This window comes from Heteronotia binoei, chromosome 3 (genome assembly GCF_032191835.1).
Source record: "Heteronotia binoei isolate CCM8104 ecotype False Entrance Well chromosome 3, APGP_CSIRO_Hbin_v1, whole genome shotgun sequence".
Taxonomy (NCBI): domain Eukaryota; kingdom Metazoa; phylum Chordata; class Lepidosauria; order Squamata; family Gekkonidae; genus Heteronotia; species Heteronotia binoei.
Genome location: NC_083225.1, coordinates 58285224 through 58399031, shown reverse-complemented (window position 1 = coordinate 58399031; position 113808 = coordinate 58285224). Strand labels below are relative to the sequence as shown.

The 113808-nt window shown below is 41.0% G+C and overlaps 2 protein-coding genes across 3 annotated transcripts; one reads left to right on the top strand and one right to left on the bottom strand.

The window, feature by feature from the left end:
* Positions 1–8301: 8301 nt before the first annotated feature.
* LOC132568261 (protein XRP2-like) lies at positions 8302–23877 on the bottom strand. The gene is made up of 5 exons (XM_060233888.1): positions 23658–23877; positions 16793–17458; positions 15563–15677; positions 10954–11039; positions 8302–10243 (listed from the first exon to the last, which is right to left on the bottom strand). The coding sequence occupies exons 1-5, from the start codon at positions 23790–23792 to the stop codon at positions 10160–10162; spliced, it is 1086 nt and encodes a 361-aa protein (XP_060089871.1). The 5' UTR covers positions 23793–23877; the 3' UTR covers positions 8302–10159.
* A 6714-nt stretch (positions 23878–30591) lies between these two features.
* LOC132568259 (sodium/hydrogen exchanger 7) lies at positions 30592–113502 on the top strand. 2 transcript variants are annotated; one of them, XM_060233886.1, is made up of 17 exons: positions 30592–31016; positions 55349–55548; positions 78933–79010; positions 82218–82294; positions 83288–83400; positions 86334–86439; positions 87039–87185; positions 87983–88083; positions 89495–89583; positions 91868–91981; positions 93951–94062; positions 95569–95722; positions 101114–101173; positions 104809–104872; positions 108732–108814; positions 109727–109832; positions 111897–113502. In XM_060233886.1, the coding sequence occupies exons 1-17, from the start codon at positions 30776–30778 to the stop codon at positions 112137–112139; spliced, it is 2088 nt and encodes a 695-aa protein (XP_060089869.1). In that variant the 5' UTR covers positions 30592–30775; the 3' UTR covers positions 112140–113502. The 2 variants fall into 2 exon arrangements, with proteins under 2 accessions (XP_060089869.1, XP_060089870.1); XM_060233887.1 differs by lacking the exon at positions 101114–101173 and having other exon boundaries at positions 30721–31016.
* Positions 113503–113808: the final 306 nt, after the last annotated feature.

Below are 113808 nucleotides of genomic sequence, written 5' to 3'. Positions count from 1 at the left end.
ACATAAGAAGCATCTGTCATAGACAGCAGTGCACCTTAGGGGCAGCCTAACAATAATCCAATGGAGTTATCATCAGATGTTCCAAAGGGAGTGCTTTCAGGGCTCAAAATACATCCTCTGCTTCCCTGTGCAGGATCGTTTCTTGCCCCTACGTGAGGCCGCAACACTGCCACTGGAGCAGGGTGCAGGAGCCAGGACGCTCTGACTTTCAGGGACAGACGGTAGGGTCTGAGTATCAGGCACAGACGTGGGGTTGTGACTCTCAGGCACAGAGAGGAGTGGCTGACTTTCAGGCATAGATTCCTCTGCCAAAACTGGGTACTCCATATCTGACGGCAGAGTGCCCCGATTATAGCTGCAGTCACAATCCAGGTGCAGCTGCCTACGTGTGACGGATGGTGTAGATGCTGCATATGGTGGCGATGTTGCAGTGGCTGGTATCTCACCCACCCTTCCCTGTCCCCGACCTTCCCTAAAAATTTGGGCAATGCTGCCTAGCATATCAACCGCTGCCTTCATAACATCCACAGTCTCCCTTGTTGCCTTTTCAAAAGCCTCCCTGTTCTGTGTATCACGCTCCCCCTGCACTGAGAACCTGCGTTCTTCAGCTTCAAGCATACGGTCCAACCGCTCCATTGTGTCTTCGTGATCCCGACGGGTTTGAATCATCATCTCCTTAGCCACATTATTAAGCAAGGCAACCCTTCGCTGACGTTGAGCTTCGTTCTGCGCACTCTCTTCCTTTCTTTGCTGTGCTGATGACACCGGCAGATGATCTCCTGAAGCATCTGAAAGAAGAAGGATGGAAGGAGTACATTACCTGGAGAACTCTGGCAGTGCACCCATTGTTTCAGCTATGTTACAAGCTGCACTACTGTGCTGCAGGCATTGGCACCGCTGCTGCAGTTTACGCAGAAATCCCCGAAACATACCTCCTTCCTCTGTTTCCTGCTCCGAGAGGACAGCATCCCCAGATTCTCCGGTTTGAATACTGCACCCTTCTCCCTCCTCAAAGCAACCTGAAATTGATACAACACTCATTCCTTAACGTGCAAAGTGCTGAAAAGCCCTGCCTACCGTAAAGTTCTTCACTATAACATGTGTTCAGGAGCAGCATCAGTGTCAGCAATTGTAAGCTGGGCAGTAATTCCGAGTCCCACTGAAAGCTTTCACATTCAACAGAAGACTAATCAGAGGCACTTACCCCCCGGCAAGGACTCCTCTGCTGGTTGTTGAGCACTAAATTCCTGGCTCTGTTCCTGCTCCTGCGACGCATCGCTTGTGGTCAGGATGATTGAGCCTATAGGAATGCAGGAAAATCAGCAGTGTTAACGCAGAAGGCACAGAAGTATTGCGAGTCTAATAAGTGCACAGTACAGTGAGGCAAGCATCCACGTCTCCCTTCATCTAGGGGAAGTTCCATTAAGGTTTCCCCCATGCCTCCCAATCACCGGCGAACCCACAGCGACCCACATATATACTGAGGAATCCTCTGCGTGGGTTTCCTTAGGGGCGAGAACGGAACCCCATACACAGAAAAGTACAGGGCTCAGGGGCACTGCATCGCCCTGATACTCACCTGGAGGTGACACAGTGGTGTGCGTGCGGAGATCATCGGCGTTGATTGTTTGGAGGTCAGCGGAAACGATGTTATCTGATCCCAGAAGCGGCAAGTTTTCCTTGTTTGCCTTGTAATACTTCGCCGTCCAGCTTCTCCTCATGTCGGGGGGACGCGCGGACTTATCATCCTTAAGGATGCGGTGCAGCACGTCAAAGTGAGCGCAGTAAACTGGGGATACTCCAGTCTTTGCATTGTGGCTAACGCATCTCCTGTAGTCCGCGCGCAAGCCCTTGGTCTTCGTTCGGCACTCAAGCGCCGACCTCTTGTGTCCCATGGCATGCATGGCCTTAGATATAGCCTCGTAGACATAGGTGTTTTTGCGGTTAGAGGCCAGCGCATTCTGGATCTTATCCTCAACCCAAATGGACAACAAGGCTTCTGTTTCTGCCTCCCGCCAAGAAACTCCACGAGCCCCCATTGCCCTGCCGCTGGACGCCATTGCACGGAGCTGCTGTGCGGTGGAGGCAGTAAGCTGATCAATGCCGGCCAGCCAAATCTGTCCCTTCTTCCTCCCAGTGTCCTGTTCGGCTCATACAAGCTGTGACGATAGCTGCCACTCGCCTCATGATTGGCCACTAGCATTTGCAGCCTCCAAGCATTGGCTAATTGACAGTGATGTGGGCGATTCCCTGATCCTCATTCAGCGGTCGCAATTCTCGCGAGACCCTCGCCACAACACCCATGAATTTCTCGCGAGACCAAACATGCTATCAACCATAATGTATCGACCATAATGTATAATGTATACTGGAGAAGGGGGGGGGAACTATTCCAGGAGGGGTTTTTTTTTTCCCCCTTGTTAATTTCGAAATATCGCTACTACGCAAAACTGTTAAGTTTTAAAAAAAAAAGATGGATTTCCAACAGCAAACTCCGCTTAGTGGTTCCGGAGTAGATACTTCCACCCAGTAATGCTACATATTTCTTATCATTATGCCTGCGTTTACTTAGGCTGCTTCCCGTTACAGCGAATAAAGTTTTGAGCATTATAAACTGCACCGCGTTCATTTACTTTGGTGGTGGTTGTGGGGGGGGGTAGTTTTTTGGTGCACCATGGGTTTCTGACACGTGTTTCTGGCCTGGGTCTGTTTTTGCCTTGTCAATCAGGATATGCCTTCCACATGATTGGATAAATCAAATCAGAAAGGGAAGGCTGCTATTTCGCAACATCGAAAGAGCGTTAGTTCGAAATGGCAGCCAGGGGAAGGAGAGGGACGTTCTGGCAGCGGGAGGAGGTGCTGGCTATGCTCGCTATTGTTGAGAGGAGCGGGCACGCGGCCGATGTAATGTCCAGCACCCACCTCAACACAAGCCACATCTATGCGGCGATAGCCCGGAGGCTGCAGCGGAGGGGGTTTGACCGGACTGCCGCGCAGTGCCGGTCAAAAATCAAACGCCTCCGCTGCAGCTTCATGGCTAGCCTTGAAGCTTGGGGCGGTATCCCCAGGGCGTCAGGCAGGACGCCTTACCATGACGCCATGGTGCGTCTTTGGGAGTTGGCGGGGCGGCCCCGTTGGGAGGACCGTCATCATGATTGTGAGTAACACCACACACACACACAACACAAAAACGCCACACACACCCCTCCCTTCTTTATTACTGCCTTATTACTGTAATGTGGGGTGGCCATGGGTGGTCACAGAAACCTCCTTAAGTGGATCAAACACCCAAACCTTCCTATGCTCTGCTGAGCATTCCTGGTGGAATAGGGGGGTGGGGGCTTCGGTGATCACAGAAACCTCCTTAAGTGGATCAAACACCCAAACCTTCCTATGCTCTGCTGAGCATTCCTGGTGGAATGGGGGGTGGGGGGCATTGGTGATCACAGAAACCTCCTTAAGTGGATCAAACACCCAAACCTTCCTATGCTCTGCTGAGCATTCCTGGTGGAATAGGGGGGTGGGGGCTTCGGTGATCACAGAAACCTCCTTAAGTGGATCAAACACCCAAACCTTCCTATGCTCTGCTGAGCATTCCTGGTGGAATAGGGGGGTGGGGGCTTCGGTGATCACAGAAACCTCCTTAAGTGGATCAAACACCCAAACCTTCCTATGCTCTGCTGAGCATTCCTGGTGGAATGGGGGGTGGGGGGCATTGGTGATCACAGAAACCTCCTTAAGTGGATCAAACACCCAAACCTTCCTATGCTCTGCTGAGCATTCCTGGTGGAATGGGGGGGGGGGGGGCATGGGTGATCACAGAAACCTCCTTAAGTGGATCCAACACCCCGCCCCCACCCCATTCTATTTCCTGATGTGCCGTCCTGATCCAGTACATATTACCTGCAGGTTACAGTGCATTTTTCACATATGATGTGTGCTTTCATTCACACCACTTGCATGTATGAGTTTCATTGTTTGGTTTTTTTCTAGTTGACACCTGTCCACGAGGCGCGGCTGAGCGGCCAGGCCCACCATCGGAGGGAGAGGAGGACCAGGGTGCGGAGGAGCAAGAAGGTACATTACCTGACAAAGCGGCCGCCTCTTGGTTACTGCGCAGTAAACGCATCAATAAGCCATGTGCGCAGGGGGTTCAAGATAATAACATAATGATTACTTTTGCAAATCTTAGGCGGTGTGAGCCCAGCAGCCCAGCAGGCCGGAGGCGCTGAGGAGGCGGGAGGCGCTGAGGAGGCGGGAGGCGCTGAGGAGGCCGGTGAGTTCGCTGAGCTGAGCCGCAGATAGAAATCAATAGGCATGGCATGCAAGTTTCTAATAAATATGATGTTGCAGCCCTTGTTAGCCGCCCTGTCAGATGAGTACAGGAGTGCACTAACTACCTGTCTCTAGGGCCACGAGGCGAGGCAGAGCGGCCAGGCTCAGCCTTGGGGGGAGAGGAGGATGAGCAGCAGGGTACTGAGGAGCAAGAAGGTACATTACCTGACAAAGCAGCCACCTCTGGGTTACTGCACATTAGAGGCATTAAAAAGCGATGTGCGCAGGGCGTTCAGAAAAAAAAATTAATGATTACTTTTGCAAATCTTAGGCGGTGTGAGCCCAGAAGTCCCGCGGGAGGAGGGCGGTGATCCGGCCAGAGAGGCAGGTGGGTTTGCTGAGCTGCCTCTCAGGGCACTGCGAACTAATGTTGCTATACAATGGACACATGCCTATACAATGCACACATGCTATGTGTGCATTGTATGTGCTATACAATGCACACATGCCTATAATTTTCTAACGTGCATGCATGGTGTGCTTGCATTTCAGTGGTGGAGGAGCCGGTGCAGCAAGCACAGGTTACCGTTGCCCGTCTCGAGGCCCTGATTAGCCGGATCGAGGCCATCGAGCGGCGCACATCAGCGCCAGAAATGGAGGCCCTCACCCAACGGGTCGAGGCCCTCGAACGGCGGCCAGCAGCGGCGGAGATTGAGTCCCTGACCCAAAGAATCGAGGCCCTCGAGCGGCGCCCAGCACCGGAGGCACCGCTGGAGGCCATCGCCCGGCTGGAGGCCCTCTGCCGCTCAGCGTGTGAGTGCTCACTATTTTGCAGGATGGGTGGTTCTTGTGAGTGATGGACTGCTGTGCGTACATTACTGAGGGCGTTGCACTTACTTGCTTCTTTTCTAAATTCCAGTGAGCGCCTTCACACGCCGGATCGACGCCCTGGAGCGGCATGTCCGGAGGCAGGAGCGGCCCAGGGGTGGGGGGTTGGAGGAATGAAGTTGTATATATGTTTAAAGTTGTATATAAGTTTGTCATTTGTAATAAATCATTGTTAATCTTGAAACCTTAAGATATCGTTTTTCTTTACCTAAACACCGAGCTGGGACCTTTGCAAAACATAACTTTATTATAACATCATCAATAACAACATGCACAACATGTAATCAATGAAATAACATCATCTTGCCCCTACGGGAAGCCGCAACACTGCCACTTGAGCAGGGTGCAGGAGACAGCAGGCTCTGCCAAAACCGGGCAAGCTATATCTGAAGGCAGTGGCCCATGAGTTTCGCTGCAGTCACATTTTAGGTGAAGCTGCCAATTTATTTATAAATTGGTTTCCCAATGTATTTTGGGTGGGTTCAAGGAGAAGCTGATATCTTGGCTTGTGAAGGGTTCAAATGGTTTACATTCAGACTTTATTAGGGATCTTCTTGAAAGACAGGTGGCCTCCCTGATTAAAGCAAAAGTCACTTATGTGTGGAAAAAGGACTTGGCAAGTGAAGCAACTATAGCAAGTGCAGAAAAAGAATTCGGGGGAAGGGAGGAAGAAAAAGCCTTATCCAAAACCCACTATGCCTTATTTCGTACTGAGCCCTATGGTTCCAAGCTAATAGACTTTTAAAAAACACGATATTTAATTTCTAAAGGACATCCGTGCAGTTCAAAAAATCAGGACTTCTGACACATTCTGAGGATTTCCGCCACACACACACTTTTTAGGTTTCCACCCTGATCTGGGCAGCTCAGGCTAGCCTGATGTTCCATCTCAGAAGCTAAGCAGGGCTCAGCCCTAGTTAGTGTTTGGATGGGAGACCAGCAAGGAATACCAGGGTGGTGACACAGGCAGGCAAGGGGAAACTACCTATGAATGGCTCTTCCCTTGAAAACCCTAATGGGTCACCATTTCAGCAGTCGAATCAGCTGCCTAGGTGGTGAACTCCCTCACACTAGCAGTCTTTAGCACCTGACAAACACTTATCTTAGGCCAGAGGTGACAAAGTCATTTGGAATGAGGGCTGGATCTGACACAAATATCACTTCGTCAGGCCAGGCCATTGTGCCATAAAATACCAGAGATACTAGAGGAGCCCCGTGGCACAAAGTGGTAAAGCTGTAGTACTGCAGTCCAAGCTCTCTGATCACGACCTGAGTTGGAGATGCTGCATATGGAGGAGATGTTGCAGTGGCTGGTGCCTCACCCACCCTTCCCTGTGCCCGACCTTCCCTAAAAATTTGGGCAATGCTGCCTCGCATATCAACAGCTGCCCTCATAACATCCACAGTCTACCTTGAGGCCTGCTCGAAATTCTTTACCAAGCCTGTGTCACGCTCTCCCCGCAAAGTGAACCAGCGTTCTTCAGAAGCCAGCATTCGGTCAAAGCACTCCATCGCATCTTCATGATCCAGACGGCTTTCCAGGTCCTCCCCTCTGGATAAAGCACCCTTCTTCCTCCTCAAAGTCACCTGGAATTGAAATTGACACCACACTCATCCCTCTCCATGGCTAGTGCCGCAAAGCCCATGCTTACCTTAAAAATCTGTGCTATAACATGTCTTCAGGGGCAGTTCTGCTCATACATGAAGCAGGAAACGCAGGGTCAATGGCTCAGCAATTGTAAGCTGGGCAATGCATCTAAGTTCCACTGAAAGCTTTCACATTCCACATAAGACTTATCAGAAGCACTGCAGGCCGCACTTACCCCGAAATGACTCCTCGCCTGGATGTCCATCAGTAAAAACCTGGCTGTGTTCCTGTTCCTGCAACGCACTGCTTGGGTTCACGCCGCTTGAACCTATAGCAATGCAGAGAAATCAACAGTACCACGCAAGCGGGGGGGGGGGGGGAGGGAGGCAGAAGGCGGAGGAGTGTCGCGGGTATAATAAGTGCCAAACACCAACGTCTCCCTTCATCTAGGGGCGGTTTCATTAAGGTTTTCCCCATGGCTCCCTATCACCGGCCAACCACTTACGTTTTGTAGTTTCGTTGGTACGAAGTATCGCTATTGCGATAAAAGATAAAAGTCAAGCTTCTCTTAAACGGACCTGCTGTGCGGTGGCGGGAGTAAGATGCTCAATGGCGGCCAGCAATATCTGTCCCTTCTTCCTCCCAGTGTTCTGTTCGGCTCCTGCAAATTGTGACGACAGCTGCTTCTCGCCTCATGATTGGCCACTAGCATCGGCAGCATGATGTGGGCGATTCCCTGATTCTAGCTCCGCAGCTGCAATTCTCGCGAGACCCAACACCCTCAACTATAATGTATCGTCCGCAATTCTCGCGAGACCCTCGCCATAGCACCCATCAGAGTCTCGCAAACCTAACACCCTACCAATAATAATGCATATTATCAATAATCACGTATCCGCCGAAATGTGTTATTTGTAACGCAACTACGAAGTAACGAAACATCACTCGTAATGACCGGTTTAGTGAAGTAAGAAAAAAATAAAAAAACATTAATGCATCCACTGTTGAAATGGTGTAACAGCGGAGAGACAGCGCAACATTGCAAAAAAAAACTGCAAACGAGGCTATTCCGGGAGGGGTTGTTATTTCGTAATATCGCTATTACGCAAAACTGAGATGCTTTTTTTAAAAAAAAAAATGGACGCGCCGGCACTTCGGGGAAGCGCCGCGAAAGGGTGATGATTGGCCAAGAGGGTGGATGGGGTGGGAGGACGGAAAAGGGGGAGGGTGACGCCCACAAAGCAGTCGATCCGGCGTGGATGGATTTCCCACAGCAAACTCCGCTGAGTGGATCCGGAGTGGATCCGGAGCTTTTCGGAAACTCCGGCAACATGCTGGAAAACATACTCCGGCGTAAAATCCCTGTAGCGCCGGAGCAAACCGCAGCGCCGGAGCAGCATGTGGGAAATCCAAGAGAAGATCCGGAGGTAAATGGGGCGCTACGACGGAGCAAACGCTAGTGGGAAAACGGCCCCTGTGTATGATGACACTGAACAGATTGGTTGAGATCAGCATACATTTTTCCACATTTTAATAAAAACTAAGAGGCATTTTTATGGAATTATTTATTACAAATCACATATCACAAAAGCTAGACAAGCAGTGTATAAAAGCCATAACAAACAAAACTTTGATAAAGCACATACTGTAATACAATAGATATCAATGACATAGATGATGCATTTTACATTGTAAAGAATATTTTTCAACTGGCAATGTTTAATTAAAATATTTTAGAAACTATAAAAAATCCTTCAATTTTGACTGTATAAAAGAAAACAGAAAATGTTTTTAAAAATCTTGACTGATTTGACAAACTAGCTACCCATTTTGATCTACAATGATTTCTCCCTGCATGTGGCAGGGAATTTTCACTGACTGATTGAAGTTCAATTTCGTGCTGAAGTCTCATATATTAATTAAAAAAAACCCCTCAGGTAGTCTTTAGCCAGTATAAAGTGTTAATATAGGAGAAACACCCTTATTTACATATAGCACATCTTGACAGTCATTGTGGAATAAGAGTAAACACAATGACTTTTTTTTAAAAGAACACAAATTACACCTCAGTATAATTAGTGGAACTGTGGAACATCACTCAGTTTACGCAAAGCTGACTTCCTTTCCAAGGCCCAGGTTCAGCATGGATGAGAATGTGAGGCAGATCTTAAGGGACTTGCTTGCAGAGAGATTTTGCCACATACCTCTTCACACTGCAGCTCTCTATGCCTCAGAATGCAACTCCTCAGCTTTAGAGGACAAGGTGTAGGGGACAGTGGCCAGAAGAGGGATTTGACAAAATCTCTCTTACAATAGTTTTTTTGTGACTTGCACAGATCTTAAGGATTTAACTTCATAGCTTGTATTCTTAAAATTGCATTAAACTTAATATTGTACTCAAAATATATGAAAGATAACAACCGTGTTACCAGGTTCATTTTAAGATATAGTAGTATTGATGATGTAATTCCTTAAAGTCCTACAAATGTTCCTTCTTTTAAAATCTTGAGAATCACAGGTAGCAAAAATAATAAAATGAAATCAATGCTGCCTCCCTACAGATCTTCATGTGCAAGATCTGTGATCTTCCACTGTGGATTTTATATCAGAAGGCAATCAGAAGTGAATTTTTTCCCATAAGTCCTGCTTCTTTTGGATATCCCAGTCTATCCCTTCAAAGAACAAAAACACCCAGAGCAGGATGTTAACAGAACCAGCAGAATGAGCCACAAGTCTCCACTTTTTGCTTGCATCAGAAGCAAAAACACTTGTGTCATGCATCTGCACCCCTCACATAAACTGCTTATATTTCCAGAGTATATGAACCACTATGCTGCTACATCCTGAGAAGAGCTAGAACCTGGGACTTCAGAGGAAAACATTCAAGCAACTAGCAGCTCCAATGCTCACAAAATATGATCTAGCGAAGTCACACTAAAATCAGTTGGAGGCTTGCTTAAATCTTTCCCAATCCCAATGTGATCAGGAAGAGTTTAATTTTGGCATGACCACACTTGTTTTTGGTGAAAGCATGTTACCTACAATGGGAACGGTTGTTTGTTTTTTTTAAACACCAATTCAGAAGTTGCAAATCAGTTAAATCCATCTGAACCTTCATCAAGACAAATGTTCATATGTACCACCTTTCTGATGTCAGGAAAACTGGCAAGAAAACTTTGGATGCCATCACATTATATACATTACAGGAGATGAGTACTGAAATTATACTTAATATCACCTTATAAAAATATGGTGTTTGTAGAATGCAGTCAATGTTATTCTTTTTGTAAAAGTAAGTAATTTACTATTGAATATTTGACTATCAATGCAGACAAGATATACAAACCTAAATATATCTCAATTGTCAATGTGATCACCTGTGAGTAACATTTCTGTGTCACATTTGTTTCACATTCCCATCTGCATATCAGCAAAGTTATAGAAGCTGTCTACCTCTCTGGAAGCAGATGTCTTGTCTTCAGATACAAAAACCTGTTTTAGAATAAAAAGGGGGAAATGTTAAATTGTTAACCACAGTAGTCATATCTAATAAGATATCGCCAAGAAGACAGTGTAATTATAGTTTTTACTATCAAAGAAATACATACCATTAACAACTAGGAAATCACCCTGCCACTACAATTGGAACATAAGTTCAAGTTATTTCAACTAGAAATTAAATCAGCTTCCACTAACTTTATTCTAGATGATGTCTAGATGACGTCTTCATAAAATAGCTTTGGAAATTTCTCACAAGTACGCCGTTTACATTTTAAACAACAGTTCACTCCTGCAATAATTTCAGCAGTAAATAGTGTAATTAAAACTGAAAGAACTTATTCCCTATTACGTTGATACGGCAAACACAGGAATACTGTACTACCAAGATACCTTTTGGAATAACTACCACTGTTTCAAAAAGCAAAGTGCTGCTAATTACTTTTGCAAACAGCTATAGTACTACTGTCAAGTCACTGAATATGTTATTTTATGCTGAATGTTTTATTATGAACATAATCAAGAATGCAGGATAAAGACTTCTTATTTAATGCAAGCACCTATTATTTTACAAACCACTGAAAATCTGAAACAGAAAATAGTTTCAGAATTCAGGACAAAGTTCTTGTGAGCTAGCATAATTCAGAGGCGAACTGTGCAATTTGTGTTCTTTAGGAACATTAGGAATCTACACTATCACTCACCTTAGTACTGGTGAAGACCTTAGCAATAATGTCTTGACAGGCTGCTATGGAACCATCTCCATTGAACTCCAGAGCAATAACAGAACCTACAGAAGAATTATAGTGTGCTTAATAGGATCTCTGTTCAACTACTGCCTTTAGTATACTTATTTTTCATCTCTTCATTTTCATCCATTCTTCCTTTCAAGGAACTCAAGGCAATATATATGGTTTACCCAGTTTGACTCTCACAATCAGGCAAATTAAGTTGGGAGGGACAGACACACAGCAACATAAGTCACCCAGCAAGCTTCATGGTAGAATGGTGATTTGAACACAGGCTTCCCACATCTGAGTGTGCTACTCTAACCATTACACCCCACTGCTTCTCTACATTGTATCCAATCCTTCATAGCTATGAACTAAAACAGTATGTTAAACTGAAGTGCAACAGTACTTTTTAAAAGCCTTAGTGATACAGCTGTCTTTATTAGAAGTATTAATACAATAACATTCAGATTTAAAGTATTGCCTGCCTTTCCTGTTGTATGGGTCTCCATGACAACTCACAACAAATAATGCAACACGTTAATTTGCCCTCCCTCTAACTGAGGACCTCTCCAGGCACAACTGAGCTTCCACGCAATATTTTCCTCTGTTCTGCAATAGTTCTCCCACCCACTCATGGCCACCAGGAAATCCTGGCAACAGATGACAGTCCCAGAGGTCAGAGCTCCTCCTCTTTCAGTCTGCATGACCAAGTGTAGCTTCCAGTTTCTCTCTCCTTTACAGCTGTTCCAAATGGCAGTAGCCTAGGCATTCTAGGCTGTTGCTTGCTCTTAAACTGAAGCAGGCCCTGTGTAAGGAAAACTTCTTCCCTTCCCCCAGAAAAGTCTACCAGAAAGAGATACCAGGAAAAGGATCATAGAGCTGGAAGAGATTTCCAGGGTCATCTAGTCCAACCCCTGCACAATGCAGGAAATTTACAAATACCTCCCCAGCAACCCCTGCTCCATGTATAAAAGATGGCAAAAAAACAAAACAAAAACCTCCATGATCCCTGGCCAAACTGGCCAGGAGAAAAACTGCTGCCTGACTCTAAGGCAGTTATCAGCATTTCTCTGGGCATGTAAGGACCACGGGAAGCACTGATGTAACCCTTCCTGCCCTCCCTTCCATGATCTTCCTAAGTTCACAGAATCAGCATTTTTGTCAGATGGCCATTTAGTCTGTTTAAAAACCTCTGAAGGAGAGCCGACCACTTCCCAAGGAAGCTTGTTCCACTGAGAAACTACTCTCACTGTCAGGAAGTTCTTCCTAATGTTTAGTTGAAAGTTCTTTTGATTTAATTTCAACCTGTTGGTGCTGATCTAACCTTCTGGGGCAACAGAAAACAACTCTGCACCATCTTCTATATGACAGCCCTTCGAGTACTTGAAAATGGTGATCATATCAGTCATCTCCTTTCTAGGCTAAACATACCCAGCTCCTTCAGCCTTTCCTCATAAGACCTGGTCCCTAGACCCCTCATCATCTTCGTTGCCCTCCTGTGGACACATTCCAGCCTGTCTATATCCTTCGCAAATTGTGGTGCCCCAAACTTGAACACAATACTCTAAGTGAGGTCTAACCAGAACATCTAGGTCTAACCAGAACATCTAGACTTCTGTTGGTACAGCCCAAAATTGAATTTGCCTTTTTAGCTACAGCATCGCACTACTGACTCATGTTGACTATGGTCCACTAAGATGCCTAGATCCTATTCTCACATACTACTGTCAAGACAGTTTCCCTCATCCTATAATTATGTATTGGATTTGTCCTACCTGAATGCAGAACTTTACATTTATCCCCATTGAAATTCATTTTATTTATTTTAGCCCAGTTTTCCAGCCTGTCAAGACATCCTGTACGCTGATTCTGTCTTCTAGTGTATTTGCTACCCCTCCCAATTTAGTATAAGCTGCAAATTTAATACACATTCCCTCTATTCCTTCATCCAAATCATTTAAGGAGATCACTGAAAGAGACAGTGGCCAGTAGCAATTGTTGAGGTATTAAACCATGCTTATGAACAAGTAGTGCAAGCAAGAATTACAGGATGACACTTGTTTGCAAAAGCAAACGGGGGAAAAAAGCAAGCACATTTCCTTACAAGTTACACCCCCCTCCACACACAGCACTGGTAGAAATATTAGCTCAAAAGGACGTGCATTCTTCTCTCCCCCATCCCCTGCATACATGACTGACTGTCCTCCCCAAACATACTCCTCTTTCTAATGTATTTATTCTAGTGCAACAACTATCTCAACAATTCTGGACAGGGTTTTAATAAAACCATGAATAACCTAAGCAAGTTAACTCCTGGTCAGAAGTTATCAGATATCAAACATAACATTTTCAGCTTTAAAAAACAAGTGGAAACTGTAAACTAGTACTTCCCAAACAATAAAAGAGAAGGGAAAGAAATTGGCTTTTTCTCAACTATTCCTCTCTGTGGTCCTGTCAATACTGAATGGGGAGCATGAAATGCAAAGGTTCACTGTGCAAACCACAGGACAGAAGCTATCTGAAGCTACTGAACAGCATGAACACATAAACATACTGAGGAGTCATAATGAAAGATGTGTCAGAAAGGAATCAGACGGACAATAACAGGGGTGGCAAAACTGTGGCTCAGGAGCCACACATGGCTCTTTCATACATTAAGTGGCTCTCGAAGCCCCCACCACCTCATCGGCCAGCTTGGAGATGGCACTGTTTATTTATTTTTATTTATTTTGTAGGCTTATATTCCACCTTTTCCTGTAACCGGGCTTAAGACAGATCACAACATATAATAACAACAAAAACCTATAGAACAAAGTTAACACACCATATTAAAATTAAACAGTAAAAACAATAAATAAAATGTGCCACCGGCGAAAAGGGCACAGCATATCAAGTAACCAGTTATAGGCCCACATTTAAATGATGGCAATAGCAATAAGATAAGGTAGCACTACAGTAAGGTACAGTGTCACCACAAGGGCACAATGTCCCCACAAGGGAGGCCAAATGATGGATAATAGGATGCCTGCTGCCTCAACCATAAGCCCGGTGGAACAGCTTGGTCCTGCAGGTCCTACGATATGGTACTAGTTCAGGTAAGGCCCAGATCTCCACAATTTGTCTCTTTAAATCACTTCTCCAAGTCAAGCCAGCCAAAGGCTTGGAGAATGCTTTTAAAGTTAAAGTTGCTTTTTTTCCACCTCTCCTTCCCTCCCCCATCTATTTCCTTCCTCCTAGCTCTCAAACATCTGGCATTCATGTCTTGTGGCTCTCAAACACCTGATGTTTATTCTATGTGACTCTTCCATTAAGCAAGTTTGGCCACTCCTGGACAATAAGATATAAAAAGCTGGTTCTACAAAGGAAAAATGCTGAAAAGACTTTTGCGGGATTTAGAGCAAGCCACATCTTCAGATGCTACTAAATCAATTTCATAGATCATGAAACTGAAGGCAATGTATTTGCGATTCCCAAGATATCTTTAAAGCACTTAAATGATGAATTCATGTTCTTTATGCAGTGATTCTGTAATGACCAAATTCTGAATCTGTACTATATGTTGTATACTATCAAGATCCAATTTTGTCACAAATACCACAAATAACCCATTTGCTTCATTTTACTGTTTTCTGTAATAGCTCCAATTTATCAGTTAAGAGTGGAAACATCACATTTAAACTTTATTGGAACACTACCACCTACTATTTTCTACATTAGTGTTGGGTGTTTCAGTAAAAATATTATCTTCATATTCTAGATCATTTAAAGCATAAACAAAATTAAGCACATCATTCTCAGTGATCTCAATACGACTTGTGTGCTCTGGATTCCTGAACTTCTATATTTAAAGTATTATCTTGAAGCCAATGTTACTAACAGTTTCTAGCATGTTTGAGAAACCTGCCCATAAGATATTAGTACATGAAAAGAAGAACTGTCAGTGCAGAGTCTACAAGTTGGGTCTTTGCCAATTCCTCTTTGATTTCTTCTTTTTACCAAAGGGCTCTGGAGGAGAGAAGCAATTGTCACCAATTCCCCATGGACACTGCAGCCCTCCAAACCCTTTGTTTCATTTCTGATACCTTCAACCCTCTGGAAGAACGGTGAACAGAAGAGAAGCACAAGGGAATGAAATAAGAAGCATGGATTACCAAAGATTTGATGAATACAAACTCTCATTTTTAGTTCTTTAGAACCAAGCCTATGGCTTGAACCCTAGGCAGTATGAACAGCAACACTAGAAAAAGGCAACTACTTCTGCCTCTTACTGTAACCTTTCATGTGCTCCTGCAGGTCAGTGGATCAAAGAAACACTGCAGAGAACAAACTAGAAACCTGCAGCAGGAGGAAGTGATGCAAGTCTCTCTTTCAGCCTCCACAGAAAGAAAAGCCATTCATAGAATATTACCATAAGATAGCCAAATGCCACCAAAACTTGTTGAGATTTAATAAGTACAATGGGCCAAATCTGAATTTTATGAAAGCTTATGCTATATTCCATTAATTTTTCTATAAACCTTCACCTTACAAATGCTGCTAAGTAGATTTTTATGTAAACAGCAGTTTAGAATAGTCATACCTTTTTCAAGGGAAGAAATAAAGTCAGATGCTTTTTGCTGGAATACCCTTTGTGCATCATCAGCTTTCATTGGAACTTCCTTAGTCTGTACCAAGGAGAAGCCTCTTCCAGTCATCTGTTGAATTTAAACCATAATTAGTATCGCTGAATATTGTTTAATGTATTTAATGTATATTTTTAGAAGCAACGGCCCAAGATGATAGGTAAATACTAATTGTATTTCCAATATGGAAGTCAGTTTCTTCCTTGATTTTTATGCTGTGCTCCCATTGAATTGGCACCTTAATCTTCTGAATCTTTTATTCACATAACATGCTCCAAAGGATAAAACACACTTGAAAATGGGCATGCATGAATCATGAATAAAGCTTTGATAAGATTAAGACACCGAGACCCCTGTACTGGGAAGACAGAAGTGTTTTAGTTAGTGGGAGAGACTGGCCATTAATGAAGCACTCTGCATTATAATCAATGTAACCCACTTAAAAGTGCCCTGCATAATGAAACGTGGTAAGGTTTATACAAAGCAATTTTAGTTATATAGTTAAAAATCAATTTTCATACAGACACAGTAAGAATCAGGTCAATGCTGATGGCCTGATTCATATAGCACCCTCAATACAAGCAACATAGAGTGCAATGCATACTACAAAATATACTATTTTTGTTATAAAAGTGACAGTCTCATTAGCCTTCACTGTTGCAAGTAATTAAAAACCTATTCCATCCTCTGAAATTATCCAAAAAAACATAAACTATATTACAGCATTTGCAATCTTGAGAAATACATGTGGAGTTAAATACATATCGCAAGCCCTTAAAACTGAACGTCAATTTTGATTGACTGAATTAAATTCTGGTGGTCAAAGAATGCAGCTGTTTCTTCCCGGTCATGTTCTACAACCCCTTCCCTGTTCTCCTTATAGCAAACTATATTTCCTGCAAGAGCAACAAGGAATACAATAAATAGCCCACAAAATACTTTTCTGAAATTCAGATTCTTGAATGCCTGCCTAGGGAGCTTTTCTCATTGCTTTATAAATTGTACCTTGTAAAGAATGGTCAAAATAGTATACAGTGGCATTGTGTAGCTTGTCCATATGAAGTGTGATTACTAAGCAGTGATCTCAAAGCTAATAAGCTTCATCTGTAACTGTCCCTAGAAAGTTTCTAAAATTTCCAGACATACTTCTGAAGACACAGAGTGAGACACAGCAAAGTGCTTCTTACCTCATCAATCAATTTCCTAGCATTTGCAGTTGCATAATCCCCAGCAAAGAACACTACCAGGCAAGACTCCTCACTGCACTTTGGACGTTGCCCCCGTGTTACTGGAATTATGCTCTTGTTGGCATCAGTTGAAATTCTCACAGCCTTCAGTTCTTCAGTTGTTGGAAGGGGTACTGCATCCTGAGCTAGAGCATCCTCTGGTAGAAGACCCCAATTGTTCTCTCCTGAAACTGGCGTGAAGTCATGGATATTACTCCATGTGTTGTTGAAGATACTCAGACCAGCATCTTTCAGCTGCAAAGCCAGCTCTGGATAGTAGTACTGGAAACATCCAAACTTCATACCTGTAGAGGATTCTATAATGGGTTGGGTGGCACAGCACAAAAACACTTCCATCTTCCTGCAGTCCCTTGTACGAAACTGTTGGCAAGCCACTATACATTTACAGTCCTTGCAATCACGGAAAAACACACTGCCTTTTACAGGTCCTAAAAAGATTCGGCAGCCCGTACAGTCATCAATAGTGATTGTAGCTGAGTGGTCAAAGATGTAGATATTGCAGTTCTCACAGTCCTGAATAACAAACTGTTGACCTCCAACTTTCCCAGGTAAACGTCCCACTGTTTCATTCTTGAGTCCAGAAAACATATAGTCTTTTGGATCAATCTGGAAGAGAGACAATATTATGTAGCAGGACTGCATTTTATACCCCACAGGCAAAATTAAGCTAGTTATACAACCATGCAGGATGATCACATTGAAGTGAACAGTTTACCCTGAAAAATTGACCTAAATATTTAAAACCTAATTCAACAGAAATTCTGACTCCACACTTTCCTAGTGCTAACTACTGTGTCATTGAAATAAGGATAAATATCAAACCTGTTAATGGTTACAGCATCCTTTACTCCTATCTTGCTTGAATAAGTGAACACTAAAACTACATAAACTCATTTTTGATGGGTCAAACACTCAAATTGTTCTTGACCAGTTTAGTGCTCTACCTTAATAAAAAAATCTATTATACAGACATAGGTGGCTGTTCTGCTCATTTCCAAATATAATAAAGGTGCTTATTAACTGGATTGATTACTCTTGGCACAAGTGTTTGAGCAAAACATGCAGTTATATTAAATGGTTTCTTGAAATAGAGTATAAAGAACAACACATGAAAGTAGTCCCTGTTAACTAATGGTCATGAACATTGTCAGACTGGGAAAAATTATACTTTTGTATTTAAGGTTTGCAATTTACATACGTCAAGCAGCTGAGCTGATGTAAACACAGATGTGAGGAAGGATTATTGTTTAGGGAGTGACATTCTGCTCAGAAAATGTTTAGGCTGCAAAGGTTCTTTGTTAGAGGCTGATGTTGTTACAAACTAAAGTAACAGGATACACTGTATAATGGATTAGATATAGTACAGTTCTAGCCAACATATCCTTATAGAACCAAACAAAGAATGACTAAATAACCTTCAACTATTTATTTTAACTTCTCGATTAAATACTGTGGCATTTCTACTTCTTTGGCTTACTTACAAATTCCAGAAAAATTAAAATAATAAAACCACCTGAAACTCAAGAATTAATGAACAATAATACAGTATTTAAGTGGTCACAATTTATACAAAAAGCCTCAGAACATGAGGATGGGATAGAACAGGTTACATTTGTAAATGTGCTAAAAACAGAAATAAAGGAGATCAATCATCTATAGCTTGAGGGGAAGAGCCTCTGAGAAGATTCAAGGTTCAATCCCCAGAATCTCCAGTTAAAACAACCAGTCAATAAGTGATATGAAAGACCTGAGATGCTGGATAGCTGCTGCCAGTCTGTGTAGACAACACTGACCTTAATGGACCAATGGTTTGATTCTGTATAGGGAAGTTTCATGTGGGTTCTATGCCAAACGGCCACTTCTTGGCTTCCCTTTTCTCTTAGATTTGGCAACTTCAACAATACAGTTGAAACCCTATTGAAATCCATCTTAACTTCCTCTAATAGAATAAGCTTTACTAGTTTCCTTCAGAAAGAAAGAACAACCTTCTTCCTCCAAACCTGCACCAAAATTGATCGTAAGATTTGTACACCACACCACTCTTTGTGCACTGAAAAAAAGTTACAATTTGGGCAGCTAGCCCAGTTCTTGCTGAATCAGTCTTGCACAATTTCAGTACATTTTTCTAAACAGATGGATGTTTCTTGATTTTAAGTGGCCCTTTAAAAATGTTGAGTCCAACCTGCTAAGCATTCTCCAGGGAATTCTGCATAATAGCCTTGTTTGACTGCCAAGACAGCTTATTGCTAGCCTATGGCTTGTGACTGGAAACTTCTTGTGAGCTAATGTATTCTCCCCCCCCCTCTGTTAACGGGATGCAGTAACATCTGGAGCGAGCTAATACGAGGTGTCTTTACAGCTGTGTCTTGTTAAAGTTTCACCTGTAATTTTTATTAGTATAATCCAGAGAATGTTTCTGCTGTTAAATCCCACTGAATATGTAACTAAAGTACAAGCAGGTTTCAATAGGATCATTAACTATATTTGTTGTGAATACAACTTACTTTTGTAATTGGAAATCTAAATGTGCAGTTTTAACGTGTATGAACTGAATGGGATAACTGTAGATTTCTTTATTGCCTTACTTGAAGAAAGTACGCTGTAAAAGCTTTGAAACAGAAATAACATGAAACATTTATGGACTTCTCCATACTGAGCTAAATTCAAGCGGAACTAAGAACTACAAAGAAAGTGAAAGTATGCATCTCACCTACAGGAAAAATGCTGCAAAAAAGGTCAGTTCAGAACATTATTGCTGAACAGCAGAATTAAGAAGCAGGTTAAAGGCATAAGGAACATAGATCTATAGAGCAATACATGAATAGGATTCTGATTTCAAAAACAGAAGACCACAACATCACTTCATTCAAAATGACTGTCTTAAAGTATATGTTGCAGAATCTCACACTAGCAAAATTAATTAACACCTTATGCAGTCCATTTCTTTCATATATACTTCTTTAAAAATTAGCACTTGAATTGTTTTTAATTTAATTGTTTTTAACTTAATGTTTAACTCAATGTTTTATTGCTGTTTCACTGTGAACTTGTAAGCCGCCCTGAGCCTGCTTTGGGGAGGGCGGGATATAAACCAAATAAACCTAAAAATGAGAAAACACCATTTTATGCTTTGCATTTGTAGTGTTAATGTGTGTGCATAGCTAACATGGTTAAAAGTTATTCATTCGAAACAACTCTTGGAACACATGTTCCATGGAGGAATCTATGACAGAAAAGAGAGCATCAACTTAAGCTTATGTCACAATACATTTTAGTATGTAAAAGGTCACTGATATGAGTCCCTTATCAAGCAGTTTTCTTAATCTTAATTCCAATCCTCCCCCACCCCAACCATCAGTTTTAGATTAAACCCACAGCTTGATGTAATCCACTTGAAGGCTTTAGATGCTATGCGAGGGAAGCTGGATGAGGCTAACTATAAAAACTGAAAGAATATAATTTGCAACTACCTGATTTATAGAACTGAATTAGACTAGTTTTCCCTTCTCTTTTTTGCTGCTTCTTTCATTTGAAAAACCAATTATAAATCCAAATAATCACACTGCACCTGTGCATCCTATCGCCAAACAATGGAGTTCGAAACACACTTCTAACAGCCTGCATAAGAATGAGGGAGATAAAACAAAGTTTATTCAACACTAAATTTGTTTTAAGTTTTGTCTTAAAATTATAGTGATTTCCAGAGGAAAAATTTCAACCTTTAGATGAGGGGCTGACCTTTACCATATTATCTATCAAAGTACTTCAAGGAACTTTTTCTTAGACACTATAGAGATAGTGACTCCAGTTCATAAACAGACCCAGTGTGGTGAAGTGCTTGCACTAGCATCTGGGAGATCCAGGTCTGAATTCCTACAGTGCCACTGAAGCTTGCTGGGTGACATTGTTGGGCCAGTCGGTCAGCCTAATCTACCTCACAGGACTGTTGTTGTGAGGATGCTTTGGAGCCCCACATTGAGGGAGAAAAGTAGGCTGTATCTTTTTTAAAGATTCTCAGTCCATAAAGCTTTCTCTGAGAGCCTGCATAGTGCATCCAGTCTTGGACAATACAGAGCTATACTATATAACAACAACTAGATTCTAATTTCCATTCAGCAGTCTCAGGTGTGTCGCTATCTTTTAACCCAATCTCAGAGGACTGTTATACAGATAAAAATGAGAACCCCAAGGACAGAGCTTCATTCTTAGTAAAGGGGGGGGGGGAGGATCTATTTAATGACCATAAACTCTACACTGTTATAAATAAGTGTTTATCTATTAAACAGTAGCAGAAAGGAGATCAGTTATACAATTTAAGATGATGAGACCATGCTAAGAACACATATTTTCCAATTCTGTATGTCACTGAGAATGGATTATCTATATTGTAATAATTTATTGAGCTGGTAATTTATTTGTATTCTGCTTGTCTCACTGAATTACAAATTAAGATGTTTTTATACATAGTCCATTTGTCTTGCTGAATCTATGTGGGAAGTTCGCTCCCATACACATTTGATATGCATTACTAGATAAAAGATCTACTCGTTAATTTGTCTGGCAATTCATTCTTCACAAGATAAGTGTTCTCTTTCAAGCAAGATCTTATAGCCCATCATATGCAATTAGTCAAACACTACAGTGCTAACTTCAGAGACATAAATAAATCAGTAAACCATATTTGTACTATTAAGGAAGGTTTTTTTAATCATCACAAGAGGAAATTACTCAAAGGTTACATGGAAGTTCCCTAAGTTGAAATTAGCAAAGAAAGAGTGCAAGACCTTAATATGATTCAAGTGTACCATACTGACACATTATCTCACATGTTCAATGCAAATGACAGCTAAAACAAAAGATCTCTGGGGCAAGGGGAAAAAATTTACACAATCAACTAGAGGCTTGCATAGAGTTGTGGAAAAAGTACTGCTAATTACTGACAAACAATGACTCCCATGGGAAGGAGAGCTTTTGCCACTGCTAGCCAGGCAGCCTCATCCCTTAGACAGAAGGAATGACTAGGGAAAAAGAATTAAGAAATAACATACAGGCATGACTTATATCAAACACACTGGCAAGCACTATTTTTAATCTTATTGATCTTATTTCCAGAACTTGTATTCCACATCTTCACACTTACAACAACTACCAAGGCAGCTTTGAACTATTACAAAAAATAATTAAAAAATGCACAAGCACATGTATATTCATATATTTAATTTAGTTGTACCCCACCTTTTTTCCTGATGGATCAGGATAGTTAGCTGTGTTAGTCTGTTTGTAGCAGCAGAAAAGAGTGAAAGTCCAGTAGCACCTTAAAAGACTAACAAAAATTTGTGGTAGGGTATAAGGACTACCTTTATCTTTTTTATAAACTGACTTCTTTAGATACAGCTAGAATGTGAGCTGCCCTGGGAGATAGAGGGCACCTTCCTGATCCTGATGGGACTGAAAGTGGCTCATGTTTTCCCCCTCACCTCCACTTGATTCTCACGACAACTAGCCTGGACCCCCAGAAATACCAGCACCTTCAGATAGTTGTAACTACTTCTACTGTCACCAACACTGATTAACTTTCACAAAGGGACTGCGCTATTAGGCTGCTGGAAGAAAACTCAGTAAGGTCTGTTGCATCTTAAAGACAACCATAAACTTAGCATCTAAACTACCACAAGTTAACAAGCTAATATCTCAACTCCTCTACCTACTGAAAGAACTGGGGCAGGGGTAAAAGAGAGGGGATCCCCGTTCCCCTTTAGATAATTGGGAAAGAGCACTGGAGATACACTGAACAAGAGAGACCGAATGTAGAAATCTCATTGGAGTCAGAAGTCCCTGAAAGGAGCAGAAAGTAAACCCATCAGTGGGTTTAACAAACCCCACCAGCCCTGTGTTGCTTATACTAGATGAAGTCCCTACCAAGCCTCGGTTCCATGCACCCAGTTGCTGAGGGAAATCAGAACCCCAACATTTCTATACTTGACAGAAGATACTCTCTTGGCACACATTTGAAATGTCCATCTACATTGCATACCATCATCACTTATGTCTTGCTTTGCATTATCTTGTCTACACTCATTTTCTTGAATTGGCACTGAAAGCGGTTTCATCCCGAAGTTGCTCCTCACAAGAGCAGACCAATTTCACACTAGACTTTTAATCCTGGTTTAGCCCAGTCCCCAAGCTGACATTCTACACTAAAATCATAGAGTTGGTTTCTCTGATTCTAGTGTAGAATGTCAATTTGGAGACAGGGCTAAACCACAGGATTAAAGGTCTAGTGCGAAACCGGTCTACTTTTGAACAGGAGTTTTCTGCAGGTGGATTCAAATGTTAATAAAATCAGATTCAACTCTTGAGTGTAAAGACAGTGAGGAGATAACGGAAAAGAGGATTCACGTTTGATTCCTGCCCTCTCCTTCTGAGAATACAGCAAGGGAGCTTGCAGAGTACTAAGGGATAGCTAACCCCACCTCTAAACCCCGGCGCTTCCCTGAGTCCGTAAAGATGACCACCGAACCTGCCCACACCACCAGAAGCTCGAAGCAGACCGAGCCTGGAAGTTCGCTCCCACTCCGGTCAAAGACAAGAGCCGGCTTCCTTTCACAGGAGAGGAGATGGCGAAGAAGCCAAGGGAAAGAGCAGCGGGTCCTTGCGGGGGCAGGCGAGACCAAGGCAGGAGGGCTCACAAGAAAGGGGTGTGCGAGGGACGGACAACGTGGGAAGGGACGCGCGTTTCCTCGAGGGTCTCCCTTCTCTCCGCGGAGGGGCGACTGCTCGAGAGGAGAGCAGAATGGCGGTTTACCTTGGCTCGCTGGTCCCAACTGTACTGCGGCTGCTTCTCAGTTCCCGCATCGCCAGCAGCATTTCGGTCGCCGCTGTCAGCACCGAGCTGCGGCTCTTTGGCCTGTTTTCTTCTCTTCGAAAAAAAGCAGCCCATGGTCCCTCTCCACTCGCCCGCTTCCGTCAGCACCTCCTCTAGCCGCCCAAATGAACCTCACCCGACCCCGCCTGCCGCACTTAGCGCTCGCTTCCGGCTTCTCCCTCCTCTGTCTCCCAGGGCGACGGCCGCTCTTCGGAGCTTGCAAACCTAAGACCAATAGGAATTCGGCGTTTCCCGAATCATTCCCGTCAGTCAAGTGCGCTTGTCGAATCCTGCTTTTCTCCCCGCCTCCCGTCCTTCCCCTCCCATCGCGCCTCGGGAGGCGGAGTAAGGTCGTCTGTGAGCGGAGCTGCAGCGTCGTCTGTCGCTCTTTGATACCTATGGGACCTGGGATGTAGAAGCACATTTCTATGAAAAGAGTTGGAATACCGGAAGCCTTTTTAGTTTGAGGGGGAAGGAAGGTTAGTCAGGCTTTCACGGTAGATACGCTCTCTGCACATGCTAACAGACGGATTCAGGTGAGTAGCCGTGTTGGTCTGAAGCAGATCAAAGTTTGAGTCCAGTGGCACCTTTAAGACCAACAAAGCTCATACCTTCAAACTTCGTTGGTCTGAAAGGCGCCACTGGACTCAAACTTGGACAGTCTGTGGTTGTTTATCTGTGCCCAAGTAGCGGTTAAGTAGCGGTTTCAAAGTATCTCCCTGAGCCTGAGCCTGCTTCGGGAGGGGGGGATATAAATTAAAAATTATTATTATCATCTCAATAAACAATGCACAGTTGGAAAAATTACTGGAAAACTAGCAATAATTCTACAACAGCAAAAAAGAAAATGCAAACAGCACCAAAAATAAGCCCGAATATTGTGGCATTGTAAAACCAATGTTTATAAAGAAAAATGTTGTAAACAGCACTATTAAAGAGCTATGAAAGGCAAATTGAGACATGATTGTGTAAAATTCAACTATAGTCAACAAACAACAAAGGTAGATTTGCAGTAGCAGTAATTAGGGTTAAAGCAAAGTCCTTGTTTTGCTACACAGGTTAGCGCTTGTATGGAAAAGGTGGAAATCCAATGAAACAGCCTTAGAATTTAGCATTAATCTATCTAACCTCTTACTGTATATTCTAGTTGGCAGGGCACTGGCTTTCCAAGATCTCAGTCTTTTCTAGCCTTGCTCTTCCTTGCTTAAAAACTGAAGACAGTATTGATTAAACCTGCCATCTTCTCTATGCAAATTCTGTCTATGATATATCTATGACAGGTTTGCATTATTAGTAGCCAAATGCATCATATTTAAGTATTTTGTTATAATAATAATAAATTTTATTTGTATCCTGCCCTCCCCACCTAGGCAGGCTCAGGGCGGCTAACAGCATTTTATAAAACATACAATAATAGATATAAACTTTAAATTTAACAATATAAAACTTTAAAATTTAACATCATTAAAAACCAGTCAGTATAATTAAGATTTTATAGCTTAGTCTGACAGTGACGATGGTATTTTGACGCTAGTTCTGTCAGTTTATACAATTTATACAATTTACACAGTGGTATAAGTCTTTGATTAGGACCGCATCAGCGGATCCTTAATTAACAGCCTTATTCAGCAGTCCGTATATGCTAGCCTGAAGAGGGTGGTCTTGCAGGCCCTGCGGAACTGATCAAGGTTACGCAGTTATTCAGTACATTATACAAATATGCCATGTGCATTTTATTTCAATATTGATACCTGTTCTTATCTACACTGAGGACCTGAAGAAATTTACGTCATTCAATACTCCATTTATCATCACAACTGCCTCGAGTCAGGCTGAGAGAGAATCAACCAAGGACATGCAGGAAATTTCCATGGCAAAGTAGAGTTGAACCTGCGTCTCCATTCTAACTTGTTATTGTCTTATGTACAATTACTTGGGAATAAACTCCATTGAACGCATATATGCAAAATGTGAAAATGGTTCTTTTAAAAAAATCAGAATACCAATGTGTGTCTTCTGTGGCCAGCTATAGCAATATATTTCAGCATAGGTTTGAAAATGAAACCGGGAGACACTCAAAATTTAAAACTACACTTGTCTAATGTTAAGTGGCTGGGGGAATGTAACTATATCCCTTTTAAGCCATTATTTTATTCAATTAAAATACAGAAGTAACTTTAGCAGCCTGATTCTGTTGCTCCTGTGGCTGATAATGTAGCCACATTATCAGCTGGTCATATCAGTCCTACTAAGGGCAACGAGACAGCTCTCTGCTACCACTCTTAGCTAGCTAAGCTGGCAGTGGATATCTCTATTTGTAATAAAGAGCTAATGTGGTGTAGTGTTCAAGAGTGTCAGATTAAACTCTGGGAGACCCAGGTTCAAATCCTCATTCTTCCATGAAGCTCACAGTGTGACCTTGAACCAGTCACTCTCTTTCATCTTATATTTCACAGGGCTGTCAAGGAAAAAGACGGAGAAGGAAGAACAATGTACATTGTTTTCCTCCTCCATTGTTCTCAGCTCTTTGGAGGAAATCTGGCATTAAAATGTACAGCATAAATAACTACTGTTTGAATGTAAAGGATGGGGTCAGCTCCCAATGCAGGGCCAAAAGGGACAGGATACTGGGCATACAGGGATCAATCTGTGCTGTATGCTGCTCGGCCAAGAGAACATGGAATTAGAGCCTGCTGGTGAGCCATGTATTTGATAGGTGGATAGCTAGTTAACAGTCCAGGATGAATGGTTGATTGTCAGTGGGAGCTAATGGAAGGAGATGGTGTTCTAATAGTTGGGGATCTCTATGGGTTTCTAGTCAGCAGTTGGTGGGAAATTGAGGTATTGGCTTTAGGGGTGGGCTGCACAAATTATTCTCTAGAAATCTAACAAGCTGTGCTGTCTGCCTTTAGGCAGGCCTTTTCTTGATTTGAAAGCCAAGCAAGACACTACTCATTCAAGTGGCGCATCACATAACAAAAGGATGCAATTGTAAAAATAATGCCGATATAAAATGGTTATTAGACGGGAGATAGAGGCCTAAGTACTCTTTTTTACTATCTCATACTATAGTGCAGAACTAACTGTGCAGTCCTATGCAGAGTTACTTCAATCTTATTCCATTAATTAGCCCATATGTGCCCTGAAGACCTTTACACTCAGCTAATCAACATCTGCTTGTTGTCCCCGGCCTGAAAGACATCTGATTAGCCTCAGCCAGGGCATTCTTTGTCCTGGTTTTGGCCTGGTGGAACATGCGCCGCCTTGTGATCAGGGCCCTGCTGGACCTTCTACTATTCTGCAGTGCCAGCAAAAAAGAGCTGTTCTGCCAGGCCACTGGTTGAGGCAATGGTTGTCCACTTAAGCTGGCCTCCCTACTTATGTTCCTTCTAAGCTGTGAAGTTCGTGTGCAAAAATTCTACTTTGTGAGTTACTGGCATTAAAGCTGTGAGCCAGCAATTTGGCTGCTGCATAAATAAGTTTGTTCTGGAGCCATCCTTCCTGAGCTAAGACAAAAATGTGTGAGCCAGGGGCCAAAAAACTGTGAGCTAGCTCACACTAACTCATCTTAGTGGGAACACTAACCACAGCCTTCTCTGCTTGGGCCCAGTTCTGAGAAGCTTGTACTCGGTGGCGCTGGTCTCTGACTCTGTATATTCCTGGCCAACAGCTGTCTTCTTGTAACTGTTTAATATATTTATGTTTTAACTAATTATATTATTTTGTAAGTTGTAATCAGTCCTGAGCCTGGTTTCATGGAGGGTGGAATATGTTAGATAAAATAAATAAATAAATTTGAATGGACAAGCAACTTGATCTTGTGCATTTCTACTCCTATTTTGTACTTCCTAGAAAAGACCCTTGAGTGTGCTTTACTCTGGATAAGATTTTACTCTTATGCCTTAACACTAGTTTAATTTTTTCACCATTCAGTCATGTACATATAAATCTTAACATATGAGAACAGAATATTACCAACTACCAGAATAACTTGGTTTAATATTATCTGATTCAGCAGAATACTTGGTAAACATTACGTATTCTGTTTGGAAAATGCTGGCAGTAGCCTCTGAGGAATTAATTACTCTGTTGTTGATAATACCAGTAGTCAAGGGATAGAAAAGGAAAGGATACAAACAAATATTTAAGCAATTAATGATCTGCAATATCTAAATTTTATGTAGATTCAGGTGGGTAGCAGTGTTGGTCTGAACCAGCGGAACAAAGTTTGCATTCAGTGGCACCTTTAAAACCAACTAAGTTTTGGTTAAAGTATAAGCTTTCGCATTCATGCATACTTCTTCGTGCACACAAAAGCTTATACTTCAAATAAAACTTTGTTGTTCTTAAAGGTGCCACTGGACTCAAACTTTGAACTAAATTTGATGCATTAAATCCTTAGCAGGTATGTAGTGGTTTGTAAAGTGTTTGGATCCTCAGTAATCATTATAACACCCCTATCAGGCCAGTCAGTAATTATCTCCATATGTCACAGAATAATAAGAATATAATATTTACTTTCTTTTACAGAATTGACACCCTGTCTTTCTGCTCCCACAAGAGGTGGATAACAAATTACAACATACATAATAAAAACACATCTTCAAAACCATTAAAACCAACAACAAAAAGCGCACCATTAGAACAAGAACAGAACTGAAATACATTTAAAAAATAAAAAACAATGAAAATATCAGGCAGAAAGAAGGGATCACTGAGGGAATGCCAAACAAGAGTCTTCAAAAACAAGAGTCTGGCAGAAGATGGCAATTGAAGGGGGCAAACATAGTATTGCTAGCTCTGGGTATGGAAATACATGAAGATTTGAGGAAGTGGAGCCTGGGAAGGATGAGTTTGGGGCAGAGGAGAGATTTCAGCAGGGTACAATACTACCATAGAGTTTACCCTCCAAAAGCAGCCATATTCTCCAGGGGAACTGATCTGTTACCAGGAGATCAATTGTAATAGCGGGAAATCTACAGGCCCCACTTGGAGGTTGGTAAATCTAGGCAGTCAAGTCTTCCTGGGGGAGAATTCCAAAGTTTTGGTGCCACAGTTGAGAAGGCCCTCTGCTATGCTGTCACCCATCTAATATGAGAAGCTCCAAAGATGACAGTATCTGTCTAGTAGGTTCATAAGGGTGTAGGCAGTCTTCCAGGTACATTGGTCCCAAACAATATATGGATGAAGTAATGAGTTAACAACTGAGCTAAGATTACTGAGCTAAGATTTGAAGTAGGAACTTTATAGACTACAGCTCCTGTATCAGCTTGGTCAAGATCTTGACAACAACTGGTTTTGCTGAAAGGACCTTTACAAATGCAATCAAATCAATGAGTTTAAACTGGAGCAACTATAAAGAATTGCACTGCTGGAGACAAGTGTGGGCTGGTGTGCAGTCTCTCCTGAGTCCTACCTCAAATGATCTGCCATCACTTACCCATACCCTTTCACTTCTTTATTCGCATTTGAGAAAGCAACCAGCTTTGAGACTTGAAAAAGGAGGAACAGAGCCAGGCCCATAGCTACAGAGGGGCCCCCAGGGTCCTAGCCCCACTACTTCAACACCAAGGTCAGGGTCCCGCTCCACTATGTACTACCCCCAACTTCCAATTCGTTGCTGCAGTTGAGAGAGGGAGGGAGAAGGACAGGGGTAGTGTGCTCCACTTAGCTCTGACAGGCCCGGAGGAAAGGGATTGCCACCACCACTCCTCCCTCTGCCCGCCCAGCTGATTCACCATGGCTCTGCTTCCCTCCCCCCTGCATCCAGCTGGGTCATGGAGGAGGATGCAGGCAGGGCATTGTTGGGCCTGGATGCACGCTGCTCCTCTACCTGCTGGTGGGGCAGGGAGCAACCAGTGTGGTGAGGACTGCCTTCCAGCATTGAGAGCCTGGCTGGGATCACCAAACCAAGTGCCCCCTGCAGGAAGGCCAGTCTGAGAATTTGGGATTGTCCCAGAGGCGTGAAGCCAGCCTCCATGTGGGACCGGCCCTGCCACTAGGCAAACTAGGCAATTGCCTAGGGTGCTATCCTCTTTGGGGCAGCAAATTGGGTGCCCCCCATGTGATTCGGTGACATTATCAGTGCAGGTGGGTGCCAGGAGTTGGTCTTGCCTAGGGTGCCAGACAGTCTAGGGCCGGCCCTGCCTCCATGGCAGACATGGGCCTTTGAACTTGGGTTTCCCAGGGTCCAAATTGGGTCCTTAATGTACTATGCTGTCCTGGCCTCCCTAAACACCTCCCCCCCCCCGCTATGTGCCCCACTAAACGAAAAATCCTGACTATGACCCTGAAGACAGACCCCCTTCCCCAAGGCTATGCTGTTGTGGGACTGGCCTGCTTGGACAAAAGCCTTGCTTGGGATAGGTACTGCAGTAAGGAGCAGAATTAGGTGAGGCTGAATGCGGGGGGGGGGGGGGGGGCGGGGCGCGGGGGAGTTGACAGGACACATCGTGCAAGAGAAGGGGGCTTTGCTGAACTGCTTTCTCCACTAGGGAATATGTTACATAAATAAATGATATACAGGACTGCAGTAGGGAAGGGAGAAATTGCAATTTGTAGCGCTTCCCTATTTGGGTGGGGGTTGGAGGAGCCAAAGGCAGCCAAAGAGCTGAGTTAGAATTTCTTCTCGCTGATGTGGTAGTTTTTTATTTGCTGGGAGGTTTTAAACAGGCGTGACGAGCGCATTCCCGAATGGATCCCCGCAAACTATACACTGTAGTGCCGCATCCTCTTCCCCACTACCTTAGTCTGCAGCCCGGGATTGTGAGGGCAAAGCGCAAAACGCCACGATAACTTCCAGCCTGCGCCTTTTAGAGGCGGGAAGGCCGAGCGCTCCCAGCGACCTTAACCGGTGGCTGTGGCCTGTGGGGCTGGAGGAGGCGGGGTTTGATGGTCCTGCGCACTGAAGTTGCTCCTTGCTTGGCAAGTGCAGGCTGGCGGAGCCTAGCCGACGGAGGCGGGCTGGGCACTGCAGACGCAGGAGGCTAAGCGGGCTGCTGAGGGCCAGGGGAGAAGAGACGGTGGCGGGTGCCGCAGGTCTCTGAAAGGGCACCATCATGCCACGTCCGCTGTTCTTGCTGCTGCTTCTCGGAGTCCCCGGTCTGGGTATGGGAGACCGAAGTAGCAGCGCCTTGGAGGAGATCGCCACCGAAAAGGAGGCTGAGGAGAGTCACCGGCAGGACAGCGTGAGCCTCCTGACATTCATCCTTCTGCTCACCCTCACCATCCTCACCATCTGGCTCTTCAAGCACCGCCGGGTCCGCTTCCTCCATGAGACCGGTCTGGCCATGATCTATGGTGAGTGTCGGATGCGGTGACCGGGGGGGGGGGGAGGGGGCGGTGTATGGTGGCTGACCCTTTATGTATTTCGCGAGTCACATCTCCAAAACGGTCGCGTTCGCTCCTTGCCGTGTAGGTAGAAGAGAAGGGTCCCTGCCCCAGGGACCTTTCATTTGCTTTTGTCCTCCTGGCTTGCAGACTCCTCAGTATGATGTGCACATGTGTGGGTATAATTCTTTGAAGCCCCCCGGTGTAATTCTAGTGCTTCCTTAAACAATTCAGGATTTCAAAGTTGTTAATTATATTTGCCCTGTATAAAGGAGGGCTGGGCTGGGGGAGGGGGTTGGATTCCAAAAAGGTTTAGTGGAAGTGCTGATATATGCCTAATAAGAGTTTAGTGAGTTTTGTATGGGGGTAAATTGCAGTGTGTGTGTATGTTTAGAGATAATTAATTATAGAGTCAGAGGGCTAAACATTGACTCTGTTTCCCTTTCTCCTTCTCAGCATCCTCATTGCTAGGGGATGCAATTCTATTTGTTTTGTAATTTTCCTGTTTTTTCTCCCTTCTAGTAGTTTATTTCCTTCACTGAGTTTAGGAACATAATTATGTGTTCCTTATTAGCACTGATTTTCCAACATCCATGAGCATGTATGTCTCTCTACTCTGAGTGCATGAATATGCATGCGTAGGAACGGCTTCCCTCTCCTCTAGTTGGCTTGCTTTTGAAGAGGAATCAGCATGTATTTGAGTCTCTGATGTTGTTTGATGAGGTGTCCCTGACAGACAGTACTAATGGGAAGCAGAAGGTCAAATCCCTGTGAGCATCCTTTGTAGCCTCTTTATATGCAAAAAGCTGTGATGCTAATATGGGTCTTTAAAAATACATGTTATATAATTTTGCCTCTTGTGGCACTTTACACTGGAGGCTTGTTCTGGGTCATGATAGGGGTGGGGGTTGACCAATAGTTGTATATAGCAAAGGACAAAGTATGTGAACAGCCTTTTGGCATATATGTAATTTTCTTCATGGTAATTCTGCAGTGTTGCAAATGATTAAAAAAAAGGTTAACTAGATACTTTTGTGTCCTGTGGAAAGTCTTTTTTTTTCTTTTTGGGTTCAGTGGAAGAGCATCTGTTTTGCATGCAAAAAGGTTCCCAGGTGCAATCCCTGGCATCTTTGGTTAAAAGATTCAGGGGGTTGGTGATGAAAAAGACCTCAGAGAGCTGATGCCATGCAGAGCAGACAACATCCTCAACAGACAAATGATTTTACTCAGTACAAGGCAACTTCATATGTTTTGGATGTTGCTAAATGAAGCAGAAATCCACAGAGTGGTAAGAAGTTGTATTCCCCCAGGGGAAAACTGCAGTAAATATTTGCATTGTATCAGACTGTGAGATCCTGTTACGTGCTTCTCCTTGATCAAGTAGCATATACCTTTATTTTTGCTATTCACAAATGGGGCCTCTTTGTTGCCTTGAGATATATCTCACTTGAGTCTCCTGGATGTTGTATATAATGAAAAGAAACATGTTTAAACATTCATGCCCTTCCACTGAGAGCTGACAGCCAGTTGGATGTTTGTTTTTAATTTTTTTGGTAGCTGGTGCTTGCTGGCTTCTGCTTGAGCGTGGTGGAACTGGAAGCCAGGAAAGGTTACACAATGCACCTGAAGTTGTTATGGGTGCTTAAATGATGTAGTAAGCAGGGGTTGTTCTTCAAAGGCAGTTTATAGTGCAAAATTGAAGTAAGGCACATATATTCCTGCTGTCTGGTGTGGCACAGAGGTGGGAATTGTGATCAGTTCAGTACTTGCCAGATTTGATTAATGGCTGGTGCAGAGAATTGTGTGCAAGCCTACAGTGACAGCACATAACCTTGTACTGGTTTCATTTTACCCTTGGATGTCAAGTAGTTCTTACAAGATTTGAATTCTGGTTAGATAAATCATTTTTTTAAAACTGTGAGCTTGATTATTGTTTTGTTGCTAGTGTGTTCAGTTATTTTTTGTGTGGAGATGTATACATCTTTCCCCCCTGTATAGCAGCGTAAAATTTCTGCTGAAAATTCTATGGTGCAGATATTTGCTGTAGTAAGTCAGCTGATAAATGTTGGCACACAGGGAAAAAGAAGAAGAAGAAGAAGAAGAAGATATTGGATTTCTATCCCGCCCTCCACTCCGAAGAGTCTCAGAGCGGCTCACAATCTCCTTTACCTTCCTCCCCCACAACAGACACCCTGTGAGGTGGGTAGGGCTGGAGAGGGCTCTCAGAGCAGCTGCCCTTTCAAGGACAACCTCTGCCAGAGCTATGGCGGACCCAAGGCCATGCTAGCAGGTGCAAGTGGAGGAGTGGGGAATCAAACCCGGTTCTCCCAGATAAGAGTCCGCACACTTAACCATTACACCAAACTGGCTCTTGTAAAGAACTGTTTCCTCCCCAGTGATCAGTGGCTCCTTTAAACTTAACTACTTGAAAAGCTAGGGGATTTTCTTCAGTAGAGCTTTCTCAACCCACAACAATCTTTGTAATTATTCCTTATTTGCTGTATTGTGCAGTTTTTGCTTACACCCTGAATCCAAGCAAACAAAGGTCTATAAAGACAAACAGGTGTCAGATTCAATGTAACAATTTGCATTCTGATACCATGCATAGTATTCTTCTGCCATATTAGCTTTTATAAGCAATAGCTAATTATGGATAATACAGTCTTCTTTTTGGCATTTTTTCTGTGATCCTCTTTAGCTTCACTGGCTGGCTTTGGGTGTGTATGTGTAGAAACAGCCGGATGTTCTCTAGTACTATGATAGAAGTTAATGTATTAGAAGCTTTGAAAGGACACTTAATGTTTTTACAGTCCCAACGTATAAAACACAAAATGGGGCTTGGCACTGATAGCATTTGAGTGAGTGCGTGTCTTCATTAAAACATCAGAGATCATATTTATTTTGCTCAAAACATTAGTATAAACAGCATTAAAAATAAAATACCATATGACATTAACTGGCTTCCAAGGGTGCATATTTATAAAACCTAGGTAATATTTCTGGAGCTGCAAGGTTGGTTTCTTATGGCAGAATGGAAATTTCCTGCCTCCCCCTTCTCACTGCAGCCGACAGATCTGTATCAAATGCTGCTCCTGGGAGATAGTGGACTCTTGAGAATAGGCTTGAGGAGAGGCTTTAGTGGAAGGGGCATTGAGTGGAAATTAAGATGACTATTTAAGGAGTTAAAGGCAATACCCCAAAGGAGGGAAATGTAGGTGATGTAATACAGACATTCTGTGGGAAAGTTTCAGGCATATGAAGAAGGGCAGGTGAACTTGCTTCAGAGAGCAGGATATCTTTGTATATTATCCTGAAGAATGGAGACACAGGTTCCATTAATGTCCTCATTATTGTTCAAAAGAGCCATTATGAAGACTATTTGATAACTTTCTGTAGAACAAGTATGTATATAAATGATAAACACAAGTATAGTTAGGACTGCATCTAGCCAGTCACTTCTCATATCTAATTTGGAACAAACTATTAAGTAGTGTTTGATTTCTCATTTTGGTATGACTCAGTCCAACATACTTTCTCAATTTTTGTTTACTTGGGCCTGTTTAGAATCATGCCACTATTTTACAGCTGCATAACTGTGCTAAGTTTTGACTTACCCCAGACCACCCAATTATTATGGGAAATGCTTTGAGTCTCCTTTTAAAATGGGGAAATTAGCAAATATGGAGACTAGGTAGAGCAAATTAGGAGCGAAGGATCTTTTCTCCAATGATACGGAGGTTGGTTTTCAGACAAGAATACTCCAGACAAATAGATTTTGCAAGGTTTACTTAAAATATGTAAAAATAATACATTCACACACACAAATACACAATACAGCAATCAAGAAAGGCAGAGGTTATCAGTAGGGAGATTGGGGGGTTGTTGAAGAGGGTGATATTCACCTGATCAAGAAGGGGATCCGTTCCGCAGGAAAATCGAAGAGGAGGGCAAGCAAGACCAGCGTAGCAAGCCCTATAGACCCAATTACGGGCATAACGGGGAATTCAAAGTGTAAATGGTGCCCTACAGAATGCACACTGACCTGGGGTGTTCACTCAGATTATATAGTGTTCTGAGGCGTGGAGGACCTTTTAATTACTTTATAGATCTTAATGGCCCAATGATGGTACTGGTAAAAGGATTCTGGTTGGGAATAATAGATTATAATTTTCATATCCCTCTCAAAAGGGTGGGTTAGGGTGTACCTGGGTGGCTTGGTACCGGTTTGGGCTCGACACTTCAGAAAAGAGCTCAATAGGGCAGACAAAGCAGGATGGGCATTATCATAAGGGTGAATAGAAATAGCTAGGTGGGATTAATGAGCCAGAGGGAGAGGCTGTTGATCAGTAGATGACGATTAGGGCATGAGCAATACTTACCAGCAGTCCCCATTGTTATGCATCTTGTTTGGGCGGAGGTGGAAGAGATAGGAGGGATCACACTGAGAGGGAGCCTTTAAGTGGTGACCAAAACAAACTCTCTCTTGGGTCTATTCCATTTTGAATGAAGTATTTTCTTGGCCTCTTTCTGGTCAGACTCCATTTTGTATCTAGGAATAGGAGCCCCACTTTCTCTCTCTAGTTATTGGGGCACTCCATTTTAACAGGCAGCGCCTCTGTCACACAATGTACCAGTGTCAAATGTGGAATGACACTGTCCCTCTTTCTATCCATATACTTGATAACTTATCCATTTACTTATGACCTTCTCAAATGCATATTCAGGAGGATACATCTCAGGATCTAATCTTTTCAAAGATACAGAAAATCAATACTGTATAATGTCCTTTACCTTTTATTAATGGGAGAAGAAGAGTTCCATATTGCTCAGGTTGTGCTATCATACCAGCAACTCTTAATTTGTGTTTCCTAAACATAGGAATATTGTGGGCCATGACAGCAAATTTCCTCTTTTCCCTCAGTCTTAAGCTGGTTGAACTGAGTAAAGGGGTTGTCCCCATTCCCTTACCTTCTGTTAGTTCCATAGTTTGACTTGATTGCTGCTGTGTAGTGAATGCTTTTAATGTCTGTTACACATTGTGGCTATCAGGTAATAAAATGTTCTGTTTTTCAGGCTTTTGTAGTAGTTGGGAAGTTATGGACAAATGTGTATTAGACTTCAGTAGAATATTTTAGAAACTGCAGATAATAGTAGAGGAAATAATTATTTTTTATGGATTTGAGCACAGATTTTATAGCCCTGTATGTTAAATATAAGGCTCTAGGGCCTTATCAGTCCTTGAGGATTCCATAATGTAGGTCAAAGCTCTCATAACACATTTTGAATAAATTATTGGTCCATCTTCAGGGCTAGACAGCTAAAGCCCAATATTAGTATCATCACCTTCTCAATTTCTGTAAATTAATGATACAGATGGCTAGGAGTGATAAGTATAGGACAATGTAGTGAAGTTCAGTGAAACATGTGTGGAGTTTAATTCTAAAAGGGGGAGGAGGTGGAAAATTATTTAAAAGAATTGGAGTCTGGGAGAGGAGCCTGGCCCTCCAGCTTAGGGGCTGGAAGTAACTGTTTGACCTTTCTAAATCTGATTTAATGTCAATATTCAGAGCTCTGTACATGTATAGTGCTCCCATTATTGGCTGTGGCAGATGAACGTCATCAGTACAGTTATTGCTTTCCTAGTCATAAATGTTAATTAGAAGGTTATGCTTGTATGGACAATACTGAATTGTATATCCCTTGATCCAGATGTTCAGGCTTCTCTTTTTTTCTTTAGGATAGGAACTAATTCCCCTGTTGAACAGAATCATATTGCAACTTTGATATAAAGCAGCATCCTGCGTCTGTATTTCTGCTTTCAAAACAGTGGATTGGATCAAACTAAATTTTCTGTCAATAGAACAGAACTTAGCTGCCCTCTATGTGCAGTAGAACTCAGTAGCCTGCTGATCTCTACTAAATGATGCTCCTGTGGGATAGAGGACCCTGAGGAATGATGTGAGGAAAGTCTGCAGCATCTAAGTGTTAAGTGCCATCAAGTTGTTTCCAACTCATGGTGAGCAAACCTATGAATTAATGACCTCCAAAATGTCCTACCCTTAACAGCATTGTTTAGGTCTTGTAAATTGAAGGCTGTGGCTTTCTTGATTGGGTTCATCTGTCACATGTTGGCCCTTCCTGCTGCCTTTGACTTTTCCTGGCACTGTTGTCTTTTCCAGTGACTTTTGTGTTCTCATAAAGTGACCAAAGTATGATAGCTTCAGTTTGGTCATTTTAACTTCTAGGAAGAGTTCAGGCTTGATTTACTTATTTGTCTTTTTGGCTGTCTGCAGGATCCATAAAATTCTCTTTCAGTACCACATTTCAAATGACAGTCTGCAGCAGGCAGGGGGAAATCAGTGAAAACTGATGGTTTATTCTAGATCTAACCATATACCTTAAGAGTGAAATGTCCTGATTAAAGAAAAATATTCTGAGTATGGCAAACCTTATTGAACACCTCTAATTAAAGGCTATTGTTAGATGTTTCAGTGTACATTATCCATCCACATATAAGCTAACCACATGCTACCTAAATATAACGAAGGCATTTCCAAATTTTAACAATTTTTTGCCTTTGAGCAAGGTTGCCTTCTGTTATTTTTTAGTTTGTCCATCCTTTTCTCTCCTCCTGCACTTTGGAGTCAGATTTAGCAACAGCTTTGCTATGTTTTTCACAACAATTTTATGACATTACGTGTAGGGAGAGGTTTGTGATAAATACACACATTTGCTGTTTGTGAAATGGAAACCCTATGCACGACTCATGTGATGGCATGAATGCTGGTTTTGCTTGCACAATTCTACTTCCATGTAAGAAGAGGCCAGTGTGAGTCATTTTTATCTCCTCAGTCTTGATGCTTGTGCCCTCTGTGGGCAAATTTTTGGTTTGGTTTTTGTTTGCCTTGAGATTAAAGCTCAGCATTAGACAAGTTAGCACAGTACTGGTGAAATTGTTAATGATTAAAGATATTGATGGGATTTGTTTTGTTCATGGGTCTTGAATAGTTACCATAACTGTGCTTTAAACAGGGAACTGTGCAAACTAGAGGACATTGTCAAGGACAATGGTACTAAAAGTTCCGTTTTAAAAAATCACTACCAGTTCTTCAGTATTCTTCTGCTTTTATAGCTGTTTTGGCTGTGCTTGGCTGTTCTGGTTTTATTAAATAGTGTTTCCGTGTTTTGGTTCTGTCATAATGAACATTAGGCAGAACTAGGAAGTAACTTTGTAACAGTCCTGACATCTGTTAGATATCGAGCTTCTTCCTCAAAGAATCATAATTCCTTAGAAGGAAACAATTGCAATTTTTTCCAGTATAGACATTTAAATAATTATTTACATCATTTATATACCCTGCTTTTCTTCCCAGTGAGAATCCAAAGCAGTTGACATTATTCTTCTCCTTTTTATCTTCATAACAGTCATGTGGGGCAAGTGATGTTGAGAGTGTGTAACTGGCTCAAGGCCACCCAGCAAGTTTCCATGGCAGACTGGGGATTTGAAACCAGATCTCAGCTGTCATAGTTCAACCACTACACTACACTGACCCTGGACTTTACTTTTCCTTCACTTTTCATAAGAATGTGCATCTAATTTTAATTACTTGTTTTTCATTTTACAAGACAATACAAACAATCACTGTAAATACCAATTTCCTTCCTCCTTTCTTCCACAGTATTGAATCCAGGGTTAGTATCTCACTCTTCCATGACAGCCTGAAATGCAGGCTTCAGAAGTCATTTTGGGCTGCCACAGAATGGGTGAGTCAAGAAAGCTGAGCTCCATTGGTAGAAGTCCTTATGCCCACAGAAATCCATTGTGCTGTTTGTTCACAGGCTTGTAGTTGAACTATATGTCTTTACTGATATTTAATTAGCCTTCCCAAATATTAGTGACTCCCCTTCCAAAGAAAATAATTCTTAGCCATCACTCATTCATAAAATAATCCTTCATTTGTCTCTCTTGTGAAGTTCTGGGGTGACAGCTATGATCACAGAAGACCTGTGATGACAGCTTGGAATCCAGTTATGATCAGATAGGAATGGTGAATTCAAAATCTAACAGAAAAGTAAGCAGCTGTTAAACTCTTCATTATAATTTTTTTTACTTTTATAAAAATATGTTGCTATGACAACCCTGCCCTCTTCCCTCCCTCAGAGGCAAGATTCCCCCTCCCCCATTCTTCTCTCCCTTTTGTGCCCTAGTTGTCTGTTTCATTCTTTCCTGAAGAATTCCGGCTGTTCCAACCTGTCACAGTATAATACTGTTTGCTCAGCCCAAAAACCTGAGGGAAGGATTGGGAGCCCCCTTTAATGGCACTCAAGATATTTTTATATTCAAAAGGCTGGTGTACTCTTTCCAGTACCCAGACTCCTTCTCTGGAAACACTAGTATTTGCCTTGAGTTTTTAACTGACAAGAGTCAGGTTTCTACAGTTGGTTCCTAACTAGACCAGAGATATCTGCACTCTTCAAAGCTCTGTTTGACTGCATAGGGAATCCTTTCTCTTGAAGAGAGAGCCCCTTTTCTTGGCCCAAATAGGAGTCTTTGCCTATTTCCCAAACTTCCTTGCCAACTTCCCCAGTTCTCCTGTCAGTGTTAAATGCTCTTAGTCAACTGAATTTCAAAATTCTCAGTACTTGACACCTCCTCTAGGGCTGAAATCAGCTCAGAAGTCTTTCTCTGCTCAACTGATGCTAACTTATCAGATCTCTTGGAAGAAACTATCACTCAAGGCTCTATGATTCTGTGAAGAATTAACCCTTCACAGTCCTTTATCTGTTTATACAGCACATCTAAGCTTTAAAAAGTGCAGTCCGTCACAGTTGCGTCACCAAGTACACAGTGAAACGAGTTATGTTTTTAATATTAAATGGAAGCATTTCCCCCAAATCCTTATATTTTAGTGTATGTCCACCAAGCATACAAGCACAATACAGTCAATTTCCTGAGCTGTGTATATGTTTGATCTTCCTTGGGGGTAAATATAAAAAAGTGCTTTGAAAATTTTCTTTTGTGTTTAGTTATTGCATCTGGTTTCATTCTTTCTGTTTGCTTCACTGGGTTAAGACAATGATAGTTTGCTGGATTCTTAGAGACCAGATCTGGTCCCCAACAATTTAATTAGTCTCAGATTGCCCATAATTTCACTCATTAGGAATCTGTAGGAAAGAAAGATACATTTTACAAAATCATGTCCCAAGAGTGAATATTCCTGCATTAAGATGAATTATAAAATGTAATAGGCAGGACTGAAGAACTCGATCTTTCTGATGCAGAGGAATTTGATTTCAGTGAAAAGGCTGACGTTGCAGATTTGTTTCTGGCTACTGGGAATCAAAAATATTTTTCCATCATTGACAATGAGACACAAATCTGAACTGTTATCTGGTCAACTCTTTTTTTGTCATTGGCTTTTGTTACCCAAACCTTTACTAAGTTAAGGCAGTAAAGACAACCCCCAGTAATATTGATTCTAAAGTTAAAAATCAGCAATATTGAGAAAGACAGAGGAGGCTGCAGAAATCTGTATTTTACAACAGAGAGGGTAGATTGCAACAGCTAGGGTACAAACTGAGAGGAGATGAAATAAATGTCTTGACTGAGATGGATGGATGTAATGACTGACAAGTTGACCTGCTGGCTGGATTGTGGCTGTAAAGTTCAGGAGCTGACTGTTATGAGGAATTTATACACTTAAATCAGAATCTACCTTATTCATTCGTTTGCTGTTGGACTTCATAGTGATAGTAGTACTTGATGGGGGGCGGGGAAACTCTGTCACAAAAGCAATAGGCTCTCACTGATGGGACCAGGGTTTGCTGGACCTCTTTCAGGTCCCATTTCTGTCTCATGAGGTCATCCTTGTTCTCTATGTTGGTGTTTTGCTATGTAAATATTTTGTATTTTATTTCTGCAAATTAATGTAGTGTTTTTATGTTTGCTGTGATTTTAAAATGCAGGTCTCCAAGTTAAGAAAGAGGGGGCCTTCTGGATGAATGAAGCATGTTATGATTGAAAGACAGCGATACGCAGGGGGTAGAGTTGACCAGGTTTGTTCAGAAGGCAGGGGCGGTTTTTGTGTGTGTGTGAGATAGAAGGAAGGCAGGAAGGGGCTGAGTGAGTGAAATCTGTGTTCTTTTGAATGGAGGTAATTAGCCTAAGTGGCAAGTGAGTAAAATAGCCTATGTGGCCAGGTCTGTTCAGGGAGCTATAGAGAAACAAGGAGAAGTGGACCTCTTTGAAACCATCTTTAAATAAGCTTGAAGATTAGATTATTCTCAGGAGTACACTGAAGTCTTAGCTCCTAGGCTTTGCATGCATTGTACAGGTATCGGTAAATATTGTGGTTTAATACAATGCTGACCTAGCAGTTACTTGCATCTCTGTCTAGAACTGAACAATGCCTAGGGCTGCTTCTGTGTTTGTAAGTACAGCTTAGTGCCTACCGCAGAATGTTCTGAAGGGTATGAAAGCAGGACAGTAAATTCAGCTGATGTTTCCATTTTGTTTTCCCTGCAGGTCATCAGTATGCACTTTGCTGGTGATATCACAATAGACCAATGCAGAAGCTTGCACGCTTCATATAGGGGTTAGGTAAGTGTGAATCTTTTCACCAATATTGTATTTTTTCACCAGTCTTAATATTCTTATTTTATAGTCAAAATATAAAATAAGAATATTTTAAAGGAAAACATGCTATATTTAACAGCAACAAAGAAATAAACTCCTCGGCATCAATTATCTGGCGGGATGTGATGTCGCCAGCAGAGTGCATCCTAGGCTGCATTGGCCAATCTCTTGATACCTTCAGGTTGTGTTGAGGGGGTAACCTCAATTTTTTGCACCTGTTGGGAGAACTCCTACTTAGAGTGAGGAAACGTTAGTTGTTCAGTGTATAGCAGTATGTCTCTGCATGGGCAATTTTTCTCTCTATATATAAGCTTGCGTAGTCTGAAACCAATGCAGTATCCTGGTTTAAGAACTCAAATAAGTTTATAAGTGTCTGTGCTGAATTTTTTGTTCCCATTTTTGCTTCTGATGTTCAAAATATGCAAGGAGATATTGTAGGGGAGAAACAGAGGACGTCTCTACAATCTGTGACTTCCATTCTCACCACTTTTGCCCCAGCCTGAGAAAAACAGTCTTAGATAGCTTGTCGCGATGAAGAATCAACATGGGGAAAAGAGATCACAGTGAAGCATCAGTAGGGGTGTGTGTGTGGGGGGGAGGGAGATTATTCATTCTCTCCTGCCTTCTACTTCTCCCCTGATAATACCCTACCTTCAAATTAAACAAATCTTAAGTTTAGTTGATTTCAACAGGAGACGCTGTCCTGTTGAAAAAAATGAAACATGCCGAACTTTTGTTGTTTTCTCCTTCAGTGTACAGTTGGAAGGTATGCAAATCAGCACCTTGCTGAAGCTAAGTGTTTGAGCTTGTCTTCTTGCCTGCTTGGGACTCCTCCTGGGAAACTTTTGGATGTTGCCTTGAGTTCCACGATGGAAGAAAGGGGGGGTGTAATTGTAGTAGAAAATATGTAGTAAACAGGAGGAACGTTTAACGTGTGACTCAGGCAGATGGGCTTCCCTTGGCTTAACTGTGCAGGAAGGGTGCAGCAGCCAGAGCAGGACCCAGGTGGGGAAAGCAGCCCTAGCCACAAGGTGTAAACAGATGGAGGTGAGGAGTCGTGAGCTGGTTGCACCACCAGGTGATGGTTGACCTCTGGTGTTGGGGATGTAAAGAAAGCTAGTCATTAAAATCCAAGCTTCACAGTTCTGGTGTGTTGCCTTCTGTCTGACAGTGTGGAGAAAAGATTGCTCCTCCCCATGATGTCCATAGTTTAGAGAAATACTAGAAATGCAGTGGTTCTGTGCTTATCCTCTGATGGTTAGAGTTGTGTGTTACTGACTTCTAATATAAGGGAGTTCAGCTAGCAATGTGTGGATGTGATATGGTAGGGACTGGCTGTTCAGAGAGGCAAATTAAGAATTTGATTAAGCACCCCAACCCCTTGGGTATGCTTTAAATATTTCTTTGGATTGTGTCCCTAAGCACAGAAAGCAAATCTGTCTGAATCACTCCAAGAACATTTGCCTTCATCCAGTGCTTCTCTGGTCCAGACACTGCTTCTGGTTTCCACAGTCTGCCTTGAATTAGTTTGAAGGAAGAGAAAGTGGGTGACAGTCTGGTATTATTAACACAGTGCTTAACTTATACTTAACTTTAACAGTTTCATTTAGATCTTAAACAGCATGGACAGCAAGATAGGATGTTGTAGGTCAGTGACTATGGGGCACAGCAACAAGCAGTAGCTTGAGCACCACCTTCTGGGATCTGCAGCCGTAAGGCCGTGCCTTCCATCTCTGTCAGGTGACCCACAAAACTGACCTGGTTGATCATATTAAAGGCTACCAAGAAAAGGAGAGGCATTCTTCTTGTAGGTTGCCCTCAGTCAGGGCATCCAAGGCAGTTTCTGTCCTATACTTCAACTGGAAACCAAACACAGCTATTTATTACTATGTAGGTATGAATTTTAATTTTTGTGTTTTGGAACTAGAGTCCTGGTAATTTTAAACACTTCTAGTATCAAAAAATTCCCACGCCATGGCTGTGAATGCTCGTTTTCCTTTGGTAATTACGCTCTGTGCTTTATTTGCTTCTAGGAAAGAAAGCTGCCATTGATAAGAATGGCATCTGCAAAGGATGAAGTGTGTGTAGGAATGATGAACTCCAGCATTGGTGAAAGGGCAGATTGTCTTGTTGAACATTTAATTGGCAGTCTTGGAGTGTGTGCGCTGGCATGAAGTGCTGATATTCTCAGAGTCTGCTACATTAAAGATCAACTTATAGCTTTTAAATTTGAGGGGACCAGGAAACAAACTGTGCATTGTACTTGATTTTTTTTTTTTTTTTGCTTTTCCTTCTATCTTAATGGCAAATCTAGATATAAAAGAAATTCTAGCTGGTGTTGTAGGAGCTGCGTAAAATGTTACTGCGGTTTGTGCTCAAGTTAAAATATGAATCACCAGACAATCATGTAATCCTTAAATATACAAACTGAAATCTGGATGTGAATCAGACAAAACAAATCAGCACTGTTAACTTTAAAAACAAATTTAACAGGATATTCATATGTAATAGCTGAAGGTGAATTTAGATACCTAGGGAGTTATGGTTTTTCTTCGGGGTTTCTGCCTGTTCAGATACTAGCGTACCCACCTTGCAAATAGACTCTAAGAAAGAATATGGAAATAATGGGCAGGGCACTGTGGAGCTTCTCTTGACCCCCCCCCCCCCACTTGCCCCTCTGTTGCAACTCCTCCTACCACTGGAAGGTCCCCTAGGCCCCAGTGAGAAGAGGAGATGGGATTACAACACCAAGATTCTTCTCCTCTCCCTAACTGACCTCTGTTCCCCAGTGATGTAAACAGGATTGGCTACAACATCCTGCTTCTGAGCTCTCTTTTGAATAACCAATGGGATGCCATGCTGTCCTGCCATTTCCACCCCACCCATGTAACCTGGGAATCCTGGGGATTGGAGGAAAGCTGTCATTGGCCTGGGCAGGCTCCTTCTGCCCCCATCCGTCTAGAATTATGCCAGATATCTTTCTCCACCGCCTTTCTGCAGGGTTACTTCTTACTTCATAGGGCAGCTGCCTGCTAGGTTGCTTGTTTCCTTAGGAACAGCTGTACTGTGACTTCAATGGTGGCACCAGACCAGTCTCACTTCTGACCAAGTGAAGACAGGTAGGTTCCATCTAATGGAGCATAGCCTGGCTGGTGGTGCAGGAGGGTTGTCCAAGCTGTCTGTTGATGTCATGGAGGAGAGAGGAGAGGCTTGCATTGCTGCAGCTGATGTGGGTCTTAATGAAACATCAGCTCAGTGCTGTGGCCAGTTGTAGATTATTAGGGACAGGCCTGAAAACAAAATTTGCGTCATTTTGTATAATATTTAGCACAGCCAGACTTGGAATGCTATGTTCAGGTCTAGTTCCTCCCTATTCTGCTTTTTTTAAAAAGCTGAGGGAGGTGCTGGAAGCAGCAACTAAAATGGAGTATTTGAAGCACTGTCCCTACAAAGACACAATGAAATGGGCTCTTGAAACTTGGGGTTTTTTGGGGGGAGGGGGAATTGATGGGGTTGGGTGCATTAAAGATCTTATTGGAAGTTATACTGCAAGACTTTTCTATTTTTCTACCAAGGCAGAGATTCAGGACCTTGTAATGCAAACTGATCACCAATAGGTTTGGGCCACTTAATTTTCACAACAGCTAGCTTTAGCAAGCATATTACTCCTCCTTTTATAATTTCTGCTTTGGTTGCAGATATTTCTGGATCTAGTTCCATGTGTGGGTGCTTATCTTTAAAGTCTTTCATCATCTAGGACATATATTCTTGAAGGGGGTCTGTCAGAATGAGCCCTGGCTGCAGCTTCACTAAGTACATATCAAAGAATCACCACTGTGTTCTAAGATGCTTATATGAATCCAATATGTATTAATAAAAGTAGTTATGGATACAAAATTTGTTAGTGAATACAGTTACTTAATTACCAAGCTCCAACATAGTACTATAAAGTATCCATAAGTACTTGATTTATATATATAAGTTCATATATAAGCATCTTAGAACACAGTGGTGATTTTTTGATATATACTTTGCTAAGTACAGCAACGTTTGCTGGCCCCACCTCTTTGATGAGTGCCTTCTGCTGCTCCCCATTATGAGTGGACCTTTTTCAGTGCTTGTCTTTGGAATTATTTCTCAGAGAAACTTGTGAAGGTATCAACTCTTTCGGAATTCCATAAGACATGTGAAAACTTGGGAGAAGGACTGATTCTTGAACAGGAGTTTGATAGTGGGTGTGGCTTGTGTTCTATGAACTAGTTATTTTGAATTTGTCTTATTTTTGTTACCCGTTTTGTGTGCCAGTTGTCAAGAAGCAAGGTGATACATAAATTATCAATTTTAGTGCTGCAAGATAGTATTAACTAAAGATTAAACAAATCATTGAAAGCTATCAGTATTAATTAGAGGTGGTAGTTAAATGGGACATCCAAATTCAAAGGCAATATGATACCAAGACCAATAGCATTGTTCCGTACTTGTGAGTTACCTACAAGTATTTGGCTAATCACTGCTGAAAACCAAATGTTAGTCTACATGAGCTTTAATCCAATACCATAATATCTGCAATAATGAAATTTTTTTCCTACAGTGTACCTTGCTTTTAGAGTGAGTTCAGGTTTCATGTGCACTTGATATCTTCCAGCTGTTTCCAGACTATATAATATCCAACAACTATTATTGGGAATACACAATAGCAGCGGAAGGTTGAAAACACACTGTAAGTGATTGGCACTCTCCCTTGAGAGAACAAGATCTATGTAAGCAATGCTGACAGATCTAGGTTAGGTTATGCTGTCTCTGTTTATAGATGCAATTTAGTAGACACTATTACATGCAGATCAATGGTTGATGCATATTCTTGTTGGAGAAACAGCTGTCTAAGGTTTCCTTCCTATTAGGGCTTCTGCATGAGTAAGGCATATATTGGCATATTGTAATGTGAAAATGTCTGTTTTGCACAAAAGTGAATAATCTCTAACTGCATCTTCTGGTATATGGCTCTGTGTCGGTTATGTTCTTCAGACTGCCTTCTCCTGGTGATACTCTCATGATCATTGAACATTAATGAGGTGACAGGTGTTCTTTGTATAGGTTACTTCCTGTGGAATGGCCTATTGGAGTGGAATATTTTCTTGTCACAAACGTATTCCAGAGAGCATTTGATGCAAGAAGAGCTGGTTTTAGGCTGTGTTTTCCTATGTGTATTGGCTTTAATGACTTTTCTTTTGTGTGTTGGTTTTAACTTACTGAATGCTTACAAGGTTGTGTCCTTTCAGATTTTTCTGTTATGCTGGCTGCCTTGAATTTGTGAAGATAAGGGAAAGTATCAATACTTTAATATATATCTGATGCTTTTCAGATATTTAAGTAGAGTGCAAAGTCACCCAAGCTTCATCGTGATGCACTGATACAATCTATTCAGTTTCAGAATATGGTGGTGGTGATCACTGTAGTAGTGTAAAGAATGACTAATACAGGATCAAACACACAAACATTTGGAAAGATCAACAAAACTTTATTTTGCAACCTTTCCCTACTACCAAGTTCTTTAACTAGTTTATGAAGATATATGGAGAAGCTATTTTTATTTTAAGGGGAAGGAGATCTCTCCTTTTTCTGCATGTCTAGAAAGGGGTCTGCCTGAATCAAAACAGATGTTACTAGATTTATTTTGTAGTTCTTTTTTTCCTTAGTACTATATATTGGATAGTGTTTGTAAGCAATTAGTGATCAAATACTCAAGTAAACTGAAGAAAGTAGATAACAGGGATTCACAGATGCTCTGCCACCATCTTATCTGTTGGATACTGTTATTTTAGACAGCTAATAAAAATAAATGCAGCATAAACTAAAAGATTACTAAAGTTTCTAAAATTTGTCAGGTAATTAAAATGTCATCAAAATATGTGCATATATGAATGATCTTGAAAATTCCAAAATAAGACCAGGCTATATCTCTTACAGGGTGACTTCAAGCATTATCTAGAAGTGCTGGAAAGAAAACATACAAGTTATTTGCTCTTTGTATTTCCGTAGTTCTAGATTATGTCCAAAACCACTCACCGTGGTAGCCAAATTTTGTTTCTAAGGAAATTGTTAACAACCCTTTACATTCAAATAAGACAAAAAGGGAGGGAAATTGAAAGATACAACAAAGCTTGCTTTAAAAAAATGACATAGGAAACAGACCTTGGGAGTGATTATGATGGTATAGGATTACATGCAGCCATTATAGTGGCTTCCTTTTAGGATTAGCAGAAGGTGTTTTACATAAGCATTTTGCTGTGATATAAAATTTAGACTGGGTAGGCTTTTAATACAATTACTTGAGCTATAGGGATCTGCACTTGGGCTCTTGTTAACAGCAAATGAAATGCACATTCTGGGTCATGTGTGCCATAAAATGTAACATGACGTACCAGAGATACAAGGCCATAGCCAGAAAATTTTAGGTGGGAGGACCCAGGGAATAAAATTTTAGGTGGGAGGACCACCCACTCTGGCAGCTCCCACTCTCTCTGCCACCGCCGCTTTGGTGGCCCCCGATCTCCCCACCGCTCTGTCGGCCCCCACCCTCCTCCAGCGCACCTCCCTCCTCCCTCCCATCCACCTGGTAAAGAGCCTGCTCCCAGAGCTCTTTCAAGAAGGCCACTCCCCTTGCAAAACAGCGGGAAAACGGCCTGAGGCTGATGGATCCTCTGACAGCTTTCTGGCGCTCTCAGCACATTCAGCGCTAAGGTGCCAGTGGCAGGAAGGACCAGCACTGAATGTGCTGAGAGCACCGGAAAGCTAGCAGAGGACCCACCAGCCTCAGTACCACTTTTCCTGCTGATCAGCCGATCGTTTGGGGGGGGGGCTCCTTGAAAGAGCCCTGGGAGCTGTTGCTTTACCAGATGGGTGGGAGGGAGGGGGGAGGCTCTGCAGAGGAGGACAGGGGTCGACAGAGCAGTGGGCAGATCAGGGGCAACTGAAGCGGTGGTGGCAAAGAGGGCAGGGGTGGCGAGAGGGGGGATGGGGAGAGCAATGGTGGTGACAGTGGGGAGAGTGGGGCAGGGAGAACGGGGCAGCAAAAGGAGAGGGCATATAGTTGGAAGGGGGGTTGGGTGGAGGGGCCCAGCCCCCCTGCCCCCGGTGACTATGGACCTTCAGGGATATCAACCTTATAAAGGTAATTTCAGATGTCAAATATGTCAGCAGGTGAATGACAGTAGGAGGCTTGATTGGATTAGGTGTGATATGCAGAGAGGTAGTAGGCATGAAGATATTGGCACTGGTAATGAGACAGGAAACCTGCGTCTCAATTCCATCCAGGAGGATTCAGTCCAGGAGAATGCAAAGCATAAATGGACATAAGTCTGGCATTAGAAACCACAAAATTCAGTGGCTGATTTAAGAGTAGCAGTGCTCTAACAAAAGATTTTCAAAGGGAGATTAGAGAGTGCTGAATTGCAATTGATAATGAAGTTTAAGACAATGCATCCTCCTGGACTGAATTGAGAGTTATTTTCCTGTCTCATTACCAATGAGTTCTATTATCATTTGGCATCTGAAATCACTCCACTTTCCAAGATATAAGGATCAATCCAAGTGTTCTAGTTCCTAATCAAGGTCTTTTTGAAAGAAACTAAGTCCAGATAGGAACAGAGAAATCCAACCTTTAAAAAAAACCCCTTTTTAGAATAAGCCACAATGTACATTGTGCTTGTCATAATAATCCTCCCTCACTCTGTAGAAGAAGTGGTGTGCTTCCACCCAAAAGCTTATACCTGGGATAAAATGTTGTTGATTTTAAACCTGCAATAGGACTCCAATTTTGTTTCTGCCCCCCTCCCCCAATCTTTCCTTCCCCTCCGTTCTTTCCCAAAAGAGGAGGAGCAGCCCCAGAGAAGGAAACAGAAGCTGAGGGGGATGGAGAGGGGGAGAGACAGATACAGACACAAATGTATGTCTTCCATCCCATTGGCCACATGTTTGACACCCCTCTCCTAGAAGCTTTCTTGTGACAGTTTAGAAGTAGCAGATAAGGACAATCTGCATATCTAGTGAACAGCTTTCCTTTGATGAGTCTGCAGTTCCACAAACCAAGGAAAGGACAATGTGCTCCCGTCAGCTCTCATATGAGAGGACAACTATATTAATTTAGTCAAAAGGAATGGCTACTTTCCCTTAATCTTCATTTTCCTGCACAGGCATAATGATAATGCAGGCACTATTGAAGTTATTATACTTGTTTTAAAGTGATTGTAGTCTTAATCTGAGCATCTTTTTAGTAGCTGGAAAAATGGAGGACAAGCACCCTTAGTGGAGCACCTTTAGACATTAGTAAATGAGTATATCTTAACACTGTAAATCATTGCATTAAAAAAAGTTGAAGACCTCCAGTGGTCCACAGACAATGATCAGGAATGTTCTGTATTACTGTTGAATTATTGCTTGTTATGACTGTTGAAGGCTCCTCCTCTTCTGCTTTAGAGAAGAGTAGAGTTGGCACCCTTTTGTAATTAGAGTCAACATACATTAACATTCATGGCAAGAGATCGATAAGAGAGTCAATGGCATAATTGAAAATATACTGCTTCACATTGCTGATGATGGATTATTAGTCCACATAGCCATTATAGTTCTTGCAGCCTGAGTGCTGGTTGTTGTGACTCCTTTACCATGAAGTTGAACACAAGAGGAGTCCCAATAAGTAGTAAATATACACAGGAGCACCCTGTGCAATTGTTGTAGTGCCCCTGGCATAAACCTGTGCATGGTTCACATCTGGATTTCTGAAAGCTGTTCACTTTTCTCTGTTCCCTTTCTGTAAAATGTCTCTTGAGAAACTCTTCTGTCTCATAAAAATATTTCCTTGCCATTCCCTGCAGTGTTTTCCTAGCATCCCACCTACCCTCCCCATATACCCTCAATACCACTTTCTTTTAAAAACAGCCATATTTGGTTCCATCCTGAGCTATATGTGGCTCAGGTCCATAGGTTGCAGACCCCTGGCATTGAGAGAAGAGGATAAGGTATATTTGCCCAAGCTCCACTGGAGATTAAAAAGAGAGAGACACACATCTCAGCCAGTCCCTTGGAGTTGCAGGAGACTCATCCTACAAAGACAAAGTGCTTTAACAGTAATGGCTGCTTCCCCTTTTCCCAATTCTTTCCTTAGGGGGTTGCTCAGTGAGAGGGTCAGAAGTTGTTAACACTCTCAGCATGCTTGCAGAACTACAATTACGTTTTTTGGAAGAAGCCATGACAGTTAAAGCTATTTGTGTAACTGCTCCCTTCCACAACATCGTGTACAAACAGGAAATGCAAATTGTTAGATCCCTTCACTGGTTTCTGTGTGTCCTGTTATCTAGTTGCCTCACCGTCCCCACCAAGATCAATGCAAACTGGGAAAACTGGCTGCACAGGAGAGTCTGTGAACTTGTACAAACGTGTTGTGTTGGAATCTTGGGAAGGAGGAAGTCCCTGCCAGTCAGTGATCTCTGCATTAAAAAAAGATGATAAAGAATTCTGGGAGTGCAAACTACAACATCTAAAATTATGTATCTGTCTTTCATTGGAGTTTAAAATCAGATAAGAGACATTTGGGAGATTAATAATATTTCTAGCATTAAGGTACTACAACTGCACATCTAGAGATTTTACTCTCAGTCATCAGAAGGACTAGAACCATGTTCAACATACTGCTGAGATTTTAACTGGTAAAATATTTTAATTAGGGCTGTTTTGTAGAAAGAGCCCAGGAGGAACTCATTTGCATATTAGGTCACACCCCATGATGTCACCATTGTTTCACACACAGCTTTTTTGTAGAAAAGGCCCAGCATAATCATTATTATTTGCATATTAGGCCATGCCCCTGACACCATGCTAGCTGGAACTGTGTTCCTGTGAGTTCCTGCTTAAAAAAAAAAGCAAGCCCTGGTTTTAATGTTTTGTGTCCACCATTGCATAAACTGCAGCATGCTAGCAGTAATCACAAAAAATAAATCAGACTGTATGATGCAATTCCAAGTCATTATAAAGTTCTACTTTATTAAGAAAGGTTGAACTTGCTCTAATGGTACTTCAGTTGAGAGTACAATCTACTTGGAAAGCATTTGTACTATGATTCTGTTTGTTCTTTTTTTCTTTATTTAAATAAACTTTTAAAATTTATATTTTTTCCTATATTTTAATATATTTTCTAGTTGGAATATCATAAATATTCTGTACCAGTCTTGTTCTGTACGTATGTTATACTGAAGTAAACTCTTTTAGTAGACAAAGTAGGAGCCCTAGCTACATTCAAGCTTTAAATTGATGACTTGTGGTAGAGGAGTATGGGAGGGGGAACCCACCAGCACCTTTCCTGAAGCCCACAAGGTATTTTTAGAAAGTGGATGTGGCCAAGTGGTGCTTCTGCCTTTTGACTGGTTGTGCAGATTTAAAAAAAAAATTGCTCCAACAATGGTTGCCAACACAGCATGATCTTTACTGCATGACAAAAGGTAAGCCAGGGCTTTTTTTGTAGCAGGAACTCCTTTGCATATTAAAACACACCCGTGATGTAGCCACTCCTCCAAAAGTTTACAGGGCTCTTAGTACAGGGCCTACTGTAAGATCCAGGAGGAGTTCCTGCTACAAAAAAAGCCCTGACTAGTAAGCTATGTGTTAAGCAAGAAATTTATTTTAAATCTATTCATTTTCATTTAAAAAGGCATCCTGTTAATCAGAACTTCTGCCTGAAATGTTGAAAAGTTGCTGCTACAATGAGGGAATACCGTACCTCATTTCCTGACATGTGGTTGGCTTTGTGTCTGAGGCAGCCATTATGTGTTTTGTTGACCACCCTGGGTCAGAATTCCAAAGATGCCCCCAGACTTCTAAAGGGTGGGGAACCCTGCCCTCCGGAATTAGAATCTCCTCCCAGAAAGGCATTAGGCAATTGCTTGTCAGGTTCTGTTTCTGAACAGCCAAACATCTGTAAGCTACTAACTCATTATTAGGCCTTTATTTTTAGAGGCACAGCTTTCCTGCTAATTCATGTCAGCAGTTAGCTACAAAGTGGAGCAAGACTGCACAGTGCATTTCTTCAGCAACGCATAATTTAGCTGTCTGATGTGTATTAGATTCCTTGTAGAATTTAGGCTTTAGGTTGGGTTTGGAATGTTTTTTATTTTGTGATCTTTTTTCTTACAAATTGTATGTGTTATACTCCAATTGGGGGAAAGGCAGGATGTGTAGAAATGTTGACTTTTATTTTTAAGAACACACCAAACATGAACTAAAACACTTTCAGAACCAAAATGACTTCAGCGCTGAAGTTAATTAGATATGGCAATTAGCAGCCATCTCCATTTTTCCAGAATGCCACATGGTTCAGACTTAAAGGTAGGGTTGCCAAGTCCAATTAAAGAAAAATCTGGGGACTTTGGGGGCGGAGCCAGGAGACTTTGGGGGTGGGGCCAGGAGACATTGGGGGTGGAGCCAGGAACAAGGATGTGACAAGCATAATTGAACTCCAAGGGAGTTCTGGCCATCACATTTAAAGGGACAGCTCACCTTTTTAAATGCCTTTCTTCCATAGGAAATAATTAAGGATAGGGGCACCGTCTTTTGGGGCTCATAGAATTGGACCCTCTGGTCCAATCGTTTTGAAACTTGGGGGGTATTTTGGGGAGAGGCACTAGATGCTATACTAAAAATCTGGTGCCTCTACCTCAAAAAATAGCCCCCCCCCGAGCCCCCAATACCCACGGATCAATTCCCTATTATTCCCTATGGGAATCGTTCTCCATAGGGAATAACAGAGTGCCTAGTAGACATTTCCCTCCCCCCCCATGCTTTCTAAAGGGGGGGAGACCCTCCATACCAGGGAATCCCCCCTCCCTCTCTCACACACACAAATACTTACTGGGTCTTCTTCCGGAGAACTCTACCTGCTGTGAAAACGAAAGCAAAGAAAGGGAGGGGCCGTTCTCCAAAGCCCTTCCTGTTTCCTGCTTCCTGCCCAGCCTTAAAGGGGCAGACATTTTACAAACTGCTCAGGAGCTAACAGCATGAAGCCTACAGGTATGTTCTCCCCCCCTCCTCCCCCCACCCCCCCGCTTCCCAATTTTTGGAGAGCGGGAGATGAAGCTGGGAACCCAGAAGTCTCCCGCCAGAGCGGGAGGTTTGGGAAGCCTACTTAAAGGGGCAGCGGCATACTGGCAATCAAACATACAACTTCTATCAACTATTACTCCCTTCACATATGCTCTTTCATGTAGGTCCCTGGACCTTTATTGATATAACTCTCTGCTTGCTCGGGTTATGATGAAATATAGTACAAGTGGCACATCTTCCAGATGTTAAACTTCTAAAATGAAACCACTCAAAATTCCCTGGGTTACCCCCCAAACCAAATGTTCCAAATGTTCCAGTGAATTCAGGTTTTCTTGGCCATCTAACAGCATGCACCATGTTAGGCAGAGCTGCTGCTGTCACATCTTGCAGTGGATCCTTGCAATAGCACTAGAACAAATTTGATGCTAGACAGCTGCATATTGGTTCCACGGCTATTAGATGTGAATGAAAAGTGTAAGAGGCATTTAATGGATAGGCAACTGTCCCCACCTTCCAAAAAGAATATTATTTTTTGATTGCTGTAATTACCATTCAGGCTATAGCCAATGAGTTCCATAAGGCATGTAAACACACACCGTTAAGTTTTTTCACGGACACAGAGTTTGAGCTCTAAGATCTCCTTGCAATGACGTTGTACTTTCCATTCATTATGTTGCTATTCTCCGCCCACCACCCCCATTCTATTTCTCTTTGCTTATGCTAACTTCTGTCTGTGCTATTTCTGTCTCCCCTCGGGATTATTATTTCAGTTGGCATCTGTTGTATTGGCTGCTTATTACTGCTTCCTCTTACACTTCCTCTTGGTGAAAGATATTTATACTGACATCTCTTACTGTAGAACATAGCTATGTAGAACATAGTTTTGTAGAAATATGTTCTGGCTGTTTAAGAGGTTCAGAAGCAGAACTGTAGACTTGCTAGTTTCAGTTTATTGCCCTGGTCTTAGAACATTTGCACTGGCAGATTAGATGTCTCCGGGTTCAGTTTAAAGTGTTTGCTTTAACCTTCAAAGCCTTGTATGACCTGGTACCTGCAGACTGACTCTTTCTTTCCACACAGGGCAGTGACATCCATGGTGGTCTGTTCCAGTGATTTCTCCAGAGCTCAGGAATGGGTTAGCAGAGGAGGTCATATTCATATCCCTTGTCTTGGTTTTTCATAGACTGCACAAAGCACTCCTATTTAAAAGGGTTTTTGCTTACATTTAATCAGGTGTTTGGGATAATAATATCCTGCATTGACTATTTTAGATTCCCAGTTTATGTTAAAGTGGTATGTTTACTGAGAAATGTTGGGGTTTATTATGACTATTTAGGTAAGCTGTCTTGGGTTCCCCATGGATGACAAATGACAGTATATATTTTAATTGAAAGGCCCTTCCCCCCTCCCTTGTAACGTTTTTTGCACCCTTTATAGCAGTCTACAAAAAATAACTCCCTTTTAAGTATCAGATGAGTATATCTCAATTCAACTGTGAAGAAACTGTAATCTTTACCTGATTCAGTCCAATGTTGTGTTCACACCATAAATAAAAGTTAACATTTTTATCTTTCAGGGCTGATTGTCGGAGTGATCTTGAGGTATGGCACGCCTTCTGTCAGTGGTCAAGATAAGGCATTCAGCTGCTCCCAGCAGAATCGAGCCTTTACAACCCTGTTGGTCAACATCAGTGGGAAATATTTTGAATATACGCTGAAAGGAGAAATAAGCCCTGGAAAAATACACAATGTGGAACAGAATGACATGTTGAGGAAAGTAAGAACTACCCTCTGAATTTATGTGGTGATCCATTTACCAAGGCCTGACACAGGAAATAATTATGTCCCGCTGTATTTTTTTTGTTATGGATATTGCTGTTGGCATAACAGAATGCCAACAGCAATATCCATAACAAAAACATTGTTTTTGTTGCAATTTAGTAGTGTTCAAAATTGATTTCCTTTCCTTTTGTACCCTTAGAAGTTCATTGACTTATGAATCTTGAGCAGCAGAAGACACTTATTTATTTTTTTATGAAAGGGTTAAAAGGACTGAGACAAACTTCATGATTGCTAGAGTGGTCTTAGGATCCTTACCACTGAGTAAATTTCATGATTGCTAGAGTGGTCTTAGGATCCTTACCACTGAGTAAAAGAGCCAGGGTTCCTGGAGTATGAGGGAACAATTGGTTGAATAAAGGCTTAATATAGTAATCTCTCATAACCACTATTCCCTGTTGGTTTTAGAAACCAAGGATGGTGATACTATATGCTCTTAAGAGCCATCTTTAATTCCTCCCGATATGAAACAGCCCCATGGCACAGAGTGGTAAAGCTGCAGTACTGCAGTTCAAAGCTCTGCTCATGACCTGAGTTCGATCCTGGCGGAAGCTGGGTTCAGGTAGCCGGCTTGAGGTTGACTCAGTCTTCCAACCTTCCGAGGTCGGTAAAGTGTAGATGACTGGGGAATGCAATAGCAAACCACCCTGTAAAAAGTCTGCTGTGAAAACTTGAAAGCAATGTCACCCCAGATTCGGAAACGACTGGTGCTTGCACAGGGGGCTACCTTTACCATTTTTTACGTATGAATTAACATTGGGCATTGGCCAGCAATCCAACTTAGGCTTCCCACATGGCAGGTTAGAATTCCATCACTTCCATTTTAAAAGTTTTTATTAGTTTTCTAGAAGTTAAGGGTAAAGGGTAAGAAGGGGTAAGAAGTTATAGTTACAAATCGATCTTAGTCTGCATATAGTATACTTTCATAAAATATAAGTCTGCATCTAATATACTTTCTTTAAATACATAAATTGTCACATATTATCTCTTAACTTTACATCATCAACATTTTGATATTTTTATATTGTAAGTCGTCTTGTTAAAATACCTATTCAAATTGACATTTCCAACAAAGGCAATCTTATAATACAAAATACAGGAGAAAGAAGATATAAGTTCACACCAAAGAATCTTAAGAGTCTTGAGCAGGGGGCCTCAAACTTTTTAAATAAGGGGCCAGTTCACTGTCCCTCAGACTGTTGGAGGGCCGGACTGCCGTTACTGTACAAGGCCGCGGGCCGTCAGTTCTCCGTCTTCTGCATCTCTCTCCCTTCCCCACACCACACATCCCGGCCTGGGAACTCACCTCACACTCTGTCTCCGCTGCCTCAGCCCAGTGCTGGAAGTGTGCGTTGATAACGCGAGTTTAGGTCGAACGTCACTTCCGGTCTGATTTTGCCATAACCCGGCGGGCCGCATAAACGTCCTCAGCGGGCCGCATCTGGCCCGCGGGCCATAGTTTGAGGACCCCTGGTCTTGAGTATCTAGCCAAGTACAGAATTTCAAGCAGTATTTTCTTGCTTCTTCCTTAGATTTCCCAGCCAGCAGCTGGGATAAGTAGTCCAGCTCCGCTGTTTCCAAAATTTTTCCCACGAAGTCCATTCTCGTGGGAGTCTCCTGAAGCTTCCATCTCTGCCAGATGAATCCTGGCTGCTGTGCTAATATGCATCAATTTATATCTTCTCTTATCTGGTTATTCAATATCTCTAAACATAAAATAAAAAGGATTGGTGACAATGGGCCACCTTGTCTTGTACCCTTTTGGATATCAGTTGCTTCTGTTAATTCACCATTCGCCATCACCCTTGCTTTATGGGAGGAGTATGTTGATTCTATTGCTCTCAAGAAATTTTCACCACATTCCATTCCCTTCAGTTGTTGCAGCATAAATTGCCAACGAACATTATCAAAGGCCTTCTCAGCATCCAGACTAATTAATGCCAATTGTTTCTCTGGATGGGTCTCATAGTATTCCAATATATTAGAAACTGTTCTAACATTATCTTTCAAATATCTTCTAGGAAGAAATCCAGCCTGGTCTTGATGTATTGTGGACTGTAGAACTTTCTTCAGATGTTGTGCCAATATTGCTCCAAAAATTTTATAATCCACATTTGAGAGAGATTGGGCGATAGTTTTTTATATCTTTCAAATCTGCACCTTCTTTTGGAATTAAAGATATTGTAGCTTCTTGCCACGAAGCTGGTATTTGGGCTTCATCTTGAATCCTTTCAAGGAGACGTTTGAATGGTAACAGTAAGGACTTCTCTTAAGCTTTGTAGCATTCCGCAGGCAGTCTATCTGGACCTGGGGCTTTACCATTCTTTTGAGATGCCATTACGTCTCCCAGTTCCCTTATTGTTATTGGGTCATTTAATATTTTTTGTTGTTTTTCTGTAAATTTATTAAGATTATTTTGGCTAATGTATTCTTATAAATCTACCTTATGAACTTGTTTGTCTTCATATAATTTTTTATAAAATTGTTCCACCATTTGGCATATCTCCTGTCTTTGAACTTTCTATTTGTTATTCTCATATTTCAAAACCAGTATTATTCTTTGTAGCATTTTCTTTTCTCATTCTATAGGCCAACCACCTTCCAGGTTTATTGGCATGTTCAAAAAAATTTTGTCTAGCGAATCTCAATTTTATCTCTATCTCCTCTGAGTAATAAATTAAATTGATGTTGTGTTACTTTAACCTTATTTTGGAAGTCCTGTCTTGTTGGTTACACTTTTAAGTTCTTTTCAGCTTCTCCTGCTTGCAACATTAATTTTTGAAAATTTTCAGATCTATCTTTCTTCTTTGCACTATATCTGATTGCAAGGCCCCTGAAATATGCTTTAGCAGTGTCCCAAACTACTTGCATCTTTACATCTTGAGTTATGTTCTGTTTAAAAAAGGATTCCATTTCAACCTTAGATTCTTTAAGAAAATCTTTATCTTTCAAGATAGAAGTATTTAACCTCCACAATCTTCTCATTCGTGTGCCTTTAAGTTTTACCACTACAGGACTGTGGTCTGATATGTCTCTTGTTTGAATTTCTGTCTCAATTAAATCTTTAACCGATTTTGTAGACAGCCAACACATATCAATTCTTGACCACGTTTGATGACTGGCAGAATAGTAGGTAAAGTCTTTCGAATTTGGATATCTTGTTCTCCATACATCAACCAAATCCAGTTCTACTAGCTTCCAAAAACTTGTTGGTAGGTGAGGACTTTTGCTTTTAGTTTATGTATTTTTTTTTGTCTAATTGTCTGTCAGAAACTGCATTAAAATCTCCTACTATGCAGTATTCTACATATTCCAAATCTGATAACTTAAAATATAAATCTTGAAAAAGTTTCTCTTGGTGATCATTTGGAGCATAAATATTTGCCAGTAGGATTTTTTTTATTGTCCACTGTGACTTCCACTAGGAGAATTCTTCCATCTTCAGAAGCATACTGTAATTGTGGGTTAAATTTATCCTTAACATAAATTGCCACTCCCCTTTTCTTTTTGTTCATGTCTGTTGCTGTAAACAAACTGCCTAGTTTCTTATTTTTCAAAAGGTGTTGATTTTTAGCTAAAATATGGGTTTCTTGTAAAGAAGAAGAAGAAGATAATATTGGATTTCTATCCCGCCCTCCACTCCGAAGAGTCTCAGAGCGGCTCACAATCTCCTTTACCTTCCTCCCCCACAACAGACACCCTGTGAGGTGGGTGGGGCTGGAGAGGGCTCTCACAGCAGCTGCCCTTTCAAGGACAACCTCTGCCAGAGCTATGGCTGACCCAAGGCCATGCTAGCAGGTGCAAGTGGAGGAGTGGGGAATCAAACTTGGTTCTCCCAGATAAGAGTCCGCACACTTAACCACTACACCAAACTGGCTCTCCAAACAAATTTATGTCCATTTCCAATTTTGTCAGGTATCTAAAGGTCTTCCTCCTTTTAACAGGAGAATTAAGTCCATTCACGTTAATAGAAATTATTGATGCCATTATGGATTTTTCTTATCACTATCTTTTTAAAATCTTTTTTAGTCTGTGATCTTATCTGGTTTTTCCGTGATTCATTTGGATCTTCTTCACCAGAGCTTTCTTCTTCCTCTTCATCATCCTTCTTTTCCTTCCCCTCATTTTCCTTCACTCTATCCAGAAAATTCTGAGCTTTAAAAATAGAATTTATCCTATACCTGTTCTCTTCATACGTAAAAAGGAGGCCTTCCGGCATTAGCCATGTGTAGGGTATTTCTCTTTCTCTCAGGAAGCTTGTCAAGGTTTGATATTCTCTCTTCTTTTGTCTCACTGGCCATGGTAGCTCTCTCAAGATTTTTACCATATTTCCTGCTATCATCATTGGTTTGTCTCTTGCTTGCTTCAAAATATCATCTCTGGTCCTCTTTCTTGTGAGTTTCAAATGAATTTCACTAGATAATTTATTCCGTCTTGTAAAGCTTGATGGTACTCATTTAACTTGATCAAATTCTTCTTCCATCCTTTGAGGAGTCACCTGTAAAATTTCAGCCAAGGCCTCACTTAAATTTTTTTTTGCAAATCTTCAGTTTTCTCTTCTGGTACATTTTGAAACCTCAGCATATAGGCAGCTCTATCTATTTCCAGTTGTAAGAGTCTGGTATCAAGTATATTCTGTTCTTTTCCCATTTCCACCTTTTGTGTATTTTTTTTTCTTTTTTTTCCCCAAGTTAAACATTTTTATTGAGGTATAAAAGTAGCTTACAATCCATAACACAAGAAGTTTACCGTGAAAATTAACAGAGATAACGTCGTAAGCTTAATAGACAAAATACAGAGCAAAAACAACAACATTTAAAAAACAAAATAAACAAAATACAAACAGAAGGTAATAATAATTAAAGTTGTTATAACACAGTATTTAAAAATAAAATAAGATCAGGGAAAGGAAAAAGGAAGATATAATACCCTTTAAGTAACTTGAAATTAACTTGTTAAAAAACAAATTTTATAACAACAGGAAATCCTTATACATTTTATTTTTAGAATAAGAGTTAGCATAAAATGGATCGGTGTCAAGCTTTTCCAGAATGGGAAGCCAAATTGCCAGATATTTAGCGTAGGCTTGGTATGGATCTTTGTGGTCTATGGCTGCCTGAATTTTATCCATTACAATGTGTTCCCAGACCTTAAGTAGCCAGTTGTCAAGTGTCAAATTCGATGTATTTTTCCAGGACTGCGCGATCGTGGTTTTAGCCGCTGTCAGGAGTTTAACTATCAAGGATTTTTTAGAAGGTGAGAGATGGGTATCAGACCAATGATTAAGAAGTATCCTTGATGGGTCATCTGGGATCAGGACCCCAACTAGGGAGGAGAGATGGGCACAAATTGAGGTCCAGAATGATCTGATTTTAGGGCAGTCCCACCAACAGTGAAAATAAGAGGCTTTGAGCCCACAGTTTCTCCAGCAGTCTGAAGAGCCTAACTGGGTCATATGGGAGAACTGCTTAGGAGTAAGGTACCAACGTGCAATCAATTTAAAGTTTTGTTGAGATATATTTATAATAGTAGATTGTAGGGCATCACTAGCCCATATAGAATCCCATTGGTCGGGGGAAAGGGTGATGCCACAGTCTTTATGCCATTGAGTGGTGTAAGAGGGTAAGGTTGCTTCAAGTTTGGACAATAGGATTCGATACAGCCGTGAAATGAGACTTTTAGGCGTTCTCTCTTCGTGAAAATGAAGAACCAGATATTCGTAGTCAGATGAAGGGCGAGAAAATGAAGAAATCACATTAGGGTCCTGAAGAAAGTGCCTGATTTGAAAGTATTCAAACCAAGGTGCTGGCTTGGTCAAAACTTGGTCTAGGTCATTTTTAGGTAGAAGTTGTTTAGAAGATGAAAGAAGATTAAAGAAAAAAACTTTTGAGGAGTCTCTCCAGACCTTGAAAGAGAAGGGTAGTTGAGCAGGGAGGAAATATTTTTGTCCTACAAAGGATGAGATGGTAGAGAGACCTGGAGCTAGAAAATAACGCTCCGAATCCCATACTGACAAGAGCGCCCTGAGGAATGGGTTCATAAATTGCCACGGTGGGCGTTCATTTTTCTTAAGCCATAGTAGTTCGTAGTATTTCAGTGGGGTAAAGTGAGCTTCCTCTATGGGCGTCCATGGCGGTGGGGGATGTTGGTACAGTATTTTGGTCATCTGGGATAAAATAGTAGCTTTATAATACTTTGCAATGTCGGGAACTGCTAGGCCACCTTTTTGTCTTGATCGACATAAAGTTGAAACTTTGATTCTAGGCTTTTTATATTTCCAGATAAAGGAGGTCAGTATTTGTTGCCAGGATTTTAAGATAGGCTGAGAGATCTCAATAGGAAGAGCCCGAAAGAGATATAAAAACTTGGGGAAAATGAAAGATTTAATTATATGGATTCTTTCCATCCAGGATAATTGCAACTTATCCCATTGCTTTAGCGTGGTAGTAATCTCAGAAGCCGTGGCCGTGTAGTTAGTTTTTAATAGGCCAGCTATGTTTAAGGGAATTTTCAGCCCCAAATAGGACCAATAATCAGAGACCCAATGGAAGGGGTAGTTTGCAATTATGTCTTTTTTAGAAGTATCGGAGATTTTAATTGGGTAGAGAATTGATTTTGAGTGGTTAACTGTAAGACCTGAAAGTTTACTGTAATCAGACAGGAGAGAGGAAACAGCTTTAATAGACTGTAGTGGATTTGTAATATATAAGACTATATCATCGGCAAATAAACTTATTTTGAAAGTAGAATTTTGGACAGTGATACCAGAAAACTCTGAAGAAAGCCGTATCAAATTTGCAAAGGGCTCTATGACCATGGCGAATAACAGTGGTGATAGGGGGCACCCTTGACGAGTTCCTCTTTCTAGGATAAGTGAAGGGGACTGTTGGCCATTAATTTGTATAAACGCCGATGGACAGGAATACAAAGAATCTATAACCGTTCTGAACCTAGGTCCGAAACCCATATGATATAAGACTTTTTTAAGGAAGAGAGGTTCTACACTATCAAAGGCCTTCTCTATATCTAAAGCAAGAATGCAAGAGTCGTATGGCTGAAAAGTGCAATATTGAATTAAGTTAATTGTTTGTCTAGTATTGTCTGTGATATCGCGATTCGGAATAAAGCCTGATTGGTTGGTGTGAATATAGAGCCCTATGATTGTGTTCAATCTAGCAGTCAAAATGGAAGTAAATATTTTATAATCGTTATTTAGTAAAGAAATGGGGCGGTAAGATTTAACATTTAATGGGTCTTTGTCTTTTTTGGGAATCATAACTATTTTCGCCTGGGACCAGGAGGGAGGCATACAGCCGGAGTCCAGAATGAAATTGCAAACAGTGGTAAGGTGAGGTACCAGGGAAAGATTGAATTTTTTGTAAAATTCTGAAGGTAGTCCATCTCTACCTGGGGTTTTATTGATTTTAGAGGCCTTAATGGCGTCAACAACTTCAAGAGAAGAAATCGGAGAATCTAGAAAGGCTTGGTGTTCGTGGGAGAGTTGGGTAAGGATCTTCTGGTTTTGAAAAAAGTGGTCTATTAGGTGAGAAGGAGGATTGGACGAGGTGTATAGTTGTTGAAAAAACTGATGGAAAGTGTCCAAGATTTTTTTGTTTGATGAGTGTATTTTGCCAGAGTTGTCTCTAAGACATTTAATCTGTCTCTCACCTAACTCTTTCCTGAGTTTCCATGAGAGTAGTTTCAACGAACGGGGGTGGTTATACCAGTATTTTTGTTTCACGAATAGTAGATTTTTTCGAATATTGGATGTTTCCAATAAGTCTAGTTTCTGTCTTTCGAGAACAAGTTTTTGGTAAACTTTATTAGAGCAGGTTTGCTTGTGTTTTTGTTCCAAGTGTTTAATATTGTCTAAAATGAGTTGTTTCAGTTCTAATTTTCTTTTTTTGTAGGCCGAATGCAGGGAAATACACTTGCCTCGCAGAACAGCTTTCATTGCGTCCCACACAATTTCTTTAGAAACCCCACAATCCAGATTGTTTTTAAAATAGAGATTGATCTCTTGCTCTAATTGTGTACAAAATTCTTGGTTCAGAAGGAGTGATTTATTTAATGTCCAATTGAATAAAGGCCTGTCCTGAGAACCAACGTGCAGTGTGCACTCCAACCAAGCGTGGTCGGAAAGTGTCCTAAGGCCAATATTGGAGTGAGAAACTTGGTTCAATAAGGAGGGAGAAATAAGAAAATAATCAATCCTTGTAAAGATATTGTGTAGTGCCGAAAAGTAGGTGTAGTCCTTAACCCCCCGGGTTATGCAATCTCCAAACGTCACATAGGTTAAAATTATGAAGGACAGATTGCATAGGTGCTGGGAGAGAAGTCGGGGGAGAGTGTGGCTTAAATGATCTGTCCCACTTGGGGTCTATGATTTGGTTAAAGTCCCCCCCTATAATGACTGCCCCTTCTTGGAAAAGGGCAAGTTTAGAAAGCGTATCTTTTATAAAGGTAATTTGTGAGGAATTGGGAGCATATAGAGAAACCAAAGTGAAAGGAGAGTCATTGAGTGTACCTTTTATAAAGATATAACGTCCTTGGGGATCGACTTCTTGAGCTGACAAAACGAATCGGGTATTTTTTGAAAGTAGGATGGCGACTCCGCGTGATTTAGAAGAACCGGGAGCTACATACTGTGTATGGAACCATCTAGATCGAAGTATGGTGGAGCTTGCCGACCTAATGTGAGTTTCTTGTAGAAAAAGAAGATCAGGTTGTAATTTGGTCAAAGCAGAAGAAAGCCGCTTGGCTTTAATAATGTTGTTGAGACCTCTACAGTTAAGAGAAATTAGCTTTAAGTCAGACATAATTTAGGTACATTAAAGTAAAAAAAAACATTGTTAAAATCCATATAACGCCTGCAGAACCCGGACTGGGGCTCAGTATAACAATGATGGGAAAAAAAATAGAATAAACAGGTGACAATGACCAGATTTCCCTTGTTCTCAAAACACAGAATAAACAAAGAGAGAACATTGGGGTGGGAGTACCAGGATTAGTGACCTGACTGCAAAAGTCTAGGTTCACAACAACAACCATATTTGTCTGAACCAAATTGAACAAACACAAAACACTTTTCAGTATAAATGTAAAAATTTCCAAAAACCTAAACACCGCTAAAGGGATCCACTGAGTTCGAGGGTTGTGGCCAGAATATACCAGGACATACCAGTGTTGGTCAAAAGGCACCGTCTGAAGAGGGCCATAAATAAACACCAGTAAAAGGTACCTTTTCCCTTTGAAAAAACAAATCAACAATATTAACAACATAAATCTTACCAAACTGTTCATTGTTTCCTACCAGGAAACAATGCAACTTTACTCAGTATATAAGAAATATACAATCTAATATGAAGGGAGCAAAAGGAAGGAACATCCCGGCTGTTCCCTTAACAATGTGACATAATAAGAGGAAAGAAAAACCCCGCTCCCTTAAACCAGAACAAGATGGCATGGGCAGTGCAAATACGACTGCTCAGTAGCAGGAGATGGAAGTAACAGGAGGTGAACTGAACGTCCATGAAGAAGTCAGCGTCGTCTTCTTGGCTTGAAAGAAAATGGTGGGTTAGTTGAACGAGATGAAGTAGCCCCACCTGAGTCAGGAGATGAAGGAGAGTCAATGTTTAGTTGTTTAAGGAGATCACAGCCGGAGGTGAAGTCAGAAGCTGTTAGCCGAAGGCCCTGGTGAACAACCAGTATCTGGATAGGAGAAGCCCAGCGAAAGCGTATTTTGTGTTCAAATAGTGAATTTAGAATCGGCTTCATTTCTTTCCTATGCTGCAGGGTTTCTGGTGAAAGATCAGCTAGAACCGAGATCTTTTTGCCCTTGTAGAGTAGACCCTCTTCAGATCGGGCTCTCTGTAAAATCAGGGTTCTGGTCCTGGAGTCTGGAACCGTGGCAAGTATGTCTCTTGAAAAGTCTTTTGACTTGGGCTGTAATGCCCCCAGACGGTAGGCAGAATCAATAAGAGGGGCGACTCCATCTTGGAGGTGGAGGGCTGAAGCAAGCCACGAGGCTAAGAAGGTTTTTACCTCCTGATTCTCTTCCGCCTGTTCTGGCAGGCATCTAAATTTCAGGTTGGCAGCCCTTAATCTGTTATCCAGGTAAAGCACCTTCTCATGGAGCCATAGGTCTGAGCTTTGCAGGGCTTGTACAGCCTCGTGGGCCACCGTAGCCATTTCCAGTGCTGAGTCTGCAGTTTGAGTGACTGCTGAAAGTGTTTCATTAATTTTTTTTAGTTCTAATTGCAAGGGGGTAATAGCTTTGCTGATCTTCTCCCCCATTGTGACCCCTATTGAGACCTCCAAGCGTGAAATCGCCTCTTGAAATGTTTGGGTCGTTAATAGAGAGCCCTCTTCCTGAGCAGGGCCGGGGGAAGGGCTGGACGCCATTTCAGAGAGAGGTAAGGGCCCGGGGCTCGTTGGAAGAAAGTTTAATACCTGCTGCGTCGGTGTGGCTTTCGCAGGAGTTTTCTTGGCTGCCTTGGTGTTCCCTGCAGTTCGTTTGCCCATGCCAGGTGAAAGAAATGGTTGGGAACGGGAGCGGGAGAAGCAGGAAGGGACTGTGAGCCGGGAGCCACTGCTTCAAGCGTCCGCCATCTTCCGCGTCACCGCCCCTTCCCTCGTGTATTTTCCGTCACCTAGGCATCTAGTGCCTTTAAGGCTTTGTTGGTCTCTGCTGTCTGTTTTCTGTTCTCTAGAAGCTCTTGTTTGATCTCTGTCGTCTGCTCTCCTATATTATCTACTTTACCAGTCAGCTGTGCTATGGCAGTTAGTAGAGTATTTTGCATCTCTTTCATATCTCCCTGCATGGTCGTAAATTTCACTGGGCCAGATGAGCTGGGTGAAGGGATTGTGGTTTACCTTCTCGATTGTCTTTTTTAAAATTGTTTTTTTGAAGCCAATCGCAGCTTTATTTTCTATCCTTATTCATATGTTTGCACTCACAACCACAGGATCCATATACTGCCTCTTAAAAATTTGTTTTGGAATTCAATATTCCTGTTTGTATTAGATAAGCTATTCCTGTTTGTATTAGATAAGCAATATTCCTGTTTGTATTGGATCTGCCAAACAATACCAGTGTTACACCGTGATTTTAGGGAAACATCCTTCTAGCTTCTATCAACAATTTACCAAACCCAAAACAATGATAAAGCTTATAGTAAACAAGATCTTTTTAGTACAACATCCTTAATGCCACCTAGCCAAAACAGTTCAACTCACTGAAACAAACAGTTCACTGTGATGTCTCTTCTAACAATGATAGCTCAATAAAATCCAAGTCCTAACAAACTCATCCAACTGCTCCAGGCTATGAATTGTAATCCAGGGCTGAATGCCCCATTTATAATCCACAGGTGAAATCAAAAATTAAAAATTAAACAGCACAAGAGAAAAAAGAAAAAAAAATACAATAAACCAGAAAAAATCCAGATATTCCCAAAATAATAACAAAAGTTAAAAAAAACCTCCAAGTATGATATGGAAAAAAGGAAGAAGTGGGAAAAATGAATATAAAAATAAAAAGCCAAAAATATTCAAACCATATGAAAAATAGGACCAAACTTAAAGGGTTATATCTGTAACATCTACCATCAGGAATTTATAATCCACTTTGAAGGTTTGCACAGGTATTCTTCCTTCAGCCAACAATCTAGTTAAATTTTATAGTCCAGTATACAAAGCCCACAAAGATTTAAACGTCTGTTTGAAGCTCACATAAATTTCTTCAGAGCACTTCAAAAAAACCCCTTCAGATTGCTGATTAGGAGTGGCTGTGTTCCCCACCCTCTTTGCATTATTAAGCTGTGCCTTGCCAGAGGCACGAGCCAAAGGGCGGGAGCTAAAGGGCTCTTGGCCTGGGGGCTGTGTAAGGACCAGGAACCCAGATCCCTATTTTCCTTGTGTTCCCAATAAGGTAAGTAGACCCTCCAGGAGAGCCACATAAACACAACAGGATTTAAAAAGGGACTGTATATTTTTAAAAAGCTATCATGAAGGTAGAATGCCAGCAGGGGGTGGGGGCTTTCCAGTGTTTTGCACTGAGTGTCACATGTATGACTATCTGCACACAGGACAGAAGTCTTGGGTGTGTGCTCGATGCAAGGAGCTCCTGGTCCTCAGGGACCAAGTTCGTACCCTTGAGGCCGAGGTGAGTGACCTGGAGAAGCAGAGACACTCAGTTAGGCACTCGGAGAAGACTCTTGGGGATGTATTAGATGAGCCTCAGTCTGAATGTGGCAGTCCCGTTGCTGCCAGGGAGCATGAGGGTCAAGAGGGAACAGGGCACTGTGCTGAAGATAAGGGGAATGCGCCCTCAGTAGGGACCTCTTCTTCAGTTGGTGAGTGGGTATCCTTTTGCGCCAAGGAACCATCCCTGGGCAGGGAGAGGGGGGGGGGTCTTGGTAGTTGGTGATTTGATCCTTAGGCAAGGAGACAGCTGGGTGGCAAACCGCGTACTGACCATATGGTGACTTGCCTGCCTGGTGCGAAGGTAGTGGACATTACACATGTAGTTGATAGACAGTGCTGGGGAGGAGCCATGGTGCATGTTGGCACCAACGATGTGGGGAAATGCAGTCGTGAGGTCCTGGAGGAAAAATTTAGGCTGCTGGGCAGGAGACTTAAGGTGAGGACCTCCAAGGTAGCCTTCTCAGAAGTGCTACCTGTTCCACATGCAGGGCAGGAGAGACAGGCACAAATTAGAAGTCTCAATATGTGGATGAGACAATGGTGTAGGGAGGAAGGGTTTAAGTTTGTTAGGCACTGGGATGCTTTTGGGAACAAGCGGGAGCTGTACAAAAGAGATGGTCTCCACTTGTCCCCAGATGGAACCAGGCTGCTGGCACTTAAAATCAAAAAGGTGGCAGAGCAGTTTTTAAACTAAATCTTGGGGGAAAGCCAACAGGAGATGAAATGTCTCTGGTTCGGGAGGACTCATCTCAAAGAGATGAAGGGTTAGTTCTTACTTTTCTACTGAGTAATGGATCAGAGTTGTCCACTGAGATGGTGGCAAACAGTATGGGCTGCCTGCCAAAGTCTCGAGGCAGCAGGAGAAAGTTGTGGGCCTAACTTGCCTGGGAAATTATAGATGTTTGATTACAAATGCTAGAAGTGTTCAAAGTAAAATGGGTGAGTTGGAATGTTTAGTGTTGGGAGAAAACATAGACATTATGGGAATTTCAGAAACTTGGTGGAATGACTATTCTACCTAAAGTCATGTTTTTGTTTCAAACAATTAATTTTGTGATAAAGAAACCCTTTTTTGATAAGTTGGACCAACTAATCAAAAAATTCATTTGGCTAGGGAAAAAACCTAGAGTGAAATGGAAACTACTAAAAGACAGGAAAGAAAATGGTGGTCTAGGACTCCCGGATTGGGAATCATATCACACTGCTTGTGTTATGCTTTGGTTTAAAGAGTGGATCCTACTAGAGAACAATAGAATTTTAGCTCTTGAAGGCTTCAATCTTCATGCAGGGTGGCACGCGAACCTTTGGTATGTCACCAAGGGACAGAGTTATTTTAAGAACCACTTAATACGTAAAACTATTCTCGAGACTTGGTTAAAGGTAAAAAGAAAAGTCTATGTTAAAACCCCGAGATGGCTATCCCCCGAAGAAGCCTCGATTCTACCGCAATTATGGTGTTCTAATAGGAAAGTTAGATATTTAGATCTACTAGATGCAAAGGATAATCTTAGAACGAATGAGGATCTGGAATCTAGAGGGATAATGTTTGATTGGTGGACGAGGAATCAAATTGTAGCAAAATACAACAGGGATAAATCTAAGGGTTTCACTAAAGATAACTTTGTCCTCGACAAGATCTTATTTAAAGAGGAGGATAAAGTAATTAAAAAAGTTTATAATTACTTGATGCAAATCAAGTTAGAAGACGAGTTGGTTAAAGAACCAATGATAAAGTGGTCGCAAAACCTGCAGAGGACTGTAGATTTAGAAGAATGGGACTCCTATTGGAGGTTAAATTATAAATATATTAAACCAATAAATCTTAGAGAAAATTTTTTTAAAATTTTTCATAGATGGTACATTACTCCTTTACAACTCTCAAAAATAGATAAATCGATCTCGCCAAAGTGTTGGAAATGCGGCTCGGCTATAGGTTCCTTTTTCCATATCTGGTGGAACTGTAAAGTTACAAATAAATATTGGATAATGATTTATGAGCTCTTAAGGGCAATATTACAAATTGACATCCAATTTAAACCAGAATTGATGTTATTATCTTTCGTTAGAAAAGTAATCCCCAAAGATGATATACATGTGACGATGTATATCCTAACCTCTGCTAGGACAATTTTTGCTAGATATTGGCGACAAGAGAAGTGTCCCAAAATGGAGGAGGTGATAGATAAGATTTTTAACGTAGCAGAAATGGATATACTTTCGAATATGTTGAAAGGGGACTCCGAATCAGAGGCCAGAATGAAATGGGAGAAATTTTACAGATGGTATGAAGGAATCAGGCATGAATCTGTGTTTGTAAATTAACTGTTCATAAGTTCGCCCTTCTTTTTGCAAATTTTCTACAATATTGTTTTCTTTACGAAAATTCAAAATTACTTACAAGGAGAATTTTGTGAGTTTGGTAAAATTGCCAATAGTAGATACAAAACCACAGGTGACCCTTCTCAAGGACAATAAGTAATTAATTTGTACAGTAACTTTTTTTGCTACTTTTTTCTTGTGATGATAAACTCTGTAATTTACTGTATGACGTTTTCGGATTGAATAAATATTTAAAATCCAAAAAAAAAAGAAAAGAAAAGAAACTTGGTGGAATGAGGAGAATCAGTGGGACACAGTGATTCCTGGATATAAGTTATATCGGAAGGATAAGAAGGGAAGATGGGGTGGCTCTGTATGTCAGAGAGGGTATACAGTCCAGTAAGACTGAGGTCAGAGAATTTGATTCCCTTCTAGAAATGCTTTGGGTCGAAATAGAGAGCCCAAAAGGAAATTTAACTAAGAGAGTTTGTTATCGCCCACCAAATCAAAAGATAGAGGACGAGGGGACTTCCGGGGGAGAAAAATGCCAAGCTGAGCTGGTTCTCATAACGGGAGCAGGCTTGAACTTCTGTTCGGGGTAGTGTAGGAAAATTAATGCCTACTGCCTACTTTTCTCAGTTAGAGATTAGTCCAAGATATGCACAGGAAACTTTGAGGAGATTTACCTTGGCTAAAAGGGAGTCCCGGGGGGGGGGGGGGGCTCCTTTGAGGCTTTGAGGAGTCTCCAGAGAAGAGTTGCATTTTCATCATCTTCAGAAGTTCTCAGAGTCATTTATTTGACATAAGCTCGACAGAATCCTAACCTTCTTGGACTTTGCTAAACATCTAAAGCTACGCAAGACCGGTGTGGATCTGGATAACTGGCAGAAAAGATACAGATTACTATCTTTCATTCCGGGACTATTTACAGTTAAACAGAATAAATTCAGAAGGTGGGAAATGGAAATCTAGAAAGTTTAGAAGAAGGGAGGAAGAGGTGGAATTTGGACTTTGTAAATTTAAAGGACAGTGCTAAAAAGTGGAAAGGAATTGACTGTTTGGTCTACTTGCGGTTTTGAAAAAAGAGCACCATCGTCACAGACCTGCAGCATATAACAATATACAATCAACACAGGAAGTACGTCAGGCATCGTGAGATCTCTTTACCAGTGAAAACAAGATTTGGTGGCAAGTAAAGCAGGAAGTAGTGGATGAAAAGCCTACTCTAGGACTATAATACCATTGAGAAACATCGGTGCTTGGACATTAAAATTAAAATAATGTTTTTAAAGTGTTCGTGACATTAAAAATTGTTGGAATTAATTGAGATGATGACAAGAAGATAAATACTATTGGATATATTGTTATGGACTTTAGAAGGCTTTAAAAGAAAAAAGGAAAAAAGTTGCAGAGAGAAGCAAAAAGTCACGACCATTTTGAAGGATTTAAAATTTTTAAAAATTAATATCTCGGCTTTGGAAGCTCTGAGGACGGCGAAATTGGGCTTGTTATAAAAAGCAAGCTCTAATCTTTTGAATCTGATAGTTAAATTTGAAATTGGTGAGATCAAAATTTTTAGTGTTTTTAAATGTCAGAACACAAGCAAATCCGTACAAGGGCTACTTCATTGGAGAAAATGCAGGATCAATTAGAGGCAATAGAGGCCAGAATGATGAAAGGCATGAGAGAGATAACTGCATCAAAAAAAAGAAATTATTGAAGAGATTAAAAAAGATATGGAAGATCTCAGAAAGGAAACAGAGGAAACATCTAAGAAAGTGCAGGAGGTAGAAGGGAGAATGAAAGTACATGATTCCACCTTGTTGAAAATGCAAGAATAAGTGACAATCCATGACTGCAAATTGATGGAGACTCAGATACGTCTGAGAGGAGTACCTGAAAAGGAAGATGGTGACCTGAAAGACTATATAATAAAAATAATTGTAGAATTTTTAGAGGAAGATCCTGGAGAGACTAAAAGTATGTATGACTATATGTATAGAGTGAACTCACTCTATGCCAAGAAAAATAATTTACCAAGAGATGTCATAAGATACATGACAAAAGAAATGGTGGGAAAGATCATGAATAAAAACTTTTAAAAGACATTGATAGTGGGAGGCAGCAGAGTAAGAATTATGAAGGAGTTGCCAAGGCAAGTGATAAATGATAGAAGAACATATAAAAAACTGACAGAAAAATAATGAGACAATGAAATGAGGTTTAGGTGGATAATACCTGAAGGTTTGAGCTTTGAACTTCATGGGAAAAGAATCACAATTACAAATGCACAGGAACTGCATAGATTTTATGAAGAACATAAAGAATTTGCACCATGATGGATTACAAATTATTGTCTTGGAATGTAAATGGACTAAATTCACCACAAAAAAGGGCAACGTTTCATTGGATTAAAAAGCAAAATTGTAATATAGTTTGTTTACAAGAAGTACATATTAAACAAAAGGATTACAAATTTTTATGGAATAAACAATTGGGGTTAGAATTTTTTTCATTGGCTGAACAGAAGAAAAGGGGAGTGATTTTTTATATTAAACATATTATGGAACCAAAATTAGTGTTTAAAGATAAAGATGGAAGATTTGTAGCAGTAGAAATAATATTAAATGCAAAAAAAAATAGTTATTGTGACTGTATGCGCCTAATGGTGCAAAGGATGCTTTTTAAAAAGACATTATACAACAATTTGATGAACTGACTTATGACCAAGTTTTGATAATGGGAGACTTTAATGGAACAATTAAGAACTCTCTGGATAGCTCGGGGGGGGGGGAATAATGACAAAGGAAAATTGCCAAAGTCTTTTTTTTGAATTGGTCAAACAAGAAAATTTGGAGGACATATGGAGGAAATTTAACCCTGAAGTGCGGGACTATACCTTTTTTTCAGCAAGACAAAACATTTTCTAGAATTGACATGTTGTGGGGCACTAAAGATTTAGGTCTTATAACAAGGAAAATAAGAGATTTTACCTAAAATTGGGGCTGATCATAACCCAATAATGTGGATTACAAAATTGTCTAAGAAGTTGAGACGATGGAGACTGAATGAAGATTTACTACTGAATAAAGAAATAGTGACATACCTAGAAAATGAAACGAAAACTTTCTTTCAAATGAATGACAAAGAGGATATAGAATTTCAGATGGTCTGGGATGCCTATAAAGCAATAATGAGAGGAATATTGATTACCTTGGATAATAAAGAGAAGAGAGCAAAAGAAAAACAGTTGGACATTCAAAATGAAATAAAGAAAAAAGAAGAGGAGTTGAGAAAAAGGCCAGGGAAAAAGAAAATTATAAGGGAAATTACAATATTACAAACACAAATGAGACATTTGTTAAATAAAGAATTGGAATGGAATTTGAAAAGACTGCAGCAGAAATATTTTGAGGGAGCAAATAAACCTGGAAAGTATTTGGCTTGGCAATTGAAGAAAAAGAGAGAAAATAAAATTATTAATAAAATTGTGGTAGATGGAAGAGAGGTGGTTAGCCAAGAGGGAATAAAAAGAGAATTTTTTAAGTATTATGCCAAGTTGTTTAAAGGCGTTAAATAAAGAAAAGATGGATTAGTATCTACAAAAGATAAAATAGAACCCTTAACAGAAAATATGCGAAAAGTTTTGAATGATCCAATTGAAAAAATAGAAATTGAAGCTGCAATTAATGCAATGAAAAATGCAAAGGCACCTGGACCAGATGGATATACAGCTAAATATTTTAAAACCTTTAAAGTTGAATTAACACCGAAATTGTAGAAGTTGATGAACATGATAAGAATAAAGGGGAAAATACCAAACACATGGAAGCTGTTATTTCGTTGATACCAAAGGAAGATAGAGATGTCAGGAATGTAAAAAATTATAGACAAATTTCACTATTAAATAATGACTATAAAATATATACAAGAATCTTGGCAGAACAGCTTAAACAACATTTGATAAATTTTATAAAGGAAGATCAAGTGGGGTTTCTTCCCAAAAGGCAAATAAGAGACAATATCAGAACTGTTGTAAATATTGTAGAAAATTATGTTTAGTTTAGTTTATTTATGATCTATATCCCGCCCTTCCCACCAAGGTGTCTCAGGGCGGCTCACAGAAAGCAGTTTGTTTAGTGTGGATAAAAGAATGGATAACACTGTTAAACAAAAAACACTTAGTGCTGGAAGGTCATGGAAATAAATTTGGCTGGCACGCGTATTTGTATTATGGAAAAAAGAAGATGGACGGTTTTTTCCTCTCACCATTATATAAGAAATAATTTGCTAAATACATGGATGAAATACAAGAAATATGAGGATGAGAGATAACCGTTATGGATAGTGCCAGCTGAAGTAATAAAAATAACGGCTGAGATAGGTGAAGAAAAGTGGTTGTCATATAATCAATTATTAAAAATACCAAGTGGCAAAATAGAACTGAAAACTGCTGAAGAGTTGAATAATAAATATGATTGGTTCCAAATTCAACAAATAAAGAGTTTGGTGGATAATGATATCAAAACTGAAGGAATAAGAAAAGAACAAACAGAAATGAAAAAAGTTCTGCTTGGAGATAATGAAAAATTAATTTCAAAAATATATAAATTACTGTTAATGGTCTACGGAAGATGAAGTAGTGAAATCTCAAATGATTAAATGGGCAATTAAGGTAAATAAAGTAATACAGATGGAAACTTGGGAATACTTGTGGAAGAATTCTATGACGCTTTTGAAGTGTCATAGTATTAAAGAGAACTGTTTCAAAATGATGTATAGATGGTATATGACTCCTAAAAAATTGGCAAAGATGAACAATAAGATGCCAGATGTTGGAAATGTTAAAAACATGAAGGTTCTTTCGACCATATGTGGTGGACTTGTGAAAGGGCAGAAAAGTATTGGCAGATGATTCAGCAAGAAATTTCTAAGATCTTGGGATATGAATTTAAGAAAGTTGCAGAGACTTTTCTGTTGGGATTACAAATGGAAAACTTTCCAAAAGAAGATAGAACTGTAATTTGGTACTTGCGCACACACACATAATGGCTAATAACCACTGATGGACCTCTGCTCCATATTTTTATCCAATCCCCTCTTGAAGCTGGCTATGCTTGTAGCCGCCACCACCTCCTGTGGCAGTGAATTCCACATGTTAATCACCCTTTGGTTGAAAAAGTACGTCCTTTTATCCGTTCTAACCTGACTGCTCAGCAATTTCATTGAATGCCCACGAGTTCTTGTATTGTGAGAAAGGGAGAAAAGGACTTCTTTCTCTACTTTCTCCATCCCATGTATAATCTTGTAAACCTCTATCGTGTCACCCCGCAGTGGACGTTTCTCCAAGCTAAAGAGCCCCAAGCGTTTTAACCTTTCTTCATAGGGAAAGTGTCCCAAACCTTTAATCATTCCAGTTGCCCTTTTCTGCACTTTTTCCAATGCTATAATACCCTTTTTGAGGTGGGAAAGAAAGAGAACTTACAATCTTCACAACAATGATGCAGCTTGTCCAACTCAAGCAGAATCGCTAGTTGAAAGGAGGAAAAGAAGAAGTCATTTAAGTGACTTAATGGCTATCGGGACGGCGAAGCTACAGCGAACTGGGATCAGGAGGCACCCCCGTTCCACAGCTCAAGCCATCTGCCTTCTAGGACCTTCCTGGGTCCCAGAATCGAGTCTCCCAATGGGGGGGACCCATCCACTGCCAGATTAAGGAGTGGCTCTGGATGCGCCTATCCAAGCTGCTCCTAACAATGGGTTGCCGAAACTGGAAGTCCCTGAATTCCATCATTTCCATTCCATCAATGTTAATTCGGCCTCATTAAGCAAGAGGCCCTCTATTTTTATGGGTTTCTGTTGGCCCAGTGGGTAGGCGACTCTCAGTAGGAAGTCGGATTCCAAAGTGTTACTGATATGGATTAAATGGTTTATTGGAAGGCATTATTTTACAATGCACTACTAAATCAGATTGTACACTGCAGACTGAATCAGATGCATGATACAGGAGTACATATGTAGATACAAACCCATCAGCAAGATTCAAATGGTTACAGAAAATAATAGAAATAGGCAATGCAAATATAGTACAATTCTAAATCAGTTTCAGCCCAGTAGAGGACACACTAAATCACGTGTGTCATTTGTTATGAGGGCTGAATCTGACATAAATGAGACCTTGTTGGTCCGGGCCATATGTGTACCTATTTAAGATTAGGTAGCAGGGATATAAACTTTATGAACGACATAGACGAACACAATTAATTTTAAAAAACCCCGTAAAACATGTTTAAATTGTTAGCACTCATTTGTCTTAAAGGTGCTTTCTTTGTATCTCTCCCATGGGATCCAGGGAACTGGGCAAAGGAAGCTCTGCTTTTTTCTTCCTTCCTCAGGGGACTAGGAGGGGGAGGAGCTTCAGCCAATAGAAGGAAGAGAGGCTTGGCTCAGTAGCTTTGCTGTGCAATTGAGAGAGCCTGAAAAACAAGCTTTTCCCTCCCCCCTTCCTCCCCAAGGGAGGAGCCTCAGCCAATGGAAAAAACAGAGGTTTTGCTCTGTAGTTTCTGTGTGATTGAGCAAGCTTTGCAAAGCATACTGTTATACAGAAGGAAGTAAGAGATAGGAAAAGGAAGCGGATGACAGCCAGTTGCTTGGGGGTCTGATTTGGCCCCTGAGCCACATGTTTGATACCCCTGCACTAGATAGTGGAGCGATGAACCACTAAAATTGTGAATATACTTGAAACAAAAAGTTGCAAACATGAGAGCCAACAATGCACATTAGCCTATCTAAATCTAAATGTTAAACCATTAGTTGCCACCCTACCACCCTTCTGTTCTTCTAGTTTTAGTTCAGTTTCCTAGTAAGCAAGCTGATGCTGTTTTGTTGCTACCTATCAAAGAACCTAGGAATGTTCAAGAGGCAGGATTCTCACAGGTGTTTGTGAGCCTTTCAACACTCTAACTCCAGAAAATAATGAGAAGTAGGAGGAGAGGAGGGCAGAGTAAGGATAGGCCTTTGGAGTTCCCCAAAGATCCCTGAAGCAGGAGGGCCGTAAACAGAAAAGGTTGCTTCTGGCGTGAAAGGGAAAGCTGCTATTTTTAATAGAAGGAATGGAAAGGTCCCCTGTGCAAGCACCAGTCGTTTCCAACTCTTGGATGCTGCTGCTCTCACAACGTTTTCACGGCAGACCTTTTTATGGGGTGGTTTGCCATTGCCTTCCCCGGTCATTACACTTCCCCCCCCCAGCAAGCTGGGTACTCATTTTACCAACCACGGAAGGATGGAAGGCTGCGTCAACCTCGAGCCAGCTACCTGAACCAGCTTCCACTGGAATCAAACTCAGGTCATGAGCAGAGGGCTTTGACTGCAGTACTGCAGCTTTACCACTCTGCGCCATGGGGCTCCTATTATTAAAAGAAAGGCTACTGTAAACCTGCCTTCCTCCTGGCTTTTTCTACATTTTCTTTAGGCAGGGGTGGTGGCAAGCCACTCCTAAGAGGTGGAGACAGAGGCATGACGATTTTTCTCTCATTTGTTTTTTACTTTGGCATCTGGGGGACTGCAAAACATCTTACCAGTACCACACAAAAAAAGAAGTCCATCTGAGCTCTTCTTTTTTCTCATGAGACTGGTCTTCCTGTTTGTTAAAGTTGTAAGTGTTCATCTGTGTCCTGGGGACTTTTTGCTTTCTCAGCAATCAGCAGTGCATTCTGGGGGCTTCCGGTGATGAATGCTAGAATTCAAGGAAAAGTATTCCTGTTTAACATAATTATGTGTGAACAGTTGGGAGGGTGGTCTTTTCCCCTTGTGTGTAGAACCTAATCCTGTGCATTCTGATTCTTGTAGTATCTCAGCAGCTGCTTATCTTTACTCAGAGAACAAAGTTAATACTCCAGTTGACACACCAATTTCTGGGCTGCTTTAGACAAATCCACAGATTTCCCAAAGCCATTGAAACAATCCCGCAGAATAGTATCAAAAATTCTATTAATGATTCTTCTCATCCACCCCATAATATCAGTTATCGGGGTTCTCATAGGAAGGGCTTTCTGTGGTAAAAAATTCATTTGACAAGCTGATCAAGTTCTTAATGGTATACATAACAGTCACTCATTGCTGTATCATTTTTAAGCTCTGCAAAAATCAAAATTTCTAATGGTAAACAGCAGAGTTAGGGTCTGAAATCCATTTTGTTCAAATATGGGAGACTCTAATTGGGATAATTCAGGGCCAAAAAAGTACTGGATTAATTATCTAAGGATTAATGACAATAAACCACTGATCTGAAGAAGTGGATATACAAGATTGCATCTATATGTTGTTACATATTTGATTGTCATGCAGAAGCCATAATTAGTTACAGGATTTTTCTGCATGGACTGGACAGTGACTGACTGCCAGGATCAGCTCCACGTTTTGAGGAGCCTTGGGCAGAGAATGGCCAGCGGGCCCCTTTCTGCCTCTGTGTTTTATCATGAGCTCAGCTCATACCTTGCTTCTGATCCCCACCCACCCTTCTGTGCAGCTTTCCCATGTGACCCCCCCACCCCGCCCACGCTCACCATCACCTGCATGCTTTTTTCTCATCAGCGCTGGATGGCTTGCACTGAAGTCACCTACCCACTGTTGAAGGAGACCTTCTGTCCCAAGGCTCATCAATTTCTGAATAATTTATACTGTTATGTTTGAGGGATATTGACATGAGAAATATATAGAAATGTGCATCTTCAAAATCTTGGCAGTTTTTAGCTCGGAGGAAACTTGGTCTTAGAGCTCTTTTGTTCTCTTTTTCAGGTAACGTTTGACCCAGAAGTGTTCTTCAACATTCTCCTGCCTCCTATTATTTTTCATGCTGGTTATAGTTTGAAGAAGGTGAGCCCAAAGCATTTTCTGGACAGTATTTTTGTCCATCTCAGTCCTGTATACAGTATCTTATGACTGATAACTGCAATAGTTACTGATGGCCTCTTGGATCAAGATTAGCCTTTTGGCCAGCTAGTGTCTGATGCTGTTTGGTGTAGTGGTTAAGTGCACGGACTCTTATATGGGAGAACCAGGTTTGATTCCCCAGTCCTCCACTTGCAGCTACTGGAATGGCCTTGGGTCAGCCATAGCTCTCACAGGACTTGTCCTTGAAAGGGCAGCTTCTGTGAGAGCTCTCTCAGCCTCACCTACCTCACTGGGTGTTTGTTGTGGGGGAGGAAGGTAAAGGAGATTGTGACCGCTCTGAAACTCTGAGATTCAGAGCATAGGGTGGGATATAAATCCAACATCATCATCTTCTAAAGTACCTAAAATATATCAATTCTATACTTCTACGTAACATTGAAACCTACAGACAAGAATTCAGAGAACTTCCACAATATGCTATGTCTTCTTCCGTCACAACTTCTCATTATGTGTTGTAGGCTGTTCTTGAAGGTTCCTCAGCTTTCATGACATGTATTAAATTGTGCAAGGGGTTGCTCTCAGGAGAAATGTTCAGGAGTCTAGGAGTTCCCTGTATGGCACTGCCATCAGGCTTATTACTGAGCATAGGCCTATGGATTCTTCATGGGAGGGGGTTTCTTACTGGAAACAAGATTAAGGTTCCTCTTAATAAGATGTTCTATGGATGTGATTTTAAAAGAGCTTTTCTGCTCTTTTTAAAAGACAAGACCTACAAAGCATACAGATAACCAAATTTCTCAAATATTTACAACAGCAGAACAAATAGACCAAATTGACATTTCTAAGAGTTCAGTACAATTATCAGAAGCCAGATCATTAAACTCTGCAGCCAGCTTGTTTTGGAAATTGGTTAGGCAAGGCAAGCAGCAAATAGGAGAGGGACTAGCAGCTTTGTTTATTTAGTAGCTACCAACTTATAACCCTGTTTTTCTCCCCAAAGCAAATAGTAAGCAGCTCACAGCATTCTCTGCTCAGGCTATCCTTGTTGCAACAAACATGTGAGGTCATGACTGGCCTAAGACCATGCAGCAAGCTTCTGTAACAGAGTGAGGAATTGTACCTAGTCTTCAAAGGCCTAAGGTGCTAACCACTGCATTGCGTTGCCTCTTCTGTTCTATTATATCAAGATACTTAATAGGTTCACTCTTGCACAGTTGCTAGATTGAGTACTGATCTGGGAAAAAACTGGGTCAAATCTTCCTTGTTAGTTTGGATAGCTGTGGCCAAGTTGCTGTTTCTCTTGGCCTAACTTGCAGGTTAACTGTGAGGCTCAATGCATTAGTGCCAAAAAGAGCTATAAATTCCTTTGCTGACTGTGGCAGATGTAGTTCCCTAAAAACACAAGCTGTATGGTTTCCCCTCCTGTAGTGAGCAAAAGGGAATCATGGGTCTACCTTGTGTTTTTACCCAGATGACTCACTGGACACTAACTACATGTTTTTACCCAGATGACGCACTGGACTCATCTCCATAAACAGCTTGGTGCCACACAGGGCCATAGCCAGCATGGGGGCAGTGCAAGCAATGCCCCCTGTTGATTTTGCTTCACCTCCACCCCAGTCTTCCCCTTTAATTACGAATTTTGTCAGGGTAGCCGAGTGCCATCTGCCTCACCTCCTCATTCCCAGCTCCCTGGCAGCTGTGCACCCAATAACCTGCTGCTTTCTTTGAGTTCACTCCCATTCGTTCACTTTCCCTTGCCCCTCCTCCACTTCCTCGCCAGTCTCTCCAGAGTGGAGGAAAAGTCTGCCACGCTCTTTTTGCAGTCTCTCTAGCACTTCCCCCACTCTGGTAAAAGAAAAACACATCCCTGACAGTGAATACACTGTTGCTATTAATTGAGAAGCTGCTTGCTAATATTAAATGCAAAGACGAACCCAGGGAAATGGCAGCTCTATGGCTCGCTCTACCTCACCTTTTTCACTTTGTTGTATTTTAAGCACAGACTGTTCTTCTTAGCAGGGCTCTTTTTCTAGCAGGAGCTCCTCTGCCCACGTCCCCCTGATATAGCCAATCCTCCTGGAGTTTACAGTAGGCCCACGTCCCCCTGATATAGCCCACTATATATTGTATATATAGTATATTAGCCCACGTCCCCTTGATATAGCCAATCTTCCTGGAGTTTACAGTAGGCCCTGTACTAGGAGCCCTCTAAGCTCTTGGAGGATTGGCTACATTAGGGGGTGTGGCCTAATATGCAGAGGAGCTCCTGCTAGAAAAAGAGCCCTTCTTGGAAACCTCACCCTCTCCAAGCTCCACCCCTAAATCTATTTGCATTTCCCACCTCCAAAGTGTGTCTCCTCTTCCTCCTCACTCATCAGCCCTCAGGAGGAGGAGGCAGTGGTAGAGGGGGAGGAAGCGTGGGGTGTGTCGTGAGAGAATTTACTGCAGTAAATTAAGGTAATTGGGTTTCTTTAATTTAATTAGTGACTGCCCTGATTGAAATGCCTCCCCCCCCCCCACACACACACAAAATTCCTGGCTACAGGGCTGGTGCCATGGACCATAGTGTCCATGTGACTGGATACGTCTTTATTCATATTGGAAGAATTTTTGTGTACCCTAGTGGATTTCTGCTGGATTTTGTTCTAGATGGTCTCTTGAGGGCTCACAACAGAAACATGAGGAGCTGTCCCTTCTGAGTAGAGATGGGGAGACTTTCATTTTTAGCAAGTCCAGAATAAAGGATGGAATAATTACCTAAGTGTCCACTGAGGAAGCCCTCTCACGTAGTGCTTGATGTGCCAGCTTGATCAGAGCGGTTTTTTCCCCCTGGAAGGGCTGCCTTGTTGACAAACCAGAAATTGCTTTAGTGTTCTCCTTTTTTTGCTGGACCAAAAGCATTAAAAGCATCCAGAAACTACAGTGGTTGCAAATCCATGGTGGTCCCTGATGTGAGCTTTCAGAGGCCCAGTGAGACTACCCCAGTGTGCTGGCCATGTGACGCCACTATGCCAGACAGCTCTAAACCATATTGCAGCAAGCATGATTCATACATAACAGTGTCTCAGTCTTCCAAATAATTCAGAAGGTCTGTATTGTATAAGCAGAATGTAGCTTTAGTATATCACTGAAGAGGTTTTAAAGAATATCTTTAATGTTTGCATCTAATCCATTTTTTTTTTCCAGAGACACTTCTTCAGAAATCTGGGGTCTATTCTGGCTTATGCCTTCTTGGGAACTGCAGTCTCTTGTTTCATTATTGGGTAAGTGAATTTTGTGAGACTGTTAAACTCCTGGTGTAATTTTTGGCTACTTATTATTTAAGTTGTGCTTGGACTGACTTGATTACCAATGTAGTTAAAATTAACAGTGCCAATATTACAAAACTCAATTTAAGGTGGCAGTTGCACACTCTCACTATAATGAGGCTTTTCTTTTTTAAGTCAATGGTAGCTCAACTTCACTGTCTTTTAGCATAGTCCCCCCCAATAATAAGATCATGTGATAGATTTTTGTGAATTTCAAAGAAACTAGGAAGGAAAGTTATAGAATCTCCATGGTAAAAATAAGCATTATTCTATTTGTCTGAAGGTAGCGTCCCATAAGGGGAGGGGGCACCCGCTAGCTTGTAAAAAGTCTCTAATTACTAGAAATGTATTAGCTTATAATTAATTCACAGTTCTTCATATTAGATACCTAATAGTGAATGCTACGTTTTTTCTTCTCTCTAAACCTTCCTACAGTGGGTTAGATCCAAAATGCTCTTCTACAATAGCTATTGCCTTAGCGAAGTGGCACTTCCTTGGGTGGAAAAATGCAATTTTGCTGATACCCACTCCCCCTGCAGGCCCGTGGCCTCTGATATCTTGGCCCCCATGGGGGTACAGTGGGAGGGAGAGAGACAAGAATAATGGTTCCATGAGCTTCAGTCTACTAGTGATACTTCAGATTCAACTGTTGTCTTTAGGACAGACTGAATCCTCTGTTTTTCCCTTCCCCTTTTGCTGAACCAAATGTCCAAATAATAAAAAAGAGGTCAAGGTTTAACTCCTGTGTGTATTTACTTTAAAGTAAGTGCTGTTTGATTCAGTGAGATTGAGTTGGCATGGAATAAATGTTCTACATCGTCAATTGTAGGATAGATCCCTGGACATATATGGTGTAAATTTTTATAAGGATAGAACACTAATTTCAGTATTTGAGTTACAGTCACTGTAAAAATATGTAATTTGTTGCATATTTACCTCCCCTTGTAGGAATCTCATGTATGGTGTTGTGAAACTAATGAAGCTGGTTGGGCAGCTGTCTGATAAATTCTACTACACAGATTGTCTTTTCTTTGGAGCTATTGTATCTGCTACTGATCCAGGTATTGCGCAATACAGGCTTTAAGAAGTTAAAATATTTTTGTTATTACTGATACCTTTGTGCTAGTTTAGCTATGATATGTATCCATTTTGTTATGATGCATCATCTGGGAGAAATATGCATATATGTGATAATAAACGTTGGTCTGATATTTGACCTTATTTCTTATTTCCCTCAGATGTAATAGTTTTGATAAAGAAGAGTGAATGTGTAACCTAGCTGACTTTCCTTGTGTGTTGAAGTGTGGCTTTTTACAGAATTCTGAAATGCATCTTTAATTCATATGTGGTTGCTGCCCTGTTCAGAAGGCCTGGAGTAGAAATATGGTTTGCAAAACTGCAGAAGAATGTACAGAATGGGAATGTGCAACGGCTGGCTGAAAGTACCCGGGAAACTTCTGAAGGAACAATGCAGATGCAAATGTTTTCCTATCCCAATTAGGGATGGGCTCGAACCACATTTCTGCAGGTTGATGCAGTTTGTGATTTGTGGCCAAACCACAGACCGATACAAACCAGGAGGTTGTTTCATGAACTGAACTGGTTGGTAGTAGTTTGTGACCCCTGCTTTCTGCTCCCTGCTGCTTTTGGCAGGGAGCAGAAAGCAGGAGTTTTCCTGCAAAAAGCAGGAGAGAGCAGGAAAGCAGGGATTTAAATTTAAGCCATTTAAACCCTTGTTTTCTGCTCTCCCCCCCCCCCACCATAAACTGCCTTACAATTCATGCAAGTTCATGGTGGCTCTACAGTTTGCAAACCAGTGTGTGAGCCAGTTTGTGCCTATTCCTAATTTCAACCCTAGGTTTTGGCTTAGTTTTCCTTAAGATACACTGACAGTGTGGAATCCTTTCTGTACTGCCAAGGTAATGTAAGAAGCCGTGGCCTGTAGAAGAACAGCTCACTTCTAGCAGCACCTTTGCTTCCCAGGAACTGGAGTCATGCTGGATATTCCCCGCCCCCTTGAGGAGCTTGCCTGTGGTTTTGCTTGTTATCTTGGCAACAAGGGAAAGAGCTTCGCTGCAGTAGTTTTCCCTCACCCCCAACGTCATTGCAGTAGAAGTGGAAAATGGAGCAGAGAGTAGGTGTTCTGAATTTCTCCAAGGACTACAAATGGTTAGCAAGGAGCTACAATTGACCCACAGTCAGGACCAGCCCTAAGGTACGTGGCGCCCCAGTCAGGCTCCCTGCCAGGCGCCCACCCGCTGCTGCCCTCCCTCTGCAGCGCCGCAACGCAGTGCCGTGCTCCGTCTCCCGGGCTTGATCTATCAGAGGAGCGTTTGCCTAGTGGGCGCACCAGCCCTCCCCACAGTGAAGAAGAGATCAGATCCTGCTCTTTATTCAGAGTCTCAGAGTGGTACAATCTCCTTTCCCTTCCTCTCTCTACAACAGACACCCTGTGAAGTGTAAGGGAATTCTGTTTAAAATTCTATTTCTTTATCTCAAACAGTGCGATGGATCACTGGATCAAATAATTATTGAGAGGCATTTAACATGAAAAAGCAAAAGCATATATATTTCTGCAGGGAGAGGGTACTGGGAGGTGAAAATAACAAACACTATAGAACTACATGGTTACACTAGAAGATCATGTGCTTAATGAGGCTACTTCCTCCTTCTTCTTGACCTCTTTGCCTGAACAAAGGAAGTCACCTGACTAACTGACCAAACAGACAAAACAGGTTTTTCCGCTTCTAGACCTTGATTGACAGCAGTCAGTATCTTCTTCCCAGGTCATGCGCACAATAGGGAATCAGGCACATATAATGACTGGAACTTTAGAATGTTGCAAAGGACATAAAAAACAGATACATATTTTCAACATGAAGTGGGTGGGGTTGAGAGAGCTCTCCAAGAACTGCTCTTGAACAGAATAGCTCTGAGAGAGTTAGGACTGACCCAATGTCACTCAGCAGGTGCATGTGAAGGAGTGGGGAATCAAACCTGATTCTCCCAGATTAGAGTCATGCACTTAACCACTGGACCAAACTGGCTCTCAAGTAGGTGTGTAGATAGATAGATAGATAGATAGATAGATAGATAGATAGATAGATAGATAGATAGATAGATAGATAGATAGATAGATAGATAGATAGATAGATAGATAAATTTAAATTTATTGTCATTGTTCTCCACAAAAAGAGAGCAACGAAATGAGGTGCTCTTCCACAAACATATAAGCAGACTTGCACTAACATAACAAATATTTGAAATTTTTATGCATGGATTTCTAATTCAGAGTCTCAGAGAAGGCTGTAGGCATCTTACCAGGACTTTTGTGTGAAGCTTTTGTAGCTGTGGTTACAACTTGGTTTCCTAACTAACTGGGGGGCAGGGTGTATGCAAGATTGCAAACTTGATTATTGGAGGCTTAAAATTATCTGTGTTGGTGGGTAAATGCGTTATATCCATATTCTCAACTGAATACTATCTTTGCATTTTCAAGCACTATTGATCATACATAGGACAAAAGGCTTACAGATGTGGTGTTCTCATCTACTGTCATTGTTGAAGTGTCATCACAGAGGACAGAAACTGAATGTTTCTAAAACTTCCCTTAAGATCCCGTTATGATGTTCATATTGGATATGTTTGTGTTCTCGCCTGATGATTAGTAGAGTTCTTATTTCATGTGATTTCACTATTGAATTGTATGCCTCTGTGGAACAACAACCATGATTAAACTTGCCTGGGGCACTTTATTCACAAGGTACAAGTCCTTGCTTGATGACATTGGCACATGCAAAATGAACTTGAGGAATTGGGCTTTAGAGGAATGTTGTGGAAGACTGTTTCAGTTTCTTTCCGCTATCCTAGCTATGTCAGTGTCTATTGTATTCATGTTCTATTGCTGTTGGAAAAAAGAAGTCATAGTCTTCCTTGTTCAAAATCATGCATAATACCAATTTTAAGTCTCCCCTGCTTTTTTTCCTACTTGTAGTCACTGTACTGGCAATTTTTAACGAACTGCACGCTGATGTTGATCTCTATGCACTGCTGTTTGGAGAGAGTGTTCTAAATGATGCTGTTGCCATTGTTCTGTCTTCGTAAGTAAAAATTAGCTGGCATGAAGTTGGGCAAAATAAAACTTTCAGCTTTCTTACTGTCATGTGTATTAGACTTGTGACTGCTAATACCTCTGCATTTGGTTGAAAATGTTCAGGGGTTGTTTAGCTGTTATGATTAGGGATGGGCAGGAACCATGAAAATGCAGTTCAGTTTGGTTTGTGGTTCATCCACAGGTACAAACCCGATTTGTGCCCGAAACAAACCAGTTGTTTCTGGCTCTAAGCAGCTGAACTGTGGGAGTAGGCTGCCCCTGCAGCCCTGTTGTTTCTGAATTGAGCTGTGGGAGCAGGCTGCCCCGCGGCCCAGCTGTTTCAAAGGGCTTTCTTGGGAGCCAGCCCCTGATTTAAACCCATGCTTTCTTCTCCACAGAAATTGCAAAGGACCACCACAAACTGCATCAAAATCCGTGAAAGTTTGTGGCATTTCTTCAGTTCATGAACATTGCTTTATGAACTGGCCAGAATTCATGATGAACTTTAATTTGTCAGCCAGTTCATGCTCATCCCTACTTGCGATGACAGTTGCATAGTGAAATACATATTGTATTAATTTTCCTTTTCCCCTCTCTTTCATTTAGCTCTATTGTAGCCTATCAGCCCACAGGGGGGAACGTCCATGCTTTTGATGCAGCAGCCTTTTTTAAATCTGTGGGAGTCTTCCTTGGTATTTTCAGTGGCTCTTTCATGATGGGAACAGTGACAGGTGTTGTGACAGCCTTGATATCCTTTATATAAAACCTTTTCAAATTGCATTAAGGAATTAACTGCTGATGTCTGGAAGTAGAACTGTTAACTGGTGCTTCTCTGAGTATGCTATCTGTAGAGTAGAGGCAAATATCTTGTTTCTTAAAATCTATGTTAAAGGATGGAGACCCTTGTGGTGTCAGGTTTGAAAAGGAGTTCCTGGCTAACCTAGGAGCTAACAGGAGGGTCAGCCTGAATGTCAAATAATTGCAGGCTAAGGTCAGTGTTGGGGGCTTATTCTTATGGAGACTGTAGTAGGAGGGTATAGGGACAGCAAGCAGAAAGGAAAGCAAGGTGAAAAACAAAGAGGTAAGGGTCCTTGAGGCCAGGCTGAAAAGCAGAGATCCAGAAGGAAACTAGTAGGAAACAAAAACTTTATTTATAAGTTAAAGGCTGAGGCTTGACCTGGAAACATTTCTAATAAGGCCTGGTTTGCAGAACTAGTGGACTTATCTCTGTATCTACTGTTCCACATTGACTCTCCTCATATTCAATATTCAGACATGCAGACTTCAGCTGAGGAGTTCTATCTTTTTAGCTGCTGTCCTGCTGCTTCTACCCTTAATACTGTTTTATTAGTATCATTGTAGGCTAGTGAATATTTTTATGCTTTTTATAGTTTGTTTTACTTTTATGATTTTACTATTTTACTGCATTGTTTTTGATTTGCGAGCTACCTGGAGAGGTGGCATATATTTTTTCTAAAATAAATAACTCTGATAGCCGGAAAACATGTCCAGGTGGCTTTTTTGAATCCTTAATGAAATAATTACGTAACAAAGTTCACAAAGCTGCACTGCTTCCCTTTGCTGGAGACGGCGCTCTTTTTCCTGATGTCCTGGAGCACATTCTTGTTGGCTGAAGCTTGTGGGTTTACAGGTAAGATGTCTTGAATGAAGAGCAGTCCTGGAACCAAGCAGTTTTGAGTTCACAGCCTGATCAGTAGAGTATCAGAACACTTCACCTGGAAGTTGGGTGTTGAGATAGTCATCTGTCAAAAACTGTCAGGTGAAATTTGTACTGCTGTCTTAAAGAATTTGAGATGTTTCTGTGGGCCACAGGACCTGAATACACTTACAGAATGAATCTGGTTTACATTTTAATTCCACGAGCAGAATTCTAACTGAAAATAAGTAGCATACAGAGTGATATTGGGGCCCTGTTTTGGTGGCCTGAAAATGAAAATTCATCTTCACTGTCTAGAACAAATTGATCTCTTTGTAGAAGATGGCCAGTTGATTGGGCTTTTGCTTAAATGACTTATGTCATCTTATGCCCTATTGGTTTGTGGGGTGCTTTCACTTATTGAGGAATCCATTCAGATCAGCCCAACCCAACAACTTTTCTAGAGGAATTTAGCTACATACAAAACTGGTCACCACATAGCAGTGACAAATATGCTTTCTTCATTTCTGAAAAGTTTTTTCAGACATACCTAGTAGGATTTTTAATATCATTAGATATTCTTTAAAGTTCTTTCAGTTTTCAAAACTGATTTGCCATATGGCCTGAGGGATTGCATTTCAAGAAATAAAGGCTCAAAGTCCCCTAGCTGCAAGGAACTTGCACAGTTCTTCAGATCTGTAGGCCTTTAATTTTCACTGTGTTAATAGCAGAATCATGAATCCTAAGATAATGTATGCACTGTGCTGATGCAGATAGATGTATGTCTCTTATATATAGATATATCTATTAAAATAATCTCAGTGATTGCATTTCTAGTCGCTGGGGGTTGTTCTTGCTGCTATTAAGCTTGTGGAAAGAAGTGACTTACTTCTTATGTTGGAGCAATGTGAATAATAGCATTTACCCAAGGCTAATAGATTATGTGTGAACAGATCCTTATATACAGACCTAGAATCTTTATAACTTGTTTTTTCCATCCAGTAGTCATTTTGCCCAATGGTGGCACTTGTAGATTGATTTTTTGCAGTATGTGGAAGTACCTAGTCACTTTTAAAAAAACATTTTAAATGCCTGGGAATTGACTTGCATGAGGACTCAGCTCTGTCTTTGGTAGCAGGACGGAGTCCTAGGATATATGTAAGAAAGTGCCATGGAGAATTCACAAAGCAACTGCCCTCACCTCAGAACTGCTGCAGTCTTTCACAGCAGGCAGAGCTCCTGGAATAATTAATGTGGCTTTCACTCAGAGTAGCATCCCAGCTCTTCTCTCTACAAAGCAAAAGAAATTTAAAGAAGGTTGATATATGGTTTAAAATGTGCTAAAGCTAGGAGAGAAAGTATCTGCGTCATTTGAAGTTACTGGATATGTTGCTTTTTCTGGCAGGTGTGGTAGCTGTTCTATTCTGTGGAATTACTCAGGCTCATTACACGTACAACAATTTATCAGTTGAGTCAAGAAGCCGAACCAAGCAGGTGAGATGCTTCCCTCCCCCTCTCTCTTCCCCTCCTTCCTGCTGTGCTTGGTAACTGAGCATGTGCTGTGTGCATTCAGTATGTCAGGTTGCTCACACAAACTTATCTGAAAAGTACAATCGGGCAAACCATGTACAGCAGAGTTTTCTTCTGGATTGTACTTTTCCTTATGAATGCATCTTTAGCTGGAAAAGCTCCCCGCACTTAACAAAATCATTAGGCTGGTAGAGTCGTTGTAGCTTAGCCTTAAACATGTACTCCCCTCCTTGTCATCTGGGTGGTATAATCCAAGAAACACTATATTATATAGTTCTTTGAAAGAGAACCTTTATATGTTAACACAGCCATGTGGCATCTCCTTTCCTTTTGCCTACTCTATGGTAGTAGCCATTGCCCAACTGGGGTTAGGTCTGAAGGATCTGAAAATTGCCCCTCAGCACTGTTAAGTTTTAGAAGTTGAAACACCACCCTAGGATGGTGCCATTGTGGTTATGTATCTCCAGGGGTCATTTTGTAGGGAAAAAAGATGGTGGAGCTCATCCAGGGATTGTTATGCAGCTGCACCTACTATTCAATGGACAAGGTGGGAAGGAGGATGTGGAACTGTCAAAAAAGTTCAGGAGCTGTGCTCCTGTGAGCTCCTGCTGAATCTGAGGCCTGTGTATCTCTTTAGGTACTCTGTTACGCTGTCTGTACATTTTTATGTTTAGGAAGGTGGTCAGCATCAAAGAGCAAAAACGTAATCTGGTGGTGGTGGGGTTACTGGTGGGGTTTCCCAGAGCTGATGTTTTAAATGCACAACACTAGGAAAATATGGAAGTTACAAAATTATGCGCTTCATTCTAAACCCAGATTTTAAAGCACTCATGTCCATTTGAGTTTGTTTACTTAAAACTGAATGTTTTGAATGCAGCAAGTATAAGCTTGCCAATCCGCAGGTCCCAGCAGGGATTCTTCTGCTTTCCCAGGTTCCTTCCTGGCCCCAGTCAGCTGGCCAGCGGGGGGAAGCTCCTCCCCCAAAGCCACCATGTGACTTTCCCCCTCTGGAGGCTCCAGTCTCCTATTGGAAAGGCTTCCTCTTGGGATGGGGTGTCTGGGAGAAGTTGGCTGCAACATTACTACTGTAATGCCCTCTACATAGGGCTGCCTCTGTGCTGAACCCGGAAGCTGCAGCTGGTGCAGAACGTGGCGGCTAGGCTGTTATTAGGGCTCCCGAAATGGGAGCACATACAGCCAGAGCTGCACGGACTGCATTGGCTGCCAGTTGTATACCAGGTTCATTACAAAGTGCTGGTTATCACCTTTAAAGGACCTGCCTACCTGAAGGACCGTCTCTCCCCATATGAACCCCAGAGAGCACTGAGGTCAGCTGGGAAGAACCAGCTGACTATCCCCGGGCTGAAGGAGGCAAAATTAAAGAACACCCGTACACGAGCCTTCTCCATTGCACCTCCACACCTATGGAACCAGCTCCCGGAAGAAGTGCGGGCCCTGCGGAGCCTTGAACAGTTCTGCAGGGCCTGCAAGACCTTCCTTTTTAAGATGGCCTTTACCTGACTGAACGACTGATGATTCGCCTTAAGTGATTCTGCCATAGTATTTACACCTGATAGAGTAGCACTAGGAATGTTAATTTTAATTGGAATGTTTTTAAGTGAATGTGATTTTAAAACCTGTTGTATAATTTATTGTATGGATTGAGATGTTGTTAGCCGCCCTGAGCCTGCTTCGGCGGGGAGGGCAGGATAGAAATAAAATATTATTATTATTATTATTACTCGTGAGTAGAGAGGCCAATCCCTCACTTCAGAGTCGCCAGGAAAGGGGGGGGGGATGTCTGCTGAGCACTTCATTATTCCCTATGTGGAGATCGATTCTCATAGGGTAGGAGGTTTCGGGGTCTCTGGGAGAGCTGTTTTTTGAGGTAGAGGCACCAGATTTTCAGTATTTAGTGCCTCTCCCCAAAGTACCCCCAAAGTTTCAAAATGATTGGACCAGGGGGTCCAATTCTATGAGCCCCAAAAGAAGGTGCCCCTATCCTTATATCCTATGGAAGGAAGACATTTAAAAAGGTGTGCTGTCCCTTTAAATGTGATGGCCAGAACTCCCTTGGAGTTCAGTTATGCTTGTCACCTTGTTCCTGGCTTCACCCCCAAAGTCTCCTGGCTTCACCCCCAAAGTCCACAGATATTTCTTGCATTGGACTTGGCAACCCTACGCAAGTATTATGTACTACATTAAAGTCATCTAGCAGACTAATATACTTTTTCATCTTTCTTTACAGCTCTTTGAAGTACTTCACTTCCTGGCTGAAAATTTCATATTTTCTTACATGGGGTTAGCCCTGTTTACTTTCCAGAAGCACATATTCAGCCCCATTTTCATCATTGGAGCTTTTGTATCCTTTCTTGGCTTTTTAAAATGCAACTTCTTCACCTGTCTTAAGCATGTTTTCAGGGGTTTTCCTCCAATTATTTATGGTAAGAGCTAGAAAGGGATTTGAGAGTGGATTTCCCTTCTGTGTTCTGGCAGTAGCATTTCCTTTTTTTTTTTTTTTTGCTGTTTCCCCTGTAAAACCAAAGACCTTGTGTTTTGAGAGATGTGGTAGACCTTGGTTCCTAATGCTCTAGTCAAAATAAGAAGACTGGTAAATAGGCTGCTTAAATATGTAGCTTAATAATTTAGAGTATTTATCCTTCTTTTCTGCCAATGTTGCATCTTATAAAGTTTTAAAACCAATGTTAGGGACAAATTTCCTTAGAATTTTTGAAATAGAAGTAGTAGACATGGCTAGACTTAAGTACATGCCACATGTTTTGATGTCAGGTAATTTTGGACACATCAATGCCCAGTAATTTCAGACACCTCTGATGCAGTCCTATACAGGCATTCAGTTGACTGGCTTGCAAGGATTTCCTAGAAATTTTGTATTCATGCTTCACTTTTCATTACAAAATGTATTGCTCACATAATCATGAATTGTATGGGAATTCTTTCTTTTTTGTAAAAGTACTGTGATTACCCACTGGTGTATATATAAGTGCTTTCATTCCATTGAATCTGAAGTCTGCTTGCATATCTTAGCAGACATACACTTGAAGATGATAAGGGCTTTATTTGCAGAGATTAATGGTATCTTGGTTCAGGTAATCATTTTTAAGGCACCATTGCTCCAAATATTATGTAGGCAGTTGTTGGCAGGTGGTCATTTGGGCCTGTTAAAGATGTCATGCGTGGAAGCATTCTTAATGAGGGCATGCTTTCTTGATCAAAAAATCTGAAGCCAAAAAGAGCAACTCTGTTTTATTGTTTTAACAGCACAAGGATTTTCTATTTTCTTTTGCTCAGAGAAGACCCATACCAATACATAGCAGAGAAAGCATTTTAAAGGAGTAAAACACAACCTTTTAAAATTATTTCTAACCTGTCTGCTTATTCTTCTCTGCCAGTTCCAACAGGAGGCTATTGATCCTTCAGGAAAGAATTCCCATACAATTCATGGTTATCTCTGTATGTTTTATAAAGTTTATATCTCTGCTACCTGGCATTATATTTTATGACATGCATGGCCTGGTCCAACAAAGTCTCATTTATGTCAGATCTGGCGCTGTCAGATCAGAGTTTGACACCCCTTCTTTATGGAATATTCATAAGGTCATATTTAGTGAATTTCTGTAAATTATCCCAGAGCTTTCATTTACCTTTTTCCTCTGGTGATGCAGAGAACTTCATGTGAATAAATGCTTTAGGATGAGGTTACCTTTTATCCTAATACTATGCTTGTTTTTTCTTCCTTCTCTATTTTAACTCCTCTAAGCATGTTTGAATTGGTTCTGTAACAGAGGTATCATTTCACAGAAGAACTGTTCTGCTTCACTTTTCCTACAGGCAGTCATTTGAATGTGCCTTCTTGAAATTTATCTTGCTGAAGTGAGAACTTGAGAAGTAGTTGCAGCTCCCCAGGCACACAATGAGGAACTGCCAGCATACAAGGATTTCATCACTGTGGTCTAAGTATGGCTAAATTAGTACACCATGAGAAGAACTCAGAAGTGAAAATACATTAATGGGCTCTTAAACTGAATTGTTAGCATGAACTGGATTTAATTTGTAGTGTATGTGAAACACTGAATAAACAAGGTGTTCTATGCTGGAGGGCAGATGAACAGATAGTTACAGATGGCATTTCTCCTAGCATAGTCATGCAGACTTGGGAGACAGTTGAGCTGACTGTCATATTACCTTCTTAAAGAAAGCATCAGTACTAAGTAGAATATCTTTAAGACATAGCCATTAGGTTGAAGGAAAAAGCCCAATACTTGTGTGATACTAATTTTGCTGGATCCTTAACCAAAAGGTGTGGTTAGATAGCAATTTTTTTTGGGAGAGCTGCACACATCTACCCACTCTCTTTCTTCCTGAATTTGGGCAGAAGGCACAAGATCAGCTGGAATTTTCAGCACATGATGATGTTTTCAGGTAAAACAATGAGATTAATTCTGTCTTGTTTGCCAAGAGTTCCTGTCTGTGTAAAGGGATACTGTTAGTTCAGATTGCATTTTTGTTGGTTGAGGAAGGATGTCCTTGTTCTATCTATGTGTTTTATTAATGCTGTAAGCGGCCTTGGACTCCATAAGGAATGAAGGCAGCTAATAAATGTTCTAAATAAATAAAAATCTGTGGTCACTGACTTGATACGTATATCTATACACTTAGGCTGCTTTGTGCTCTGAACTTCAGTTGTTTGTCAAGCTAGAGTATTCCTATTTGGGTTGAGAGGAGAATTGGGAAAGAATCGAGGCTTATGGCATGGGTAGGGCAACATCTTCTGGAGCTCCCACACAGTTGAAACATGAAATCCCAGTTGCGCATACACATGGTAGAACTGGCATTGTTCTGTCTCTTTCAAAAGTATACTTGGGATTGTGTGGGTGGCAGTAAAGCCACTGCTTGCTACAATTACTCTGTTTTGCTTGAATGAAGTTTCAACAGAGGTGCATTTGAAGGCTGAAGTATTAATTGGTAGAGAAATTTCAATACATTTACAGCATGCAACATTAATTTCTTCTTGGTTTCTGCTATATGGACAGCAATGTTCCCTCTAAGCAAAAATTCCACTTCATGGACTCCTGGCATTAAAGTTGTAAGCATAAATTAGTTTGTTCTGGGACCTGAGCTAAGATAAAAATGTGCGAGCCAGAAGCTAAAACACTGTGAGCTAGCTTACATCTTAGAGGGAATACTGGACAGGGTGTGTGTGTGTGTTTAAAATGTGACATTAGACTAGGCCTTGACTGTCACTAGAGTAAGTTTTTATGGAAAGACTGTCCTAAACAAGCTTAGGAAAGGACTTTAGGCTTTAAGTATTCAAAGGTATTAAGTAACTTTAAGGTTTTAGGTAAGGGTGAAGCAGCCTGTGCATAAATCAAGTGCTTAAACGTTTGTGCTTAAGAGCTTATAACCACATGCCTGATCTGGAAAAATATAAAAAAAAGAAAAAGAAAGAAAGAACAGGCCTAAGCAAGTTTTCCAGAGGCGGAGAGGTGAAGCATCAGTGTTTCCTCTCTTATGTGGCTATTAGAAAACTGTCTTAGCTGCCAAATCTTCCCCTAGTTTCCATATCCTTGCTTTCTCTTGCTGAGACTGGGAAGCAGTATAAATACATATGGAAACTTTTCTTAACTTGCATAAAATGATTGAAGTACATATGTTGGAGTTGTCCGACATCCACTTAGCCTGCATGCAGTCCTGTAAAAGTAGAGCCGCTTCAGCCATTAATGTCTTGGCTAGCAGTAATGTTGCCCCTCTTTGTAGTACAATCTGAAAAGCTGGCACTGAGTCTGATTGGCACAGGTGGGTGAATCAGCTGACATTTTTGCCCACTAAGCGTCTATCTTAACATCTCCATTCTGCATGGACAGAGAGGCATCACAAAAATGTCCCTAGCATCAGGAAGCTAATATTCCTCTCATTTGCTGTCTGCAGGTCTTAGAGGAGCCATGGCATTTGCTCTAGCCATCCGAGACACTGCAACTTATTCTCATCAGATGATGTTCACCACGACACTTCTGATTGTCTTCTTTACTGTTTGGGTAATTGGCGGAGGCACAACACCCATGCTATCCTGGCTAAATATAAGGTATGCATCTCAAGAGTGAATCAGAATCCCTAAACTCTTGCTGTGTTATGCTGTTACGTTTGAGATATTAAATACTTTTGCTGCTTGATAATCCAGACAGCTTTGAAGTCCATTGGGCATGTGTGTATTTAACATGTGGATTTTGTAAACAAGATCAAGCTAGGCTGTCATACTGGACTGCCAAAATCTTCCCGTGCTCTTCCCTATAAATGATACTTCCTAACAGATTGCTGCTAGCTCCTTGGAATAACTTCCAATATAAAAAGAACTACACTGGCTACCCTTTTCCGTTTTGGCACGACTGGACATACTTTTTGTTACTTCCTCCTTCTGCCCCTTTAGGCAAGCTGTGTGGTTACCAGAGAACAGGAATGGCACTTCTTCTTAGATCTGCTTGGAGTCTAGTCTTTTACATTTTAGATGATGAATCAAAATAGGTTATTTATTCATAGGCCAGTTGTTTGCATTATCACTCACCAACAGTTAACATTTTGTTTACTGCTAGCCACCTTGAAAGCCTTTGTTTGATAGGTAGAATAAAATATTTTTAAAAAATAAAATGAGAACTCCTAGCCTGTAATGAAGAGATCCTCTGCCCAGTTTTGTACAACACAGACATTTGTTTATTGGCTGTCTGGATATCTTCCCTGTAAGGCAAGTCTTTTGGCTGGAATGTTGCAGCTTCCAGGTTTTTAAAGTTTATCCTGTACTGATTCATCCTTCATCTAGGTAGAATGACAGCTTCTGTTGCATTTCTGTTTACAAATATTTTTGCTTTTAATGTTATGTGTTTTTATTGTAACTTCTTTCTGTCTCTAACCTTGACAAATAGCTTGAAGTCACTTCCTGTGGTTGATAGAATTACCTAAAGAGCTTTATTATATCCAAGTTAATAAATGCCCATTGACAGGAGGAGGAAGTGGTTCTATGCCTCTCTCCTAAAGTGATTTTTCATAATAAACCTAATGGAGAAATATTTAGTTCTCTATTCTTGCCATTGTACTGTAACCAAATACTCTGTATGGGACTGTTGTCACTTTATTATTTATTTATATAATATAATATATATATTTATATATATAATTTATATATATGATATATGAACTCCAAAGGGATCTGTTGAGACTGGGTGAGTGGGCGTCAACGTTACAGATGCGGTTCAATGTTGCCAAGTGCAAAGTAATGCACATTGGGGCCAAGAATCCCAGCTACAAATACAAGTTGATGGGGTGTGAACTGGCAGAGACTGACCAAGAGAGAGATCTTGGGGTCGTGGTAGATAACTCACTGAAAATGTCAAGACAGTGTGCGTTTGCAATAAAAAAGGCCAACGCCATGCTGGGAATTATTAGGAAGGGGATTGAAAACAAATTAGCCAGTATCATAATGCCCCTGTATAAATCGATGGTGCGGTCTCATTTGGAGTACTGTGTGCAGTTCTGGTCGCCGACCTCAAAAAGGATATTATAGCATTGGAGAAAGTCCAGAAAAGGGCAACTGGAATGATTAAAGGGCTGGAACACTTTTCCTATGAAGAAAGGTTGAAACACTTGGGACTCTTTAGCTTGGAGATACATCGACTGCAGGGTAACATGATAGAGGTTTACAAGATAATGCATGGGATGGAAAAAGTAGAGAAAGAAGTACTTTTCTCCCTTTCTCACAATACAAGAATTCATGGGCATTTGATGAAATTGCTGAGCAGACAGGTTAAAACGGATAAAAAGAAGTACTTCTTCACCCAAAGGGTGATTAACATGTGGAATTCACTGCCACAGGAGGTGGTGGCGGCCACAAGCATAGCCACCTTCAAGAGGAGTTTAGATAAAAATATGGAGCAGAGGTCCATCAGTGGCTATTAGCCACTGTGTGTGTGTATATATAATTTTTTTTTTTTTGCCACTGTGTGACACAGAGTGTTGGACTGGATGGGCCATTGGCGTGATCTAACATGGCTTCTCTTATGTTCTTATGTTCTATCCCACCCTTCCTGCTGAAGTGGACTCAGGGTGGGTTAAAGCATACAGTACAATAAATATCTCTTAAAATTTTTAAGTTACATAACTTAAATAACATTAAGAAGGCAATTTACATTAATCCTTGTGTCTGGTCAGATGTTTAATAGATAAATCTTCTCATTTTAGATGGACAATTTAAAGCAGTTTGAGCAGATCTGAGCAGGTTTGGGCAGGAGGGTTTGGTCCCATTGGACATCTGCTGCCTCAGCTAAAAGCCTGGCAGAATAGCTCCATCTTATAGGTTGCTGCAGAATTGTAACAAATCCCGCAGGGCCTTGATTTCTATAGGGAGCTCATTCTCATGCCCTAGCCATGAACCAAGAACCTTTTGGCCTGTGCCCTGCTTTTCCAGTTTCATCAGACAGTGCAACAAAACCCCTTAGAAGAACTTGAACTTCGTAAGTGTTTAAAAAAACAGATGCTCTTCTAACTTTCCCTGGTTTTGGATAACAAGCAAACTTTAGCTATTGCTTGTCCTTTTTTTTAATTCTCATCTGCAAAATGAAATCTGAACCATGTTGTGAGCATGCTTGGTACATTCTGGTTGGTTGGCCTGGATGGCCACCATTAATGCTTTTAGCATGCTGGTGATAAGGAAGTATAATGTTAAGAGTAGAGTGAACAGCTGTGTTGAGAAAACTGTGATGATGGTGTGAATCATCATTGTCAGGCCTGAAAGTAAGTATGTCATGTCTGGAATTAGCTCAAATGGTTCTGCCAGACAAGTCAGTTTACCTGGTACAAACCTCCAGGAACTCTGAATATGGTTTGGTATAAATCCTTTCTCTTAAAGTCTGAGTGGTTCTCTACCAATCCCAGTGTAGTGAATTGCCCTGAGAATGGCAGTAAATTGAGCTGCATGAGATGAAATGCTTCATCCAGGAGATGGCAGTCATGTGCAACTTTAATTAAAAAAAAAAACACGAGTTGGTCAGGTTTCCAGACACTGCTGCCATATCAGCAAAAGAGAAGCCTTCCTCTATCAATAATACTGGATGCTGACTGAGAACTGGTTGTTCATGTGACTGCAGCATAGCAGAACACATGTCTGACAGTAAACTGTGATCATCAATCACTGAAGTTCTGGGCTGTGATTTATAGTTTGGAGCCATATGTAGCACTGCTTCACAGAACAAGTATGGAAGATATTGAAGCTCCTGCTGACACTTCCAACCCTGAACTGTGAGATGATGATTCTTAGGGCAGCTGAGTTTTTTTTCTGCCTTGGCTTCCAAACTAGAACATTTGGGAGGTGGGGGGACAGGAGGAGCTTCTACGCAATGTCATGCTGCAAGTGTCTTGTTTCCAGGTTATCCCTGTCCTCAATATATTCTTTTTCACACTTGTTTTGTTTTGATATTTTTGGAACAGGCACAGACCAAAGGTGTTAGCATGTCATTTGGAAGGAGTGGTATAGGTTTTCCTGCCCACCTACATCAACACTATTTTCTTACCAGTTTTTTTCAAAGCTATCAGGTTGTGAAACAGCAAAAAAAAATGCTAATTGCTGTAGTGCTAGAACGGTACTACCACTTTTCTGTTAAAAGCTGAAAGACCTGTTAGAGCACTATAGCTGGTGCACAAAGGACAAAAGAGAAAAAGGGTGGTAAGTTGCTATGGCAGCCATGTTATCCACGCCGCTGAGAGCCATTGCAGAGTCACTGCTGAACATGCATAGCAGCAAAAAGCTGGAAAAAGAGAGAGGAAATGGTACAAAAAAATTCTCATGTGTGGAAGCTCAGTCGACAAGATGCATGCCTTTGCATTTACAGTGCCTAATAAAAGCAATATGGAGAATACTGGCAGTATGGAAACAGTCAATATTGCTGGGAAAGGAATGATACAATGGCCTGTTTAACATCTGAACCATATTTTGTAGTCATTTGGGGCATAACAATACAATTGTGTCTGTCTGGCCTACTTCCTATAGATTACTTTATTAATTTGTATAGCAAATGTTTGAAATGAATGACCTCTTTAAGAAGCCTGTTCCCTTTGGAAAGTGCAGCTGCACTGAAGTAATCAGTTATTAAGAGAATTCAAAACCCAGTCTTCCTTCATGTATACATTAAAAAGATAGTCTTCTGCCTGTAGCACATAGCAGCCTTTAAAGAGAGAAAAATCTTGAGAATCAGGAAATCAAAAACCACTTGCAGCTTTCTTCTGCAAAAAGTAGCTGACTTAAGCTATTTCTTCCCCCCAGCTAGCTCTAACAGAGGAAGGAAACACAACTGCAGCTGAAATAATGGTTTACTGTTTGTTAGAAACAAGATATCTTATGAGTGGGAATTTGGATATCTGTGTGTGTTTTAAACTACCCTAAATCCTTCTCCTTTTGAAAGCCAAGAACTAAGTTTCAAAATCTTTTTGTGTGTGTGTGTGTGTGTGTGTATATATATATATATTAATTTGAGATTTGCATAGAGATAAGGACTCATCCACAACTGAAGCTGGTAACTTCAAAGCATTTGTGCCTTGGTATCTCAGACAGTAAGCACCCTTTATTTGTGGTTTGGATTATCAGTAACAGGTTAGGTCAGCAGTTTCAATAAACTGAATGAGTTAATGGAAATAGGTTTTACCTCCTTTTTCTCTCCTCAGCAGCAAACTCATCTAGTTGTGATTTCTTCTTCAGAAAACTGTCTTTTTCTAAATTAAGAACCTAACAGTTACTGCCAAAAATAGTTCACCCTATAGGTTTTATCACATTTTTTTAACACTAAGCTTATGCTGATATCACAGAAAGTCCTCTGAGATAGGGTGAGATTAAAAGGCACACTAGATAGTCTGGGTGAGTACTAGTAGGAACAAGGAGCCTGAAATTGGGGTTGGTGAACTAAGGAAACTAAGGACTGGGGAAGGATGTGCTTGAGGGGAGCTGAAAGCTCAATCATGAGGGGAAGAAGAACAAAAAGGCATATATGAAAGTCAGCAGATGAGACAGGATCAAGTGAAAAAATGGGAGGGATAGCAGCAGCCAGGAGAAACTGGGCAGGGATGGGGATAAAAAAGGAAAAGTGATACCTATTCATAAAGACAAGAGAAGATGTTCAGAAGGAGGAGGCACAGTTAGAAGCTGGGGGGTGGGAATAGAAATAAGTGTGAAAGGAAAGCTGCCATTTCTTTATGACAGCTGGAACACAAAGCAAATAAAACGTAATTAAAAATTCCAATAAAAAGGCATATATAGGTCTTTGGGTTCCCTTATTTTTTGTAACATTTTATCTTAATGTTGCTTTTTGCTTGTATTTATGTGTGTGTGTGTGAGAGAGAGAGAGAGAGTTTGTGTAAGCTGGCGGGTGGAGGGATCACCAAGGGATCACAGCCATTTCTCCCCCAGTGTTATTTACATTCCATTCTTATGCTGTACTAGAGTTGGCGACCATGTTCCATCGGTGGAAGAGATGAATGAAAGCCGCTGGCTGTACTTCAGGTGACCATATGGCTTCATTGGTAACAAATTGTGCCTGACGCTTGGCTTTCTTCATCTTTCTAACCTAAAGTCTGTCAGTCTGCTGCATGTCTTTCTCTTAGTGCTATGGAAGTCTCTACAGCCCTCCTGTCCTGATTTCATGCAAACTTCCTTTCATGTGAACTTAAAGGAGGCCATTGTCCTTTCTCCATGGTGTATTGCCTCTTAACTTAAAGGAGTGCAGAATGTTACAAGTACACATTTTCTCAAGAAGCCTTGCATTCCCTTCAGAAGCCACTCGCCTCATATACACTTTATGACTAAATTAGTATTTGAACAAAGCAGGAGTCAAGTGGCACCTTTAAGACCAACAAAGTTTTATTCAGAATGTAAGCTTTCGTGTGCTCTCTAAGCACACTTCATCAGATGAGGGGATCAGGTATAGTGGGCTGAAATACATGCAGTTTGTTGTTTAAGAGTGCAAACTGGCTGTGGTCACATGATAAAACAGTGTGGCTTGGTCATTTGGTCTGGATAGCCATAAAAGGTAATAAAGTTCTCTGCCAATTGGTGTTTTTGCAAATCACAGAAGGACATGTATTTTCTAGTTGTAGGCTACCTAATTTACTTATCAGCATCAATCTATACATTATAAACATCTTTCTAGTCTGCCATTAGAAAACAAGAATACATAAAATGAAAATGGGTTAGGTATATGTAATGAGATGAATAGCCAATATCCCTTATTTGAGCATGTCAATATAAAACATTATTCTGATTCACTATTATAAAAGAGAAATACATTGGAATACTGTGGGTTTATAGCTATACTCACTGAGAGTGGGTTTAACATATGTAATGAGATAAAAAAACAATATCCCTGTTTAGTCCTGGGGAGGTGTTTGTTCCAAGTTTCATAATAATTTGTAATTCAGCAATTTCTCTCTCCATTCTGTTCTTGAAGTTTCTTTGCAGTAAAACAGCAACCTTGAGGTCACCCATTGAATGCTTTGAGTTTGAATTTGTATGAATGAATGAATTGAGGGTGACCTCAAGGTAGCTAAGCATAGAGAGAAAATCTTTACAAAATCCACAGTATTTCCATGTATTTCTCTTTTATAATAATGTATCAGAATAATGTTTTATATTGACATGCTCAAATAAGGGATATTGGCTATTCATCTCATTATATATACCTAACCCATTTTCATTTTATGTATTCTTGTTTTCTAATGGCAGGCTAGAATGATGTTTATAATGTATAGATTGATGCTGATAAGTAAATTAGGTAGCCTACAACTAGGAAATACATGTCCTTCTGTGATTTGCAAAAACACCAATTGGCAGGGAACTTTATTACCTTTTATGGCTATCCAGACCAAATGGCCAAGCCACACTGTTTTATCATGTGACCACAGCCAGTCTGCACAGTCTTAAACAACAAACTGCATGTATTTCAGCCCACAATACCTGATCCCCTCGTCTGATGAAGTGTGCTTAGAGAGCACACAAAAGCTTACGTTCTGGATAAAACTTAGTTGGTCTTAAAGGTGCAACTTGACTCTTGGTTTGTTCAGCTGCTTCAGACCAACACAGCTACCCTCTTGGATCTAAATTAGTATTTGTTCTGTTTTAGAACTGGCCTTTTGCTAGGCTGCCCTTGTGGAGCTCTGTGACTTTCAGGTATCATTGAGGTATAGAAAAGATAATCTCAAAGCAAGTCATTAATAGTGCAATCCTTTGCAGAGTTGCTGGAGACTAAGCATAGAGAGAAAATCTTTACAAAACTGGGGGGTGGGGGTCTTTCCCCTCAAGAGGATTTAATTTTTTTTTCTCATTGGAAAAATGGGAATTTTGAGGGAGCACTGGGGAAAGTAACCCTAGGAAAAGAACCCCCTCTTTATGTAATGAGTGAAATCTTTAAAGGCAAGGTTTTACTCACTCTGAATGTGTATGCTGTGAACCTATACAATATTTTCAAGGATACATTTGTTTAAATGTGATTAATTCTCTATACAACTCATAAGCTGTAATGTACATATGGGTAGAAAACACTATTGGGAAGACCAGTGTTTCCAATGTTATAAAGTTTATCTCAATATCAAGCATTCTACCAGTCTTACTGTGATGGTATGAGACATTTTTGTCCAACATCTTGCTTGCAACCAATTTGTGTGTTTTCACCTTACTTTGGGTCATCTGAGAAGCAGGAAGAAACAACGTGTGCAGTGGTAGCATGGGGTGTAGCAGTTTTCAGCTCTCTCTCTAGTATCAGTTTTAGAGAACAAAGGCATTTATAGAAGTATAAAGTATAACTGTGCCAAATAGTACAATTCTGTATGTTAGCCCAAATGTTTCCTGGGAGCACTGGGGCAGCTCAATGATTTCTCCAATACTGTCAACCCTGACATCTTCTGTTTTGCATCTCCCTGAAGTCCTTTTAATTGGGGGTGTTGAGAACTGTACCTGTCCTGGCCTCATGTTTCTGCCATACAATGTCTGTCATAACATTTAAATTATTGTGTTGGGAAAATATATGTCTAGCAAGAAATAAGAACACCTGCCATAAATCTAAAGTAATTTGTTGCATTTTTCTGGGTCACTGATGGATGCTGCTAGTAATTACTTCCTTTCTTGCTTCAGAATCTGTGTTCTTCTCCTGTTCTGAACATCCTATTCAGCAATTTTTCACTGGTTAAATTGATCTCATTTTGGCCTTCTGTATACCTGGATCTTGACTCTGTATGCTGTGCCACACCTGTCTTCACCAAAAGTATCAGTCTCCAAAACTGTTAGCCAAGCCAATATCAAACTGGTCTAGTCTCTCTAGTTGTAGAATTGTCTTCCTATTACTTTCCTGCTAGTTTCTAGGATTGGCTTGCAAAACATAATTAAGGGATCGCTTCTGCATTCTAAGCATCATATCAATCTCCTACCATCTGTCTGGATAATGTTATGAACTCAAGCCTACACATGCAGATAAAAATTGTCATGCATATTCACATAAGATACCTTTAGCCAGTTTGGTGTAGTGGTTAAGTGCGGGGATTCTTATCTGGGAGAACTGGGTTTGATTCCCTACTCCTCCACTTGCACCTGCTGGAATGGCCTTGGGTCAGCCATAGCTTTCGTAGGAGTTGTCCTTGAAAAGGCAGCCGCTGTAAATTCTCTTAGCCCCACCTACCTCACAGGGTGTCTGTGGTTGGGGGGAAGGTAAAGGAGATTGTGACTGATCTGAGACTTTGAGATTCAGAGTATAGGGCAGGATATAAATCCAATATCATCTTCTTCTTTAAGACTTCCTTAGTATGTTAATAATTATGAGTTACCAACATGAAAACAAAGAAAAATGTTTTGGGTACTAGATAATTATCTGACACTACAAAATAACATGTAAACAGCAGTTCTGTGAACTAGAGATGTAAAATCTAGCTAAATAAGGTTGTAGTAATCAGCCTAAGAACATAAGCTTGCTATTGCTAAATAATCTGCCTGAATTGTAATACAAGCAATATACTTTTCTGAAAGTGCTAAATGACGGTTTTCAACCACCTTTTTACAAGAGCCCAGAGCCAAGTTTAAGGGCATTTAAAGTTCAGCTAACCACATGGCTTACTTTTTCTTCCTCTCGCCCCCAACCTTGGACGTTTATGCAGAGTTGGAGTTGATCCAGATCAAGACCCACCACCCAGCAATGACAGCTTTCAAGTCTTACAAGGAGTGAGTAATTAACTTTCCAAACAAGTCAATGATGCGGAAATGTCATTTTGATAAATTACTTCGCATATTTAAAGTATTGAAATAATGTGACCCCAACTACATACAGGATTCTAGAAATGTTTTATGTTTCTATTTTTTCTTCCTTGATCATATGCCAGGCAGAATTTATTTTACTGGTAATGCAGTTTTCTTACAACCAGTTTCTTCTTGGCTGCTGAAGGGGTAATCTGAATTGCTTTCTATAAAAGAAGAAAAACTGCAAGGTGATGAGTATGTGAAAGCTCTGGGGGTTATTTATGCTGGCTGTCCAGTGCCAGGTTTTTGGACAAGGGTGGCAAATGTTTCTTATGTAACAGTAAACCAAACTGTGCTGATGTCACTATTGTTGCATCTAAAAAAATGTTATATCTGAAAAAGTGAGCTCTGTTTCACACAAATTTATACTCGGACAGTTTTAAAAGTGCCTCTGGACTACCTGGAGACAGAGTTCCAGAACTTTAGTTTCATGAGAAGGCCTTGTCTTGGGTTTCCACTTGCTTATTATAAGATGGAAGCATCCAAAGCAAGGCTTTTGAAGATGACTGCAGTGGTGAAGTAGGCTTATAAGGAAGTAGGTTTGTCCTTCCGGTATGCTTCTTACAGCCATACAGGGCTTTGAAGGTCAGCACCTTAAATTGTATCTGGAAACAAACTGGGACCCAGTATAGATGGGCCAAGTCTAGAGTGATATGCCCACTATGATACACTCCGGTCAACATCCTGACTGTGGCATTCTGCACCAGCTGAAGTTTTCAAATGCTTTTCCAAGGGCAGCCCCTTGAAAGTAGTAATCTAACCTGTGTAACCAGAGTGTGCACCACGGTGGCCAGATCTTTTCTGCCCAAGAAAAACTATCCTGTTGAAGCTGCTAAAAGGCGCACCTGGCCACAGCTGCCACTTGCTTATCCAGTAGTAGGCCAAGAGTACCTACAAAGTGCAAACCCATTCCTTCAAGGGGAATGCAACTCCATCCCACACGGGTGACATCCTAAGCCCTGGGACAACCTCCCACTCACCAGTAGCACCTTCATTTAGTTGGGATTAAGTATCAGTTTGTCTGTGTCTACACCAGAACTCCCTCCAGGCCCTGGTTCTTTCCCATGCTGTGGGCATCTTGTCTGCAGGGAGGTATGTATCTTATTATCCGGTCTCATGTGACCTACTCTGCCCATGTGGTTGTGTTATTCACAGGCGGGCAGACCCATAGCCCTGCAGTATCACATCACAGAAAATATGCCTCTACATGCCTATGAAGGGTCTGAGTGCCCTAGCAGCTGGAAAGCTTTGCAAATGTATCCACCAGTTCTGCCTCCTGCTATAGATCCAAGTAGGCAGCCGTGTTGGTCTGAAGTAGTAGAACAAAATAGGAGTCGATTGCACCTTTAAGATCAACTTAGTTTTATTCAGAAGGTAAGCTTTCGTGTGCATGCACACTTCTTCAGATGAGGAATGAGGTACAGTAAGCAGAGCCACATATAGCTGGTGTGGTTTGAAATACAAAGTGGTAGTTATTGAGGTGGAATATTACTGTGACTTCTGTGATCTTAATGTCTGTTGAATTTTCCACTTGCCATTGCAACACACTGTTTGTATGGTAGTTACGATAGTTACAACTACCTTTATTTCTCTAGGTAAGCTACATCTCCACCATCAGTTTTAATACTTATGTAAATAAACATCTTTTATCAACATACACAGATTTTAAGATGTATGGAGTAGATGGAGTTGCCTCTTTCTGTTCATGCTTACCGTATGATATACAAGTGTTCATTTTAATTCCCTTCATTAATTTTAAGCATCATTTGACACCCATCCTTTGACAGGGTCAGGAGGTTTTTCCTCAAGAACAAAGTGGCAGCCACAGCTAAATGCAAGTAACAGCAGCAAAACAGGTGGCCAAGTCATTTTGTGGTTCTGCTATTGCATTAAAAGGATTAGAGTTAACACGTTAATGCTACTGAAACTTAGTCTAGTCTGGCATTTATCAAATCCTTCATTACCTTCCCCAAGACTGGCATACTAAGCTAACTCAGAGGGATTTCAGAGAGAAGGTAATGCTTTTTTTCTGGATGGTTTTGAGAGAGTGTTCAATATTTGAGTATATGAGAGAAATCTTTGAGAGAGAAATCTTAACTTTTATATGAAATGAGAGATTTACAAAATGAAAAGCTAAGAACTCAACTAAAAGCAACTGAAGTTTAAAAGAAGGTGGACCAAATTCAAAAACAACGCAACTCTTTTTAAACATTGTACAACACTTTTAAAACTATTGATCTCAAAGGGAGCTTAGTATTCAGCAAAGAAGTGTGATTTTTTAAAAAAATGTTGGATATTATTACTGCATTGAGATATAAGAAGCTGAACGGGTGTTCTTTCCGAGGTGGAGAAATTGCTAGGCTACTTATTGGAAGCTTAGTTGTTTCAACTTAATTAGCTCATAATAAAATTAGACCTAACGTGAGGAAATGCACCCCCTTCATGAGGAACAATTGCTTTGGTTGTAATCTATTAGCAGGCGTAAGTATTAAATGTCCAGGATAGAAGTAAGCCGGAGAGCTAAAGATAAGTACTTCCAGCCCCAGCAAGTTTTGCAGAACCAGACAATAAACCCCAGTTGAGATGAAGACTCCAAAGGTTGTGCTGCCTTTACCAGGAAAGCTTGAAGGATCCAAAGGTGTCAGAGGTCAACATGATCTTTTAGTCCATCTTCCATCATCTTTGTTTTCTCTATTGACAAGTTTGTTTCAGGAAACCATTGCCAGAATGTCGCACATATCTGAATTGTCTTGGGTCCAGTTTTGATTATGCTTGCACAGGTTCCATCTTTGTTTTTTTGTTTTTTAATATATTACAATCCAAAGTAATATACAGACATATAGAATGATTTCTAAAATTACCGAAAGAGAAGGTATTACCAAACATTAATTATGACTAAGAAGGAGTAATTAATTTCAAATTAACAATTCTGTGGGAGAAAATAAGAGAAAATCTTCTACTTTATAGTTACCATAACTGGAGTGTTGTTACTATCTTAGGAATCTCTCCATATTTCTGTAGGTATTCTAATATCGGATACCAGATAGAAAAAATATATATCTGGGTCTATTAATCTTTTGTTCATTTCAGTTAGCTTGGCCATTATACACACACACACACACACATCTTCAAATGCCATAATGTTAGAGAAGCCGCTTCTGCTTTCCATTTTTGTACTATTGCCAATTTGGCTACATTAATTAAAAATGCTATTACTTTATGATTAATCGAGGATATTTTAGAGTCTTTCCTAAAATTTAGCAAGGCTCCATCATTGTTATTACTTGATCTAGTAAAACCAACTAAGTAAACCTGAAGAACAGCTGATCTAATAGACCTAGCCCAACTTTTCAGCCAGATTATTTTTTCTTAGTGAATCATGAGTTAGAATTTTAAATGCTTTGTCTTTTATATTTTTATTTATTTACATTATTTGTAGTCCACCTTATTCTCTGAGACTCAAGGCAGCACAGTCAATAGAATGGGACATCCAATGTAATAGTATTAACACAGCATATTAATGATGCAGAAATTACATAAGAGGATAATATATACCACAACAGATACTACATACCGTACACAGTATAGTCTCTTTATTAAAAAACTCTTCCAGAATAATTCTGTTTATAATAAAGCCATATTACCTTTATAAAAACAGCCTCCTTTAGAAGTTAGCTTTGCATAGTTTGAAAAATGCTAAGAGACTTTATCAGGCAGGTCAATTCCATAAAGTGGGTGCTGCAACAGAGCATGCATGTATATAATGCAGATGTCATCTCAACAGGATGGTCCAGATCTGGACAGAAGGAACAGGACGAAGCAGGAAAGTGCTTGGATCTTCAGGCTCTGGTACAGCTTTGACCACAAGTATCCTTTTCGAACTCTCACCACTGCCACCCCAGGGCGGGGGGGAACTATCCTTAATAAGAAATACAGTCCTGCAAAGCAATGCCCAGATGTGCTTGTATTGATTATAAAAGGCCTAAGTAGCAGTGATGTGCTAGGATGGTCATTAAGATATAACTATGAAGTAGCCAAGTTCCTTCATCGCCTAATGTGAGCATTTTGTGAAAGACTATGCTGGCATGTTCGAACCCTGTTCTCTCTCTAGGGAGCTTAAGATAGCATACGTGAAAATACCATATATTACCTCTAGAAGCACTGGAAGGTAGGTGAGGGTAGGGGACATTGACTTCCCAAGGTGATCCAGTGAGTTTCATTTCAGTGTATATCTACCTAATCCAGCCCTCTCCACTGCATTAAACTGGCCTTTAATTGATTCAGTGTCTTGCTGCTGAATTTGAACCATTCATTAAAGAAACCTCAGCCAAACACTTCTGTTAAATTATTATGGTTGAGTCAATGACATTTCAAAGCAAGGAAGTGAGAGCTAAAACCCATCGTTCCAATGATCTGGATGATTCCTAGAGTTGGATCAGTCACTTTGACTCGTCTCAGCTGAGTGACTTTTGTGCTTCTGGCTAAAACTCCAAAATGTTTATGTCTGAGAGTCAGCCTGGTGTTTTGTGATACTATGGTGGCATTGCTGGCAGGATCCCCTGTTCAAAGAACTTCATGAGTTGGTGCAGCAAAGCAGGCTACTTGGTTGATTAAACAAGGGCTGTTGCCTTTCTGAACCCAGCAAGAGTCTGAGGAATACCAAAAAACAAACAAACAAAAACCTCTTAAGGAAAAGCTACCTTGGCAGAAACCATTACTTAAAAACAAATTCATGAAACAATGGGGAGAGAGAGAGATTTCTTAATGACATGCTGAAAGCTACTTGAAGCCCATCCTTACCCACAGTGGCCCTGCACTAACAACAACTCTTCCAAGCTGGTGTGGATTGATAGCTCGCTGCTTGACTAGTCCCCAGGTTTATGAGGTAAGCACAATCTTGCCCACTAAAAGTTCTCCTTTCTCAAATTGATTTTCCTTTGCAGCTAAGTTTCTCTTGCACTTCAGCAACATAAATTAGTGGTGTGCTCTGAGCATTTGATGGCCCTGCGGAAACTTAAATTACTGCAGTGCCAGTGAAATTAAAGCTAGGCTGTTAAGATCACTGGTGAAGATTATGTATTGAAGTATTTCGGACTGGATCCCACAGAGGATTTCAGATGACGGGAGCGACAGTATTTGCCTCTGATTCCCTGCTCTTGCGGTGGATCTTTTTCTGGGCACCAGAAAGACTGCTGGCAAGTGAGCCTAACTCCCTCCAAGTCCTTGAATGCTGGACGACTTAGCAGAAGGGAGGGATCAAGAGGGACCACAGGTAATGGCTGGCTGCCCAGGCCAACTAAAAGACCTCTATAGTGAGGTTGACACACAAGCATGCACTCTAATGCATACACACAAAGAAAAATGGGCAGAAAACTAAAAAGATGTATGCAGACTTCTCAATGCCAAGCTTGGATTTTTTTGCAACTGATTTAATGTGTTCTCTCTCACTGACTCTGAGAAGACTGCATCAGTTTATGTCTAAAATTCTACACAGATGCTTCTAGTGCTTTGCAAAATGCAGGACTATGTTGTATGGCAGCCTGGTTTCTGTTTAGTGAGGAATTTGTACTGAAAACCTGTTGTGAAACCTGAGTGTCAATTTCATCTGAAGATGAGTAGCTCATACAAAAAAACTTTACATGGGAATGTGAAATGTAAGCACTATTTAAATAGGTGGGTGGGTCTAGGTGTTATTGTTGATTTTTAATGCAATGGAGTAAATAATAAGGCTTGAATGACTAAGAATGTAAGGAATTGGAGAGGCCAGTTTAGGGCTATTTTTGGAATACTTTCAAGTCTCTTGGGATCCACATGGGTTGCATTCCTGCCTCTTTCAAAAGAATGTTTCAGATTACTTAGGCTCTATCTGAAGTATTTGCATGCCCTTTCCACTCAAAGCAACATAATCCTGGGTAGGCATATTAAGCAAAGCTATCCGTGTTTTTAAAAGCAATTTCCATGCTTATGAGATTATTTAGAAATCATACAGACACATTTTGTTGGCTGTAATTTAGAGCTTGATCTGGGATAAAGCTGAACAAATTATGAAAGGCAGGGCCTCTTAGAGAATGTGGATTGAAGCTGAATTCCTGTTTCCACTGTGAAGTATTCCTGGCATGGCCCCAGAGGACTGGGGAGAACAAATAGAGTGCCTGGCTTTGGAAAAGGGAAGAAAAATTATTTGGGACATTACAGACCAATTAGTCGGGCTGTTTGCCTGGGAATATTGTAGAGCATCTATGTTACAAACCAGCTGTGCAAAAATCTACTTTCCTTTCTCTACTACAAAACTACTTTAATTTCACTTTTTTAAAAAATTAGAAAAAGGTAGCAGAAAATAATTTCAATCAGATTCATCTGAAGTAAATAGAAGTTGCAGTGTTTGAAGTCTCAGTAGCTATTGGCTGAGAGCCCTCTGGCTTCAGTAAACTAAAATGTAGTTTTAAAGAATAATTATAGACACTCAAGCTAGAATCCAAGGCCTAGTGATGGATTGGAATGTGTGCTGTTGAATGGCCGACTAGAAGAGTAGGCAGCATTATCCGTTGCTAGACTTACATATGTGAATGTTGTGTAAAAGCAAAGCGAAAACAAATTGAGTAGGTAGCACAGAAATTTACAGAGGTCTTTGATCTATATTAAGGCATTGCTTTCTGAGTAATTGAGAATATGAAATCAGTTATAGCTGCACTCATACCAGTTGCTTAAATCCCAAGTATTTTGGACTGGATCCCACAGAGGAATTCAGATGACGGGAGCAACAGTGTTTGCCTCTGATTCCCTGCTCTTGCGGTGGATTTTCTCAAGCTTTATCTTAGATCCTTGAACATTCTATAGCATTTTTACGTATCTTTTAGTAACCCCCATCACCAATAAACAATATTAACACAATGTGATGTTCTTTTTTTTAAAAAAAACCCTGCCCTGGACCCTTTCTCCCTCACCACAGAATCATGAACAGCTTAGAGATGAAGACTCTGATTTTATTCTCAACGACAGTGACCTGACTTTGACATATGGAGATACTACAATAACTGCTAATGGATCCTCTGGCTCACACACTGCTACTACTAGTCTTGATGGCAGGAAGACAAAAAGTAGCTCAGAGGAAGCTCTAGAACGCGACTTGGGAACTGAAGCACCTGAGGTGATGAGCAGAGGGACCCGTCTAGTATTTCCACTGGATGCATGATGATCCACTCAGTCAAAAGATAGCAATATGCCCAAGGATGCAAGATGGCTGCTGGTCCCAATGTCAGTGGAGGTGCTTAGCAAGTTCAGTTAATGTCTCTTGTATAAGTGGTTTATTAAGGTCTGAAGATGCCAACCTCGACCTTCTCTCTTTTAACTTAATGTAAGACACTGGCATTGTCTAAGCCAGCCAAGTAAAAAATTGGGTCAGTCTCTCTTTAAAAAATACATACTTGAAATTTAAAGCAGCATGCTATAATCATCACATTTTGCTGCAGCACTAGTCTGAAGAGATGTCAGAATATTAACTGTAAGAACAGGCCAACAGCAAAAGTGTTTGGCCTGGAAAGCACAGAAGAGGATGCTGGTATCTGTCATGAATGGAAAGTGCAATGTTTAATTGAATTATACTTGAAAAAAGGAAGGAACAAAAAGATGACAATTATACAATGCAAAATATTAACATAAGCATCAATTGTTCTGAGATGTTACTGAGAAATAAAGCTCCATTTCATTTCAGGGGGAATTTTTAAAGTCCTTGCTAGTATCTGTCTCAAAGGGGACATGTTTTTCTCTTCTAATAACATGGAAAATGTACTGACAATTCTGTTAAGAGATCCATGATTGCATCACAAGCAAATATATTTATTTGCCATCCAAAATATGTATTTCCTGCCATGTGCCCTCAATACATGAGGCTGTCTTGGTAAAGTCATAGAATTCTTTGGGGGAAGGAAAAACTAGTGTCCATGTGGAAGTGTTAAATACTGTGAAGACAAAGTGTTGACTGCAGTGCAATTGCTTATTCAAGATTCATGGCATTTGGTTCAAGTTCCTGTGATGTTTCTGGATTTTAACGGTCTTTAATCAAGGAGGTTAAGGCAGCCCAAATGTTTCTCTTTACATGATGCTTATATCAGAGCAAAAACAAAGTGCTTTTGTTTCTCTGGAAACCATGTGGGTGTGTTAGCGGCATGTTGCACTGTTATCCAGATATTTTTAAATGGTGCTGTGCCTTTTTCCTGTAATAATAGAAGAATATCATGTTGTAATGTGAAAATACTTTATATAGGATACAAAAATAAATGACCTCAGTGATGCAATTAGATCTACTCCACTTCTCTGCAGAGGAGCTCAGCTACCAGAAGCAAGATTCAGTGTAATGTTTTGACTTCAATGGGTAGGATTTTTCTTAAACCAATTACCTTGTAAGTTGTGACAAATATGCTTAGGGAGATCTAAACCCCTCTTTTTCTCCCTGCCATCATGAAAACAAAATTTTACTTGCCATTTTATCCTAGTCTGTTTTGTGAAGCATAAATGAAATTTGAACCAACCTAATAAAGTTCATAATTCTCTCCTTCTTTCCTGTTGTAATTTTTGCATGCTGAGCAATGAGGATTGCAGCCTTTATAGGAGTTGCAGCAGTAAGTAAGAAGCTTAATCTTTCACATTAGCCATGAACTTATACCTCCCAATCCTGTGAGTTTGTGCAAACCAAAGTTTCAGTGATTTCAATGAACTTTCTTTCAATAAGTATGGAAAGGATTCTACCCTTCATTACAAAGATGAAACCCCTGTGGTTATACCTGTATATTCTTAACGCCTACAATAAATCAGTATGCAGCAGTACAAAAACACCCTTGAAAGAGTAGCCAATAGAAAACAAC

What these genes read in the sequence shown, in the direction of transcription:
- LOC132568261 (XM_060233888.1), bottom strand. Translation starts at nt 23,792, where the DNA reads ATGGGCTGCTTTTTTTCGAAGAGAAGAAAACAGGCCAAAGAGCCGCAG. An exon ending in GTTGGGACCAGCGAGCCAAG is followed by an intron (nt 17,459 to 23,657) that starts GTAAACCGCCAT and finishes TCTCTCTTCCAG; the next exon opens with ATTGATCCAAAAGACTATAT. An exon ending in TATTTCTTCCCTTGAAAAAG is followed by an intron (nt 11,040 to 15,562) that starts GTATGACTATTC and finishes ATTCTTCTGTAG; the next exon opens with GTTCTGTTATTGCTCTGGAG.
- LOC132568259 (XM_060233886.1), top strand. Translation starts at nt 30,776, where the DNA reads ATGCCACGTCCGCTGTTCTTGCTGCTGCTTCTCGGAGTCCCCGGTCTG. An exon ending in AGAATGACATGTTGAGGAAA is followed by an intron (nt 55,549 to 78,932) that starts GTAAGAACTACC and finishes TCTCTTTTTCAG; the next exon opens with GTAACGTTTGACCCAGAAGT. An exon ending in TGTATCTGCTACTGATCCAG is followed by an intron (nt 83,401 to 86,333) that starts GTATTGCGCAAT and finishes TCCTACTTGTAG; the next exon opens with TCACTGTACTGGCAATTTTT.